Raw genomic sequence first — 144,179 nt, forward strand, 5'->3', positions numbered from 1 at the left:
TAATTGAGTAGGATGTGGAGCATCACTTTCCTCTTCACACCATCAAATGCTTCTGAGAAGTCTACAAACATGAGTGATGCATTCTTTTTTGAGACTTTCAGTTCACTGGAATCACTTGTAGCGATACATCTTTGGACCGACTGGATATCGAGAATTCCCATGAACAGCGACCAAATGCAAATTCAACACTTGAAATAAACTCCAGACCTTTTGTATCCTTAATTTGTCATTAAAATAACAAGAAAACAGGCCACACCTGGCTCATCAGTCTAGGGACAAGACTACAGACATTGTCTAGAGATTATATAAAAATGGCTCTGTATCATCCTGGGTATGACTTTCAACTGCAACTAGTGATGAGTCTCAGGTCCGGGAGGACTTGAGTATTGGGGAAAGTGGAGTTACCCCTTAAATCACCATTGCTAAGGTCTGCTCTGACCCTGAATAGTAGCACCTGCCTGAGTTTAACCCATAGCTGGAATACAGTGGTGCTTGAAAGTTTGTGAACCCTTTCCAATTTTCTATATTTCTGCATAAATATGACCTAAAACCATCAGATTTTCACACAAGTCCTAAAAGTAGATAAAGAGAAACCAGTTAAACAAATGAGACAAAAATATTATACTTGGTCATTTATTTATTGAGGAAAATGATCCAATATTACATATCTGTGAGTGGCAAAAGTATGTGAACCTTTGCTTTCAGTATCTGGTGTGACCTCCTTGTGCAGCAATAACTGCAGCTAAACGTTTCCAGTAACTGTTGATCAGTCCTGCACACCGGCTTGGAGGAATTTTAGCCCATTCCTCCGTACAGAACAGCTTCAACTCTGGGATGTTGGTGGGTTTCCTCACATGAACTGCTCACTTCAGGTCCTTCCACAACATTTCCATTGGATTAAGGTCAGCACTTTGACTTGGCCATTCCAAAACATTAACTTTATTCTTCTTTAACCATTCTTTGGGAGAACGACTTGTGTGCTTAGGGTCGTTGTCTTGCTGCATGACCCACCTTCTCTTGAGATTCAGTTCATGGACAGATGTCCTGACATTTTCCTTTAGAATTCGTTGGTATAATTCAGAATTCATTGTTCCATCAATGATGGCAAGCTGTCCTGGCCCAGATGCAGCAAAACAGGCCCAAACCATGATACTACCACCGACATGTTTCACAGATAGGATAAAGTTCTTATGCTGGAATGCAGTGTTTTCCTTTCTCCAAACAGAACTCTTCTCATTTAAACCAAAAAGTTCTATTTTGGTCTCATCTGTCCACAAAACATTTTTCCCAATAGCCTTCTGGCTTGTTCACGTGATCTTTAGCAAACTGCAGACAAGCAGCAATGTTCTTTTTGGAGAGCAGTGGCTTTCTCCTTGCAACCCTGCCATGCACACCATTGCTGTTCAGTGTTCTCCTGATGGTGGACTCATGAACATTAGCCAATGTGAGAGAGGCCTTCAGTTGCTTAGAAGTTACCCTGGGGTCCTTTGTGACCTTGCTGACTATTACATGCCTTGCTCTTGGAGTGATCCTTGTTGGTCGACCACTCCTGGGGAGGGTAACAATAGTCTTGAATCTCCGCCATTTGTACACAATCTGTCTGGCTGTGGATTGGTGGAGTCCAAACTCTTTAGAGATGGTTTTGTAACCTTTTCCAGCCTGATGAGCATCAACAACGCTTTTTCTGAGGTCCTCAGAAATCTCCTTTGTTCGTGCCATGATACACTTCCACAAACATGTGTTGTGAAGATCAGACTTTGATAGATCCCTGTTCTTTAAATAGAACAGGGTGCCCACTCACACCTGATTGTCATCCCATTGATTGAAAACACCTGACTCTAATTTCACCTTCAAATTAACTGCTAATCCTAGAGGTTCACATACTTTTGCCACTCATAGATATGTAATATTGGATCATTTTCCTCAATAAATAACAAGTATAATATTTTTGTCACATTTAACTGGGCTCTTTTTATCTACTTTTAAGACTTGTGTGAAAATATGATGTTAAAAGTCATATTTATGCAGAAATATAGAAAATTCTAAAGGGTTCACAAACTTTCAAGCACCACTGTAGTACATCACCAACAAGGCACTGGCAGCAAGGCACTTTTCGGTGCAGTGTGGCAGATGACCCCAACAGGGTCAATGGCACACCACCAGATGGCATGCAGAAGAGCCACTTACAACCCCGATTCCAAAAAAGTTGGGACAAAGTACAAATTGTAAATAAAAACGGAATGCAATGATATGGAAGTTTCAAAATTCCATATTTTATTCAGAATAGAACATAGATAACATATCAAATGTTTAAACTGAGAAAATGTATCATTTAAAGAGAAAAATTAGGTGATTTTAAATTTCATGACAACAACACATCTCAAAAAAGTTGGGACAAGGCCATGTTTACCACTGTGAGACATCCCCTTTTCTCTTTACAACAGTCTGTAAACGTCTGGGGACTGAGGAGACAAGTTGCTCAAGTTTAGGGATAGGAATGTTAACCCATTCTTGTCTAATGTAGGATTCTAGTTGCTCAACTGTCTTAGGTCTTTTTTGTCGTATTTTCCATTTTATGATGCGCCAAATGTTTTCTATGGGTGAAAGATCTGGACTGCAGGCTGGCCAGTTCAGTACCCGGACCCTTCTTCTACGCAGCCATGATGCTGTAATTGATGCAGTATGTGGTTTGGCATTGTCATGTTGGAACATGCAAGGTCTTCCCTGAAAGAGACGTCGTCTGGATGGGAGCATATGTTGCTCTAGAACCTGGATATACCTTTCAGCATTGATGGTGTCTTTCCAGATGTGTAAGCTGCCCATGCCACACGCACTAATGCAACCTCATCCCATCAGAGATGCAGGCTTCTGAACTGAGCGCTGATAACAACTTGGGTCGTCCTTCTCCTCTTTAGTTCCGAATGACACGGCGTCCCTGATTTCCATAAAGAACTTCAAATTTTGATTCGTCTGACCACAGAACAGTTTTCCACTTTGCCACAGTCCATTTTAAATGAGCCTTGGCCCAGAGAAGACATCTGCACTTCTGGATCATGTTTAGATACGGCTTCTTCTTTGAACTATAGTTTTAGCTGGCAACGGCGGATGGCACGGTGAATTGTGTTCACAGATAATGTTCTCTGGAAATATTCCTGAGCCCATTTTGTGATTTCCAATACAGAAGCATGCCTGTATGTGATGCAGTGCCGTCTAAGGGCCCGAAAGTCACGGGCACCCAGTATGGTTTTCCGGCCTTGACCCTTACGCACAGAGATTCTTCCAGATTCTCTGAATCTTTTGATGATATTATGCACTGTAGATGATATGTTCAAACTCTTTGCAATTTTACACTGTCGAACTCCTTTCTGATATTGCTCCACTATTTGTCGGTGCAGAATTAGGGGGATTGGTGATCCTCTTCCCATCTTTACTTCTGAGAGCCGCTGCCACTCCAAGATGCTCTTTTTATACCCAGTCATGTTAATGACCTATTGCCAGTTAACCTAATGAGTTGCAATTTGGTCCTCCAGCTGTTCCTTTTTTGTACCTTTAACTTTTCCAGCCTCTTATTGCCCCCGTCCCAACTTTTTTGAGATGTGTTGCTGTCATGAAATTTCAAATGAGCCAATATTTGGCATGAAATTTCAAAATGTCTCACTTTCGACATTTGATATGTTGTCTATGTTCTATTGTGAATACAATATCAGTTTTTGAGATTTGTAAGTTATTGCATTCCGTTTTTATTTACAATTTGTACTTTGTCCCAACTTTTTAGGAATCGGGGTTGTAAATAGCCAATGGTATGGCATCACTCGGCAAGTCAGTTGTCACTGTAGGGCAACTTCCATACCCGTCAGGTCTGTGGCACTTTTGTGCACCACTTGGCATCAGGTCTGGAGGTCCGACACGACGGGGGCACGACATAGTTTGTCTTACCTTACTGTGCAAAGTGCTTCGTTAGGAGAGGAGAATAGTATGCGAGAGCTCACGAGGCCAGACCGTTCATGCCGCCGCTGTGGGAGACTCGGTCACTCTGGTGCTGGCATCGTGGCACATCTGGGTTTCTGCACATCCTAATGAAGCAGTCATCATCGCTAGCCACGAACAGCCGACAATGATATAAAAATGGCTGTAATTCCCAAATAGTTAATGCAATATTTTGATTGCTTCATTTCAAATCCATCGTGGTGCTATACAGAGGCAAAATAACAAAAAAAAGTCACTTTTCAAATACTTATGAACACAACTGTATATTTTATCAACCAGTGTTCATAAGTCAATCATTGAATAGAATGATTAACCTCTCTGTAAAGGAGAGCATCCCTATTATCATCATCAATACTTGTAAATTAATCAACAACTCGAAGAGCTTTTCAGCATTCAAGGAGTGTGTGGTAGTACAATGTACACCGTTTCCTCTCCAGCCCAACTGGGCCATCAGCATGAGTGCAGTAATTACTGATGGTGCCACAGGTGCGAGTGTGTGTGTGTAAGAGCAAGAGGCTAACGGCTGCTCTGTGCTCGTGGCTCACAGCCAGACGGGGTGAGAACCAGCCTCCCAGTTGCCTGCTAATAAATATTTATGATTTGTTTATTCATCGTAGCGTCTGAAGCTGGCTGCAATCTGAACAGGTGAGAAAGGTTCAGTCACGTCTCATCAAACGAGCTCGCCATATTTACTGCATGAATACTGAGGGATTTGTAATGGCTTTGCGATTCCAAAACACACACGCACGCACGCACGCACAAACCCTTTTATAAAGCATTAAACACACAGTCCAGGCTCAAGAGATACACACGTCAAGCCTAATTTCAGAAATAAAAAAACATTACAGCAAACGAGATTTGTAATTAAAATGAAGACGTTAAAAGCTGCGTTTAATCGAGATGACAGCTTTATTGGACTTTGTGACACATTTCACCAACAGGCTTTTCACGTTAATACAGCCAGGTTAGTTCGATGATCTAAAAGACGGTTGGAATATTGCTGTTCTGCTTCCTGTGACCTTTCGAACAGTCTCCATAGACAGCAGCAAAGACTTCAGTGTAACATGTTCCCATCTCGTCCTAATTCTCCCCTCGCAGCACTGACTCCAGCTCACCGTTCTCTTTCAGCTCCTGGCAAAACACATCACAGATCGGATTTATTGAAACGTTTTCCACTCTCCGTGTGTGCTACGGCAAGTGTTGATGGAAATACAACCTGTTCACTCGGAATGTCAGCTTTATGGTGAGATGGGCTACAAGCACCATCGTGTTTCTCGATCATGTTTGCGTTTACAACGTGCGAGATCAATTTATAGACAGTAAACAGGAAAAATGAGAAAATAATCATAAAATAAAGCTTTAAAGGCTGGATGATTTTCTAAAATATGTTATTTGGTGATAACTAAACACAATTTTTGAATCATGCTATGTGCAGCCAAAATCTACAGTTTATATGGCTAATTCACAAAACCACAAGTGTGTACAAACATTTGAAACAAACCACTATGCAACAGTCAGAAGTTTAGACACACCCAATTCAATGTTTTTTTTTTTCCCTTTATTTGTATTAAGACACTTCATGGTTTTAAAGTAACGATGAATGTCGTTTCTCTTTAGTTACTTAATCGGTTCTTGACATAATATGGATTACTAGTTGTGGAATAGGACTATTTACTGTATTTTTATTATTTACTATTTACTGTTTGATATCAAACGCATGAAGGCAGCAAGAAATTGCACTCATTAAAGGAGAACTAAAGGCAATTTTCTTTTCCGATCAAAATTCTATTTCTCATTTTATTAAATATCGGAATGCATTTTTGATCGCTATTTTGTCACTGCTATAGCAAGTTATGAGTGTTTGAAATATGCTCTGTAATATATCAGTCCGTATGTCAAAGCGACGGCCGTAAACGAGATTCGTCGAGACCTGTGCGAGACATCGTAGGACGGAAGTAAAACGTACAGCGGAAATCAAAGCGACCGACATCTGCCGACGTTGTCAAAAGACGCGCGCGCCCTCTTTCGAATGCTGATGTAATCAAGCCGGAAGTTTTGTTTGTTTTGATAGCAATCAAGAAAGTTTGAAAAAAGTCGGCAGTGATCGTCATTTAAACTCATTTTTGTGCAATACTTCATTTGGGAAAACAGTTTTCAAAATGGCGGCACTGACACCTGGCTGACACTTGGCGTTTCGAAGTCTCGCACAAGTCTCGTGAAGATCGCGCGGATAAGCGACGCCTGCCGTGGACCAAACGAACTAAATTCAACACGGCTAAAAAACGAATAGGCCGATAAGTTAGCCTAGTAAACTAGACCCACCCGCCTAGCGGCCAAAAATATTTTTTGCCTAGCGAATGGGTCTAGCCTCGCACCATATAAACAAAAACACCCCGGGCATCAAATCGTGCCCGCTAATCACAACGCAAGGTTTTTGTTTGGATTCTTTGGGCGGGCTTTTGCAGGAGTGACGACAAAGCTGCGCAACGCTGGAGAAAGCGCAACAGTAAAGATGGCTACGGCTAGTGAACAGCGCGCGTTTGACTCCGCTTTGGAATCAGTTTTAGAAGAATTAGACTTGGAGTTTTCGTTGAAACATGAGCAGGAAGAGGCTCTCCGCTCATTCCTTTTCAAGAAGGACGTTTTCGCTGTTTTGCCGACCGGCTATGGCAAAAGTCTGATCTACCAGCTGGCTCCGCTCGTAGCCAAAAGGATGGGGCTAGTTTGTGCAGTACGAAGAATTAATAAACAGCTTTGAAACATTACTTTTTGATTGTTTCTTATTTTCCCGTTATTTTAAATTTAAGGGAAATTATTTCACCAAACACCACTAAATAAAAACTCTCAAAAACAGTTTAAGCAAACCCTTGAAAAACACTTGGAAAAAAAAAGTGTATGTGGTACAGACTCCAAAGTTGTGGTCATTATCTCCAAACTTCTTAATATCTAGAACCTGTTTATTAATTAATACGCATTTTGAAAAATTATTTATTTCAAGGTCTCCCCCACTGCTTTCTGTCGCTCTGACTACATCACAGTCACTGTTGCGCTGATTGGTCAGAGCGTTGGCCTATACGCACAGAGACAGTTTGAAAGACAGCGGTTTGTTCCTCCTACCCGCTTCGGAAATGTCTACGGATCGAGGCCAGACTAAATATTCACATTTAGTCTGGCTTGCCAGGCTACCGATAAGTATAATATTTAATTGCAATTCGTTGCCGATACGAGTCACGATATAAGGTTACTAAAACCCAAAACGTAATTGAATAACACGTTAATTAAGAAATAAAACAAGCATGACTTCAGTTCTCCTTTAACTTTTGACGAGGCACCTGTTAACTGAAAAGCATTCCGGGTGACTACCTCATGAAGCTGGTTAAGATGCCAATAGCGTCAAGGTAAACGGTGGCTACTTTGAAGAATCTAAAATATGAAACGTTGTTTTTGTAATGCTTTTTATTATACCCCCGCTCCAAAGGAAGGGGTTATACTGGTTTACCTCTGTCCGCATCTCTGGCCGTCCGAAACACCCTTTTTCTCAGCAACCACAAATCATAGCCACTTGGTACCAAACTTCAGCTTGGGGTTCTATACGGTTTTCGGGTCTGTCGCACATCGACTTCCTGTTTACCAACAATGTATTTACGAAACAAAGCGTGGATTTATAAAATTTTCCTAACACTTTTCTCAGCAACTACAAATCACAACTGCTTGGTATTTGGTACCGAGCTTCAGCTTGGGGTTCTATACCCTGTATACCGTTTTCAGGTCTGCCGCACATCGACTTCCTGTTTACCGACAATGTATTTACGAAACGTATAGGGTGGATTCTGATGCTATTTCAAGAAGCAAAATGCTATTTCAAAATGACAGTTTACCGGGATGCTATTTGAAATCCCTGGGGAGGGACTCTGCTCTTTACTTCCTTGTTTCAGCGTTAATTATTTGTTGAAGTCAACATTCATAATAAGTGTCCCATTCCTTCGATTGCTTGCATTCTGATACAAGCGAGAGCGGGGTAGGGGGATACGTAAGTGAGCAGTAGCTCCTAGTTGATCTTGTTGTGTTTACCACAATTCCCTCCATGTACCGTGTGTTATTTCATAGTGTTGATGTCTTCAGTACTGTTCTACAAAATAGAAAATAGTCAAAATACAGAAAACAAAAAAAAAACAAAAAAAACTATGAATGAGTAGGGGTGTCCAAACTTTTGACTAGTACTGGATATGTGATATACACATGCACACCCAAGATAGGAAGGTGTTTACCAAACACATACTGTGTGTATGTTACAGAAAGACCCGGAGCTAAGCTGTGCCTTAGCTGATCTGCTTGCGTGTGCGAAATCAGTTCACAAGACATTATATACGCACACTGCTTCAACGGTCAGAATTTCACCTGATGGGTCTGGAAACTCGATCCGAGAACGGTATTGGGGCAGCAACGCGTCCTCCCGCTGGGCGTCAAATTATGGTCTGTTAAAATCTGCCTCAAGTCCTACACTGCACCGCTTTAAAACGCTAATATCTTCTGATATGTGGGATTTTTATGCCCTCTTCTGGCCACACAGTGATGGTGCAGCCTGATCTGCAGATTTATTTGTCACTTAGCACTGTTGCCTCACAGGGAGAAGGTTCCGGGTTCGGACCTCACGGCCGACGGGAGCGTTTCTGCGTGGAGTTTGCATGTTCTCGCTTTTTTCTTCACATATCCCACCTTGTTAGGACGTTGGGATCAGCCATGATACGGCTCCCCTGGAGTAGACGGCGTTCAAGGCTTTGCTTGGGGGCCCAATCGTGGCAGCTTGGTCGTGCTTGAACCCCTGACCTTTTGGTCAATACCCCAGAGCCTTAAGTGCTTTACTTGTGATTTGTGCACTGATCAAATAAGATTTAAAATGAATAATATATTCTACAAATAACGCTACTGCTCACGAAGACTATTTCCATGAACTCGAATCATACACGAGTTGAGAGCCGACAAGGCACGCAGCCACGTATAAACCGCGTACGACGAGATTGAGTAGAATAATTCTTTTATTACATCCACTGCATTTTTAGTTTCTGCAAATTTAATAAATAAGAACTTTATACAAATGAATTCACTTTCGTTTTTTGGAAGAAAGTGCTGTCTTGCCGAGGTAGAGAATAGCTTTAGGGCCCGTTTACACGAGGACGCTGTCGGGTAAAAACGACTAAATATTTTATCAGAAGTGCCTTTCGTTTACACGGGGACGGCGTTTCCGAGGCTGAAAAACGGATAAAATTGAAAACGCCTTCCAAAGTGGATAAGTTAAAAACGGCCCCCGTTGCATATCCGTCTAAACTACCCAATACGCGAAACTCCGCTCGGATCCGCTCACGTCGGGTACGCGTTTACGTCATACATATGTCATATACTGCACATGCCAACCCGGGAAGTAAGAAAGTAAGTAAAAAAGTAAGAGCATGTCTGATTACATCGATCCAACGGACCTTCAAGCTGCTCTGTGTTTTAATGCAGTAGATGTGTTTTCCTGCTCACCCGCCCGGCTGGAGCTCCTCAGTTTGGTGTCGCCAAGTTACACACGCACGCACGCGCACGCCGCCTATTCAAGCCGCTCGTGAAACCATAAACCCGAGACTGAAAACAAAACTAGCAGCCGAACGAGTTTATTTTGCTGAGATGGAGACTGCCTTTTCTCTTCTTCACCGAAACAAGAGTGCGTGTTACTTAATAAAGGCAGATTAAAAGAGTTTCGGTTTGCTCCTGCTCCTCCCTCGAGCACTACAGTACCTCAGCCGGACCGGTGTTCTGTAAAGTTATCCTAGCAAGTTCGCATACAGACCGTTTTATTATTTAAAACAAGGTCATTACAAATTATTTGACTCGGCCAAAGACTCGACCAATACGCACAAAACATAAAAATCGGCAAATGCGTGAAATTCTCACCGATTTTCTATCAGCCCAGCTGATCGGTGGGACAAAACTACTGTTGAATTTTCCTACCCTCCTGGATTTCGCGCATGCGTAGTAGGCTTGGTAGGATAACTTGACAGAACAGCGGCGCAGATGTGCAGATCAGACAAGACGGAAGACGTTGCGCATGCGTGCAGACATAGCGGAGACATTTATGCGTCACCGTATAGACGCAGATTTCCTCCTTGAAAACGGTCGTGTAGACGCGGAAAAAAGTGAGAACGAAAACGGACTTTTGCGTTTTTGTTTTATACCGTCCCCGTGTAAAGTGGGCCTTAGACATTTATTGAATTCTTCCTTGGACGTTTCAGTTATGTAATTTTTAAACTTCTTTGAGCTTTTGAACCAGTCAGTCTTAAAAAAATAAAATAAAATTCAACCAATTTTAATACTTAAAGACGAAGAATGCAAACAAACCGGAGAAAGGACAGTAGCGATTTGTGAAAAAGGCAACAATAATTCTTGATAATAAATAAATAAGTTCGTTCTTTCCATCAAATACTTTTATTCCATATTTTGTTGCTTTTTTTTTGTATTTCTGGGGGTTTTGTTTTCCAGCAGAGTTTTTATTTCGTCCTCCGTTGATTCGGCAACACGCTCCGCCATTTTCTTTTTCTCTACTTATGGTATACGAGCTGATAGCCTAGTAGTAGCCAATCACAGCGTGCAATTGCTCATATCCAGTAAATGTGGATAAAGTAATAAATATCAGTGCCATGTTTAAGTGCAGGTGAGCCTGTGATTAGTCACCTTGACGATATCTAGGCCTCCGATGAGTTCCCCTTTTACATAGAGCTGTGGGTATGTGGGCCAGTTGGAATACGTCTTTAGACCTTGCCTGACCTGCAGGAACCAAAAACATAAAAATAATAATAATTAGAATTACAGTACAATGCTAGACAGCCTGGCTTGAAATGGAAAGGATTTTCATGGCCTGATCAGTTGTGCAATGATGCTGCATTCGATTAAAACGTCACTATGAAAGCCCAAAGAAAACGACCCCCAACTTGGAATTCCGATCTGTATTCTCAAGTTCAGCAAGTGACATAAAATTAACATGGCTGTTCGTACCATCAGCAACAAACGAAGTAGCACCTCTTACCTTTAAATGAGCTATGCTGTTTGTACTGCTCATATGTAGTGAAAATTCATTATGTCTGATTATTATAACTATTCTTTAAGTTCGTTTCTTAAGACACGTATTTTTTAGTATGTTACCAACTCACGGATCATTTAAACTCCATAGACAAGACAGGCAACAAGACAGGAACTAATACTACTAAAGGACAAACTGTTCTGCTCTACCTCCTCATCTTGAAGAATATCAAAGGTGTCGTATTCAACCCTGTAAACAAACAAACAAACACACATGACATTTACACAGCAAACTCAATGACGATCAAAATTTTCTCGATACATTTAACAGCTATTCCACTAAATCGAGTCGTACATGAGCCGATAGCTGACGAGGCACGTAGCGCCGAGTCAGCTATAAGCCATGTATGACGAGATTGAGTGTAATAACTGTTTTATTCAATCCACATTCACTGGATTTTGAGAAACGGAGCATTTTTATTTTTTGCAAATTTGATAAACGCGTTCACCACCCACAGAGGTAGCAGTAGGGGTTTGGTGCAATGTGGATTGGGTGGCAGTCGAAGGCAGGGGCCTCGACGACCTGATCCCCGGACACAGCGGCTGGCTGTTGGGACATGGAATGTCACTTCGCTGGGGGGGAAGGAGCCTGAGCTTGTGCGGGAGGTTGAGAGGTACCGGCTAGAGATAGTCGGGCTCACCTCCACGCATAGCTTGGGCTCTGGAACCCAGCTCCTCGAGAGGGGCTGGACTTTCCACTTCTCTGGAGTCGCCCGTGGTGAGCGGCGGCGGGCTGGTGTGGGCTTGCTTATACCTCCCCAGCTCAGCCGCCATGTGTTGGAGTTTACCCCAGTGAACGAGAGGGTCGCCTCTCTGCGCCTTCGGATTGGGGAGAGGGCTCTTGCTGTTGTTTGTGCCTACGGGCCAAATAGCAGTATAGAGTATCCGGCCTTCTTGGAGTCCCTTGGAGAGGTACTGAGGGGTGCTCAGACTGGGGACTCCATTGTGCTACTGGGGGACTTCAATGCTCACGTGGGCGACGACAGTGACACCTGGAGGGGCGTGGTTGGGAGGAACGGCCTCCCCGATCTGAACCCGAGTGGTGTTTTGTTATTGGACTTCTGTGCTAGTCACGGTTTGTCCATAACGAACACCATGTTCGAGCATAGGGGTGTCCATAAGTGCACGTGGCACCAGGACACCTTAGGTCGGAGGTCGATGATCGACTTTGTAGTCGTTTCATCTGATCTCCGGCCCTATGTCTTGGACACTCGGGTGAAGAGAGGGGCTGAGCTGTCAACTGATCACCACCTGGTGGTGAGTTGGATCCGCTGGCGGAGGAGGAAGCTGGACAGACCTGGCAGGCCCAAACGTATGGTGAGGGTCTGTTGGGAACGTCTGGCCGAGCACTCTGTTGGGGAGGTCTTTAACTCCCACCTCCGGGAGAGCTTTTCCCAGCTTCCGAGGGAGACGGGGGACATTGAGTCTGAGTGGACCATGTTCTCTACCTCCATTGTGGACGCAGCTGTTCGGAGCTGTGGCCGCAAGGTCTCCGGTGCCTGTCGTGGCGGCAATCCCCGAACCCGGTGGTGGACACCGGAAGTAAGGGATGCCGTCAAGCTGAAGAAGGAGTCCTATCGGGCCATGTTGACCTCCAGGACTCCTGAGGCAGCCGACGGGTATCGGCAGGCCAGGCGTGCTGCAGCTCGGGCAGTTGCGGAGGCAAAAACTCGGAACTGGGAGGAGTTCGGGGAGGCCATGGAGAAGGACTATTGGTCGGCCTCGAAGAAATTCTGGCAAACTGTCCGGCGCCTCAGGAGGGGGAAGCAGTACTCTGCCAACACTGTTTACAGTGCGGGTGGGGAGCTGTTGACCTCGACTGGGGACATTGTCGGGCGGTGGAAGGAATACTTTGAGGATCTCCTCAATCCCACCGTCATGTCTTCCACTGAGGAGACTGAGGCTGATGACTCAGAGGTGGACTCGTCCATTACCCAAGCCGAAGTCACTGAGGTGGTTTGCAAGCTCCTCGGTGGCAAGGCACCGGGGGTGGATGAGATCCGCCCTGAGTATCTCAAGTCTCTGGATGTTGTGGGGCTGTCTTGGTTGACACGCCTCTGCAGCATCGCGTGGCGGTCGGGGACAGTGCCTCTGGAGTGGCAGACTGGGGTGGTGGTCCCTCTTTTTAAGAAAGGGGACCGGAGAGTGTGCTCCAATTATAGGGGAATCACACTTCTCAGCCTCCCAGGGAAAGTTTACTCCAGGGTACTGGAGAGGAGAATTCGACCGATAGTCGAACCTCGGATTCAGGAGGAACAATGCGGTTTTCGTCCTGGTCGCGGAACACTGGACCAGCTCTATACCCTTCATAGGGTGCTCGAGGGTTCATGGGAGTTTGCCCAACCAGTCCACATGTGCTTTGTGGATCTGGAGAAGGCATTCGACCGTGTCCCTCGTGGTATTCTGTGGGGGGTGCTTCGGGAGTATGGGGTTCGGGGCTCTTTGCTAAGGGCTGTCCGGTCCCTGTACGAACGGAGCAGGAGTCTGGTTCGCATTGCCGGCAGTAAGTCAGACCTGTTCCCAGTGCATGTTGGACTCCGGCAGGGCTGCCCTTTGTCACCGGTTCTGTTCATAATTTTTATGGACAGAATTTCTAGGCGCAGCCAGGGGCCGGAAGGAATCCTGTTTGGGAACCACAGGATTTCATCTCTGCTTTTTGCGGATGATGTTGTCCTGTTGGCTTCTTCAAACCAGGACCTTCAGCATGCACTGGGGCGGTTTGCAGTCGAGTGTGAAGTGGCTGGGATGAGAATCAGCACCTCCAAGTCCGAGGCCATGGTTCTCGACCGGAAAAGGGTGGCTTGCCCTCTCCGGGTTGGTGGAGAAGTCCTGCCTCAAGTGGAGGAGTTTAAGTATCTCGGGATCTTGTTCACGAGTGAGGGAAGGATGGAGCGTGAGATCGACAGGCGGATCGGTGCAGCCTCCGCAGTGATGCGGTCGCTTTACCGGTCCGTCGTGGTGAAGAAGGAGCTGAGCCAAAAGGCGAAGCTCTCAATTTACTGGTCGATCTACGTTCCGACTCTCACCTATGGTCATGAGCTTTGGGTAATGACAGAAAGAACAAGATCGCGGATACAAGCGGCTGAAATGAGTTTCCTTCGCAGGGTGGCTGGGCGCTCCCTTAGAGATAGGGTGAGAAGCACAGTCACTCGGGAGGAGCTCGGAGTAGAGCCGCTGCTCCTCCACATCGAGAGGAACCAGCTGAGGTGGCTCGGGCATCTTTTTCGGATGCCTCCTGGACGCCTCCCTGGGGAGGTGTTCCAGGCATGTCCCCCCGGGAGGAGGCCCCGGGGAAGACCCAGGACACGCTGGAGGGACTATGTCTCTCGGCTGGCCTGGGAACGCCTCGGTGTTCTTCCCGAGGAGCTGGCCGAGGTGTCTGGGGAAAGGGAAGTTTGGGCTTCCATGCTTAGACTGCTGCCTCCGCGACCCGGTCCCGGATAAGCGGAAGAAGACGAGACGAGACGAGATGATAAACGCGTGGACCCCTGCCTGGTCACCTGGATCTCCAGCTACCTCACCGACAGGCCGCAGGACATCACGTCTGACACTGTGATTAGCAGCACCGGCGCACCCCAGGGCACAGTATTGGCCCCTCTTCTCTTCACCCTGTACACCTTCTGCTACAACTCGGAGCTGTGTGACATTCAGAAGTTCGCCGATGACACAGCCATAGTGGGGTGCATCAGGGACGACAGAGAGGAGGAGGAGTATCGGAGCCTGGTGAGGGACTTTGCCGTTTGGTGCAACAGAAACCATCTGCAGCTCAACACCTCGAAGACCAAGGAGCTGGTCATTGACTTTGGGAGGTCCAGACCAAGGTCACGACCAGTTCTGATCGAGGGAGTCGAGGTGGAGGCTGCGGATTCCTACAAGTACCTCGGGCTGTGGCTGGACATAAGCTGGACTGGACTTGCAACACCAACCACCTGTACAGGAAGGGACAGAGCAGGCCGTACTTCCTGAGGAGGCTGCGGTCCTTTAACATCTGCAGGAAACTCCTGTGGATGTTCTATCAGTCTGTGGTTGCCAGTGTCCTGTTTTACACCGTGGTGTGCTGGGGGACAGCACATCCACGAAGGACACATCCAGGCTGGACAAACTGATCAGGCGGGCCGGCTCTGTGGTCGGCATGAAGCTGGACTCTCTGGTGACGGTGGCAGAGAAGAGGTCTATGGACAAACTATTGAACATCATGGACGATGCCAGTCACCCTCTGCACACCGTCATCAGCAACCAGAGGAGCCTGTTCAGTGACAGAATGCTCCTTCCCAAGTGCAGGACGAACAGACTTAAAAACTCCTTTGTCCCTCACGCCATCAGACTGTACAACTCCTCTCTGGGGGGGAGGAGGGGTAACAGGAGGACAGAGGACGGGAAGGAGCAGTAGCCTAGCCTGACAATAAGCAATACCGGACAATGTGCAATACCTCTCCTGCTGGACTTTTTTCATATCTTGTTTTTTTTATATTTGTATATGTAAATACTTAATTTATCTAGAAGTTTTCTCTATTTTCTATTTGTTTACCCTGTAATGATGCTGCTGGAATTTTAATTTCCCTGAGGGAACCCTCCCAAAGGGATCAATAAAGTTCTATCTAATCTAATCTAAACAACAAGAGTGCTCTGAGAGCACAAGATCCCACGCGACAATATATCGCAAACAAAACTGCAATATGTGTATTACTGTCCTATAACAAAGCCTTTTGACAAATTTCGTGAAATTCTCCAAAAATTGTGAGAGGAGTTGATTTCAGAAGGCGAGAACCCTTTCTGGGACGGACAGACAGCCGGACGGACTTCGCCACGATATAATCCCCTTTCGGCCAGCGGGTGATTAAAACATCCGACAAAATAATTTCCGCTTAGAATGTAAACAAACCGGCGAAATGACAGGAGCAATTTGTGAAAAATGCTATAATAAATTCTTGAAGAATTAAAAAAAAAAAAAAAAGATATGTTCTTACCATCAAATACTTTTATTCCATATTTTGCTTTTTTTTTGGGGGGGGGGTTCCTTCTTCAAGGTTTTTTGAACTTACAAGGTCAATTTTATTTCATCCTCAGTTGATTCAGCAGCACGCTGAATTTCACCATTTTGTTTTTCTCTACTCGCGGTATATGAGCTGATATCCTAGTAGTAGAGTAGCCAATCAATCAGAGTGCCCGATTGCTCATATCCAGTGAATGTGGATAGAATAAACATCGATATTTGTGTTGCTTTGTTAATGCATTAGGTATGAACAAACACAATATATAGTGTTAAAATAAAAAATAAAAAAAGGGTCTTATAATCTGGGAAATATGTAAATACAGAACATTGTTAAAAGGTCTTACCCGGCGCCGTTCATTACTTCAAGTATCTGACGGCTGAATCCACATTTGGCTCCCTAAATATTCATGAACATAACATTAGGAAAGGAATGTAAACCCGTGTGCAAAGTGCAGAGAGCATAGCAATTAGAGGAAGCGGGCATTTAATCTGCAGTCTCTCCCTGAAGAGCCACTCCGCTGCATAAGTCTGTTATTTTAAAAGAAAAGAAGAAGGAAAAAAAAAGCCTCCATGATGGGATATTTTCAAATACGGTGAGCTCTTCAGACTACAGGCTTCATACCAAAACAGGCTTTCGTTTAAAAACATTGAAATGTAAAGTCTGGTCTTTAGATTCCACCACTAGGGAATGCTGATACTCAACAAGAAGAAAAAGGAGGGAGGAAGGAAGGAAGGAAGGAAGGAAGGAAGGAAGGAAGGAAGGAAGGAAGGAAGGAAGGAAGGAAGGAAGGAAGGAAGGAGAGGTGATGGGGAGAGACAGACAGGCCGAGAGAGAAAGTGAGGTCTCAGGAGGGCCGGTTTAAAACTCCTTGAAAGAACTGCTTTCATGTGGGAGCTGCAGAAATCAATAAACGATATGAAGTGAGAGGTGAGTGGTCTTGGAGATTTTTTTTTTTTTTTCCCTCGCCAATTAGAGATGGGGAACTCCAGAGCTCACACAACATCGATTTCCTGTACTGCCCCGTTTTTCAGACAACCTCCTTAAAACGTATGCTCACGACTGCTTTACATTCTTCTCGTTAAGTCATTTCAGGAGAAAGTGACATACCGAGAGAGAGAGAGAGAGAGAGAGAGAGAGAGAGAGAGAGAGAGAGAGAATGGATATATCAGACCACTGCACTCGTTCTTGGCGTCATCTAATTTTCAGGGGTGTTTGCGAGCTGTTTTCTACATGGTGTCAGAGGTGGTTTCAGAGCTGGTGGCTTGACGCTTAAAAACGTTCAATCTAGAACCATAAAGCCTGCTTCACATCCAAAGACTGAGCAGGTCACTTTAACCAACCTTTTTTTGGATATATTTGGCTGATTGTTTTGTTGAACGCTTTACTGCCAAGCCTGTACCTGCTGGCACAGGCAACCAAATATAAAGCTGAAAATATTGTGCTACTTAGCAGAATTCACGATGTCAATCTCAACAAGAGCCCCTGATCCACCTGCCCCAAAACCCGACTGATCCACAACCAGATTTTTTTTACAGTGAGTGCTTCTCTTCAATTCTTTCCCATTTTAGCTTTATGTTTTGAAGTAGCAGCATTAGAGCTGTGCTACTTCCGCCGATGTTGAAGTCGTGTGCATTCCCGCTATTGTACAATGACCTTCTGTCTAAACAATGCAATTACAGCTTGAAAAAACTAAGAGATTATGCCGCCTGATGATAATCGCAATTCACATTTATTTCGCCGCACAATATTGTTATGCGCCTACCCAATATGCAAGACTCCGAGTTGTGAGCAAGTCTTAACTAATTTCTTAAAGGCAAATTGATGATTTGAATCCTGTTTAGCTCTCGGTCTCGTTCTGCTGCTTGAAACCATACGACACCTGTTTATTCTGAGCGGTTAAATCTGGAGTAGGTCGTGTGATGCACTTCATAAAAGCGAGTCAGTGATGCAGAATAAATCAGCAAGTATTTCTTGTACAGCGCAGTAGATTAGTCCACGTGCAGAAGACGGGAGCGGAGATATTATCGCCTCCTCTGACAGATGTACGTATATTAGGGCTGTCAACTGATTAAAATATTTAATCACGATTAATTGCATTATTGTCCACAGTTAACTCATGATTAATTGCAAATTATTCACACGTTTTTTTTTTTTTATCTGTTCTAACTGTACCTTAAAGGGATTTTTTTCAAGTTTATTTGGAGTGGGAGTGGACAGATCTGCTTGCTTTATGTAAATACAGTGGTGCTTGAAAGTTTGTGAACCCTTTAGAATTTCCTATATTTCTGCATAAATATGACCTAAAACATCATCAGATTTTCACACAAGTCCTAAAAGTAGATAAAGAGAACCCAGTTAAACAAATGAGACCAAAATATTATACTTGGTCATTTATTTATCGAGGAAAATGATCCAATATTACATATCTGTGAGTGGCAAAAGTATGTGAACCTCTAGGATTAGCAGTTAATTTGAAGGTGAAATTAGAGTCAGGTGTTTTCATTCAATGGGATGACAATCAGGTGTGAGTGGGCACCCTGTTTTATTTAAAGAACAGGGATCTATCAAAGTCTGATCTTCACAACACATGTTTGTGGAAGTGTATCATGACATGAACAAAGGAGATTTCTGAGGACCTCAGAAAAAGCGTTGTTGATGCTCATCAGGCTGGAAAAGGTTACAAAACCATCTCTGAAGAGTTTGGACTCCACCAATCCACAGTCAAACAGATTGTGTACAAATGGAGGAAATTCAAGACCATTGTTATCCTCCCCAGGAGTGGTCGACCAACAAAGATCACTCCATGAGCAAGGTGTGTAATAGTCGGCGAGGTCACAAAGGACCCCAAGGTAACTTCTAAGCAACTGAAGGCCTCTCTCACATTAACATTAGCCAATGTTCATGAGTCCACCATCAGGAGAACACTGAACAAGAATGGTGTGCATGGCAGGGTTGCAAGGAGAAAGCCACTGCTCTCCAAAAAGAACATTGCTGCTCGTCTGCAGTTTGCTAAAGATCATGTGGACAAGCCAGAAGGCTACTGGAAAATGTTTTGTGGACAAATGAGATCAAAATAGAACTTTTTGGTTTCAATGAGAAGCGTTATGTTTGGAGAAAGGAAAGCACTGCATTCCAACATAAGAACCTTATCCCATCTGTGAAACATGGTGGTGGTAGTATCACGGTTTGGGCCTGTTTTGCTGCATCTGAGCCAGGATGGTTTGCCATCATTGTTGGAACAAGGAATTCTGAATTATACCAGTGAATTCTAAAGGAAAATATCAGGACATCTGTCCATGAACTGAATCTCAAGAGAAGGTGGGTCATGCAGCAAGACAGCAACCCTAAGCATACAAGTCGTTCTATCAAAGAATGGTTAAAGAAGAATAAAGTTAATGTTCTGGAATGGCCAAGTCAAAGTCCTGACCTTAATCCAACGGAAATGTTGTGGAAGGACCTGAAGCGAGCAGTTCATGTGAGGAAACCCACCAACATCCCAGAGTTGAAGCTGTTCTGTACGGAGGAATGGGCTAAAACTCCTCCAAGCCGGTGTGCAGGACTGATCAACAGTTACCGCAAACGTTTAGTTGCAGTTATTGCTGCACAAGGGGGTCACACCAGATACTGAACGCAAAGGTTCACATACTTTTGCCACTCACAGATATGTAATATTGGATCATTTTCCTCAATAAATAAATGACCAAGTATAATATTTTTATCTCATTTGTTTAACTGGGTTCTCTTTATCTACTTTTAGGACTTGTGTGAAAATCCGATGATGTTTTAGGTCATATTTATGCAGAAATATAGAAAATTCTAAAGGGTTCACAAACTTTCAAGCACCACTGTATATATGGCCAGGTCAGGAAGGATAAGGCTGGACACAGCAAAAAAATTTTTTGTGGGGATTTTATTCCCCCACTGCATTAAAAGGAAGGAAAAAAAAAAAAAAGCAAGCACATTAACTTTATAATTTTGAGGGTTCAGCACAATTCAGTTTGAACAAAACAATATTAGTATTTTCCCTGAGTTCTATACTTAACTTCCAGCCTCAAACTATGCAATAAACAAAAGTGCTCTGAGAGCACAATATCCCCCGCTGGCAATTACGCCATAACTCTGGTAAAATGCGACTGAATTGAACAAAATTGCAATATGTGTATTTCCGACATAAAACAAAGAATCCTGCCAATGTCGTGAAATTCCTCCAAAAATTGAGAGAGGAGTTGATTTCAGAAAGTGAGCAACTTTCCTGCGATGGACGGACATCGCCACGACAATCCCCCTTCGGGTCTTTTGGCCAGCGAGGGACAAAAATTGCGAGGGAAGTTGATTTCAGAAAGCGTGCACACCTTGATGAAATTGCCAAAGTCCAAGTTTGTTAATAATCAAGGGCATGACTCTGGCAAAATTTGCCCAAATTAAGCAGAATTTCAATGTGCGTATAACTGTCATATAGCAATGCCTTTTGCCAAGTCTGGTGAAATTCCTCCAAAGATTGCAAACGGAGTTGATTTCAGAAGAATGTACACCCTCATGAAATGGTCTAAGTATAATTTTGTTAATCAACGGCTGTAACTCTGGTAAGATGTGACTAAATTGAATGAAATTACAACATGCGTAGTACCGACATATCACAAAGAATCCTGCCAAGTTTTGTGAAATTCCTCCAAAAATTGTGAGAGGAGTTGATTTCAGAAGGTGAGTACCCTTCCCGGGACGGATGGACGGACATCGCCACGACATAATCCCCCTTCGGCCAGCGGGGGATAAAATTTGCGAGGGAAGTTGATTTCAGAAAGCAATCACACCTTGATGAAATTGCCAAAGTACAAGTTTGTTAATAATCAAGGGCATAACTCTGGTAAAATTTGCCCAAATTAAACGAGATTTCAATATGTGTATAACTGTCATATCACAAAGCCTTTTGCCAAGTTTCGTGAAATTCCACCAAAAATTGAGAGAGGAGTTGATTTCAGGTGGTGAGCACCCTTCCTGGGACGGACGGACGGACAGACAGACAGCGTCACGACATAATCCCCCTTTGGGCCTTTTGGCTAGCGGGGGAAAACTAAAAACGAGGCGATGTGGACTCTGGACAACAGTAGTGGCTATGTTTAAATCAAGAAAATACAAATACAAAACCCAAATAAATACACTTGTTAAGCCATACAGCTCATAAAGATGTTTTCCAGTCAAATGCAATAACTCACTGGTAAATATACGGAACGTTCATGAGCAAAAACTGCATTTATAAACACTTTTACAGAAACCACAAATCTCTCAGAATGAAAACCATCACTCTTCTTCCAGTGTCCAGTCTGCAGGCTTACACACACACACACACACACACACCTCCACCTTAACACGTCTTCTTTTCTCCCCTCTGGACCATCAAAAGCATATTAAAAAACACACACATTTTATGTAAACAGTCAGAATGCAACTATAAGTTGATTCTGTACATAAGTGCACTTCATCACGACTTACGCCGACCAGCTACTCGCGGCATCGCGCACTCATGCTAGGTCACTTCCCCATTTCCCAAACTATGGGGGAGGGGCTCGGAATGTGCATGCGTTAATTGCACGTCAAAAAATAATAATAATTAGCGGTGTTAAAAGGAATTTGCGTTAACGCGTTATCTTTGACAGCCCTGATATATAATTATACCAGGCTTTCGTCTAAACGGGGGAACAGGGGCGCTGCGCCCTCTTACTCTCGGCGTGCGCCCCCTTACCGACTCCGTGAAAACATCCCAGCAACACTACGTGACAATGTGTCTGATCATCAAATACGTTATAATTGCTCCAAAAATATTCCAATCATAGTAGATACACCGCCAGACGGTGCAAAAACAATCCGAATTGGCGTTTTCCAGACTGAGGCGCCATGTTGTTTAGTTGTTTACTTGTCGCAGCTGCGCTCACGAGATTTGACATGGGTTACATACAAGGTCAGCTGACTTGTAGAGCGAGATTTCTCGAGACTGAATGACCTTTCACCCACCGGCGCGGGAGCTTTTGACAAGTAGTTCACGAGTTGTTTTTGTTGACACTTGGGCAGTTAAAGATGTCATCCCGCGGCACGAAGCGGAAGAAAGCCAAAGACTGTCCGGGGCAGAAGAAGATTACTTCTTTCTTTTTCAATGTTGACAGACAATTTGTTAAAATTTCCCTCTCAGATAGCCTCAGAATGTCCCATTGGAGCATTTTTCAAAGGCTTTGCACGGCGGGGGAGGGACGGACAACCGGCACCATCTCCCCCCCGCTTCGCTCCCTCGCCATGGTGAGCGCCCTCATACTAAATTTTTCTAGAAAAAACCCTGATTATACTGTGAACTCAGACAAGCTGACTGCTAATGCAGCACATTTTCCTTCTCGCTCCTATCTTACAAAGAAAGTGAATTATTTTTTTCGCGGTCCGGTTTCCATCAAATCCTGCGCTCTGATTGGCTGGCGAGTGGGTCCGTATCCTACGGTACGGACCCCAGTTACGGACCCCGGGCGACTCGCTCGCTCACAACAACAACAAACATAGTAGCAATTTTTGTCAACATTTATTTTTGCCAGCATTTCTCAGGAGAATAGCATTAATTTTACAGCATGGATAGCGATAATGACAGTCTCCACAGCGAAAGCGAGTTTTACTACCCTGAGGAAGAAGAAATAAAAGAAAACATTTCAGGAGAAAGCTAAAAAGCTGTAACTGTTGCTAACGCCGAGCAAAAACATGGCTGAATCCTGAATGACTCCTGTTTGTATAAATAGGGGACTACATAGGCGGCAAAATGTAGTTTTTTTCCCTGCCATGGAAGTGCACTTGTATACCGAGGAGGAAGCCATTTACATTACAGCCGTGAATGAGGATTCAAAATACCGTGACCTCAGCCTTGAATACTGACCTCAACCCAGAGGGCCTCGCTCAGTACTTTCAAGACCTCAGTCACGGTATTTCACGATACGGACCTCCCAGCTGCTAAATAACATTTATTTTTTTCGCGGTCCAAATCCTGCACTCTGATTGGCTGGCGAGCGGGTCCGTATCCTACGGTGCAGACCCCGGTTACGGACCTCTGCCGACTCACTCATTCACAACAACAACAAACATAGTAGCATTTTTTGGTCAACATTTATCTTTTTTTAATAAGATTTATTTATAAGATTATCAAAAATCTTATAAATTTTTGCCAGCATTTCTCAGGAGAATAGCATTAATTTTACAGCATGGATAGCGATAACGGCAGTGTTCACAGCGAAAGCGAGTTTTACTACCCTGAGGAAGAAATAAAAGAAAACATTTCAGGAGAAAGCTAAAAACCTGTAATTTGCTAACGCCGTGCAAAAACATGGCTGAATCCTGAATGACTCAATTTTGTATAAATAGGGGACTACATAGGCGGCAAAATGTAGTATTTTCCTGCCATGGAAGTGCACTTGTATACCGAGGATGAAGCCATTTGCATTACAGCCGTGAATGAGGATTCAAAATGGCGGCTCAGCTCGGTTTTCCCTTTCGGGCGCTCTCGTTTTCTGTTAGAATTTGGTAAAGAAAAAAATAAATATATTATTTACCAGCTTAAGGTCGGTCCGTATGGTGAAATATTGTGACCTTGGCCTTGAATACCGACCTCGCTCAGTACTTTCAAGACCTCGGTCACGGTATTTCACATTACGGACCTCCCAGCTGGTAAAATAATAAACAATGTCAAGAAATAAAATCTGATTTTTATGTACTTGGATGTTCATCAATATACCCAGATGAGAAAAACAGCTGAATTTATCATCACACGTTCGCAGCTTTGACGTTCCTCACCTCTTTGTTTCCTTTCATAAAGAGCATGACAGGACATTTGTTGATGAGAGACTTCAACCTGTTGAGAGATTAAAATATATTTCAAGATTCAGACAGTCACACACACGAGTTGTGAGAGTGCGTGTGTGCCTGTGTTACCTCTGTTCCAGCGAGACACTTTTGGGGCAGGTATTTTCAAGTTCGCCTGATGCAGCCAGCTCCTACATTAAACACACAATTCAATTTTAAACCAGAATTCACACCCTGACACACACACACACACACACACACTTGCTTGGGTGCCACCCTGCAGAGTTTACTCTTCATTCAGTGGAGCTTAAGTGACTCTTAATGAGGAAGGGTTGCAGAAAAGTTCTCAAGGAGTGCAAGTACACTACCGTTCAAAAGTTTCGGGTCACTTTGAAATGTCATCTGTGGTTGGTAGAAGAGAGCAACTGGACTTGCTTGAAAAGTCTTGAAGACGTTTCGCCTCTCGTCCGAAAGGCATCCTCAGTTCTGTCTGTCTCTGTTCAGTGATGGTCGTTCCAGGTTGACAAAAATGAACGATCCTCTCTGGCTAAGATGTCTGCCAGTTTTCTGGAAGTCCTCTTGTGCCTTTCAGACGAGAGGCGAAACGTCTTCAAGACTTTTCAAGCAAGTCCAGTTGCTCTCTTCTACCAACCACAGATTACTATGTACCTGGATGACTGAGTATCTTCACAGATACTTTGAAATGTCCTTATTTTTGAAAGAAAAGCACTGTTCTTTTCAATGAAGATCACTTTAAACTAATCAGAAATCCACTCTATACATTGCTAATGTGGTAAATGACTATTCTAGCTGCAAATGTCTGGTTTTTGGTGCAATATCTCCATAGGTGTATAGAGGCCCATTTCCAGCAACTATCACTTCAGTGTTCTAATGCAGTGATTCTCAAACTGTGGTACGCGTACCACTAGTGGTACGCGGGCTCCATTCTAGTGGTACGCCAAAGAATCACTTAATTAAATATTAATAAAATTCAAAAAAATAAAATAAAACGTGAAATACTATCCATAATATCCGAATGGATGAAAATATCTTATCAACCGATGACAAGAAAATGAAAGGAGATACAAATTAAGTTAATAATTTTAAAAAGTTTGCAAGTGCTTCTGGGTAGCCATACATAGCGTACGTACGCATTCCCGCCGGTTCCGCTGACCGACGGTTATCCGCCATTGGTAGACTAGGCTGTGATGGGAAAAGGTGGAGATGGCTTTGCTAATTATGACGAGTAGGACAAAATTACTGTCGTGGCTTAAATCCGCAAATGGAAGCGTGGATCAGGGAAGAGGACGTGTGTGAGCCGAGCGCAGATGCTAACGACAGTGGCAAAACCAGCCCCAGAACTGCTAGCAAACGGCAGAAACCAGTAAGGAGGAAGTATGACGAAAAATACATAAAACTGGGATTCATTTGGAGCGGGACAGAGGAGCTGCCCAGGCCGCAGTGTGTTGTATGCGGGGACGTTCTGAGCAATGAGTCCATGAAACCATCGCATCTCAAACGGCATCTTACAACCAAACACGCAGCACTAAAGGACAAACCAATGGATTTTTTTTTACGAAAACGTGATGAACTGAAGCAGTCCAAGTCCACCATTCTGTCCTATGGTACACCCGTAGCCAAAGCACAGGAAGCTTCATATCGCGCCAGCCTCCTGATCGCCAGAGCCGGTAAGCCGCACACAATCGGGGAACTGCTGCGTTTGCCATTAGCCAAAGAGATGACACGTATCATGTGTGGAGAGAAAGCTGCCAGAGAGTTAAACTTGGTGCCGCTTTCAAATGACACCGTGTCAAGGAGGATAAACGACATGGCTGACGATGTTAAAAAGACACTGATTGAGCGCATTAAGAACAGTAGATATTTTACCATACAGCTTGATGAGACTACAGATGTTGCAGATTTGGCCAATTTATTTGATTCATTATTTAAGTACAGTGCTTTATTTTCCTATATTTAAACACAGTCAGGCTTTCGTCTAAACGGGGGAACAGGGGCGCTGCGCCCTCTTACTCTCGGCGTGCGCCCCCTTACCGACTCCGTGAAAACATCCCAGCAACACTACGTGACAATGTGTCTGATCATCAAATACGTTATAATTGCTCCAAAAATATTCCAAATCATAGTAGATACACCGCCAGACGGTGCAAAAACAATCCGAATTGGCGTTTTCCAGACTGAGGCGCCATGTTGTTTAGTTGTTTACTTGTCGCGGCTGCTCTCGCGAGATTTGACATGGGTTACATACAAGGTCAGCTGACTTGTAGAGCGAGATTTCTCGAGACTGAATGACCTTTCACCCACCGGCGCGGGAGCTTTTGACAGAAGTAGTTCGCAAGTTGTTTTTGTTGACACTTGGGCATTTAAAGATGTCATCCCGCGGCACGAAGCGGAAGAAAGCCAAAGACTGTCCGGGGCAGAAGAAGATTACTTCTTTCTTTTTCAATGTTGACAGACAATTTGTTACAATTTCCCTCTCAGATAGCCTCAGAATGTCCCATTGGAGCATTTTTCAAAGGCTTTGCATGGCGGGGGGGGACAACCGGCACCATCTCCCCCTCCGCTTCGCTCCCTCGCCATGGTGAGCGCCCTCATACTAAATTTTTCTAGAAAAAACCCTGACAGTGTTACTGTTCAAAATACTGTGTGTAATGTTACAGTGGCCAACAATATTAAATATACTTGTTAAATAAAACCTCCGCCTTGTTTTTAATGAATACTTAGGCCTACTACGCTACTGTATTTTAATGTTGGTCATTATGGTGCTACTTGGAGAGCCAAGTATTTTCTGAGGTGGTATTTGGTGAAAAAAAGTTTGAGAACCAGTGTTCTAATGGTACAATGTGTTTGCTCATTGCCTCAGAAGGCTAATGGATGATTAGAAAACCCTTGTACAATCATGTTAGCACAGCTGAAAACAGTTTAGCTCTTTAGAGAAGCTATAAAACTGACCTTCCTTTGAGCAGATTGAGTTTCTGGAGCATCACATTTGTGGGGTCGATTAAATGCTCAAAATGGCCAGAAAAATGTCTTGACTATATTTTCGATTCATTTTACAACTTATGGTGGTAAATAAAAGGGTGACTTTTCACGGAAAACACAAAATTGTCTGGGCGACCCCAAACTTTTGAACGGTAGTGTAATGTCAGAGAAAAACTGAGAAAACAGCCATGTTAGTTAATCCACTGCTCTCTTGTAGCAGCGTCACGCTAAAGCAGAACAAGTCTGAAGCGGGCTTGTAGTACTCGAGTCCGACTCGTGCCCTAATTTTAAGGACTCGTGACTCAACTCGGACTTCAGCAGTGATGACTCGGACTTGGACTCGTGCATTAACTGCATTCGGACTTGTAAATTGGAGACGAGGACTCGGATTTTTTCTTTATTTTTTGTAACATGCCATAATAATTTGGCACAAGATATTTATATCTACATTAATTCTGTACAAATTTCGTGTAAGAGTGTCACGCCTGCGCACCTTGGTGCGTGCATCAGAGAGACTCTCGGGCGTGCTCTGGACAGCGCACGCACCAAGCGGACTTTCACGCACGGTAAATGACTTGTACCTGCACAGGATTAAGGCGCAATCAGTGTGCCGATATAAAAACTGTGAAAACACACTTACTTTGCGAAGTATTGAGTTGCGTTGCTGACACATTACCAAGCCTTATTTCCTTGTTTGGTTTCCTGATCCCCGATTTCCTGTTTTTCATCTTTGATTCTGCCAAGTCTACGATAGCCTGTTTGTTCCTCGCTCGACCTATTGCCCGCTTCACTGTTTTACGATTTTGCCTGCCGTTCTGGATTGTTTACCGTCTTCGCTTGTATCAATAAACACACCTTCTGCACTTACATCCGTCTCCCGACCATCTCTGACAGAATACTTCACACTCCCTGATAAAGAGAAGCACATTCACCTGTTCATACGGCATGTTAATGGCGCTAAAACAGCCACCGTCAAATGGTGCAGTTGGAGTCTTGTTCTCGGACTCGAAATGTTTTTTAATGACTTGGACTTGAACACTGGGGACCCGAGACTGGACTCAGACTCGAGGTTTAGTGACTCGACTACAACACTGGTCTAAAGTAGTCTGGCTAACGCGACTGCAAAGCTCTGCGAGCATTTGGTCTGGCAAAGATATTAAGCCCAACCGTTTCCCAAAGGCGTGGTTGACCCGCCTCCCTGAAATGCCTCAGTTTGCTACTGGTCGAAGCCAGAAAAGGCTGTGACGAAGCTTAAACCAATCACATCACTCTTTCCTCTGACGTATGTGACGCGACGGAAACTGCTTGAGTAACAGGAAGAAGATAAATACCTCCAGGGCTGCTCTTTGCTCCGTTTTCAATGAGAACTTCCCGTTGAATGCTTTCAATACAGCATCTACCGCTGTGTCAAAGGCTTGCCGCTGCTCCATGTTCGTAATGTTTCTAGTGAATGAAGCGCTTCCAGCATAGATTCTGTAAACAATCTATGGCTTCCGGTCGCAGTTCTACTACGTCACTGCCTTGAACACGCCTCTACCCAGGGCCGTTGGAGATGCTCAAAGTTGATTGGCTCCCGATTTTTCAGGAGCTTGGAAGAGCTGGAGATAGCTTGCCTTGCCAGACTAAGCTCGCAACAGGCCCTCGTATTGCATCACACTTAGGATGGGCGGGCCCAGGCTAGGTCTAAAGTGCCTGTAGTCATACACAGAGCTGAACAATCTGAGGAGAGCTGCATCAAATCAGTCAAAAATAAAGACTCTGAACGACTGTCTACAGATATTTTCATGTTGGCCAGATATCTGATTTCATGACTTTTTTTTTTTTTTACATTTAAGTAATTAGCTATTTAAAAAATTAGTTATATCTAGTTACAGTGTGAATATACACTTATTAAATATATCTATTTTAAAAGGTGCACTTTTTTCAGCTCTCTAGCTCAGATGAGTCACCACTGCTGATGCCTTTAAATCTGTGATTTAAGTTTAACGGGGAAATAGTCGACAGAAAGGGGGGGGGGGAATTATAGCAGGGTTCTCCAGAAAATCTGAAGTAGCCAGCTTAAAAAAAAAAAAAGTAATAGACGGGTCTGGAATTTGCAGCGATGAAGCCGCTGCGGTGCGCCAAAGCTAAGGGGGGTCTGAGGTCATGCCCCTCCAGAAAATTTTGAAATTTACATGCCTTCTGGTGCCTTCTCAGCTAATAAATTACTATTTCCCTGAAAAATATGCATGAAATTTCTCTCCAGATGTGTGTGTGTGCTTGGCTTCCTCAGTTCCCCTCTGTAGTACACAGCCTAGCTCTGTAACATAACTACAGACGCTACGGTGTAGTCACGTGGGCCGGCTCAGCCAATCAGAGCACAAGAATCGGTCAACAATTATGGCGTCGCTTCTGGTCATGCGAGATCTGAATCAAAGACAATTTCGTGGTGGAATAATTGGATTTGCAGCAAATTATGGGCAGCGGAGACGATATTATAATAATAAAAAAAAAACCCGCTTGAACATTGAAAGGCAAGGTTTTTTTTTTTTTTCCTGGGTTCGAGTAGCCGGTGCAGACCGTCTGTGTAGGCGGAGAAAGCTGCCAGTCGCTGGCGCTTGTGGACATCTCCGTTATAGAAATATCAAGTTCAGTTGCAGCCTGGAAACATCCATTAGTAATAACGCACAGTGTTGTCTCTCCATAAGGCTTCAGCATGTCCATATAGACGACTAACTATTCTGAAACCTTTGAGGGAAAAATGCAACTTTGAGGAAATTTATTCATGTTTTCCTTGAACTCTCACTAGCCAGCCTGTCCCACCTTGATGATGTCGAGTCCGCCGATCAGCTCTCCTTTAACGTACACCTGAGGATAAGTGGGCCAGTTGGAGAACGTCTTCAGCCCCTGCCGCACCTCCTCGTCAGACAGGATATCAAAGCTGCTGTACTGGATGCTGTGGTCCTTCAAGATCTGCACAATCTGCCTGCTGAAGCCTGCAACCAATAAACAAACTACAATTGAAGGGCATTTGCTTAGAACTAAAAGCACCGTTTTCCCCAAACTAAAAGTTACAATCATCTACGATTCAGCATATTTGACCATCATCTGACTAAATACCCCAAATTCTGCAACAGTATCTCAGCTTGATACATTTTCCTGCCAAATTCAAAGGAACCCATTTTTCCTTTTTGCCAGCACGCTTATCTGAAGGCAGTGTGAACGTGTTGGGATCTGAAATGAATTCAAAGGTAATGAATTCAAGTGAACGTATTAAAGGGCATATTCTGGACCAATTTCGTGATTTTTTTTATATATGAAAGTATGTCCCTTTACACACTCATCCAGAAGGGTAATTTTGCACAAGGCCATCTGTCTACAGCAGAAAAAAATAAAATAACAAAACGCGTCTGGAAAAATCCCAAGGGAGTCTGGAGCCAGATTCGTGACGTTACCTGCGGAAGCGCCAGCGGGCTGCGAGAGCTTTGCACGGTTTCAGTGCACAGCCTGTGTAGACCAAGCGCTCCCATTTCTCTCTCATTGTCCGGTCTTTTGGAAAACGATGAGTACTAATCCCATCAAGATTGGTGTTGCTACACCCTCCTACGATACATCTGTTAGCCATTTTAATAATTACGCGATAACGTTGAAGAAATTTGCAGAAAACCACCAGGTTGTTTTCTCATAAACAAACCAGCGCTGACGTAGGATTCAGAGGGAGGCATCCCGCACGCGACGTCATGAAAATCAATGTTTCCCGGGAAATCCAAACGCCAAGTTTTTTCAGAGGCGGACCAATTCGCCTCAAATGGCTCGATTTCAACTGAATTTTTCTGGTATTTCGCAAGGTAAAAAAATTGCAGAGAATGCAGAATGTGACAGACATTTGACCAAAGTTTAATATAAAATAGGAGAATTACATTGATCTTGCTCCTGAATTTACCCGTGATATACACTTTAAAGGTAGACTGCCTTTCAGATTTTTTGTTTAAGCGTAGGTCATAAAAAGAAAAGAATTTTCCTCGATACCCAATTCTCTCTGTTTAGTGGACCGAAAGCTACCGAATTTGAATCACAGACTTCCAATTTCAGATTTTTTTAACAGAACAATTAATTAATTTAGAGCCATGCGGCCCTAAATTCGCCGCTATTTTTTCCTACTTCACCATGACTCAATACAAGATACTACATCATGCATGACGTGGTGGGCTTTCCCCGTTCGCACAAGGCATTGTGGGATACAAATTTGAAACAGGAGAGAAAAATGGAGGACGTGAGTGTGTGAATGAAACGTGAAAGACCGACTCCAGTAACGGAAAGCGAGAAGAAAAGACGTTATGTTGTATACGAAGGAAAGGAAACGCAGGACCAAACTAATAAATATTGGCGGTCAGCGAGCACCTCGGTGTGATCAGCTGTTCATTTAGCGACAGAATGATGGAACTGTCAGTGCACGGTCACTTATACTGTAGGTAAACCTGCGCATGTGCACACACGCACGGACTTCCTCTGTCTGCTTGACTGCGCAAAGTGAGCGATTTCATGCACATTATTTACTTTAATCGTCTTAAATTAAATAACTTCCCAGCCACAGAATGGCCTGATATTTTGTGAGATATTACAGAAATAAACACATCACAACAACCACATTTGAATGGGAACTAAATTTCACTGGTTTAATGAAATTGAAAGGCTGTGTAGCTTTAATGCAGAACCTGGACACTTGACATCCTCCATAACTCAGTAATCACTCACTCACCCACCCACCCACCCTAGGCTAAAGAGTTTAAAGCCATAATGTGTAAAATCTAAGACTATTTATGATTACGTGTGCACACAACAGCTACACAGACACGTTCCTGGAAAGTATGCAGGTTTTTCATCTCATACAAATAAGGGTAATTGTGGACAAGCTCATTTAGCGTATGCGCTAGGGGTGTGCAAAAATATAGATACTGCGATATATCGCGATACTTTGTCTTCCGATTCAATATCGATACTCAAAATTTGAATATCGATATTTTTTCAAATAATAAATCATGTTTCAGACGGGTTGTAAATCCAGTACGACTTCCGCACCTCCGCTCCGCGAGGTGTCGCTGTGCCGCTCCCTCACTGCAAGGCACTCTTCGTCTTCTTTTTTTTCCCCGGCGGTTGCAGTGAGTAAAAAAAACAAGCAAGCATGGCTGTTAACGTAAACCTAGAGACACCGCCGAACTTTAAGGCAGATGTTTGGAGGCACTTTGGATTCCAAAGGAAAGGAGAAAAAAAACAGTGAGCCGGACAAAAAGAGTACGCACTCTGCAAACCTGTTTCGCTCTAATTAGATATTCAGGTAACACAACAAACTTGCGAACTTACTTAGCACGACACCACCCCGACATATTAGCTCAGCCGGAGCCGCCGAAACCCGACCCGAAGCAAACTACACTGGACAGCGCCAAAGTCCTCCCGTCTACTTCAGTGATGTGTGACTTACTGTAACTCTGAACTTAATTTTGTCATTTAAGGCCAAAGGCAAGAAGCTGCACTTTATCTTGCATTTTCAATTTTAGTGTGTGTGAGACGCTGCATTTTATTTTGAGTATTTACTCTAAGTTCAGAAGAAACATGATTCACTGAGGTTTCAGTTCAGTTTCAGTGTGTGGACACTGACCCACACTGCACTGTTTCAAAATTGTGTTCAGGGAGACTAAGATGCCCACTGCACTTTTCAGTGTGTTCCAGACAGTGTGTTCCTGCAAAATAAGCACAAGTTAAATGTTCTCCGGTATATGTTCTCAAGTTTACAAAGAACAAATTGATATTCGTGTTCGCACTGAAATGCATGTGCAGTCTGCAGTGCAAGTTTTAAGTTTTCATAAAACAATTTGATTCTGCTTGTTAAGCAGCACTGATGTGTCCATGCTTACAGAAAAGTTGATAATACTAGCACAGAAATGGGAATTTTCTGTATGTTGTAGTGAAGCAACTCTTGGTTTTGCCAGCAGTGGAATAGAGACAAATATATGTCTGGCAAGAGTGTGTAGTTATGTATGTGAAATGTAATTTTACAGTGGTCAATAAATTCTGGTTTTCTTCAGTGACACAGATATCGTGATGTGGTTGAAATTTCTTGCAATATATCGGTTATCGCTGAATCGCTGTACCGTGATATTATCGTTATCGTGGGCAAAATATCGCCATAGTATCGTATCGTGAGGTATCTGGTGATACCCAGCCCTAGTATGTGCTGGTCATAATGTCCACATAGTTAAAACAAGAAGACAGAGTCATCTATATCCCCCGCCCTATATACCAACTATATACCAAGTTTCAAGATATTGGCACATTTTTCAAGTTCTGCTGCAGGAAACCAACCCTAAACCAGTCTTTACACTGACCTCAGCAGCCCATGGCATAAACCCACCGGACCTTTGGTCCAGGTGAGCTAAAAATTAAAATTTCTCACATTTCTTAGTATCAAAAGGCACACAGACGTTACTTAATCAACACATCTACCAACTTTCAAGACCGTACCACTCAGTTTTCAAGTTCTGCTCCGGAAACAAAACCTACCCCTAAGACTAACCTGAGCGACTAAGTCTGAAATTGTTTCCATGGAAACACGAAAAATTAAAATTTCTTAGTATCAAAAGGAACATCTACATCACCTTGTTAAACATGTATACCAAGTTTCAAATCCGTATCATGAATAGTTTGGGAGGAATGCTCCGGAAACGAACACTGCTCTTAGAAACCAAGTCAAAATCTAATTTTTTTTTTAATGTAAAAATTTGAAAAATACTTTTTTTTTTTTCAAAAAATCCAAAACTGCAAAAGGCACCAGTACACATGTTGCCTGATATGTATACAAAGTTTTACAAAAATATCTTCAGTAGTTTTAAAGATATGGCCAGGAAATGAAAACATGGCCGCACAGCCGGATGGAACCAGTTTCTATATCCCCCGCCAAACCTTGTGAAGTACAATGCTGCCTCAAGGACCAGCGTCAGTGAAATAGAGCTCAGTCACCAAGTCGCAATGAGCGAGATGATTTTAAATAGATGCAACACACACAGCATGATCATTCTGTCCTTTCTTATTTTAAAGGGGAACTGAAGGCAAATTTTTTAATTATCAAAATTCTATTTCTCTCATTTTATTAAATGCAGGAACGCACGTTTGATCGCTATTTTGTCGCTGCGATAGCAAGTTATGAGTGTTTGAAATATGCTATGCAATATATAATCAGTCCATATGTCAAAGCGACGGCCGTAACCGAGATTTGTCGAGACCTGTGCGAGACATCGTAGGACGGAAGTAAAACGTACAGCGCAAATCAAAGTGACCGACATCTGCCGACGTTGTCAAAAGACGCGCGCGCCATCTTTCGAATGCTGATGTAATCAAGCTGGAAGTTTTGTTTGCTTTGATAGCAATCAGGAAAGTTTGAAAAAAGTCGGCAGTAATCGTCATTTAAACTCGTTTTTGTGCAATACTTCGTTTGGAAAACAGTTTTCAAAATGGCGGCACTGACACCTGGCTGACACTTGACGTTTCGAAGTCTTGCACAAGTCTCGTGAAGATTGCGCGGATAAGCGACGCCTGCCGTGGACCAAACGAACTAAATTCAACATGGCTAAAAACCGAATAGGCCGATAAGTATTAGTCTGGCTAACGCGACTGCAAAGCTCTACGAGCGATTGGTCTGGCCAAGATATTAAGTCCAACCGTTTCCCAGAGCCCGTGGTTGACCCGCCTCCCTGAAATGCCTCAGTTTGCTACTGGTCGAAGCCAGAAAAGGCTGTGACGAAGCTTAAACCAATCACATCACTCTTTCCTCTGACGTATGTGACGCGACGGGGCTAACTGGTAGATTAAACTCTTACCGAAGCCGGTCGGGAGCAAGGCAAAAACATCCTTCCTTTCAATAAATACCTCCAGGGCTGCTCTTTGCTCCGTTTTCAATGAGAACTTGCTCCATGTTCGTAATGTTTCTAGTGAATGAAGCGCTTCCGGTATAGATTCTGTAAACAATCTATGGCTTCCGGTCGCAGTTCTACTACGTCACTGCCTTGAACACGCCTCTACCCAGGGCCGTTGGAGATGCTCAAAGTTGATTGGTTCCCGATTTTTCGGGAGCTTGGAAGAGCTGGAGATAGCCTGCCTGGCCAGACTAAGCTCGCAACAGGCCCTCATGTTGCATCACGCTTAGGATGGGTGGGCCCAGGCTAAATAAGTATAATGTTTAATTGCGATTCGTTGCCGATACGAGTCACGATATAAGGTTACTAAAACCGAAAACGTAACTGAATAACACGTTAATTAAGAAATAAAGCAAGTTTAAAAATGACTTCGGTTCTCCTTTAACAGCAGCTAGAGAGTCTGATTCAGCTTGAGACTCACTCACTACGTTTACATGCACATAGAGAGAATCGAATTTCTGCCGTTGCTCGACTGAAATCGAAGTTCAAAATGCCATGTACACACCTTAATTCGGCTGAAATTGAACCGAACTTGATTTCTCGGAATCGAGCTACACGACCTAGTTTATGCGATTTCTGCCGAGCTACTTTGTGCATGTAAACCCTATCGAGCTAGTTGTCGAGCTACTTCCGGAAGTGATGAGTGACGAGACCACAAGCGGAAAACACAACAGCCTCGGTCGGCATGACAACGAATCATGACAACGGCATGAATCTTTTCTTTTTGTGGCATTGTTTGCACTGTTAAAATTTAGCTCACTTACTGTATCACCAAATACATCTGTACAGCTGTTGCATAGCTGTGAATTGTGTACATAAACAAGTCATTTGTATTTGTGTGTGTGTGTGTATATATATATATATATATATATATATATATATATATATATATATATATATCCAACATCTGAAGAATGTCAATAAAAACAAAACAATTGAACTTTGTGTGTTTATTAAGACATAAGTTAAATTGTAAGCAAAAAAAAAAATATTTTTTGCAAGCAAAAAATGGACTTTAGAAAAATATTATTGTGCAAAATAAGTTGTCTTACAAAACAGTGGTCTGCGCCGGACAGTTTGTAGCCATACAGTCTGTTAGAGCAAGCCTAACAGCTTGAACACGGAACTGCTAGTGTTGCCAGATTGGGGGTTTTAAGTGCATTTTAGCGGATTTGAACATGTTTTGGGCTGGAAAACGTCAGCAGTATCTGGCAACACTTTAGCTCTTCTTCATGACGACAACCGGAAGTATACCAACACGATGGGGCGTGTAGCGCCACGTGTGGCTCGGGTGCACAATGCACCTTGCACAATAGCCCGATTTCACTTGTGCATGTAGGATTGGATTTCTCTGGCACCCCTGCTGGGACCCTTTGCTCGATTACCAACAGCAGCTCGATTTGGACGTGCATGTAAATGTAGTCACTGTGATCGGATCTGAAATGAACCTGACAACTCTTCGGAGCAGGGGAAAGGCATCTTGGCAAGCTCAGAGGTGCTGTGATGATACGAACAATAAAAGAAATGATGTAGTTGCTGAGTTAATCTCAAAGACATCAAATCTACCGTTTACTGGCGGCACAGGTCTTTGGATGATCACGTTAGTAACGCCTCAATGAACATATAGCTCCTCAAAAAACAAACATTCACTGACGCAGTGACGTATAAATGATCTTAAAAAAAAATGCATGTTTACCTTATAAATAAACGTGAAAGATTATGTTTATGGCAAAGAGATGAAGAAGGAGATTAAAGATCAGGATGAAAATGAAGAGCGCTGAGGATACGCAGAAAAAGACCGAAAGAATAAAAGAAAAGGGAGAAAAACAAGTCAGAAAACATAAGAGAGTGGTGTATGTAAGGTGATGTGCGAGGTCCATGTAAAGCCCTGCAGTGAAATACCTATTCGGATTTCTCCGCGCTCACATGGGAATTCATTATAAACCAGCTGCAGGCGGCTCACTAACACTCATGCAGTTGGCACTATATTAATTGTTTCTATTAGAGCAGGCAAACACGCGGTCCAGCTGCCTTCTGTGGCTCTAGGCTAGCTCGAGCAGACACACTGGATTGATTGCCCAGGTCCTTTCCCCACTCTGGTTCATCCCTGTAGGGAAAGAGAAACGCTCGCTAGACCCGACTCAGCTCCGGGAACAGTGCAACAATAAAAGTCTCTCTTCTGCCTACAAGCACAGCCATGTTAGTATGCAAACGCAACGAAAGAGTATTTATAAAGACGAGCCCAACACACAAGCAGGTAACCTTATAATTCAAAGTGGGAAGCCATTTTTTTCAAGTGCGTTTGTGGAGATCTTGGACGGTTCGCTCCCTGTGTAGATCATGAACACGCTTTTATAAAAACACTTGGGCTTAAAACGCTAGAATTCCATCTCAAAAGGCGTCACGCTTCGCTATGAAACCTTCCCGCTTTTGGAGAACAGCCAAGCGAGAGAGAACTTCAATCACGTAGAGCGTAATAAATTCCTCCGACTCTGACCCACCTACTGACACCTGGACCGGCTTTAAATAACACGGCCGTGCTGAGCAACAGGTTCTGCTTTGGATGTCACACACAAATAAATGCAGCAGATGCTTTTCATATGAAGCGGAGCTGGAGGAACTGGCAGCAGATGAAAGAGTGAGGCTGCGGAAAAATCCACTGCGTCGGTGCCAACAAGCTAAATGGTTCTTAGATCGTCTCTGAAAGAGAACGAGTCCAGCAGACTTGTACTTTCTGCACTCGACTGTTTCCACGTCTCACATGGTAATTCTTCAAAAGTGCCTCAGTCCATTATGAAATATGCATTTTTGAATTTTTTTTTTTAGATAAAAGAGACAGATTAAAAAAAAAAAAAAAACTCATGCAGACTTGTGTTAAAACTTTGAACACTGTAAATAAACAAACACAATATATTTATGACACACACAATGGTTATTAATAAAAATTCACAGAATTTAGCAACTGATACGAGCTATAACATGACCGGTATGTCCATTCTACTGTATGAAAAGAATTAAATCTATTCTGGGGTCTAACTTCTACATTCAGGGTCAAATACTTTCCATGGACAGCAGAGCTGGTTCTCGGCACTTACTCATTCACAATTTTGCCACATACTGTATGTGTAATGCGCACGTCTCGGACATGCACAACACTATCGGGCTGAAACAAATACGATAAAATCAATTAATACAGCAATCACTAATACAGAGATCGATAGATATTATTGATCCCAAGCTGGGAAATAGTTTTGTTACAGCAGCAAGTTATTAGACATGTAAAAAGAAAAATGCACACTGTACAACATAAAATACAATTTAGGAGGGGGGGAAAAAAAAATCCCAAGAACAAGCCGACTATTCAATATATATAGACAAAAATGTAATGATAAAAATTATGCACCTTGTACATGTGAATGTGCATTAATAGTGAATAGTGCTAAAAACAAGAAGTGTGATAAATAAAGATAAAAACTGCAAAGGTGGCAGTACTGAACAGAAGATAGATAGATAGATAGATAGATAGATAGATAGATAGATAGATAGATAGATAGATAGATAGATAGATAGATAGATAGATAGATAGATAGATAGATAAAAATCCGTTGTTTTTACGGAAAAACACTGGCAGCTGTGGTTGCCAGAATAATCCTGTTAAAAATACAGTGAAATGTAAACAACATTACAGAATAACTTGTACATTTCACTGGGATTCCATGTACAATTCATGATAACTAAATTTTACAGGTATTCAATGTACAATAATCAATACATAACTGTTAATTTTACGGATATTCATTGTACAATAAACAATGATTGCATGAACATTGCATGATCTACTAGACAGATATTTTATTTGATTTAGAGTTTTACGAAATGTGCCGGAGAGCCTCTACTGACATTTTTTTTTTTTTTTTTAACAGGGCAATGATGTAATTTTAACTATCACATTCTGTTTTAGTATTACAGTTTGTCTGTGTTTAAACTACAACAATTTGTAAATTCTACAAAAAAATATGATCAACATATTCTTACTGTTAAATTAACAGTGGTATTTGGTGAGGAGTTTTACAGTATATTGGTGTAAATTACACACTGCTTCATTGTTTTTGTACTTACAGTTTTTTTATGTCATGATTTTACATAAATTCACTGTTAATTCAACGGACATTTTTTACAGTATAGATAGATAGATAGATAGATAGATAGATAGATAGATAGATAGATAGATAGATAGATAGATAGATAGATAGATACTAATGACAGTGAACAAATGACAAACAAATAGTTCTGGCAGTATGGTATTTGGAAAATACCAAAATATACTTAAAAATATTTCCAGAATTTCAAATTATCTAATACAGGACAGTTAAATAGGTTTCACAAAGCTAACTACAACACAATATTATATTTATCATGGCATGAGAAAATATATATTTGTTTATTTATTTAATTTGTGTTTGGGGGCAAATTTTTTTTTTGCCCCAAACACAAATTAACCCAAGATCATAATTTTTTTTTTTTGGGGGGGTGTCCCTTACATTTGCAAGTGTGGTCTTAATCTCTAGTCTTACAGATTTCGAGACCTGATTTATTTATAAGTAAATAAAATAAAATTAAATAAATACAATTTAAAAAGGGGCGGCACGGTGGTGTAGTGGTTAGCGCTGTCGCCTCACAGCAAGAAGGTCCGGATTCGAGCCCCGTGGCCGGCGAGGGCCTTTCTGTGCGGAGTTTTCATGTTCTCCCCGTGTCCGCGTGGGTTTCCTCCGGGTGCTCCGGTTTCCCCCACAGTCCAAAGACATGCAGGTTAGGTTAACTGGTGACTCTAAATTGACCGTAGGTGTGAATGTGAGTGTGAATGGTTGTCTGTGTCTATGTGTCAGCCCTGTGATGACCTGGCGACTTGTCCAGGGTGTACCCCGCCTTTCACCCGTAGTCAGCTGGGATAGGCTCCAGCTTGCCTGCGACCCTGTAGAAGGATAAAGCGGCTAGAGATAATGAGATGAGATGAATAAATAAATAAACAAACACACCCCACTGTTTGCCATGTTAGCATGAGGTGAACCATTTTCAACGTGTGAAGCTCCAAAGATTTTGGACTGACTTTTAGTTGTCCAGTTCAGGTCCTGTCAGTGACATTTATGATGAATAAAACAAACAGTGGACATTACAAATAAATTAAAGTGTTCATCAATTCTAAGGAGTCAGAATAATGAACTACTTGTGAACTAACTGTTACCTGTAGCAGGAAGTACACTGAAGTGACTGTGTGCGTGCTTCCAAATTTGCACCAACTAATCAATGATGAAATTCACTGCCAAATATACATCAAATTTTATTGATCAGTTGTTGCAGCCTGAATTTGTTGCACTTCACGTCGAGACAAAGATACCGTGAGGTTTTCAGATCGCGGTTTGTTTTGTTCCCTTTCCTTTTTCAGCTCGAGTCTCACACTGTACAACGGATACAGCCTTCATTACTTGTCTGTATCCAACAAAGTGCTTACAGTAAGATCTTCCCGATAGTGTAAGAGCAACCAGGCAATTTAAAACTAGCAAAAGCATGTCCATCTTCAGGGACGATCTCAAACCGGATATCGAAAAGATCAACACGATGGCCAAACGGCTTACGAGCATTAAACTCTGCCCGAGAACACATATCCCACAAACAATGTTCCAGGTTTCAGAACCACTTAATTACGCTGACTAGACTTTTACTGTGATAAGACGTCAAATCATGGGACGAACAAAACCCCTTCCGTTTTAGAATTGTTCAAGGTCTATGATTAACATAGAATTTACAGGATTTATATTGCTATAAACCCAGTATCCAACCCTTCAGCCCAGTCATGCCCGTTTGAGTGTTCAGCAAACTCAATTAAGTTTATAATCAAAATTTTATCATGTCATTCCACCTGACAGCAAGGCAGCATTTTCCTCCAAAACGGTCAGACTCGGAATTCAAATGAACTTGTTCACTTTATTAAATTAATTTGCTGATTTCACCCCTCCTTTATTTTTTTAAATACTTCAAACTCTGTACATCGTTCTTCAATAACATTCAAGAATACAGTTATTACTTTTATTATGACAAAGATTTTATTATTATAAAAAAATCCTTCCAGAAATAAAAAGGGGGAAAAAAAAGTCCTTTTTATTAATCTTAAATCGTTAACGTGTATTTGTCTGACCTCAGTGTAAACAGACAATTCACATATAAATAATCTAAACTCGGGGGTAACACACACTGGAGTTTGGAGAAATATATGTAAAATCAACTTGGATGAGAAAATGTTACACACACAAAACTCACTCTTTTTACTTGTACTGTCCTCTAGCTCGTGTGTGTGTGTGTGTGTGTGTGTGTGTCTTTACCACAGCGAGGTTCCTGGGGAGTTCCCTTCATGAAGAGCATGCAGGGTGCAGCGTTGATTAGTTTCTTGAGTCTCTCGTTAAGCTCCTCCTTAGGGGCGTCCCCTGGCCCTGCAGGCCCGCCCCCGCTGGACGCCAGCCGTTGCACCTTATTGGTCAGCTCAGGGGCATGTGCGCCGTCCAGCCTGTCAATCTTCTCGCCACCCTGAGGCCCATCCAAAAATGAATAAATAAACAAAACAGTAATACACCATGCACGGGGGTGAACACATCATTAATTTTTCACGGCCCGAGCCTGTTAGTTTAGATTGTGTGAAAGAGACAGGGAGAAGGATAGAGAGCGGGAAAAAAAAGAGAGAGAGAGAGAGAGAGAGAGAGAGAGAGAGAGAGAGAGCGAGCGAGAGATTGCTCTGGCTCCTTCTCCTGTACCAGCGTCCAAGTGGGCAGTGAGATGAGAGAGATTTAACCTATGATTATTTATCCTATCGCCATGAGGCTCTTCAGTGCTAAAAGCACAATTGTTATAATTCGTTTGGAATGGCACCGGCTCCGAGCTTTCACATTACCAAAGTAAACAAATAAATACATCATCCTCGATCGTTTATTTATTTAGTACAAACCTATAGCGTATATACATCAACACTTCACTAGCCTCGTTTTGACAAAATGTTTTCTTATCCAACATTTTCAATATTATCAAGGAAAACGGAGAACGTCCCACACCGCAGGTGCTTAGGCGAGAAACACGTGCAGTACAGAAAGCAGAAGGGTCAAAGGTTCCTGGAAAATGCACTGCGCTAAAGGAAATGTTTAAATCTACTCATATGAGCACACATCTACATTAGGCTGGATACTCATTAATTAGCATGCGCGTTCATGCTGGTACTTCACAGGCTTAAATCCTGCCTGCTGATTTATAGATTACTCAAGTAAGCTCCTACGCTGCAATTAAGCTTTAAACAAAGTAAGTTGATCTTATTTACACTCAGAAAACTGTTCTGTTCATTACTGTAACATCCAAACACATCACAATGCACGGATTTATCGAATAGTATCATACTGATATATACTAATGTTATTTTAGTGGTTATTTTTATTATTATTATTATTATTAGTAGTAGTAGTAGTAGTAGACTAATATTTTATTTTATATATATATATATATATATATATATATATATATATATATATAGGGCGGCACGGTGGTGTAGTGGTTAGCGCTGTCGCCTCACAGCAAGAAGGTCCTGGGTTCGAGCCCCGGGGCCGGCGAGGGCCTTTCTGTGTGGAGTTTGCATGTTCTCCCCGTGTCCGCGTGGGTTTCCTCCGGGTGCTCCGGTTTCCCCCACAGTCCAAAGACATGCAGGTTAGGTTAACTGGTGACTCTAAATTGACCGTAGGTGTGAATGTGAGTGTGAATGGTTGTCTGTGTCTATGTGTCAGCCCTGTGATGACCTGGCGACTTGTCCAGGGTGTACCCCGCCTTTCGCCCGTAGTCAGCTGGGATAGGCTCCAGCTTGCCTGCGACCCTGTAGAAGGATAAAGCGGCTACAGATAATGAGATGAGATATATATATATATATATATATATATATATGAGTGATTCCACGCTTATTGGTACTGAAATGGGGACATGAACTTATTTTTAAAAATTCACCTAAAACCATTTCTTTTTTTTACCATCAGGTCACAAAACATGTAATCTTTAATGAATGATATGTTAAAAGATAACTTTAATTTTCTGATATGTAATAAAAACATATTTATATGCCAAAGTCAAGCCTATGAGTTCCAAAATGATGTCTGTTCCATTACTTCTGTTACGATTGTCCATCTCGTGTCTGTTACAAATTAATTACAATCTAGCTATATACCATGTTAATCTTATTGAAAGAATGTGTATGTTTATTCTACTACACATGTTTATTAATTATATTTGCTAAAACATCACCTTCCTATGTTTCAAAAAGTAATTCTACATTGTTAAAATTGAGAATCTATATGTCCACAACACTTCTGTTACGTTCTGACTTTGGCATATAAATATGTTTTTATTACATCTCAGAAAATTAAAGTTATCTTTTAACATATCATTCATTAAAGATTACATGTTTTGTGACCTGATGGTAAAAAAAGAAATGGTTTTAGGTGAATTTTTAAAAATAAGTTCATGTCCCCATTTCAGTACCCATAAGCGTGGAATCACTCATATACTAATGTTATTTTAGTGGTTATTTTTATTATTATTAGTAGTAGTCTAATATTATATATATATATATATATATATATATATATATATATGTTATTTTGTTGTTATTTTTATTATTAGTATCATTAGTATTATACGGATATTCACATGAAATAATAATTGGTGGGCGGCACGGTGGTGTAGTGGTTAGCGCTGTCGCCTCACAGCAAGAAGGTCCTGGTTCGAGCCCCGTGGCCGGCGAGGGCCTTTCTGTGCGGAGTTTGCATGTTCTCCGCGTGTCTGCGTGGGTTTCCTCCGGGTGCTCCGGTTTCCCCCAAAGTCCAAAGACATGCAGGTTAGGTTAACTGGTGACTCTAAATTGACCGTAGGTGTGAGTGTGAATGGTTGTCTGTGTCTATGTGTCAGCCCTGTGATGACCTGGCGACTTGTCCAGGGTGTACCCCGCCTTTCGCCCGTAGTCAGCTGGGATAGGCTCCAGCTTGCCTGCGACCCTGTAGAAGGATAAAGCGGCTACAGATAATGAGATGAGATGAGATAATAATTGGTATCATACACGATCATATGGAAAGAGAGAGTGGGGGTAGGAGTTAATAAGTTTTTCCTTCTTCCTACTCCTTTTCGAACATGTTTAAGTTCATTTTAATTCTTATTATTTATTAATTCGTAGTAAAATTAGTCATTTTTATATATATTCTTTTTATTTTATTTTTTTTCTGATTTTTCCTGTTCACACATGTTCCAAATAAAGATTTCAATTTAGTATGGCATGTGCATATACTGTATGGGCTACATAAACTACAGAGCTTTATCCCTTTATTTTTGCTTATAAAACACCTTTATATGTTCACAAAAAAGACAGACGATAATTCAATTTAATCACATTCCAGAGCCTAATCTAGGAATCTGAAAATAGAGGACAGATCCCTCACTAGTTGTAGAAACAGGGGACAGAAAATATTAACATGGGTAAAAATATCCCTCATTTGTTCCAGTTAGTGGGGACAGAAAAATAAGTAATACAGTGGTAGATATTTTCAAGGAGTACATCTATAAACAGAACAGTTTTATTAATAAAACTAAATACATGTAACAAACATTCATATCAGATGTTAATCTATATAATATCATAATTATGGCACTATACATATCCTTTAATACAGTGATATGAAAACCATATTTATAGTTTATAGTATTGCACAAACATTATGATCAGATCTGAACTTTAAAAATGTAAAGATTTTTAGATCAAAAACTATATGAAGAATTATATACTGCAAAACCTTACAAATATGACTAGTTTTCTATTATATGACTAGGTTACTGTTTTACTATAAATCATGTGACTAGCTAGCCTAGTAAACGAGACCCACCCGCCTAGCGGCCAAAAATATTTTTTGCCTACGAGTGGGTCTAGCCTCGCACCATATCAACAAAACACCCTGGGCATCAAATCGTGCCCGCCAATCACAATGCAAGGTTTTTGTTTGGATTCTTTGGGCGGGCTTTTGCAGGAGTGACGACAAAGCTGCGCGACGCTGGAGAAAGCACAACAGGAAAGATGGCTACGACTAGTGAACAGCACACGTTTGACTCCGCTTTGGAATCAGTTTTAGAAGAATTAGACTTGGAGTTTTCGTTGAAACATGAGCAGGAAGAGGCTCTCCACTCATTCCTTTTCAAGAAGGACGTTTTCGCTGTTTTGCCGACCGGCTATGGCAAAAGTCTGATCTACCAGCTGGCTCCGCTCGTAGCCAAAAGGACGGGGCTAGTTTGTGCAGTACGAAGAATTAATAAACAGCTTTGAAACATTACTTTTTGATTGTTTCTTATTTTCCCGTTATTTTAAATTTAAGGGAAATTATTTCACCAAACACCACTAAATAAAAATAAAAACTCTCAAAAACAGTTTAAGCAAACCCTTGAAAAAAAAAAAAATAAGAGTGTATGTTAAGTACGTGGTACAGACTCCAAACTTGTGGTCATTATCTCCAAACTTCTTAATATCTAGAACCTGTTTATTAATTAATACGCATTTTGAAAAATTATTTATTTCGAGGCCTCCCCCACTGCTTTCTGTCGCTCTGACTACGTCACAGTCACTGTTGCGCTGATTGGTCAGAGCGTTGGCCTATACGCACAGAGACAGTTTGAAAGACAGCGGGTTGTTCCTCCTACCCGCTTCGGAAATGTCTACGACCGAGACCAGACTAAATATTCAAATTTAGTCTGGCTTGCCAGGCTAGTGACTAGCCTATTTTTACCAATTTAACCACCAGTAGTATAATGTTGCATTTCAAATATAACTAGGTTAATATTACATCATTTGATATAGTTAAGTCTAAAATCCATGTAGTATTGCCACTCTTATGAGACATGAGCGGCTACGGAAGCAAGATGGCGCCAGTCTGTCTGTCGGCTTGCCGTCAGCTCCGTGAGCTGCTACCTGTCCGATTTGCGCTATGTCTGTTTATGCTGCTACTCATGCTATGCTGCCACTGCTCTGCTGGCCCTACCTGGATTTATGATCGTCAGACTCTGCTACATCTTAGAAGCGCACTGGTGACCACCGATGGGTCTCTTATTCCATACATCGAATGTCATCCTCTGTTTGTCTACCCCACCCTGGATTGTTTCCTTCACCTATCTTGTTGTAGCTCTCTACGGAAGAAGCGCCGCAGGCGCCGAGGCAAGCGTGGAGGTGTCCGAGTGGCAATGAGGAAAATCGCGAGTGTTTCCCTCGCCCAGCCTGGACCTCGTCGGCTCTCTGCAGTCCATCTAGGCCGGACAGATCTCTTCCTGGCCCGTCGTTTGTGGGACCGCTGGTACTCCTGCCATGTTCCCATCACTCTGGAGGACCAACCTCAAACACCTGTCTGCCCCTGCTCGCCCGAGACTGCGGATACGTAGTGGTGGGGTGAATTCCTTGAACATCTGCCCTCTGGAATATTCCCCTTGCCCTCAGGCTACGGTCCACTTCACTGCAAAAGTCGCCCTGGTCAACAGCAGGTCTGTGTCTAACAAAACTTTTGTTCTAAATGACTTTTTCTCCCGTTACAACCTGGATTTCCTCTTTTTAACCGAGACATGGATTAGCACTGGAATAGAGATCTTGCAGTCACGTGACCGGAAAGTACACAACCGCCATCTTGTCGGTCAAAAACACCGCTGAATACTGCTGCACTCATGTACAGAATGGATCAATTTCAACCGACGGACTACACGGCTCATTTTTCTAATGAACAGATAACTAGATATATGTCTAAAATAAACGATCTACAGATTAGTGACCCTTATGGCTTACCGGACGGAGTTTTCACGACCGGATTTTGAACTGCCAGCGGAATACCCGGACGTGTATAATTACCTCATTAACTTTCCCTCGCTGTTCAGTGGTGAAGCACTGCGTGCTTATAAATCTCTGGACAGTTATCTTTACAGAAATTCAGGATTTGTCAGCGACTCAGATGTGGCATCTTGTAAACAAGAATCCTCATTGGATGGGTAAGTCACTTAAGTATTGAGTATAGCACTGACCAGCCGATTATAGAATAGAATAAGGTAATTCCAGCTGTTATTCCAAATCGTCCGTCTTGTTTACATGGATCTGGCATTGGAGAGGTAGAGGCTTGGCAGTGGAGGTTTGAGTAGCTGTTTTCTGAGCTTAGTCAACAGGCCGGCTCTGCAGCCTCGCTTTTGCTTCCGCTCCCGACGCCGCCTCCTTCGCTTTGCTTCCGATAACAATCCACGGAGACCCAGCTGGTCTCGCTACCTCGTCCGGAATGTTGCGCATGCGATGGAAATCGCTACAAACCGTCATTTTCTGCTGGAAACCAATGTCCAGTAAGTCCATACAGTTGTAGTGGATATTGAAGTCCGGTACAGACGAACAACACGCAAAAATACACACAAAAAACATAAAAAACGTGCACAGGTAGGGACAGCTTGTAGCCGCAGCCATTGTAGTAGAATTGTATATAGTAGGGTTTTCCAGAAGAAAAGGTAGAAGTAAAAGCAGAAGTAGAAGGCGGAATATGCCGTTTGACCGACAAGATGGCGTCTGTCACAATCTGGATCGGCTGTGACGTCACATGCAAGTGCTCCATTGGCCAGTCTTCTGTCTTTAATGAACTCTGCCCGCCTCAGTGCTCGTTCATTAGCACACCCAGGTGCGCTGGAAGAGGAGGCGGGGTAGCGCTCGTTTTTAAAAACAGTCTTAATTTACGGACACTGTGGGGAGTTTTGTCACATTTGAACTGCAATGCATAATTGTAGAATGTGCTATGTCACCGCTGCTATGTGTACTCGTCTACAGGCCTCCTAAGCACAACAAAGACTTTATAACAGAATTCTCCGACCTTCTCTCTCACCTCCTGTCATTGTATGATCGCCTTCTTATACTTGGCGACTTTAATATCCATGTCTGTTGTCCTGACAGACCCATGGTTAACGAATTCTGTGGTGTAACAGATGCCTTTGGTCTTACTCAACATATAAACAAAGCTACTCATATCTTGGGACATACACTCGACCTTGTTCTATCCTATGGTTTTTCTGTGGATAACATTGTGATTGAGGATGCCATTTTCTCTGATCATAAACCTATTATGTTTAATGTTAGTTTATCAATGCTCTGCAAACTGCCAAAATTCAAGGTAGTCACTCTCGTCACATTAAGGCTACGTTCACACTGCAGGCTGAAGTGACTCAAATCCGATCTTTTCGCCCATATGTGACCTGTATCCGATCTTTTACTGACAATATGAACGACACAGATCCGATTTTTTCAAATCCGACCCAGGCCGTTTGGATATGTGGTCCTAATTCCGATTCCTATCCGCTCTTTTCATATGCGACTTCAGTCTGAACCGCCAGGTCGCATTCATCCGACTTACACGTCATCAACAAGCCACAAACGTCACTATTCTGCGCTGAAGTAGGTGGCGGGTCTCTCAAAAAAAAGTTACAACAACATGGCGCATAATCACGGGCAAAGATAGAGGGTGGGACTCATCCCACCCAGATTTAAATTCACCTCGTTCGGTCCCCCCCCACTTATAGGGAGGAAAAAACGTCTATGCTGTCTTTCTTTGCATAAGGCAAACCTCACGGAAAAATCAAAAGACTAATTACCATTCGGTTTATTGAGGTGCACAGCAGTGTATACATAGTTGCAACAACTCACATAAAACAAAGACTGATATTCGGTTGGTTGAGCTGCGCAGACTGCACAGGTTGCGAGCTCGAGCTTGGTTGCTATGGTAGCCCACAACAAGTTTGACAGGCATATCAGGGTTGGGGTTGGTTTGCTGGCAGCTTTGTCCCCCCCAGTTTTTTGTCCCCCCCAGTTCAAAAAACGTATCTGCGCCCCTGCGCATGACATCAATGCGAGGCACGCTTCGGGCTGTGAAGGTTCTGAATCTTCTCAATGGAAGGACGCAGAGGTTAGGGAGCTGATTTCCATTTGGGGGGATGCAGCTATTCAAGCTAGAGTGGATGGGTCATACCGCAACCGGGCGGCTTTACTTCCGTAAACACTGGCCATGCTCACTGTGTGTGACGTCGTCGTATCCTGCAATGTGCATGCGGAACACTTTTAGGTCGCTTTTCGTTCATACTGAGGATCACATACAAGTCGCATATATTTGTTAATGTGAACGACCTCACAAAAAAAAAAATCGGATTTCACAAAAAAAATCGGAATTGAGCATTAAGCCTTGCAGTGTGAACGTAGCGTACCACTCAAACTGCATCCCAGTTCTCAGACAGTTTCATTAGTAACTCTGTTGCAGCTACCATTGCAACAGCGGCATCATCCTCTTCTGGGCCAGACGAATTAGTCAGTCTTTTTCAGTCTTCTTGCTCTTCCATACTTAACTCTGTAGCTCCTCTCACATTCACCCGCCCCAAGCTAAAGTCTCAATATTGGTTGGATGAGGCCACCCGCTCACTCAGGCAAGCCTGCCGTAAAGCTGAAAGGAAATGGAAGAAGGACCATCTCACTGTTTCCTTTGAAATTTTCCAGTCGACTTTAGCTTCCTTCCAGACTGCAGCTAAAAAAGCCAGAACTAAGCACCTCTCTGACTTAATTAGTACACACTCCAACAGACCCAATATTCTGTTTAGCACTATTAACTCTTTTCTTAGCGGCACGGTGGTGTAGTGGTTAGCGCTGTCGCCTCACAGCAAGAAGGTCCGGGTTCGAGCCCCGGGGCCGGCGAGGGCCTTTCTGTGTGGAGTTTGCATGTTCTCCCCGTGTCCGCGTGGGTTTCCTCCGGGTGCTCCGGTTTCCCCCACAGTCCAAAGACATGCAGGTTAGGTTAACTGGTGACTCTAAATTGACCGTAGGTGTGAATGTGAGTGTGAATGGTTGTCTGTGTCTATTGGCCCTTTTCCACTACCCTTTTTCAGCTCACTTCAGCTCACTTCAGCCCGACACGGCTCGCGTTTCGACTACCAAAAAACAGCACGACTCGGCTCGCTTCAGCCCTGCTTAGCCCCTAAAACTCGCACGGTTTTGGAGTGGGGCTGAAGCGAGCCAAACCGAGCTGAGTGAGGCTAGGGGCGTGAGCAGACACTCCCCTGTGCACTGATTGGTGAGGAGGAGTGTCCTCACATGCCCACACACGCCCCGCGAGCACGCTGGGATCTGTAAACACCGTAAACCCGGAAGAAGAAGAATTACGAGAATTTCTGAAGCCTTATGCGCCTCGCCTCATCTATACGCTCTTGCCAGTATCTGTTGGCGTTGTCGGTGACAACAAGCCACAGCACCAAGACCAGCAACACTAACGACTCCATGTCCTCCATGTTTATTGTTTACTATTCGGGTCGTGAGACTACCGCTTAAAAGGTCACTGATGTCACTGTTTGCGCTGCTTAACGACATCACGTGACGTCCACCCACTTTCGCTAACTCCACCCAATGTGTCCACCCACTTCCAGCCAGCACGGTTCAGCGCGGTTGTAGTCGAAATGCAACTCCAACAGCCCCGCTCAGCCCGACTCAGCACGGCACGGCTCAGCCCGACTCAGCCGCGTTTGTAGTGGAAAAGCGGCAAAAGTGTCAGCCCTGTGATGACCTGGCGACTTGTCCAGGGTGTACCCCGCCTTTCGCCTGTAGTCAGCTGGGATAGGCTCCAGCTCGCCTGCGACCCTGTAGAAGGATAAAGCGGCTAGAGATAATGAGATGAGAACTCTTTTCTTAACCCTCCTAACTCTCCAGTTGCTGACATATCCACTGAGACCTGTGAAAAATTCCTCGAGTTTTTCACTGATAAAATAGAGAACATCAGATCGGTGTTTACGCCCTCCTTATCAACTGCTCTACCTGTTCACTCTCGTGCACTTGCTATTTCTACTCTTAACCAATTTCAGCCCATCTCTCTCAGTGAATTGCAGGAACTAGTTTTACATATGAAACCCACTGGATCCCCCTATGATGCCATTCCCTCCTGTATCATAAAGGATGTTTTTGATGCTGTTGGGCCATCGATTCAAATAATTCTAAATTCATGTCTCACATCTGGTACTGTCCCTACCTTTTTTAAGCATGCAGTCGTCCAACCCCTGCTTAAAAAACCCAACCTCGATGCCCAATGTTTGCAAAATTATCGCCCCATCTCCAAGCTCCTTTTTTTCAAAAGTTCTAGAAAAAGCTATACTGTCACAGCTGATTCCTTTTCTGACCACCCATAACATACTTGAACCTTTTCAGTCAGGATTCAGATCCCTTCACAGCACTGAAACAGCCCTGCTTAAAGTAACTAATGATCTGCTCCTCACTTTAGATTCTGGTGATAATGCCATTTTGGTTTTACTCGACCTTAGCGCTGCGTTTGATACTGTCGACCACAACATCCTCCTCAGCCGTCTAGACTAGCAGGTGGGCATCAGGGACACTGCTCTTCTCTGGTTCAGGTCCTACCTTAAACATAGGACCTTCTCTGTTTCCATTGGCCATTTCTCCTCATCAACTGCCTCTGTCTCCTATGGGGTCCCCCAGGGGTCCATCTTGGGTCCCATGCTTTTCAGTCTCTACATGCTCCCACTTGGTGACATCATTAGAAAGCACAACATTTCCTTTCACCTTTATGCTCATGACTCACAATTGTATTTGCCCTTAAAATCTAGGGACTCCATCCAATCTCTCCTTGTCTGTCTTGAAGACATCAGAAATTGGATGGCTAACAACTTCCTCCAGCTAAATGGTGACAAGACTGAAGTCATTATTTTTGGTCCCTCCAAGGCAAGATGCACTACAGTGAATGATTTAGGTCACCTCCCTCTGCCAGAAACCTGGGTGTCTTCCTTGACTCCGATCTCTGTCTTGACAAACAGATTAGCACTGTGGTCAAAAATAGTTTTTACCAACTCAGAGTGATTTCCCGCCTCAAATCCTTCCTATCTCATAACGATCTTGAAATAGTCATCCATGCTTTTATCACATCACGACTGGATTATTGCAATTCCCTTTGTCTTGGCCTCCCTCAAACCTCACTTAGACGTTTACAGCTGGTCCGAAACGCAGCTGCACGTCTGTTAACTGGCACCAGGAGACGTGAGCACATCACTCCCATTCTGGCCTCCTTGCACTGGCTCCCAGTCTTTTTCAGAAGACAATTTAAAGTTTTATTATTTGTTTTTAAAGCACTCAGTGGGCTGGCCCCAGCCTACATCAATGACCTTTTACAGCTCCACTCAGTCCAAAGGTCTCGAAGATCCTCTAACACAGGGCTTCTTCATGTACCTCGCTCGCGGCTGAAGCAGAGAGGTGACAGAGCTTTTTCTGTTGCTGCTCCACGTCTCTGGAATCAGCTCCCACCGGACATCAGATCTGCTCCCTCCATCTCTGCCTTTAAATCTAGGCTAAAAACCCATCTCTACTCCTTGGCCTTTCCTTAACCATCAGCTTATTGTTATTGTTGTTATTATAGTTTTATTTTATTTATTTATTTTTATTTTGATCATTTGTCTTTTAAATACTGACTCTGTCCAGCACTTTGGTCAGTGTATGCTGTGTTTAAATGTGCTATACAAATTAAACTTACTTATTATACTAAGTAACTTTAAAAACGCACAATGGAATTCAACACGATATCACTTTAGATCCATGCATACACGGAGTGCAGAATTATTAGGCAAGTTGTATTTTTGAGGATTAGTTTTATTATTGAACAACAACTATGTTCTCAATCAAACAAAAAGACTCATAAATATCAAAGCTGAATATGTATGGAAGTTAGAGTGGGGTGTTTTTAGTTTTGGCCATTTTAGGAGAATATGTATGTGTTCAGGTAACTTTCACTGTGCAGAATTATTAGGCAACTTAATAAAAACCAAATATGTAGCCATTTCACTTATTTATTTTCACCAGGTACACTGATATGACAACTCCAGATTTGCAAATAAACATATCTGACATTCAAACACAAAACAAAAACAAATCAGTGACCAATATAGCCACCCTTCTTCATGAGGACACTCAAAAGCCTTCCATCCATAGATTCTGTCAATTTCTTTATCTGTTCACGACCAACATTGTGTGCAGCAGCAACCACGGCCTCCCAGACGCTGTTCAGAGAGGTGTACTGTTTTCCCTCTTTGTAGACCTCGCGTTTTATAATGGACCACAGGTTCTCTATGGGGTTTAGGTCAGGTGAACAAGGGGGCCATGTCATTATTTTTTTCACCTTTCAGACCTTTACTGGCTAGCCACGCAGTGGAGTATTTGGACGCATGAGATGGAGCGTTATCCTGCATGAAAATCATGTTCTTCTTGAAAGATGCTGACTTTTTCCTATACCACTGCTTGAAGGTTTCTTCCAGGAACTGGCAGTAGGTCTGGGAGTTGAGTTTGAGTCCATCCTCAACTCGAAAAGGTCCAACAAGCTCGTCTTTGATGATACCAGCCCATAGCAGTACTCCACCTCCACCTTGCTGGCGTCTGAGTCGGAGTGGAGCTCTGTGCCCATTACTGATCCAGCCACAGGCCCATCCATCTGGCCCATCAAGAGTCACTCTCGTCTCATCAGACCACAGCACCTTAGAAAAATCAGTCTTAAGATATTTCTTGGCCCAGTCTTGACGTTTTATCTTGTGTGCCTTACTCAGTGGTGGTCGTTTTTCAGCCTTCCTTACCTTGGCCATGTCCCTCAGTATTGCACACCTTGTACTCTTTGACACTCCAGGAATGTTGCAACTCTGGAATATGGCAGAACTGGATGCTAATGGCTGCTTGTTAGCTTCACGCTTGATTTTCCACAGATCATGTGCAGTTATTTTGCGCCTTTTTTTTCCCCGCACGCTTCTTTCGACCCTGTTGACTATTTGCAATGAAACGCTTGATTGTTCGGTGATCACGTTTCAACATCTTCGCAATTTCAAGAGTGCTGCATCCGTCTGCAAGACATCTCACAATTTTAGACTTTTCAAAGTCTGTCAGATCTCTCTTCTGACCCATTTTGCCAGAGGAAAAGAGGTTTCCTAATAATTATGCACACCTGATATAGGGTGTTGATGTCATTAGACCACACCCCCTCTCATTACACAGATGCACAGCACCTGATATACTTAATTGGTAGTAGGCTTTCAAGCCTAAACAGCTTGGAGTGGGACAACATGCATTAAAAGGATGTTGTGGTCAAAATACTCACTTGCCTAATAATTCTGCACTCAGTGTATATTTGAAATTTATGATATTGTATGTAATGCACACACATCTTGAAACATCGATAAAGGACATTTATTGTCAAACTCAAGAATTAATTCACAATAAAAAAATTCAAAGTGACAGTTGGTCCATGTTCGGACCGTCATGCTGGAGATTCTGGGTCTGTGTCCCATCACCCAATCAAGCATCCAGCCAGAGCAGGTCATGATATATTTTACCATATTAACATGCCATTGTTGTGCGTTATGCCTGATGTAAAGACTCTCGTCTCTGCGAGCCTACCACACAGATTTAATACTTGTCATTTTTAGGGCATACCTAACAACGCGTTTTCTTTCTCTCTTCCCCCCCCCAATCTGTCCCTCTGAGTTACATGTTGATCCTGGGATTGAGATGCTGGCCTCTTCTGCCCCTCGGACCTGCTTGATCCATCCTGGTGCCCTGTGTCTGGTCGGGGTTTTATCGCACCGCTCCTGTGAAGGACGGCCCCATGAGGACAGCTGAGGGTTATACCTGTTAAAACTGTTAATATTATAGTCAGGCTGTCTATTGTTGCCCAAATGAGGATGGGTTCCCTTTTGAGTCTGGTTCCTCTCGAGGTTTCTTCCTCATGTCGTCTGAGGGAGTTTTTCCTTGCCACCGTCGCCACAGGCTTGCTCATTGGGGATAGATTAGGGATAAAATTAGCTCATGTTTTAAGTCGTTCAAATTCTGTAAAGCTGCTTTGCGACAATGTTTATTGTTAAAAGCGCTATACAAATCAACTTGATTTGATTTGTGTCGTCCAGGGGTCTCAGCAGCAGTGACTGAGGGTGTCAGGAATCTGTCACGGAGGTGAGCTAGCCTGATGTGCTGATCCTGAACTGGCGTCGTGACTCGAGGCTGACCAGGGCGTGGACGATCCCTGGTGCTCCCTGTCTGTCTGTAACGCTGACTCAAACGGGAAATGGTCGAATGATGAACACCGAAGTGCCGGGCAACCTCTGTCTGTGTACTTCCGGCACGCAACATCCCGATGGCCTGTTCACGTTGATTTTGGCTTAGGCGTGGCATCTTCAATAATGACAATTTTCCCATCATTTCCCCCGGGTATTTATAGGCAAGATTGTGTGTGTACAGTGTATGCAAAATTTGTTTGAAAATTAAAGCCTGTCCATGCCATTGACTACCCGAGTCATACTGTACGTTATTGAGTACAACTCCCTTAAATTCTGATTTGAGCACAGATTTGGAACTTATTCGGGCGGAACGAAGTTATTTTTCCATTGTGATATATTTCTTTTCTTCTTGAGATAAACTCAGCACGAATTCAGCAAGTTTTATCAATGTGCATTTTTAAAGTTACTTATGCCGCTTTTCCACTACAAACTCGGCTGAGCTGAGCCGTGCCGTGCTGAGTCGGGCTGAGTCGGGCTGAGCGGGGCTGTTGGAGTTGCATTTCGACTACAACCGCGCTGAACCGTGCTGGCTGGAAGTGGGTGGACACATTGGGTGGAGTTAGCGAAAGTGGGTGGACGTCACGTGATGTCGTTAAGCAGCACAAACAGTGACATCAGTGACCTTTTAAGCGGTAGTCTCACGACCCGGATAGTAAACAATAAACATGGAGGACATGGAGTCGTTAGTGTTGCTGGTCTTGGTGCTGTGGCTTGTTGTCACCGACAACGCCAACAGATACTGGCAAGAGCGTATAGATGAGGCGAGGCGCATAAGGCTTCAGAAATTCTCATAATTTGTAATTATTCTTCTTCCGGGTTTGCGGTGTTTACAGATCCCAGCGTGCTCGCGGGGCGTGTGTGGGCATGTGAGGACACTCCTCCTCACCAATCAGTGCACAGGGGAGTGTCTGCTCATGCCCCCAGCCTCACTCGGCTCACTTTGGCTCGCTTCAGCCCCACTCCAAAACGGTGCGAGTTTTAGGGGCTAAGCAGGGCTGAAGCGAGCTGAGTCGTGCTGTTTTTTTGGTAGTCGAAACGCGAGCCGTGTCGGGCTGAAGTGAGCTGAAGCGAGCTGAAAAAGGGTAGTGGAAAAGGGCCATAAATGGCCCACGGCGGGAGAGTTGGAGCCTCTGCATGTAATGTTATCACTACTCTGGCTCCAATAACTTTTCTTGGGTAAAAATCAACATGAAATTTTGTTAGTTTTTTCTTTTTTACCAGACATCTAATTTTTTAGGTTTGTTTACCTGACATGTTTCGACATACGACTGTCGTCTTCCTCAGAGTGTCACCGGATGTTATTGGTGACGCATCTTTTATCAGCTGATGTTTCCGAAGGCGTGGCCTTCCTGTCTGGATTGACAGGTCGGTCACGCCTTCTACTGTCAGTTCGTCCCCTGCAACATGGCACTCCAGGTATGGGAGAGCATGTATGCTCCCTCATCTCGGTTGATGGTCCTCGGGCTTCGCTTACGGATCTCTATGGCCTCGCTGATCCAGCGCTGATGTTTATTATCTTCTGTGCGGATAACTCTGGCATTCCCCCAGTCCATGATATGATTTTCCCTTTTGCAGTGATCTGTTATGGCTGACTTATAATTTTCCTGTTGTGCCTTTTCTTTTATTGTTCGGGTTTGTCTTGTAGCTGTCTCCTTTTCGCACTCTTTCTTATGTTCATTTTTTCTTGTGTTGAAACTCCTTCCTGTCTCCCCGATGTAAGTTTTATTGCATAATTGACATGGAATCTCATATATGGTGTTGCATCTGTTGTCCGGATGTATTCTGTCTTTGGGATGAACCAGGATCTGACGGAGTGTTGTGTGTGGTTTGACAGGTGCGTTAATGTTGTATTTCCTCATTGCTCTTTGAATGCGGTCCATAGAGATCCGAAAGCGAAGTCCGAGGACCATCAACCGAGATGAGGGAGCATACATGCTCTCCCATACCTGGAGTGCCATCTTGCAGGGGATGAACTGACAGTAAAAGGCGTGACCGACCTGTCAATCCAGACAGGAAGGCCACGCCTTCGGAAACATCAGCTGATAAAAGATGCGTCACCAATAACATCCGGTGACACTCTGAGGAAGACGACAGTCGTACGTCGAAACATGTCAGGCAAACAAACCTAAAAAATTAGATGTCTGATAAAAAAGAAAAAACTAACAATATTCAATACAACACATAATGAACGTAATCGAAAGAACATGAAATTTTGTTAAGACGGTTGGAGCCAATCTGAAATTTTTCTTCCTGCATGATATTTGAAATTCTTTTCTTTCTCTATTATTTCCCGATGAGAAATCATGACTATGACTTTTTGTAATTCTTTTGGCTCAAAAATTAGCGTCCAAGTCAGGCTTGCAGTACTCGAGTCCGACTCATGCCCTAATTTTAAGGACTTGTGACTTGACTTGAGCAGCGATGACTCGGATTCGTGCATGAACTGCATTCGGACTCGTAAACTGGAGACGAGGACTCGGATTTTTTCTTTATTTTTTGTAACATGCCATAATAATTTGGCATAACACATTTATATCTACATTAACTTTTATACTAATTTCATGCAAGAATGTCACACCTGCGTGCCTTGGCGCGTGCATCAGATAGACTCTCGGACGTGCTCCGGACAGCGCGCACGCCAAGTGGACTCTCAAGTGCCCGCCATACACGACTCGTACCTGCACAGGATTAAGGCGTAATCAGCGCGCCGAGATAAGACCTGTGAAAACACACTTACTTTGCGAAGTATTGAGTTGCGTTACTGACACATTACCGAGCCTTATTTCCTTGTTTGGTTTCCTGATCCCTGATTTCCTGTTTCTTGTCTTTGATTCTACCGAGGCTACGGTAGCCTGTTTGTGCCTCACGCGACCTATTGCCTGTTTTACGATTTTGCCTGTTGTTCTGGATTGTTTACCGTCTTCGCTTGTATTAATAAACACACCTTCTGTTTACATCCATCTCCCGACCGTCTCTGACAGAATACTTCACACTCCCTGACAAAGAGAAGCACGTTCACCTGTTCATACAGCATGTTCAGGAACAAACTAATGTTAAATGAAAACTGAAGTCATTTTTAAACTTGCTTTATTTCTTAATTAACGTGTTATTCAATGACATTTTCGGTTTTAGTAACCTTATATCGTGACTCGTATTGGCAACTAATTGCAATTAAATATTATACTTATCGGCCTATTCGGTTTTTAGCCGTGTTGAATTTAGTTCGTTTGGTCCACAGCAGGCGTCGCTTATTCGCGTGATCTTCACGAGACTTGTGCGAGACTTCGAAACATCAAGTGTCAGCCAGGTGTCGGTGCCGCCATTTTGAAAACTGTTTTTCAAACGAAGTATTGCACAAAAACGAGTTTAAATGACAATTACTGCCTACTTTTTTCAAACTTTCCTGATCGCTATCAAAACAAACAAAACTTCCGGCTTGATTACATCAGCATTCGAAAGAGGGCGCGCGCGTCTTTTGACAACGTCGGCAGATGTCGGTCGCTTTGATTTGCGCTGTACATTTTACTTCCGTCCTACGATGTCTCGCACAGGTCTCAACGAATCTCGTTTACGGCCATTGCTTTGACATATGGACTGATGTATTACAGAGCATATTTCAAACACTCATAACTTGCTACAGCAGCGACACAATAGCTTTCAGAAATGCATTCCGATATTTAATAAAATGAGATAAATAGAATTTTGATGATAAAAAAAAATTTGCCTTCAGTTCTCCTTTAATGGCGCTAAAATAGCCATCGTCAAACGGTGCAGTCGGAGTCTTGTTCTCGGACTCGAAATTTTTTTTAACGACTCGGACTTAAACGTTGGAGACTTGAGACTGGACTCGGACTCGACTACAACACTGGTCCAGGTTACACGTGTGACGCCAGATTTTCACGGTTTTCAGCGTGGTACTATAACTATTAACTCGAACCCATATTTAAAGCCCTCCTTGCAGTTTTAGGGTGTACTCAGACCAGGATAGTTCGATAGTTCACTTGCTTTGGTCCGAACCAAATGTTTTTTTAATTTTTTCATTTTGGTGTGGTTCGCTTTCACACTGTACATTTTAGTAAGCGGACCAAAATCTGTCAACAAAGCCACGCGCCCTGAGGTCGTTCAGCTATTGGTCAGAGACAACACGCGCACAAAGCGCCAAGTTCAAAAGTAGTCACGGAGGATAGCGCTGATGAGCGCACATCATGTTGTGACAGTTCTGGCTCTTCACGCAAGTCGCTAGTACCGCCACTTTTTGAAAGAATGTCCCTGATTTTAATGTAGGTCTGACGGAGTTTCTTTACTTTTAGCCGACATTGTTCTGGGGAGCGCGTGAACCCCTTCTCCTTCATTTTCTCACTGAATACAGCAAACACGTTGGCAGTTTTGTGTGTTCTCTCCAAAAGCTCAGATATGTGGACATCTGCCCATATATCCACAAGGGTACGCGTTTCTTCCTCGGCCCACGTTTGCCCCCTACTCATTTTTTGTACTCTGTAGTCTAGCCTACCACTGGTCTGAATGACTGAACAACTGTTGTAAGGTTCCCTTGACAACCGAAACAGTGTTTGCACTTTGCGGTGAAGTGTCAAGACTCTGTTTCCCATAATGCTCGACAAACGACGGAAGCTCCCGAGGTACAAAAAAGCAAAACTGTCGGATTAGGTCCGGTCTGCTTTCACACCTCCAAAAGGTCCGCACCAGGGTTCCTTTGGTCCGGACAGAGTCCAACCTTGCAGCTCGGTCTCGGTCCGCTTGTTTGGTCCGGACCAGAGTTCGGTGGTTTGTATTCAGACCAACCCAAAAGTTCCGGACCAAGGGAAATTTGGTTCGTTTGGTCCGGACCAAACAATGTAGGTGTGAATACGCCCTTAAATTTTGAGTAGCATGTCACAAAGTCGTAAACCCTCATCACAGAAAGAGCCGGTTTCTAACAGGGACATTTTGGCTCTGATGTGCCAACTACAATGGAGGTCAGATTTAATCCTCTAGACATATATAAGATGCACCGTTGAGTGTGTGAACAATGCCGTTTTATTAAAAGCATTGCTGTCATGTCTGTCATTGCACAGTCAAATATAAAACCAGTCTTCTCTGCTTCACATCAGATAGTCATGGGTTCTTTTCCGAGAACACTTCTCATGAATATTCCACTGGTTTTTAATCACTTATGTTCCACGTATGCACATTACTAACAAAATGCTCCAATGTTACGGTCGTTCTAAATTATAAATCTGTCATTTAAAAAAAAAAAAAAGTAGGGTGATGTGATCAAGTCTTACAGTCACAGAGTATTCATCATCTCCATGTGGCTTCATCCTAGAGGTCTGCGCGGGACAGAATTTTCAGTCCCGCTCCCGCCCGCATTGTGCAGTCCTGCTCCCGCCCGCTCCCGCAAAGAATTATGATTTTCAGTCCCGCTCCCGCCTGCAAATCCCGCATGATGCAGACGTTCGCGTTATTTCTCACGAAAGTTCTCGTCATTGGCTTGGGGAATTAAACATGCTGAGCTTAGCTGAGCTCTCCACTGACCGATCCTTCACCTAGCGCACGTAGCGAGGGTGCGCGTTGCCAGGCGGCATGCGCAGCTGAGGCTTTACAGAGACACCCAACACACCTACCAAAATCTACAGTGGATATTAAGAATATTGTACATTGCACACAGCTTATATGCCACTCCTCACATTTACATTCTAGGAAATACAAGTAGGCCTATAAGAAATTAATATAATTTAAAGACACAGCGTGATGGTGCCCCGCCCCTTACTTTGAGTGGATTTGAGCATAAATATCTACAGCTCACGTTCAGGGGTGCGTTTCCCAAACAACCAACCAAGTTAGCATTAAACCAATATGGTACGATGCAAGTTTATAATAATTTATAAATTTTATTTTAAACACGTTTTTAGTTAGCGGGACTGCAGCTTATCACCTCTCCCGCCTGCGCCCGCATTGTGCGCTCCCGCTCCCGCCCGCAATGAGCTTTCAAAATTTGTCCCGCGCCGCACTGCTTTGCGTCGGGTCCCGCGGGAGTGCAGGGCTCTACTTCATCCTAACAGCAATGATTTGGAATAACACATCCTGTAGTTCAGGTAGAAAAGTGAACTCATACCTTGAAAAAGAGGAAAGTAGGGACTGAGGTGATCTGATACTTCTCAGACACGTCAGGCACTGCTTCAGCCTCCAGCTGTTGGGGGAAAAAAAAAGCAATAGAAAAAAAGACTTTTAATTTCTCGTTTCCTTCCACTCCACTCCACTGCACTTTCTACACCTTATCTTCAGTGCATTCCTGTTATACGGTTCCAGAAAGGGAAAGAAAGACAGACAATAAGTGTGAGACGGAAATATAACCCACTATTGACTCTGATATTTAGCCACCAGATGGTGAAATCCAAAAATCTTTGACCCATTTTATGTCCTGATTGCAGTGGTTACCCTCTGCCCTTGGCCAATACTGCAGTTTAGGTGGGGTTTACATTAGACCGTATCAGCGGATCATCAGATTAACGTTTTTAAAACGATTCGCGTGCACACAGCAACGCCAATACACGATTCACGTGCACACAGCAACGCCAATACACGGATACGCTAATCACATGACTAATTAAGGCCTCTGCATGCTCGTGCGACAAGGCTTTCGCAGATAGCTTTTCGCAGACAGTTGTAATTTATTGTTGAGCGGGGATAATAGGCGTGCGCGATGTTATTCACCGGCACAACGCAAGGGGGCGCGAAGTCGCTAGGAGTAGTTGGTGGGTGTGGTTAGTGGAGTGTTTATCCTCCAGTTAATTATAATGACTAGAACTTTTTTTTATAATGACTAGAACTGGAGTCGTATAGATGTCCGTACTTCCTCAATCAACCGCTCTTCATGCTGCTCCATCTTCGCTCATGTTTTTAAAAATGCCGGTCGTGAAAACAAACCAAACCGGGAAAGTAGAGAAGCGGAAGTGCATGTACAGCGGGTAGAGTGGACCAATCAGAGCCCTCTTGTCTGCGGCGCTGTCTGCGAGGCTTCTGCGGTGGTCACAATTTTTGGGAGGTGCGCGCAGAGCGTCTGCGAAGGTGGGGGGGCTACGCAGACACTGTCTGCGACACCGTCTGCGAGGACTGGGTTGTCAGCATAAATTGGCCTTTAGACGGCACGCAAGTTGAAATGTGTCAGTGCGGCTCAGCGCTTCCTCCTCAGCGGCTGCGCTCCAAATCACTCCACCCTGAACAGCGAGTGCCCTCTGGAGGGTGCGCACTCCAGCCCTGCGCAGCTCACAGAGCGCGCGAGTGAAGCGCACGAGCAGTGATTCAGGACTGAGCCGCTGTGTGTGTGATCCCAGTGCATATCGGGCATGCGCAAGTCACTCACCACTTGCAAGTGGAAGGATGGCAAGCCTAAAGACAATCATAACTACACAATGGGCAGTATTTGCATCTTACCATGAACAACATTAAGAATGACAAAGCAAAGCATTATATTCATACTTTTATACTCTTTAATGAAAAACAAAAAGGTGATACAAGGCGGAAACAATAGCAGGAAGTGAAGTCCGTGCCATTTTTCAGCAGTCGCGTCACATGACCAACGTGGCATGAACAACGCCAGCGAATCAGGAAGGTGGATGTCACAGTGACGCTGTCCAATGACGACGTCAGCTAGAGCTCAGCACTGCGTTTCCTCGTATCTCAATGTTTACACAGCACCGGATCAGATACGAACTGGGTTGAATACGTGGGCCCTGGCGGATTCAAGTTGTTCCGCCTGTGGAGTCGTTTCCCGGCGTTTTAATGTGAACGGACGGTGCATCCGCGACGAAAATGAGACGGATACGGTCTAATGTAAACACCACCTTAGGCTTCTAACAAGAGCAGGGGCGGGATCACCGCTGGCAAAGCCGGAATGCGAACTTAACTCGTGATTGGACAAAGCAGAACACAAATACTCGTGCTAAAGCAGGACAATTTTATATTTGCTCATTTGCGAGAGAATACAGCAGAGCAAATGATCGTTAAAGCAGATACGCAGAACCATGGCCTCACTTTTTGTTTATAAATGCCTCGAGACCTCAAGAATGGCACAGAAATAGTTTTAAGCGTGAACAATAAATCTAATATAGTCATTTTTACGATTAAAGTGATTTATATAGGTAGCGGTCTGAGTGAATGACCTTGACGGCCGTAACGTCACAGCAGGAAGTCTATCGGTCTCATCGCCATTTCCGCTATACTAAAACACAGAGCTGACTGCAACTCCGATCCTCCGTTTTGAGCTAATTTATGGCCATGCCATGTAGATGTGTTGCTGGCGGGTGCAGCAACATGACAGAAGGTGGATTTACATTGCATTCAATGCCCAAGAATGTTCAAACTGCAAAGATTTGGACGCGTTTTGCGAGAAGTTCACGGGCACATGAAGTGGTCTCTCCTCCGCTCTGCACATTTTACTGAAGACTCGTACGAGACCTCTGATCTGTTGAGGAGCGTTGGCTATAAGCCCGTCTTGAAAGAGGGTGCAGTACCAACAATTAAAGAGAACTACAAGAAAAAGAAAGCATTTATTTATTTTAAAAAAGGAAAGCAAGTTCAGTTGCACCAGTTCTCCCGGAGTGTGAGCCGAGGGTTGTTGGTAAAACCCGGGACGTGACATATTATCGCTCGGGCAGGGACCTCCCCGCGGTTGTTGCTAAAACCGGTGACGTCCCGTTCCGTCCCGGGTTTTCGTAATTGCCTGAGCCGAGCAGTAATGGCGGAGTACTCAGTATGGAGAGAATGAGTGGAGCAGGCGTCTGATTTCTAAACTGGATATTGCTGCCATCTCGCCCTTACGTGGAAGAAGCGAATGAACGGAAAACTGAAAGTCAGATTGCTTCAAAACGATCGGCCAAAAGATCGGCCTTCAAGAAGCGAGAACACAGACGGGTAAGCTCCGACTCTCGGTTGTTTAGGCCACCTATTTTTTATCTTGAGGTTCACGGATTTTTTCAACATATTTTTGATGATGTCGGTCGAAATAAAAATAAGTGTCCTTGTCCAATTTTTTTTTTTTGCATGGCAAAATTTCAATGTCGGATTAAGATGAGAATTTAAATTCAAGAGACACACTTTACATACATACATAAACACACACATATATATTAGCGTGTGTGTGTTCTTGTGTATAAGTTTACAACACGGACTAGCATTCCAGTACTTACTTCTCTGAAGGTATGTGGTCATATGACCGTTGAGCTCTCATGTGCACATCGAAGGCTGATACATTCGTGCTACTTGATTCGATAGGACTCTCTGCGGCACCATCCTCTTCTAATTCCACAGTTAGATACTTGCAGCCAAAATCGCGAACTAACGTTATGGCGGGCATATTCAGCATCGTGCTTGTTACATCACCACCTTCTTTCTGAGAACCAAAGATCGTTTTGATCTTTTCATTGTTTACTTTCAACGCTTGAGAGACGAAATCGCCCACGTTTTGGTTAGTGAGACAGTGAAAAGACTTTTCTTTACCACACTTTATGCTTACGTACAGTTGAGGCGATAGCTCGGAATCCATGCCGTCAGCGTCAGCCATGGTCAGCACGAGGTTGACACTGTCGTAAAGCCGTCGTAAATACCCTAAAAACGTTCAAGTGAATACTCAATGTCGTAAATGGTTTCGGACTCGGCTGAAGTGGATATATACAACACACTGTCGTTTGTATTTGCGATTCTAATACTTTTTACTTCAAGAAATATGGCCTAGTACCAGGGATACAGTGCTGTTACAAGAAAAATGTGTGTGGCTATTTTTTTTTTACATTTCTTTTTGTACATTTCGGCAGTTAAAATAAAGATAAAAACACGCACAGACTTTTTATTTTTCTAGCGGTAGTATTTAACTGCCGTCGGCGGATCCGTGATCCGAAAAATCTAAAATGAGTCGCCTTACCTGCGTTTAGATTAATACATGTAACTTGTATTGCGTGTTTAAGTTACCGGTATAAGATTATTTAATTTGCTTCAGAACGTGATTGTCTCAGTTCATCTGATTATTTAGGGTGTTTTCACATCTCGTCCCCTTTAAAGGAACCAGACTCATTCCTCTTTAAGTGGACCAAAAGGTGGACCAACAGAAAAAGAACTCAGTTCTTTTTGTGTTCACACTGTGAATTTATTACAAAGAGGACTGGGTTCTCTTTCTGGTCCAGTTAAGCTTTGATGGGGCCTCAGTCCTCTTTCTGTTCACACCAGGTCCTCTAGAGCCCTCAGACTCCCAGTGCACGGAATTCTGGGTAATTTTCTCTTGAATCAAAATGTCTGCTGCCATGCTTGCCCTGCTGTATTCTTTGATCAAAATAGTGCGGATTAAGGAAAATAAATTTATATATATATATATATATATATATATATATATATATATATATATATGGAGCACTTGCATGTGACGTCACAGCCGATCCAGATTGTGACAGACGCCATCGTGTCGGTCAAACGTCATATTCCGCCTTCTACTTCTACCTTTTCTTCTGGAAAACCCTACTATATACAATTCTACTACAACGGCTGCGGCTACAAGCTCGCCCTACCTGTGCACGTTTTATGTTTTTTGTGTGTATTTTTGCGAGTTGTTCGTCTGTACCGGACTTCAATATCCACTACAACCGTATGGACTTACTGGACATTGGTTTCCAGCAGAAAATGACGGTTTGTAGCGATTTCCATCGCATGCACAACATTCCGGACGAGAAAAAAAAAAAAAAAACATTCCGGATGAGATAGCGAGACCAGCGGGGTCTCCGTGGATTGTTATCAGAAGCAAAGCGAAGGAGGCGGCGCCGGGAGCCGAAGCAAAAGCGAGGCTACAGGCAGAGCCGGCCTGTTGACTAAGCTCAGAAAACAGCCACTCAAATCTCCACTGCTAAGCCTCTACCTCTCCAACGCCAGATCCATGTAAACAACACGGACGATTTGGAATTACAGCTAGAATTACCTTATTCTATTCTATAATCGGCTGGTCAGTGCTATACTCAATACTTAAGTGACTTACCCATCCAATGAGTATTCTTGTTTACAAGATGCCACATCTGAGTCGCTGACAAATCCTGAATTTCTGTAGAGATAACTGTCCAGAGATTTATAAGCACGCAGTGCTTCACCACTGAACAGCGAGGGAAAGTTAATGAGGTAATTATACACGTCCGGGTATTCCGCTGGCAGTTCAAAATCCGGTCGTGAAAACTCCGTCCGGTAAGCCATAAGGGTCACTAATCTGTAGATCGTTTATTTTAGACATATATCTAGTTATCTGTTCATTAGAAAAATGAGCCGTGTAGTCCGTCGGTTGAAATTGATCCATTCTGTACACGAGTGCAGCAGTATTCAGCGGTGTTTTTGACAGACAAGATGGCGGTTGTGTACTTTCCGGTCACGTGACTGCAAGATATATATGGTTATATTATTGTGGCCGACTCATCAGTCAGTAAGTTCAGAGAACTGTAAAGCGGCTGTGGTAAGTTCCAAAAGGAAGTTGAGTTTCCCTGCTACAGTCACGTGACCAACTACGGCAAACGAAGAAGGTTAAACTCCAGTGAAAAAGGCGAAGTGAACCCGGTGTGCTTTTTGTTCACAATGCGCAGATTAGGCGAACCGTACCGTTGATTTTTAGCGAACCGTACTGAGACCACCTCCTGAGGTGGTCTCAGTTCGGTTCGCTTTAAAGGGGTCTGGGTACGGTTGGAGTGTTCACATATGCGCAAAAAATGCTGAGTCATCGATCTGAGTTCGGTTAGATGGCTGAAAGGGACCAAGTGTGAAAACACCCTCAATGAGCCTTTTACGTTTTATCAGTGAAAATGCATGCATGTACATGTACGTTGCATAAGTTATAACACCCATCCTGTTTTAATGAGAGTCAACTTACAATCAAAGAAGTCAAATCAGTCTTAGTTGAGCAAGTCGGTAACGGTATTTCTTACTTTCACCAGAAATGTTTATTTCTATGACTTTGGTCTATAGCTGTAAAAGGCCTCGGCTTTAAAACCGGTTCCCACTGTGACGACACACACTCAGAGCTGGCGGGCTCAGAGGCGCAGCTCGAATGCCAACTTTGTGGTCGATTTTAACTCTTAAAAATATTTTTTTTTTCCCCATTTATGCAGCATACAAGAGTCAAGGATGGAGATACTATCCACTCAGAAATGTATTTAAAAATAAAGGTTCTGCATATCTCCTTTAAGGATCAAGTCATGCATCAGCAGTCCAAAGCCTTAACCACTGAGGGTATATGGTGTATTCAGAAAACTTCAAGTATTGTAAATATGATCATTTTGCCATATAAAACATTTCTAACAGCCTGTGTTTATGTTTACTCCAAGATCACCCTCTAGTGGTCTTATGGGACACAAAGCAAGCGACCTCCTGTCAAATCCGAACCAGAACACCTGCACGCTCTCCACAGGAAGATGTGTTTGTCGCTCGTTATCCCGATGCAGTCAACTAACGATGAGGCAGAACAGTAGGAGACAGTAAATGCACCAGCTCGCCTCACAAGGATAGTTTAAAAATGGAAAGTAATGCAAATGTAAATCATCACTGTGTATTTTCTTATAATCACAGCTCACTGCACGTCCACACGGCAGTGAACGAAGGCTTAATGTTTTGCTCCGTGTTTTCAGTTGCATTTCAAATACTGCTCAAATAACGCATCCCAGTGCTACGTGGTACTAATAATGCAAACCTACATTATATAAACTTTCATTACATCTCAATACAGTATCCCAGGACTGTATAAACCTGTCTGCATTGCCTACAAACTGTATTTATGGTGTTATGAAAGCTGTATGTGCAGCATTAAAATCATCTGTCGAACTCGATCTCTCTTATATTTTCTATCCACATTCACTGGATATGAACAATCATGCGCTCTGATTGGCTACTCGACTACCAGCTCATATACCGTGAGTAGAGAAAAACAAAATGGTGTCGCGTGTTGCTGAACCAACCGAGGACGAAATTAAAACTCGACTCGAAAACAAAACCCAAAAAAAGTGCTTGATGGTAAGAACGTATCTTTATTTTTCAAGAATTATTAATATTATTGCATTTTTCACAAATTGTTCCTGTCGTTTCGCTGGTTTGTTCACGTTCTAAGCGGAAATTATTTTGTCTGACGTTTTATCTCAAGTTATTCATCGAATTTGCAAAAAATAGAAATGCTCCATTTCTCAAAATCCAGTGAATGTGGACAGAATAAAACAGTTATTCCACTCAATCTCGTCGTACGTGGCATCAAGCCGACTCGGCGCTACGGGCCTCATCGGCTATCAGCTCATGCACGACTCAATTTCATGGAATAACTGTTTATAAAAATATTACACATACACACGCGCACCCCTCCATGATGACTGGCACCCCTTGTAAAGATTAGCAAAAAGGGCGAGGAAAAAAAAAATAAAATCCACCGTTTGGTGAAGTCGCTTCATCTCGCACTGAAAAAAGTGAGTAAAAATCCAACCTTGAATTGAAAATTTTAATTATTCAGAGAAAAACAAATCCCTCATCAAGAAAGAATTACTTTCTTCAAAAAGCACATGTGCCATTATTATTGACACCCCTGCATTTCATACTTAGTACAACCTTCTTTTGCCAGTAAAACAGCACCGAGTTTTATACATACTCAGAGTTTACTCAATAAAGAAAAAAAAAACCATCCAGCGAGTGTCAGTTCTGTGGATGGAAATGCACTGTCGATGAAAGAGCTCAACAGAGACTGGCCAGACTATTTCGAGCTGACAGAAAGGCTGCGGTAACTCATCACCACTCTATACAATTGTGGTGAGCAGAAAAGCATCTCAGAATGCACAACATGCTGAACCTTAAGGCAGATGAGCGACAACAGCCAGGGCTCGACATGAACGGTTGTCCGATTGTCCGGGACAAGTGATCCTTTATGTCGGACAAGTTCATTGTCTCGGTTACTTGTCCGATTGGACAAGTGCCAAAATACGCCAATATTCAGGTTACATTATCAAATTTATCAGTTTATTCATATGATCCCCAAAGCATCTCACTCGACATATTGTTGTGATGAATCGCCGGATGTTTCTGTTCGGAAAGAGCGATGTGCACATGCGCAATATTCCGCTTGCGAAACCAGCCAATATCGCTTCGCGTATTTGAGCTGAAAAGTACCGTATTTTCTGGACTATAAGCCGCTACTTTTTTCCTAGGTTTTGAACCATGCGGCTTATACAAAGGTGCGGCTATTCTGTGGATTTTTCTTCCACCGCTAGGGGCGCTCTAACCGGAAGTAGAATCAAAAATAAGATAGACGAAAAATCAATGCAAAGAAGAATTAGCAGATCTTTAGCAGATAGAACACGCACGACAAATTACTAACTGGTAATTATTTTCAAATCCAGCGAAGATGATTAAAGTGACTTGTGGTTTCAAACACAGGAAAAATGAAGGTAAATAAATACCGGTTATTTTCTCTTGGTTCTGTTCCGTTTTAATCAGCAAAGTTGCTGCCGTGTTAAAAGGCACTGTTCGGAAAGAATCTGTTCAGGTACATACATGTACATTTACAGTACAAAATCGTTCTGTACATGCAGTAAATATCTAATTTTTCAACATAGATATCTGCGGCTTATAGCCCGGTGCGGCTTGTATATCTTTTTTTTTTATTTTTTTTTAAAAATAGAGCGGATGCGGCTTATATACAGGTGCGCTCTATAGTCCAGAAAATACGGTAAATGGTCATTTAGCAGACCCTCCAGGATTTTGCGATGTTGCGATTTGCAACATCAACGCAAATTCAACCAATCCCCGCGAATTCAGGGCGGTGTTGCAATTATATCCAATCACCGCAACTTTCCCGCAAATTTGACCAGTCGTTGGCGTCGTCTTGAGGTGACGTCGACAAACTACCTTCTGCCTTACTTCCGTGTATACGTTCAAGAGAAGCAACATGTGCGAGTCAGTGTTTATGTAGGCTTAAATTCTGTTACTGAAAGTGTGTTGTGTTTACAGTGAAGGACTGTGTGCACGTTACATTATTTTTTCACTTAATACAAGAAATTAATGGATGCCAACATTTTTGCCAAAATGGTATTTTATTTTCCATTGTTTAGGCAGCTTCAGCATCATACTGTGAGATTCTGTTCAAATTGTTTTTTTTTCTTCTATGAAGCCTGAGCCATTTATTTTATTAGTTTATAATTATTGTTTAATTTAGTCTTCAGGAGAGACTGCCTGCACACAGTACTAGTATTAATAGTGTTTTTTTTCTTACATGAAAGCTGAGACATTTATATTATATTTTAAGGTAACTTCATGTTGTGCTGTGAGGTTCTCTGCACTTTAACTTTTGAACCAACAGGTGCATTTGGATAAGTAAAGCCTATTTTTCTGCATTTTTGTAGTCCTGGTAATCTTTTATATTGGTAAAGTTGTTTATAGGACCATTTCTCAGTGTCTTTGTTTTTTTAATCAATAGTTTTTCAGTAATAACTTATTATTTAACATATCACTCAATTTTAATCACAAAAAGAGAAAATCGCAACAATTTCTCGCAACTTTCACTTCCTCCCACAATGTAATCGCAACAAAAACCTGTAGGTACAATCCGTCTAAAACTACATTTCCCATCAACTAACTTCCGCGCTGACCTACGTCACGGCTGGGCGGGATCACCTACGTCACGTCCTCCATGACGTCACTTCCACGCCGACTCTAAGTGACCCGGAAACGCTCAGCTCGCTCTCTCTCATCTTGGACTTCAAGCTGTCTAGACACAAAGAGATACCCTGCACCAGAAAACCAGATAAAGACGTCTTTTCTTTCTTCTTCCTCAAGAACCAGAGTTTCGCGCTTTCCTTTCACCTTTGGCCACGGTAGATTCTCGGATCGCGCGATTTTAAACTCAGCTTGAGTTACAACCGGTTTTCAGTTATTCCTCATGAGTACGTACAAAACTGCAGCCCAAGCAGTAATTTAAAGTTAAGAAGCGACTGGATCCTTTTTAACCAAAGCGCTGTGCACCTTGTTTGACCAAAGATTTTCTTCCCATGAGCTACGAAGCTTCTCCAAGAATTCTCCGTTTTCTACAGAAGTCTTCCCACGAGCTCCTGTGAAACTCAGCCTCTCCAAGAATTCTCTGCTTTCTACAGAAGGGCAAGATACTAAGTAAGACTGGAAAATTTTGGGCATAAAAAGACTAGTCTTAGGAATTAGTATTTATGAAGCAGTGTGAATTTAAACTCAGGAACGGTTTAAGTGTGTACACTAAACACTTAGGATGTTGAATTGAATTGATTGTTCTATTTTGTTTAATCTCTCAGTTGTGTTTAATAGATAGGCTTGTGCATGCTTCTCTTTATTCCTTACTAACATCCTTAATTTCATTCTTACACATCTTGACCGCATCAAGATTTCAGTGGATCTAGTACTGTTATAAGCTAGTGAAATTAGCCTTATTCTTTTGTCCCATTAGTCCCCAGGGCTAAGTGTATTGTCTCAAGGGAACACGTGGCAGCCCTCCCCCACACTCACATACACACCTTTTGTTTTAACTCCACGAGGTAGGATCCTCGGGCCTCACCACGTAGTCAAACACACCTCAGTTAGCATCCCACGCTAGCTTCTTTTTCTTGCTAGGCCATAGGCCTCACCACGTGGTCAAACACACCTCAGTTAGCATCCCACCACACTAGCCTTTCTTTTGCTAGGCCATAGGCCTCATAACACACCTTAGCTAGCAACTAAAGCTAACTCTTTTGTTTTACTTAGAAACACGTGGTCAACCTTCCCCCCCCACACATACACACACCTAGCCAGCATTCAAAGCTAACTCCTTCGTGGTAGGCCAGAAGGCTTTATACCTACACTCCATGTTTCATGTTTAATGTTTAATTTCCTTTTAATACACGCACACTATACGTTTCATGTTTAATTTCCTTTTAATACACACACACACACTACACGTTTCATGTTTAATTTCCTTTTAATACACACACAAACACACACATATATACACACCTCACTGTTTGCTGAAGATTTCAACTGTTATTCATTTTTATCTTTGTCATAATAAATTCCATTATTATTGAAACTGTGTGTCTTTATTTGTTGTGCATAATATACTTGAAGTCGCTCAATCTCAAAATAATTCTAAAAGGTGCATACCAGTTATGTAATACGGTAAGTGATCATAATTTGGAATATACCATAATTTAGCTGTTTGGTAATTTATTATTAAGCACCAAAATTAATGGTATTATTAATGAGACTGATTCAATGAGAACGATTCAATGAGACTGATTTAGTGAGATTAATTAATGAGACTGATTTAATATTTAATGAGACTGATTTAATGAGACTGATTTTAATGAGATTGATCACTTAATGACCAACTGCACCTACAAACCTAAAAAACACCGCAACTTTCATCGCTACCATTAAATACCGTACAGGAGCCACACTGAATAATTAGACAACAACAATTAATCAGTGGAGGATATATATTCAAAGTTAATAATTTAAAAATGAAAATATATATAATTTTAATTTTCTGGTTTTCAATTTCTCATAAATAAATTAATGATTGATGGAGTCTGCAGTGAATAGATTTTTGTGTTAAAGTAATTCTGGTGAAATTAGTTTATTACAAATAGTTTATTTGTGGTTTTTTTCTCAAATTTTTCTTTGGACAAGTCAGCTTCACATTCGGACAAGTAAATTTCCTTTCAACTTGCCCGACAGGACAAGTGGTTTCAAAAGTTAATGTAGAGCCCTGAACAGCAGGAGAACACGTCGAGTTCCACTTCGGTCAGTCAAGAACAGAAAACTAAGGCTGCAGCGAACACAAGATCATCAAAACTGGACAGTTGAAGACCCAATGTAGCCTGGTCTAATGAATCTCGATTTTTTTTTTCTAAGGCACAAGTAGGGTCAGAACGTGGTGCCAATTTCATGAATCCGTGGACCCAACCTGCTTGTGTCAACAGTCCAGGCTGGTGGGGGTGGTGTAATGGTGTGGGGAATGTTTTCTTGGTGCACTTTGGGGCCAATTAATATCAAGCAATGACTGATATCAATTACACACAGATGAACCGTGTGGAGATATGATAGATACAGTATTGTTTCAAACAAGATGACAAGTTCAAAAAGTACTGGACAAAACGGTCATTAACATGCTGGTCTTTAAACAAGAGGAGCAATTTAGAGGCTAGAACTCTGCCAAACATTTAAATTCCACTTAGTTCTTCAGTGAAATTCATTACAATTCATGTGCCACTCAACTTACCTTGACAAACATGATTTGTTTGTGCTCCTTGGCTAACTCCTCCATCACGTCGTTCATATGAGAGCACTGGGGAGCCCATGGTGCAAGGAAATGAACGACTGTGAGAGACCTGACAATGACAGAAACGAAAGAGAACATTTAATGGCTCTCAACGTGGAGTCCAATGACCCCCAGGGGTCCGTGAACTGAATCTCTTTTTTTTTTTTTTTTTGCTGTAAATCACAATCCATATTCTTAAAAAGGCATTACATTTAGGGGTCCAAGCACAAAAGTCAACTCCATCCATACTCCATCTTACAAAGCCCCACAGTTATGGAACAGCCTTCCAAGTAGCGTTCGGGACTCAGACACAGTCTCAGTGTTTAAGTCTAGGCTGAAAACATATCTGTTTAATTAAGCCTTTTGTTAATAGTGTTTATGAGGTAAAGGAGGAGATCTGGAGGATCCTCAGACATAGAGTGTTTTGGTAAACTGGGATGCTGCCAGTCCCCCACTCGCTTGCTCACTCGGGTTTGTTGACGGTGTAGTGGCTGCTGCTTTACGTCCCGGGGCTCCCTCATGCTTGTGTTACCTTCCGGCTCTCCCCTTTTAGCTATGCTCTCATAGTTTTGCTGGAGTCCCTGCTTGCACTCAGCGCAAAATCTATACCGTTCTTACTTATTCAGGTGACATTGGGCATACCTAACAACCTGTGTTCCCCCCCCAATCTGTCCCTCTGAGTTACATGTCAATCCTGAGATTGAGATGCTGACCTCTTCTGCTCCTCGGACCTGCCTGATCCATCCTGATGCCCTACGTCTGGCTGGAGTCTCATCACATCGCTCCTGTGGAGGACGGCCCCATAGGGACAGTCGCACTTGGAAGACGCTCTGGCCACTTACAGTAATGCTTTTATGGCTGACGACTACAATTAACTTTAGGAGTCGGCATTTTTTCACTCAGGGTACACATTTGGAGAAATAAGATGTTATGCAGGTGTATTTAAAAAAATGTCAAGTTTCTTGTATTAAACATTATGTCGCTTTTCCACTACCAACGCGGCTGAGTTGGGCTGAGTCGAGCTGAGCGGGGCTGTTGGAGTTGCATTTCGACTACAACCGCGCTGAACCGTGCTGGCTGGAAGTGGGTGGACACATTGGGTGGAGTTAGCGAAAGTGGGTGGACGTCACGTGATGTCGTTAGGCGGCGCAAACAGTAACATCAGTGATCTTTTAAGCGGTAGTCTCACGACCCGGATAGTAAACAATAAACATGGAGGACATGGAGTCATTAGTGTTGCTGGTCTTGGTGCTGTGGCTTGTTGTCACCGACAACGCCAACAGATACTGGCAAGAGCGTATAGATGAGGCGAGGCGCATAAGGCTTCAGAAATTCTCGTAATTCGTAATTCTTCTTCTTCCGGGTTTACGGTGTTTACAGATCCCAGCGTGCTCGCGGGGCGTGTGTGGGCATGTGAGGACACTCCTCCTCACCAATCAGTGCACAGGGGAGTGTCTGCTCACGCCCCTAGCCCCACTCGGCTCGGTTTGGCTCGCTTCAGCCCTACTCCAAAACCGTGCGAGTTTTGGGTGCTAAGCAGGGCTGAAGCGAGCTGAGTCGTGCTGCTCTGAGGTAGTCGAAACGTGAGCCGTGTCGGGCTGAAGTGAGCTGAAGCGAGCTGAAGTGAGCTGAAGTGAGCTGAAAAAGGGTAGTGGAAAAGGGCCATTAGTGTCATCGGATCACCACAGAGAACACTTAAAATTGTGTTTCCATGTTGATTCTCTCTTTTTTTTATGCCTTTTTGGTCCATTTTAAGGGGAAGCACGGTGGTGTAGTGGTTAGCGCTGTCGCCTCACAGCAAGAAGGTCCGGGTTCGAGCCCCGTGGCTGGCGAGGGCCTTTCTGTGCTGAGTTTGCATGTTCTCCCCGTGTCCGCGTGGGTTTCCTCCGGTTTCCCCCACAGTCCAAAGACATGCAGGTTAGGTTAACTGGTGACTCTAAATTGACCGTAGGTGTGAATGTGAGTGTGAATGGTTGTCTGTGTCTATGTGTCAGCCCTGTGATGACCTGGCGACTTGTCCAGGGTGTACCCCGCCTTTCGCCCGTAGTCAGCTGGGATAGGCTCCAGCTTGCCTGCGACCCTGTAGAACAGGATAAAGCGGCTAGAGATAATGAGATGAGATGAGGAGTCATTTATCACCTGGCAAAAATTTCGCAGTTCTTTAATAACGTGCCTGTCGTTATGCCAAATGACGCTTTTTGGTCAGTGTTCTCAAAAAGGAACCCAAAAATTCAATCACTGATTCTTTTAATGGTATCCATTTTGGTAGTTTCGATCTCTATATAACGTAGGAATAATGCACAGAAAAAAATGTGTGTTGACTGGAAGGCACCGACACCTTTCAGCGTTCATTGAAAATGTTCACTGGGATAATGGAAAAAGCAATGTCGTCTCCGTAGCCCTCTCTAAACTCGGGGTTTAATCAGGGTTAAGGAATTTCTCATCATGTTTTTATAATTACCATGAGAAGTAACGGTATAAAAATGCCTATAGTCATTACAAACTTGAAGTAATTGCACTGAGTAGTGGTTTAATTGAGAAATGTAGTCTCCGTAGCCCCCAATTCTTCGTTAGGCGTTTCTTCATTAGAAAAGATATTTGATTCTGTGCTCATTGCCATACAAATTGTATTTCATAATATTTCCAATAAAATATATCTAGTTATACCTTTAAATCTTTTTTTATTCTGTGGAAAAAATATATATATACACTGGTGCAGTCTCCGTAGCCCCCACCAATTCACCGAAACTGTGGTCTTGATCAACAGGCCATGTCTTCTGAATCAGATAAGGATACCTCATGAAATTTTCACACTGTAATATTAAAGTGCATATTCTGGACCAGCTTTTTTTTTTATACGAAAGTATGTCCCTTTACACACTCATCCAGAAGGGTAACTGCACAAGGCCATCTGTCTACAGCAGAAAAAAATAAAATAACAAAACGCGTCTGGAAAAATCCCAAGGGAGTCTGGAGCCAGATTCGTGACGTTACCTGCGGAAGCGCCAGCGGGCTGCGAGAGCTTTGCACGGTTTCAGTGCACAGCCTGTGTAGACCAAGCGCTCCCATTTCTCTCTCATTGTCCGGTCTTTTGGAAAACGATGAGTACTAATCCCATCATGATTGGTGTTGCTCCACCCTCCTACGATACATCTGTTAACCATTTTAATAATTACGCGATAACGTTGAAGAAATTTGCAGAAAACCACCAGGTAATTTTCTCATAAACAAACCAGCGCTGATGTAGGATTCAGAGGGAGGCGTCCTGCACGCGACATCATGAAAATCAGTGTTTGCCGGGAAATCCAGATGCCAAGTTTTTTCAGAGGCGGACCAATTCGCCTCAAATGGCTTGATTTCAACTGAATTTTTCTGGTATTGTGCAAGGTAAAAAAAAAAATTGCACAAAATGCAAAATGTGACCAAAGTTTAATATAAAATAGGAGAATGACATTGATCTTGCTCCTGAATTTACCCGTGATATGCACTTTAAGATATGTGGAAACAAAATGCACTGACTAAAATTCTGAAAACTAAACTTTCAAAAAATGACCGTTTCGGAATAGAAATGTGTACCCTGAGTGAAAAAACGCCGACTGCAGTTGTCATGAACAGTTTTACACTCAAGTTTCCATCACTGAAGAGTTAGAGCATCAACAAAACAGACTTCATGTTAAAACTGCCCAAATGAGGATGGGTTCCCCCGAGGTTTCTTCCTCATGTCGTCTGAGGGAGTTTTTCCTCGCCACAGGCTTGCTCATCGGGGATAGATTCGGGATAAAATTAGCTCATGTCTTAAGTCATTCAAATTCTGTAAAGCTGCTTTCTTTGCGACAATGTTTATTGTTAAAAGCGCTATACGAATAAACTTGACTTGACTACTGAGGGGGTCCTTGAAACTTGTGTTACAGTTAAAGGGATCCCTGGCTACGACAAAAGGTTTAAGGTTTAAAGCTTCTGGTTTAATGTACCAAAACAAGGACCAAGTAACCCTTTATATTTAAAGCGTCCTTGGGTTTGTATAAGGCGCGATATAAATTGAACTTATTATTATTATAAAGCGGCTAGAGATAATGAGATGAGATTATATTTAGGGTCATTCCATGCCAAATCTCCGAATGCTCCCACTCGAGCATCTCAGATTTGGCTGAAAAAATTCCAGGAGGTTCACACAATTCCCAATAGGAAAAGTCCCAAATTTTAGTTCCCAACTCCTTATAGTTTTGTCATAAAAAAATATTTTTGCAACTAACCTAGGACCCATTTTGAGCAGAGTTTTTTGGGGAGCCACTTTGAGATTGCTGTATCTAGAAAAGTATTTAAGCCAGGTCCTTCAAATTTTCAAGGGTCAAAATCTGGCACCAGTACTTGTAGAATATGGACTTTTACATGTGTGCTTTTGGTTTATCATAGAATTCTGGGGACTTGAATTTGCTCGGAAATTCTACACTACACTCTGTGGCAGTATATTTGAAGGACTGTGGAAAGTGCAATTTCAAAGACAGAGGCTTGATATTGCATATACACCTTCCCATACGCTACCGTTCAAAAGTTTGGGGTCGCCCAGACAATTTTGTGTTTTCCATGAAAAGTCACACTTTTATTTACCACCATAAGTTGTAAAATGAATAGAAAATATAGTCAAGACATTTTTCTGGCCATTTTGAGCATTTAATCGACCCCACAAATGTGATGCTCCAGAAACTCAATCTGCTCAAAGGAAGGTCAGTTTTATAGCTTCTCTAAAGAGCTCAACTGTTTTCAGCTGTGCTAACATGATTGTACAAGGGTTTTCTAATCATCCATTAGCCTTCTGAGGCAATGAGCAAACACAGTCAGTGCGTTTACATGCACATAGAGAAAATCGAATTTCTGCCGTTGCTCGACTGAAATCGAAGTTCTAAATGCCATGGAAACACCTTAGCTAGGCTGAAATCGAACCAAACTTGATTTCTCATAATCGAGCTATACGACCTAGATTATGCGATTTTAGCCGAGCTACTTAGTGCATGTAAACCCTATCAAGCTACGTAGTCGAGCTACTTACTTCAGCACTGCCCCTTCCGGAAGTGACGAGTGACGAGACCACAAGCGGGAAACACAACAGCCTCGGTCGGCATGACAACAAATCATGACAACGGCATGAATCTTTTCTTTTTGTGGCATTGTTTGCACTGTTAAAATTTAGCTCACTTACTGTATCACCAAATACATCTGTACAGCTGTTGCATAGCTGTGAATTGTGTACATAAACAAGTCATTGTATTTGTGTGTGTATATACGTCCAACATCTGAAGAATATCAATAAAAACAAAACAATTGAACTTTGTGTGTTTATTAAGACATAAGTTAAATTGTAAGCAAAAAAATTTTTTGTAAGCAAAAAATGGACTTTAGAAAAATATACAATTGTGCAAAATAAGTTGTCTTACAAAACAGTGGTCTGCGCAGGACAGTTTGTAGCCATACAGTCTGTTAGAGCAAGCCTAACAGCTTGAGCACAGAACTTGTGAACACGGAACTGCCAGTGTTGCCAGATTGGGCGGTTTTAAGTGCATTTTGGCAGATTTGAACATGTTTTGAGCTGCAAAACGTCAGCAGTATCTGGCAACACTGCTGATAACTGTTTATACTCTTGAATAGCTCTTCTTCATGACGACAACCGGACGTGTACCAACACGATGGGGCGTGTAGCGCCACCTGTGGCTCGGGTGCACAATGTACCTCACACAATAGCTAGATTTCCTTGTGTGCATGTAGGATTGGATTTCTCTGGCACCCCTGCTGGGACCCTTAGCTCGATTACCGACAGCAGCTCGATTTGGATGTGCATGTAAACGCACTGAGTGTACCATTAGAACACTGGAGTGAGAGTTGCTGGAAATGGGCCTCTATACACCTATGGAGATATTGCACCAAAAACCAGACATTTGCAGCTAGAATAGTCATTTAGCACATTAGCAATGTATAGAGTGGATTTCTGATTAGTTTAAAGTGATCTTCATTGAAAAGAACAGTGCTTGTCTTTCAAAAATAAGGACATTTCAAAGTAACCCCAAACTCTTGCACGGTAGTGTATATACTGTGTATTTTGTATTCTAAAACTGCCCCTCTGTGATGAACGGTTTGGAAGATATTAAAAGTTTAAACATGGAAAAAATTAATTTGGTGACATTTTTGGCATGTTATAGCACAAAAATGACATCAACTAACATAAAATTGACTGTTTTAGAAAGATTAGACGTCTAATGTTTTTAACATATCCAAAATTTGTTCTGCCTTATTTTTGCAAAATTATTTTTTGAAAATGTGATGTTCGCATACACGCACAGCATTCATGGCCTATGAAAGCATTTTCAAATGCTAACAAAATGCCCTGAATTTATGACACACAGCTTAAAAACTCAACAAAATGCTTCATTTGGTTCATGGTAAACGAGACTTGAAGGATAACCTATACGCAACCTTTAGATACTGAAATATTGGCGCTCCAATATGGGTGAAAACTGAAACTTGTTTTCATTACAACATTTCTGCTGTACCATAATTTAGAAGAAAAAGCAACCTGTATGCTTCAGTTAGTATTTATCCATGATAAAAAGTCTTTGACAGTCCAGTAGAATTGATTATTATGATTTATGATGCTTATTGAATTTATTATAAAGCTGGTACAGGGTTTTTTCTAGAAAAATTTAGTATGAGGGCGCTCACCATGGCGAGGGAGCGAAGCGGGGGGGGGAGATGGTGCCGGTTGTCCCCCCCCGCCGTGCAAAGCCTTTGAAAAATGCTCCAACGGGACATTCTGAGGCTATCTGAGAGGGAAATTGTAACAAATTGTCTGTCAACATTGAAAAAGAAAGAAGTAATCTTCTTCTGCCCCGGACAGTCTTTGGCTTTCTTCCGTTTCATGCCGCGGGATGACATCTTTAAATGCCCAAGTGTCAACAAAAACAACTTGCGAACTACTTCTGTCAAAAGCTCCCGCACCGGTGGGTGAAAGGTCATTCAGTCTCGAGAAATCTCGCTCTACAAGTCAGCTGACCTTGTATGTAACCCATGTCAAATCTCGCGAGAGCAGCCGCGACAAGTAAACAACTAAACCAACATGGCGCCTCAGTCTGGAAAATGCCAATTCGGATTGTTTTTGCACCGTCTGGCGGTGTATCTACTATGATTGGAATATTTTTGGAGCAATTATAACGTATTTGATGATCAGACACATTGTCACATAGTGTTGCTGGGATGTTTTCACGGAGTCGGTAAGGGGGCGCATGCCGCGAGTAAGAGGGCACAGCGCCCCTGTTCCCCCGTTTAGACGAAAGCCTGTGGTAACTTTGGGACAACTCTCCAAATTTATCTGGATCAGTAAAGAAAAAGTGTGAAGTCCATGGCTGACAAGCTGGAAAGCAGATTTGCAAAGGCAGTCACAGTGCCAGGTACTAGAGATAATCACTGTTTCAAGCCAGTCAATGCAACAACACTTGAGGTCAGCAGAGCGTCTGGAATTCCTGGATTTTTAGTCAACTACAAGGTAGAACATGTAGACGAAGAGGTCAGTGACATGATACCTGGCCAATATATAACCTGTGTTTACGACCATCACTGGCGGGTTGGAAGCATCAGAGAGGCATCTGAAGCCCAGTAAGATGTTCTGATACAATTCATGCATCCACACGGCCCAGCAAAAAGTTTCTTCTAAAATTTGGGACCTTTCCTATTGGGAAGTGTGTGAACCTCCTGGAATTTTTTCAGCCAAATCTGAGATGGTCGAGTGGGAGCATTCGGAGATTTGACATGGAATGACCCTTTGTTTAAGGTGTCATTCTTTGCTGATCATCTTTGACGGCAGGTCATCTTTAACAGCTGTTAGCTTCCTTATTAGCCCATGTTTACATTAGACCGTATCAGCGGATCATCAGATTAACGTTTTTAAAACGATTAGCGTGCACACAGCAACACCAATACACGATTTGCGTGCACACAGCAACGCCAATACACGGATACGCTCGGCTCCGCAGGCATCCTGCGCTCCAAATCACTCCGCCCTGAACAGCGAGTGCCCTCTGGAGGGTGCGCACTCCGGCCCTGCGCAGCTCACAGAGCGCGCGAGTGAAGTGCACAAGCTGTGATTCGGGACTGAGCCGCTGTGTGTGTGATCCCAGCGCATATCACTTACCACTTGCAAGTGGAAGGATGGCAAGCCTAAAGACAATCATAACTACACAATGGGCAGTATTTGCATCAGTATTTGCAGTATTTTCATACTTTTATACTCTTTAATGAAAGGTGATACAAGGCGGAAGTCCGCGCCGTTTTTCAGCAGTCGCGTCACATGACCAACGCCAGCGAATCAGGAAGGTGGATGTCACAGTGACGTTGTCCAATGACGACGCCAGCTAGAGCTCAGCACAGCGTATCCGCGTATTCTCAATGTTTACACAGCACCGGAGCTGACACGATCTGGATTGAATACGTGGACCCTGGCGGATTCCCGTTTCCCGGCGGTTTAATGTAAACGGACAGTGCATCCGCGAAGAAAACGAGACAGATACGGTCTAATGTAAACTTGGCCTTAGTTGACTAAACTGATCAAAAATCTGGTTGAAGTCAAGTTTATTTGTATAATGCTTTTAACAATAAACATTGTCGCAAAGCAGCTTTACAGTATTTGAACAATTTAAAATAGGAGCTAATTTTATCCCTAATCTATCCCCAATGAGCGCGACGGTGGCAAGGAAAAACTCCCTCAGACGACATGAAGAAACCTCGAGAGGAACCAGACTCAAAAGGGAACCCATCCCCATCCGGGCAACAACAGAAACATGACTAACATTAACAGTCCTAACATAAAAAGTCAGCTTCGCTGATGCTATAAACCCCCCACCGACGGAAACCTGAGCGCAAAATGGTTCACGACAACCGCAGTCCCAAAGTCAGCAAGTCAACTGCAGTCCCCAGCCACAAAAGCACCACTGCAGGAGTCCAGAGCGTCCTCCAGGCACGACCCCCAACTGTCCACATGGGGCCGCCCTCTACAGGAGCGATGCGATGAGACTCCAACCAGACACCGGGCAGCAGGATGGATCAGGCAGGTTCGAAGAGCAGAAGAGGTCAGCGTCTCGATCCCAGGACCAACGTGTAACTCAGAGGGACAGATTTTTTTTTTTTTGGGGGGGGGAGCACTGTCGCCTCACAGCAAGAAGGTCCGGGTTCGAGCCCCGTGGCCGGCGAGGGCCTTTCTGTGTAGAGTTTGCATGTTCTCCCCGTGTCCGCGTGGGTTTCCTCCGGGTGCTCCGGTTTCCCCCACAGTCCAAAGACATGCAGGTTAGGTTAACTGGTGACTCTAAATTGACCGTAGGTGTGAATGTGAGTGTGAATGGTTGTCTGTGTCTATGTGTCAGCCCTGTGATGACCTGGCGACTTGTCCAGGGTGTACCCCGCCTTTCGCCCGTAGTCAGCTGGGATAGGCTCCAGCTTGCCTGCGACCCTGTAGAACAGGATAAAGCGGCTAGAGATAATGAGATGAGATGAGATGAGAAGAGAGAGAAAACACAGGTTGTTAAGTATTGCCAAATGTCACCTGAAAATGATCTACCAGTCTGAGCAGCTCATCAGATCATGCTGGATTTTTCAGTAAGCCACCAAACCAGTCATGTGTTAGCTAGAAAGCAGGCCAACCAACCAGTTTCCTCATATTAAACATCTTCAACAACTTATTAGATAGATACTGAACATTTTATTTTAAATAAATAAAACCTTAATGAGCTACAAAACCTTCAACTGTAACTCTCTTTTGGTACAAAACCGAAAGCTAATTTGGGACCGATTTCAAATATCTCCATACTGGACACATTGTACACTACAAACAGTATAAAAACCATTATCTCATACCCTATCTAGTGCACTTCACTACGGACTAATAACCCATTAGGGACTTAGCCACAGCTAGCCGTTAGCACGATTGTAGCTTATCGGCTAACTAGACAACATTATATCTGATTAAGATAAAGAAAAATCGACAAAACTATTAAAAACTATCTCCTTATATTGATATTTATGTAACTCAACCATACGACTGAAAATACACCAACCGGTCAGCCTTTTTTATCAAGTCCACAAACTGCTGCGGCGTTTTCGCCTCCGTGAAGTTCGCCATGTTTCCAGCCTAATGTAGCTGATTACCGAGTCAATGGAGTGCTCGGTTACTAGGCATTACTAATCGATTCCCTTAAACCCTTTTGCTAAACTGAAATATTTCTCTGTTTTTTCGATGGTCAACACTGATACATGTTTAATTTTTTGTTTTCAAATAAATTACATGTCAATTGCATTAACTTGTGCATTCATGATATGATAATGTGAGCTAATATAAACAGGAACGTAACACTAACAGACCTTTCTCTATCATTTTCACAACGAAAGAATGTCCCAGACGAAAACATGAAAACGACTGAAAGTCTCACTTGTGGGTTTTTTTTTCCTTCTTCTTATCTGTTTGTTTGGATTGATTAATATGTCTTGATTAATATCTTCATTATATTCCTGTCACCAGAACCTTGTAGTGGTTAGCACTGTCACCTCACAGTAAGAAGGTTCTGGGTTCGGACCCAGCGGCCGGCGAGGGCCTTTCTGTGCGGAGTTTGCATGTTCTCCCCGTGTCCACGTGGGTTTCCTCCGGTTGCTCCGGTTTCCCCCACAGTCCAAAGACATGCAGGTTAGGTTAACTGGTGACTCTAAATTGACCGTAGGTGTGAATGTGAGTGTGAATGGTTGTCTGTGTCTATGTGTCAGCCCTGCGATGACCTGGTGACTTGTCCAGGGTGTACCCCGCCTCTCGCCTGTAGTCAGCTGGGATAGGCTCCAGCTTGCCTGCAACCCTGTAGAACAGGATAAATCGGCTAGAGATAAGGGATGGATGGATGGATGGATGGATGGATGGATAAACAGTAATGTAACCCTGTAACACTAACAGACCTTTCTCTTTCATTTTTACGATGAAAGAATGTCCTAGACAAAAACATGAAAATGACTGAAAGTCTCACTTGTGTTTTTTTTTCCTTTCTTCTTATCTGTTTGTTTGGACTGATTAATATGTCCTGATTAATATCTTAATTATATTCCTGTCACCATAACCTTGTAGTGGTTAGCACTGTCACCTCACCGCAAGAAGGTTCTGGGTTCAAACCCAGCGGCCGATGAAGGACTTTCTGTGTGGAGTTTGCATGTGGGTGGTTCTCCACTATAGTTGCAAATTGGGATATGGACCTTGAGCAAACTGATAAGTTCATAAGGCAGAATTCTGGTAGCCAATTTTGGAGTTTTATCAAAGTATCTTCTTATTGCTCGATATGGCAAAATTCAAGGTCAAAGGTCAAGGTCATTTCAAGGTCAAGGTTGCCCTTGTCTCTGTCAGTACACAAACAGGTCTCTGAAATGCCTAATAAATCCATAATCTCTGACCAAAATCAAAATGTAATTGACTCCAATTACAAATCTGGGCCTTATGATAAATAATTCTATTTGAAAATGTATATTTATCACAATAGAACAATAAATATATGTATTAAAAGGGTGCAGCGTTTGTGTACTGACAGCATGTTTGTGTACTGACATGTTCAAAAATAAGACAACGAAGTTGATTATTTCAGCAGACCAGTAATAGATTTAATTTTTGAACCTCAAAAATGGCAACAACATTAACCATGTGTTAACAAAATTAGGAACAAAACATATAAGAACCTAAGGCAACATTTCATGACACCAATTATAAAGTAGCCTAATTAACATTTCCTCACTTTTCTAAATTTGCCCGTGCTTTTGACATTTTAGTCAATCCAAACAATGTCCAAATTCATGACTACACCAGGCGCTGGATAAATGTCCCAATCACTACACCAAATCTGGGTGATTTTTTACTAGTTGGGTCCATGTAGATGTAGGAATCATCATGTGCCTAGAGTTCTTGGAATTTCTGGTGACGGGGACAACTTCTGGGATGAAGGAGATGAAGTCCTTTACTACATCATAATGAACGATATCTTCATATGCAGGCCAATACCATCTATTGAGGCCAGCCTTTTTCATGCATTGCACCTCAACATCAACTTCATCAACTATACCTGGATACAACTTCCTGCTGTAACGGACAACACACCAACGTCCAACTGAAGCATCAGTAACATCATGTGGAGGGGAAAGTTGACTCGCGCCAGAGGACTCTAGGCCTACTACCAGTGGTGGATCATCTGGAGTAACAGATGGATGATTGGTGTTTAAGGCCCGTTTTTTGCACAGATAGTCTAATTTAGGCCGAGGAGCTTCCTGGGATAATTAAATGATCAATGTGTGAAACACACCCCAGACTCAGGTCTTGTCCGGATTCGAACCCGGGACTTGGCGATCTGAGGTCCAGCGCACTACCACTGGACCCCGGTGTTAGTGTATGGACTGTTAGTGTATGGACAAATAGTTCATCATCTGGTCACCAGGGTGCAGATGTGTATATGATGCCTGTGCATTGTAGTCTAGTTGAAAGGTCTTCTAACTCACATTCATGGCACAAACATGTTTTCATGACAAAGCTGGGCCTACATCATTCTAGAAGTGTTAGTGTATTGACTGCTATTATAAATTCTGTTAAAAATTGCCATACAAACCTGAACAATGCTGGAAAACTACCACAATATGAAATTCAATGTTTCCCTCCCTTGAACTTGTGGGATTCCCACAATGCACTGCAGTCATCTCATTAGAATAGTTCTGTCCATTTTCCCCAGGTGTCTCTAGTTAGTACTGTTAGTGTACTGACTTAATTACTTGGGACACCAAAAATCAATTTCTTGGCGGGAAAATTTCTGACTAGTATTGGAAATATTTTCAAAATGTGCTTTTCTGGGCGGTACGGTGGTGTAGTGGTTAGCGCTGTCGCCTCACAGCAAGAGGGTCCGGGTTTGAGCCCCGGGGCCGGCGAGGGCCTTTCTGTGTGGAGTTTGCATGTTCTCCCCGTGTCCGCGTGGGTTTCCTCCGGTTGCTCCGGTTTCCCCCACAGTCCAAAGACATGCAGGTTAGGTTAACTGGTGACTCTAAATTGAGCGTAGGTGTGAATGTGAGTGTGAATGGTTGTCTGTGTCTATGTGTCAGCCCTGTGATGACCTGGCGACTTGTCCAGGGTGTACCCCGCCTTTCGCCTGTAGTCAGCTGGGATAGGCTCCAGCTTGCCTGCAACCCTGTAGAACAGGATAAAGCGGCTAGAGATAAGGGATGGATGGATGGATAAACAGTAATGTAACCCTGTAACACTAACAGACCTTTCTCTTTCATTTTTACAATGAAAGAATGTCCTAGACAAAAACATGAAAACGACTGAAAGTCTCACTTGTGCTTTTTTTCCTTTCTTCTTATCTGTTTGTTTGGACTGATTAATATGTCCTGATTAATATCTTAATTATATTCCTGTCACCATAACCTTGTAGTGGTTAGCACTGTCACCTCACCGCAAGAAGGTTCTGGGTTCAAACCCAGCGGCCGATGAAGGACTTTCTGTGTGGAGTTTGCATTCTCCCTGTGTCTGCGTGGGTTTCCTTCCACAGTCCAAAGACATGCATGTTAGGTTCATTGGTGGCTCTAAACTGACCGTGAGTGTGAATGGTTGTTTGTGTCTCTATGTGTGTGTCAGCCCTGCGATGAGCTGGCGACTTGTCCAGGGTGTACCCTGCCTCCCGCCCATGGTCAGCTGCGATAGGCTCCAGCTTGCCCTGCGACCCCACATGGGATCAGCAGTTACAGACAAAACAACATCAACACCATCACCTTAAGGTTAGAGAAGCAGCTTTAGGACCAAAAGATCACTGGTTCGATTCCCTGGACCAGCAGGAATGGCTGAAGTGCCCTTGAGCAAGACACCTAACCCCCAGATGCTCCTCAGGTGGTTCTGGATATGCTGTATGTCACTCTGGATAAAACTGTCTGCTAAATACCTGTAATGTCATATAATCTTGACCATCTCAACCATATGTTCTTGTTGATAGACATTATGTTTGGCATGCTTGAAACTAGTACAGGCTGGTCTGATTACTACTTGTTTGAGTTAGTTCCTTGAGATTTATCTTCGCTCGCACATTCTGCTCTCTGCTTAATGAAGGTTCTTTTAACCAGTAATGTCTTCTTTTCAGAAGACTATGATCCTGACGGGTGATGTAATAGTACATAATGTCTCTCTTTCATACAGTGTTGTCGTCTAAACCAGTGATGTCATGCTTCATTACTCATTTACATTATACATAGATAACTTAGCTTCATCAATCACATCATCATCATCATCCAATCACATAGCTACAACACACTCTTGAATGTGAATATATATTCATGCTTCTCCTACAATAAACTGAGGAACATCTCTGAACAGCTGTGTCTGAGTCAGTGACTGTTTGCTCCCAGGTCAATCCGTGAGGCAGAACCTCTTAGGTGCTACATTCCTAGATCATACCTTGTCAAGTCGACCTCCTTCGGTATAGATAGATCAAAACCTAACACTTGTTGAACATTCCATTCCAGATTTAGTCCCCCTTTGCTATTATAATAACCTCCACTCTTCTGTGAAGGCTTTCCACTAGATTTCTGAGCATGGCTGTGTGAATTTGCCATTCAGCAACAAGAGCATTAGTGAGATCAAACACGAGGAGATCTGGGACACAGTCAGCTTTGCAGTTCATCCCAAAGGTGTTCAGTAGGTTTGAGGTCAGGGCTCTGTGCAGGATACATGAGTTCTTCCACTCCAACCTTGATAAGCTGGAACAGCTTGGGCTCGACTCCTTAGCTGCAGTGAAGGGAAATTATAATGCTATTATACAGTTATATGCTTCCAACCTTGAGCAAGGCCCACATATGGGTGTGATGGTCAGGTGTCCAAAACATTTTGGCCTTAAATTGAAGGTAGATATCACAGTGTAAAGACTCATATTGTGTAAGCTGTGACTGATCATGGATACATACGAAGCTTGGGACTGAAAGGCACTATTTAGGAGCGGTCTTTGATTATAATCTTGTGATAATAGGCTCTGATTTAATTGCTAATTAATGAGTTCATCATTCATCTTCTTAAGCTCTTTATCCTGGTCAGGGTCATGGTGGATTTGGGATCAAACTAGAGAACTGTTTCTGGGAAAAGTAGCTTGAAAAAATATCCTTTTATTTGAGCTCTGTAGTTTTAGCTCTGTTGTATCATTTGACATTTTATCCATCCATCCATCCATCCATCCATCCATCCGTCATCTGTAGCCGCTTATCCTGTACAGGGACGCAGGCAAGCTGGAGCCTATCCCAGCTGACTATGGGCGAGAGGCGGGGTACACCCTGGACAAGTCACCAGGTTATCGCAGGGCTGACACATAGACACAGACAACCATTCACACTCTCATACACACCTACGGTCAATTTATAGCCACTAATTAACCTAACCTGCATGTCTTTGGACTGTGGGGGAAACCGGAGCACCTGGAGGAAACCCACGCAGACACGGGAAGAACATGCAAACTCCACACAAAAAGGCCCTCGCTGGCTGCTGAGCTTGAACCCAGGACCTTCTTGCTGTGAGGCGACAGTGCTAACCACTACACCACCATGCCACCCATTTGACATTTTATAAGCAGTGAAAATAATCCATTTACATTGGTACCTTTTGAACCTTTACCTTTTGGAGGCAGCCATGGCCTGAAAGCCCTTAGGCCCAAAGGGTTGCTGGTTCGATTCCCAGGACCAGCAGGAAAAAAAGCGAAGGGAGTTGAGTGAATGAACAGCACTTTTCCCTTCCCTCTGTATCATGGCTGATGTGCCCATGAGCAAGGCACTTAACCCCCTGCTGTTCTGGTATGTTGTCCATTGGTCTGGATAAGAGCTCTTCTTCTTTCAGCTGCTTCTGTTTGGGGTCGCCACAGTGGATCTGTTCCGCATATTTGATTTGGCACAGGTTTTACATTGGATACCCTTCCTGACGCAACCCTCTATCCAGGCTTGGGACCAGCACTAAGTATGCACTGGCTTGTGCAACCCCAGTGGCTCATTTTACCTCATGTGCATATTTTTGAACTGTAGGGGAAAACAGAGCACCCAGAAGAAACCACCGCAGCGAGAACATGCAAACTCTATACAGAAAGGCCCCTGTTGGCTGTGAGGTTCAAACCCGGAGAGTGCTAACCACTGAACCACCATGTTGGTGGACAACGTACCCAACTTCATTAGTTAAGTCAAAGTACAGATCCCACTGGTCAAATGTTACTCCGATACAAGTGAAAGTTATCCAGTCAAATTTTTATTTAAGTTAAAGTACTTGCTTTTAAAAATACTTAAGTATTAAAAGTGCAGGCGGCATGGTGGTGTAGTGGTTAGCGCTGTCGCCTCACAACAAGAAGGTCCGGGTTTGAGCCCCGTGACCGGCGAGGGCCTTTCTGTGTGGAGTTGCATGCTCTCCCCGTGTTCGCGTGGGTTTCCTCCGGGTGCTCCGGTTTCCCCCACAGTCCAAAGACATGCAGGTTAGGTTAACTGGTGACTCTAAATTGACCGTAGGTGTGAATGTGAGTGTGAATGGTTGTCTGTGTCTATGTGTCAGCCCTGTGATGACCTGGCGACTTGTCCAGGGTGTACCCCGCCTTTCGCCCGTAGTCAGCTGGGATAGGCTCCAGCTTGCCTGCGACCCTGTAGAAGGATATACAAATATAAATAAATAAATAAATAAATATATGAAGAGAAAAAAATCTAGCAGGAGAGGTATTGCACATTTATATTGCACATTGTCTTGTTCCCCCTCCTCCCCCGCAGAGAGGAGTTGTACAGTCTGATGGCGTGAGGGACAAAGGAGTTTTTGAGTCTGTTCGTCCTGCACTTGGGAAGGAGCATTCTGTCACTGAACAGGCTCCTCTGGCTGCTGATGACGGTGTGCAGAGGGTGACTGGCATCGTCCATGATGTTCAATAGTTTGTCCATAGACCTTTTCTCTGCCACCATCACCAGAGAGTCCAGCTTCATGCCGACCACAGGGCCGGCCCACCTGATCAGTTTGTCCAGCCTGGATGTGTCCTTTTTGGATGTGCTGTCCCCCAGCACACCACAGTGTAAAACAGGACACTGGTGACCACGGACTGATAGAACATCCACAGGAGTTTCCTGCAGATGTTAAAGGACCGCAGCCTCCTCAGGAAGTACAGCCTGCTCTGTCCCTTCCTGTACAGGTGGTTGGTGTTGCAAGTCCAGTCCAGCTTGCTGTCCAGCCACAGCCCGAGGTACTTGTAGGAATCCACAGCCTCCACCTCGACTCCCTCGATCAGAACTGGTTGTGACCTTGGTCTGGACCTCCCAAAGTCAATGACCAGCTCCTTGGTCTTTGAGGTGTTGAGCTGCAGATGATTCCTATTACACCAAACGGCAAAGTCCCTCACCAGGCTCCGATACTCCTCCTCTCTGTCGTCCCTGATACACCCCACTGTGGCTGTGTCATCAGCGAACTTCTGAATGTGACACAGCTCCGAGTTGTAGCAGAATGCCTGTAATGTAATCTAATCTTGACCATCACACCCATATGTTCTTGCTGATAGAACCCACTGCTCTGGGTATGTGTATGTGCTCATTGTTCACTTGTGTGTGTGCATGTGTGTGTGTGCAGGGGCGTAGGTAGGATTTTTCAAAGGGGGGTCACACACTGACCGACAGTCTGAGTGCATTATGTAACAAAAAATAATGACCATTGCTAGTTTTAGAAACCAGCTCTTCCATTATTGCTGTTTCTTCCACGTTTTCTTGATGTTGTGTTCTAGAAACGGCACTAAAACTTAGCTTCGAAGCCACAAAATGCAACTTTGATGGAAAAAAATATATAATAAATTGCTTACCTGTCTTCACGTCGAAAGAAGAAATGTTTCGCTTGTTTTGACATGGCGAATTAATAACACGAGAGGAAATGCTCATAATTCGCAACTAAAAAGACTGCAGCTACACTGGCAGCTTGACCATGCTTTCTAGTGCAACCGTGTTTCGTTTGCACAGAACTGTGTCAGTCCCGCGCACCTTGGCTCGTGCACCTGCAAGCGCACCTCGGGCTGCGCGTGTGCCTAATGAGCTCCGGCATGCGTGCCGTTAACAAAGAACACCTGTCTTTAATCAATGAACTATGTTTGGGCTATTTAAGGACTGCACCCATGCAAGGACAATGTGAAGTATTACGCCACGTCTAGTGTGCCTTACTGAACCTGGTTCCCTGTCCTTGTTGATCTCCTGGTTTTTCGACTCCTGTTTCTCGTCCCTTGATCTTGTATAGTTTTGCCTCTGATATTCTCTCTGCACCTCGATCGACCTCCTGCCCGTTTCCTCAATTACTACTTTGCCTGCTGTTTTGGACTGTTTGCCTGTTGTGTACATTTCACGCACTTTATTCTCATATCGCACTGGGTATTATTTAACATATCTACACTTTACATCCGCCTCTCCCGCACACACTCTGACAAACTGGGTTTTTGCGTCCAAACCACAGGAACTCAAGGTTACAGAAGCCCTAATGAGGCCGAGGTGACAATCTAGTTAAAAAAAAATAAAAAACGTTAGAAAAATTACAGTGGGTGGTGTAGTGGTTAGCACTGTCACCTCACAGCAAGAAGGTTCCGGGTTCGAACCCAGCGGCCGGCGAGGGCCTTTCTGTGTGGAGTTTGCATGTTCTCCCCATGTCTGCGTGGGTTTCCTCCGGGTGCTCCGGTTTCCCCCACAGTCCAAAGACATGCAGTTAGGTTAATATGGGACGGCCTTGGGCTGAGGTGCACTTGAGCAAGGCACCTAACTCCCAACTGCTCCCCTGGCACTGTTAGCATGGCTGCCCACTGCTCTGGATATGTGTGCATGTGTGTTTTCACTGCTTCAGATGGGTTAAATAATAATAATAATCAGGGCTTTGAACCGGTTCAAGGAACGAAAACGAAAACCAGGAACTTTTTCTATTTCACATGGAACAGAAACGAAACCAGAAACTTTATTATTTTTTATGTTCCGGAACAGAAACGCTTATTAAAAATAATGGTAACTGGTTAATACCGGTTTTTATTTCGTTCCTCAAAGTTTCCATAGCCTACAAATAAAAAAGTCATTCTTCTCCTGCGCAAGTTTCTATGACCCGCTGGGGTTCACTTCCTGTGTGACGTTCGCTGACTGAATGGAGAGAGCGGGAGGGTGGACTACTATCACGTCTCCACATCTTAAATAAGAGGTAAATATTGCAGTCTATCGTTATTCAAAAACATCAAACACGATATCAATATATTTGTCCACGTTAATGAGAGGCTCGCGAACATTAAATGACGTTAACCTCTCTTAGCCTGTCAATGCATACGGGGCTTTCCACTAAGGCTCATACTAGCCAGCCATGACAAACAAGTAGCCAGCCGGGGGTGTTAAACACAAAATAAACTCCGCCGAGTGCGCGCACGCGCACACCGCATGTCGGGGCCGCGGATCAACGAAGTCGGCGGGGAATTTGTGGTTATTATCGGTACAAACAGCGCGAATCACAACTTAAATGAGTGCGGTTCAGTTTGACATTATTGTCAGTCCGTTAGATAAACATTTAATTTTATTAAAATCAAAAATTAATATTTAGAACCTGTGGGCTACAAAAATAAGTCATTAAAGTAGCCGGCTGGACTTAATTGTGTGCTGGCTGTATGGCCGGCAGCCGGCGCTTGTGGAAAGCCCTGCATAGGGCCTGACTAGCCTTTGGTAACGCACTAAACGAATTATCTTTCATTTTTGGCACTTTTTCTGTTTGTGTAGATGGGAAGACGTACTGAGAATCCAAATCGCCAACATTTGAAATAATAATTGTTTTGAATTATTTCTTGTCTTATTTAATGAAGGTTGTAATAGAATTAGCCTACATTTGGCTTAAGCTGGATGAGACAGAGACATAATTTTATAGCCATTTGTTAAACAGCTGACAGGGAACGTAATTAACCGTTCCGGGAACGAAATTTTTTTGTTCTAACCGGTTCGGGAACGTCTATTTAATGGTGGAACCCAAAACCAGAAACGTTAAAATTCCGTTTCTGTTCGGAACGAACCAGTAGGAAAAAAATTCTGGTTCAAAGCCCTGATAATAATAAGCCTTTATTTGTTACATGCACACTTCAAGCACAGTGAAATTTATCCTCTGCATTTAACCCATCTGAAGCAGTGAACACATGCACACACTCAGAGCAGTGGGCAGCCAGGGGTTAGGTACCTTGCTCAAGGGCACCTCAGCCCAAGGCCGCTCCACGTCAACCTACAGTAACTGCATGTCTTTGGACTGTGGAGGAAACCCACGCAGACACAGGGAGAACATGCAAACTCCACACAGAAAAACCCTCGCCGGCCGCTGGGTTTGAACCCAGAACCTTCTTGCTGTGAGGCGACCGTGCTAACCACTTACGTACACCACCATGTGTGAATAAAGTTGTGCTTTCTTTCTAATATTCTTATGCGGCTATTGAAAAAAATGTATGGTCCGACAAAGAGGGGTTCACGGGCACTCCAGGTCATCGCAGTTGATGTTGTGTTCACTGTGTAAATGTGTAAAATCAAAAACGGTACATGAGCCAAGGTGCGTGGGACGGACACAGTTCTGCGCAAGCGAAACACGATCACACTAGAAAGCATGGTCAAGCTGCCAGTGTAGCTGCAATCTTTTTAGTTGCGAATTACGAGTATTTCCTCTCGTGTTAATAATTCGCCATGTCAAAACAAGCAAAACTTTCCTTCTTTCGATGGGAAGCAATTTATTATATATTTTTTTAGCTGGGCGGCACGGTGGTGTAGTGGTTAGCGCTGTCACCTCACAGCAAGAAGGTCTGGGTTTGAGCCCCATGGCTGGCGAGGGCCTTTCTGTGCGGAGTTTGCATGGTGTCTGCGTGGGTTTCCCCCACAGTCCAAAGACATGCAGGTTAGGTTAACTGGTGACTCTAAATTGAGCGTAGGTGTGAATGTGAGTGTGAATGGTTGTCTGTGTCTATGTGTCAGCCCTGTGGTGACCTGGCGACTTGTCCAGGGTGTACCCCGCCTTTCGCCCGTAGTCAGCTGGGATAGGCTCCAGGCGGTCAGGAGGCTCAACTCCCTCCCTGTTCTGCCCCTCCTGCCCCCTGCCACAGATTCTGCTTGCACACACCCCTGCCCCCCCTTCAGCATCTGACATGTCATCCTCATTTAATGAATTTAAATGAAAATACCTCAAGTTGAGGTATTTTCATTTAAATTCATTACATTATTGTGGCAGATCAAAAGACTGATATATAACAAAAACGTGGCTTTATGAAGTCATTTATTGTTTTTAACAGACTTGAACAGATGCAGTCGTAGCCATTTACATTCCGCTGTATTTGAGACGAGTCTCAAGTGCTGCCTGCACCCTTTAGTTTCGACCACTAGGGAGGGAATATTGCTGTTCTTTTGTCAATCTCCAAATAATTAGAAAATAAAAATAAAATAAAAGGCCCAGCAGGCCCATATAAAGTGCTGCAAGTTAACATATCAAAAAACAGTAAGAACACTGGGCGGCACGGTGGTGTAGTGGTTAGCGCTGTTGCCTCACAGCAAGAAGGTCCGGGTTCGAGCCCTGGGGCCGGCGATGGCCTTTCTGTGTGGAGTTTGCATGTTCTCCCCGTGTCCGCGTGGGTTTCCTCCGGGTGCTCCGGTTTCCCCCACAGTCCAAAGACATGCAGGTTAGGTTAACTGGTGACTCGAAATTGACCGTAGGTGTGAATGGTTGTCTGTGTCTATGTGTCAGCCCTGTGATGACCTGGCGACTTGTCCAGGGTGTACCCCGCCTTTCGCCCGTAGTCAGCTGGGATAGGCTCCAGCTTGCCTGCGACCCTGTAGAACAGGATAAAGTGGCTAGAGATAATGAGATGAGTAAGAACACTTTTCTGAGCAATACAAGTATTGAACACTGAACTTGTTGCTTTTCTTTTTGCATTCAACAGCAAAGTGCCTGGTTTCTGTTTTCATGACGGTCAGCGCAAATGAGTTGAGGTTCCACTCACCATCAATAAAGTGTCTGGTCACCCCCAAATAGCTGTGGTTGCCAGCTGAGGTCCAGTGATCTCCAGTTATAGCAACACAGTTGGGCGAATCCTCCACCAAATTCTCAAGTTTGCTTTTCTTTTTGTCGTCATACATCTTGCTGATTTTGGTCGTCACTGTAGTCCTGCATGGTGGCTTGTATGATGGGTCATTGGACGCGGTTCGCAACACCTCTTTTAACCCGTCGTCTTCCACTATGTTTATCGGCCTGCAGTTCATCGCTATCCACTTGGCAAGAACATTTGCCAGTCTGTCGGTCGCAGACTTGCTCATACGCAGGGTGTTCTCGAGTTTAGTTTGGTGAAGAGCTTTGCTATGGCTCGCTAAACTGCTAATGTCTTCGCTGCTAACGTTAACTGTGGTTGCACTCGCAACTGGGTGCTTTGCGTTGATGTGGTATGCTAAACTTGAGCTGCTTCGGTGGTAAGCAAATTCCTTCTTACAAAGAAGGCATATCACTCTACCTTTATCGATGGTGCCGTCGGGGCGTTTTTGAAATGTAAATTTCCCGTTCATTAGACCGACAACTCTCACATGCTCCTCCATTTTCACATCTCTTCACCCTGTCCTCCCCAAGTTCAATGGGAGCCTATCAGTTTATGCTAAACAAGCCCAAACACAATGACAGCCAATCATTGTCCACTTCAGGTGTGACTGACCATTGTTTTCCACCCCCAACAACTCAAGCACATGAAGCCCAACACATAAAAACGGATTTTAGAAAAAGGCAACTCACATACAGAAACAGTAAAGTTAGAGATTAAAAATTAGATTAACGCGATTAGAAAACATAACGCGCTAAATATGACTGTAATTAATTAATCGCAATTAACGTGATAATTTGACACCCCTAACTGTTTGTTTTTTCAATTATTCTATTTTTATTTATTGCATTGCCTGTTTGCACCGTGGGTCAGAGAGGACTGAAATTTCATCTGTGCTGTATGTCGAGCATGTATAGCATCTCATCTCATCTCATCTCATCTCATCTCATCTCATCTCATCTCATCTCATCTCTAGCCGCTTTATCCTGTTCTACAGGGTCGCAGGCAAGCTGGAGCCTATCCCAGCTGACTACGGGCGAAAGGCGGGGTACACCCTGGACAAGTCGCCAGGTCATCACAGGGCTAACACATAGACACAGACAACCATTCACACTCACATTCACACCTACAGTCAATTTAGAGTCACCAGTTAACCTAACCTGCATGTCTTTGGACTGTGGGGGAAACCGGAGCACCCGGAGGAAACCCACGCGGACACGGGGAGAACACGCAAACTCCGCACAGAAAGGCCCTCGCCGGCCACGGTGACTTGACTTGAGCTTGCCTGCGACCCTGTAGAACAGGATAATGAGATGAGATGAGATAACTTTTAGCTAAGTTTTAGTGTACTGTTTCTAGAACACAACATCAGTGTGTGTGTGTGTGTGTTCACTGCTTCAGCTGGGTTAAATGCACCCTTACAAAAATTAACCATGGTTTTAGTATGAAAACTAACCATGGTTTTACCATGGTTTATAGTTATTCATGGTTTTCATGGTTTGTTTGGGTGACCATGAAAACCATGGTTCATGACTATTGTTAGGACTAGGACTGTTTTGGCCTCTAGAGGCCGCTGTTATTTCCTTTTCATGTCATGTTTATTTTGGCCTCTAGAGGCCGCCACTGTTCCTGTGTTTTGTGTTTGTGTTAATTGCCTAATTATCTTCACCTGTGTCCTTAATTAGTTTGTCTATTTATACCCCTGAGTTCAGTCCTCTTGTCACGGAGTCTTTGTGCTGTTATGTTTATCTCCAGTTTCCTTTGTACTGTGTTTTTTGATCTTCTTAGCTTTTGAATTTTTGCACTTTGCTTTTCTTTTGGATTATACTCTTTGGTTTTTTTTTTGTCTTTTGTTTTGCCCTGTATATAGTGTATATAGTTTAAATAAACCTTTTGTTACTTTTTCTACTTCCGCCTCACGCCTCTGCATTTGAGTCATTCCCCTGGTGGCCTAGTGGGGGTTTGCTGGATCATCACACCAACGAACCAGGTTCGAATCCCAGCAAAACCCTAACAGAAAGACTCCGTCATGACCGACTCAGCAGAGGCTGCTTCAACTGTCTACCCGGCCAACCTTCAGGGAATTATGGCAGCTTTGACACGCTTCGGAGCGACCATGGACGCTCATGGACGTACGCTCACCAGCCAACGTGAGGCCCTCGCTCGCCATGAGGAACTGCTTCAGCAAATTGGGAAAACCCTGGCACAGCTGACATCTCTGCCTGCATCTCCTGCTCCTGATCCAGTTCCTGCTCCTGATCCAGCTCCCACTCCTGCTCTAGTGCCTCCTGCAATGCTGCCTTCTTCACCTCGCGAACCCAGCCTTCCTGCACCACAGAGGTATGACGGCAAGCACAGTGAGTGCCGAGAGTTCCTTACCCAGTGTCAACTCACCTTTGAGCTTCAGCCTACCACCTACACTACGGATCGCCGCAAGATTGCCTTTGTGATCACCTTATTAGCTGGTAAGGCGCGAGCCTGGGCTACTGCTATCTGGCAAAGACAGGGACCTGAGTGCTTTGATTTCCAGCTGTTTTCTGAAGAGATGCTTCGGGTCTTCGATCAGGCAGACATCAGTACCGACGCAGCCCGAAAGCTCATGTCCATCCGGCAAGGAGGAAGCGTCGCAGATTACGCCATCTCGTTCCGAACACTCGCAGCAGTAAGTGGATGGAACGAGACTGCCCTGGTGTCAGCCTTCCACCATGGTCTGTCTGACCCCATCAAGGACGGTCTGGCCTCTATTGGATGCCCAAGTGACCTCGAAACCCTCATCTCACATGCTATTCGTCTGGACAACAGGATGAGAGAACGCCACCAAGCCTTGAGCCCCCCCAGCCTCCCTACCTCTACCTGGAGACCGTCTACCTCCTTCAGTGACTGTCCAGAACCCATGCAAGTGGGTCGTACTCGCCTCTCCGCATCTGAGAGGGAGCGCAGAAGGAGGGACAAGTGCTGCATCTACTGTGGCAAGCCTGGTCACTTCCGAGCATCATGTCCCGAACTCTTGGGAAAAGGACCGCCCCGTCCAGCCGAGGGAGGGTTGTGACGGGGCCTACCCTCTCTCCCGGACTCCCTGGCCAAGGAATCTACATCCCGGTCTCCATCTCCTGGGGTGAGTCTGTCCACTCTTGTCAAGCTTTGATAGACTCAGGGGCGGCTGGGAACTTTATGGATATTCACTTCGCCCAAAGCATCAATATTCCGACTGCACCTCTTGAAGTCCCACTGTCTGTGTCTGCCCTCGATGGCCAAGCGTTAGGTGATGGAAGAGTCACCCAAGTTACTTCTCCAGTTTTCCTCCAGTCTCAAGGTCACAAGGAAGAAATATCCCTGCACCTGATTCCTTCACCTGAGTTCCCAGTTATTCTAGGCCTTCCTTGGCTTACTCGCCACAACCCTCGCATAGACTGGGTAACAAGCCAGGTTGTGGAATGGGGCCCTGCATGCCATGCCTCTTGTCTGCTCTCTAGCTCTCCTGTGTCTCCTGCCGAGCCCCCTGATCTCACCGAGTTATCTCAAGTTCCCACAGAGTACTGGGATCTCAAGGAGGTATTCAGCAAGAGCAGGGCCGCCGTTCTTCCTCCGCACCGGGCCTACGACTGTGCCATCGACTTGCTCCCTGGGACTACCCCTCCTCGTGGCAGACTGTTTTCACTCTCTCAGCCAGAACGCAAGGCCATGGAGGAATACCTCAAAGATGCCCTGGTCTCTGGGTTTATTCGACCCTCCACTTCACCTGCTGGAGCCGGCTTCTTCTTTGTCGGCAAGAAGGATGGGGGGCTCCGACCATGTATTGACTACAGGGGCCTGAATAAGATCACTGTGCGCAACCGATATCCCCTTCCGCTGATGTCCACAGCTTTCGACCTGCTCCAAGGCGCCACCGTCTTCACCAAGTTGGACCTACGGAACGCATACCACCTCATCCGTATCCGACAGGGAGACGAGTGGAAGACTGCCTTTAACACCCCGTCTGGGCACTACGAATACCAGGTGATGCCCTTCGGACTCACCAACGCACCAGCTGTTTTTCAGGCCCTAATCAACGACGTCTTAAGGGACATGATTAACCTATACGTTTTTGTCTACCTCGACGACATCCTTATCTTTTCCAAGACCGTGCAGGAGCACCGCCACCATGTCCGCCAGGTTCTCCAGAGGCTGCTACAGAACAATCTGTTCGCCAAGGCCCAGAAATGCGAATTTCATGTTCCCGAGGTCTCCTTTCTGGGATTTATTGTACGGACAGGCCAACTCCAAATGGACCCTGCCAAGACCCTGGCCGTCCGGGATTGGCCTACTCCCAAGTCCGTTAAGGAGGTTCAGCGGTTCTTAGGATTCGCTAACTTCTACCGCAAGTTCATCAGGAACTTCAGTTCTGTGGCAGCACCCATGTCAGACCTCACCAAAGGGACAGGTGGATCTTATGGCTGGTCTCCTCAGGCAGAAAAGGCGTTCAAAGACCTCAAGGACCGCTTCTGCACGGCACCCATTCTGGTTCTCCTGGACACCTCCCAACCATTCATCGTGGAGGTGGACGCCTCGGACAGTGGTGTCGGCGCGGTGCTCTCTCAACGTTCGGAAGGAAAGCTGCACCCCTGCGCTTACTTCTCCCACCGCCTGAGTCCTGCTGAGTCCCGGTATGATGTGGGGGATCGAGAACTGCTAGCGGTCAAACTGGCCCTTGAGGAGTGGAGGCACTGGCTGGAGGGAGCACAACATCCATTCCTGGTTTGGACTGACCACAAGAACCTGGAGTACCTCCAGCAAGCCAAGAGACTGAACCCTCGACAGGCTAGGTGGGCCCTGTTTTTCAGTCGGTTTGACTTCACCCTCTCATACCGCCCCGGCTCCAAGAACACCAAACCTGACGCACTGTCCAGACTGTTCTCTGCCACTAACAGGGAGAATGAAGTCGGGCCTATTATCCCTGTGTCCCGGATTGTGGCCCTTGTCCGCTGGGGTATTGAGGAGGCTGTCCGACGAGCCCAACGCCAGGACCCCGGTCCTGGGACGGGGCCACCAGGCCTCTTGTACGTCCCACATCAAGCCCGGGCCAAGGTTCTCCAGTGGGGTCACTCTTCCCCTCTCACCGCCCACCCGGGAGCTCGGAGGACCCTGGACTTCCTGAAAAGACGCTTCTGGTGGCCTAACATGGAGAAGGAAGTAAGGTCATTTGTCCTGTCCTGTGAGGTTTGCACCAGAACCAAGAACCCACGACAGCGTCCCCAGGGTCTCCTGCATCCTCTGACCATTCCCCGGCGTCCCTGGTCCCACGTGGCAGTCGACTTTATCACGGGTCTCCCTGAGTCACAAGGTAACATGGTCATTTTGGTCTTAGTTGACAGATTCTCCAAGGCCTGCCGCTTCATACCACTGTGCAAACTCCCCTCTGCTCTTGAAACTGCGAAACTTTTGTTTAATCATGTCTTCCGAGTCTTTGGTCTTCCACAGGACATCGTCTCAGACCGAGGGCCCCAGTTCTCCTCCCGAGTGTGGCACGGGTTCTGCAAGGTCATCGGAGCCACTGCCAGCCTCTCCTCTGGGTTTCACCCACAGTCCAATGGTCAGACGGAGAGGCTCAACCAGGACCTGGAAACCACCCTGCGAGGCCTGGCTATGGATAACCCGACATCGTGGAGCACCTGGCTGCCATGGGCGGAGTACGCCCACAACACCCTGCAGTCATCGGCCACCAAGCTGTCGCCATTCCAGTGCCAATTCGGGTTCCAGCCACCTCTGTTCCCGGACCAGGAGGAGGACGCGGGGGTGCCCTCAGTCAACCAATATGTGAGACGGTGTCGCAAGACCTGGAGCAAGGTCAGGAAGACCCTCATACAGACCTCCAGAACCAACCAGACTCAGGCCAACCGCCATAGAAGACCTGCACACGCTTTCCGCCCTGGGCAGCGTGTTTGGCTGTCCACTAAGGACCTTCCACTGCGGGTGGAGAACCGCAAGCTTGCTCCTCGCTACATTGGCCCCTTCAAGGTGGTGCGCAGGGTGAACCCTGTCTCCTACCGGCTCCAGTTGCCCCGGACTCTGAGGATCAACCCCACTTTCCATGTTTCCCTGTTACGGCCCGTACTGACGTCTACGTATGCCCCTGCCCCTAGGAACCCCCCACCCCCCCGCATCTTCCAGGGGCAGACTGTGTTCACTGTGAATCGCCTGCTTGACTCCCGCCGGGTCCGCGGCGGGTTGCAATATCTGGTGGACTGGGAGGGCTATGGTCCTGAGGAGCGCTGCTGGGTTCCTGCTCGGGATGTCCTTGATAAAGAACTATGTCGGGACTTCCATTCGGCCCATCCGGATCGCCCTGGGAACGTCAGGAGACGCTCCTAGAGGGGGGGGTCCTGTTAGGACTAGGACTGTTTTGGCCTCTAGAGGCCGCTGTTATTTCCTTTTCATGTCATGTTTATTTTGGCCTCTAGAGGCCGCCACTGTTCCTGTGTTTTGTGTTTGTGTTAATTGCCTAATTATCTTCACCTGTGTCCTTAATTAGTTTGTCTATTTATACCCCTGAGTTCAGTCCTCTTGTCACGGAGTCTTTGTGCTGTTATGTTTATCTCCAGTTTCCTTTGTACTGTGTTTTTTGATCTTCTTAGCTTTTGAATTTTTGCACTTTGCTTTTCTTTTGGATTATACTCTTTGGTTTTTTTTTTGTCTTTTGTTTTGCCCTGTATATAGTGTATATAGTTTAAATAAACCTTTTGTTACTTTTTCTACTTCCGCCTCACGCCTCTGCATTTGAGTCATTCCCCTGGTGGCCTAGTGGGGGTTTGCTGGATCATCACACCAACGAACCAGGTTCGAATCCCAGCAAAACCCTAACAACTATGGTTTAACCATGGTTTCACTATGGTATAATCTTTGCACCCAATCGTTTCAACCCAATTGTTTGGGCTAAGATAACCTAGTGTTGAGTTCGTGCAATATTAGCCCAGTGGTTGGGTTAAAGTTGAGTTATTTTTGACCCAGTATTTTTAGAGTGTATTATTACTGTTGTTGTTTAGGATGTACTACATGCATTTTACCTCAATGTTCACTTAAATTTTTAGGTTCTAAGTAAATGTTAATGGATCTGGGCTGTTAATCGAGATCCTTCTCTACAGCATTGACTGTTGGACGAAAGCATGGTAATACTACAGTTAGCATCCTTTTAAAAACCATACTATCCCTTTTTAAACTAATTTCATAGTTACTATGACCTATTACACATACAACTATGATGCTACCACAGCTACTGCAGTACTATGGATAAACCACAGTAATGCTATGGTTGGTTCATTGTACTTAGGCCCAATCCCAATTCTAATTTCTACCCCTTCCCCTTCCCCCTTCCCCTTGAAACTGAGCTACAAGGGATAGGGCTTGAAATTCACCCCCTACGTATTGGGATAGCCCTTCAACAATCGCATACATCATCGCGTACCTCCGTCAGCGTTTACGTTAGCAAAACGCGACCAAATGCGTCATTGGCTGCGACCAGCCGCTACAGTCAGAGCCAGAAATCTCTGCTGGCAGGGTGTGATTTGTTAACTAACATCACTGAATGGGATATCTTTGGCGCTTCGTGCACCACATCCGACAGAATGAGGTGTCAGAACACTCATGTAAACAATAAAAGCGAGAATAACAGAACAAAACGTACGCAGTCAAGCAACCGAAAACAATACTCACTCCCAAAGCTTTTTAGCAGCAGCTTGGATTTCAGAAATCGCTGCTCATTCTCAGCTCGAAAGCGAATCAAGCGGCGTGTTTCCTCTGGATAACAACTTAAAACATGTAAATAATGGAGAAAATACATTTATGACAATCTTTCGCCGCGGGAACCGCCATCTTTCTGAAATCCGCATGAAATCTCGCTGAAATCCGCATGGCATTGTGGGAAATCACTCAAACCCCTTCGTTCGGAGTCAGCTCCAGGAAAATCTCCGTTTGGAGGGGTACAGAAGCCCTACCCCTTCCCCTACCCCTCCGCGTTAACTGGGATTGGGATACCCCTACCCCTTCACGTGAACGCGCAAAATGGGGGAGAAGGGCCAAGGGGTTGGGCCAAGGGGTGAAATGGGATTCGGCCTTAGAATCACCATGAAATACCATAGTAGAACCATGGCTACTACCATGGATGAACCATAGTAATACTATGGTTGGTTCATAGTACTTAGAATAACCATGAGATACCATGGTAGAATCATGGTTACTACATAAAAACCATAGTATAACCATGGTCACTACATAAAAACCATGGTAAAACCATAGTAAACCATGGTAGATTTTCGTATATAGTGAAAGAGCTTCTCATAAAGATTGGAGACTAATTTGAAAGCCTAAGCTTTAAGCACAACAACAACAAACGTGTTTCTTTTTTTCTTTTTTTTACATTTATCTTTTAAATATTACCTGTAGAATATAATATTTATAGTCTCATTCTAAAGTAACTCTTCTACCTTCCACTTTAAATCCATTGCTCACGCTTTCACTTCAAAAACCAATAAAAAGTTGCCGTTTGAATTCGTCCCGCCCTTTATTTCAAAAGCTGTCATCTGATTGGTTGGAGCTGAGCGCGTCATGGAAGGTGGGAAGGGCAGGAAAAAATTGAACACAAGGAAGAAGTTGAGGAGCAGAGTGCTGATGGGTCTCGGTGTGCTGCTGCTTTCTGTGGTCTGGGGTCGGTTTTAACCAGCTAGGGTGTGTTTTCTTTTGGGAGAGGATAAATTCGGGATGCAGTGCATGGGGTGCTAGTGTTTTGTCTCAGTCAATGCATTGTTTAGTTCAGTGTCCCGGAAATAACTGTCCAACCTTCAGCACTGGTGTCTCATATAGAGATATAAGAATCTAAATAAAGGACATCTGACCTCATCAGCCCCTTGTTGAAGCTTGGATCCAGCCCTCATCATGTCCACGGATTATATGAGTCCCCTGGTGCAGAAGAGACAGAGGGAGGAAGAGATGAGCCAGTGGGACTGCCAGGCGGTAAATATACCCTGATTTACACATCCACTGGTTCTTCACCTGATAATGAACCATCTCTACCTGCTGATTAACTCAGTGTGAAGACAAATCATAGTCAGGACCTAAAGAGCTGAAACCCACATGCTTCTCAAATCCCTATTCAAGTGCATTACCTAGAAGAAGGCTTCACAGACTCTTGGTTCTGCACCCTGGTCCTCTGGTTTCCATTTATTGAAGCCCAGTAAATTTATTCGGCTAGTCTAGGAACTTCGATAAGGTCGCTTCACAGTAAGAAGGTTCCGGGTTCGAACCTCACAACCGATGAGGGTCTTTCTGCATGTTCTCCACATGTCTGCATGGGTTGCTCCGGTTTCTCTGACAGTCCTAAGACGTGCCGGTTAGGTAAAATACCCAGCCAGCGCATACTACAGCAAGAAGGTCCGGGTTCGAGCCCCGTGGCCGGCGAGGGCCTTTCTGTGTGGAGTTTGCATGTTCTCCGCGTGGGTTTCCTCCGGGTGCTCCGGTTTCCCCCACAGTCCAAAGACATGCAGGTTAGGTTAACTGGCGACTCTAAATTGACCGTAGGTGTGAATGTGAGTGTGAATGGTTGTCTGTGTCTATTATGTGTCAGCCCTGTGATGACCTGGCGACTTTCGCCCGTAGTCAGCTGGGATAGGCTCCAGCTTGCCTGCGACCCTGTAGAACAGGATAAAGCGGCTAGAGATGATGAGATGAGATGAGACATAAGATTTAAAAAAAATAGCCTTTCGGCACTTTACAGGCTCCATACAGACCCCACTTTGAAAACTATAACGTAATGGTTCAAAGACATGCGGTTAGGTTAATATGGGACGGCCTTGGGCTGAGGTGTCCTTGAGCGAGGCCCCTGACTCCCAACTCTTAGTCCAAAGATGTGCTGGTTAGGTAAAATACCCAGCCAGCGCATACTTAGTGCCAATCCTAAGCCCAGATAGATTGGAAAAGGTTGTGGTGTAAAACCCATGCCAAATCAAATATGCAGAACAGATGCGCTTTGGCGACCCCGGATGTACGGGAACAACCAAAAGTAGTAGTAGTAGTGATTTCCACCACTGTAATAAATTTACAGGGGAAAATTATAGTAATTTTTTATTATCTTGTGTATATAAGATTTAAAAAAATAACCTTTCGGCACTTTACGGGCTCCATACAGACCCCACTTTGAAAACTATAAAGTAATGGTTCAAAGACATGCGGTTAGGTTAATATGGGACGGCCTTGGGCTGAGGTGTCCTTGAGCGAGGCCCCTGCCTCCCAACTGCTCCCCGGGCGCTGTTAGCATGGCCGCCCACTGCTCTGGGTATGTGTGTGTGCTCGTTGCTCACGTGTGTGTTCACTGCTTCAGATGGGTTAAATGCAGAGAGGAATTTCACAAGTGTGTGATGAATGAAGTTTGTTCTTTCTTTCTTATGGCATAGAAAGTATATTCTGCACTATTAGTCCCTTAAAAGGTTCCTTCCAGCACCTGAAACAGAACTTTTTCTTTTCGTTAGCTCCTCTTTACAAACCTAGGACCACCGACCCTCCTCTTGAGCAACCCTTTTGTCCAGACATTGTATTTCACCAGTCGTTTATTTTGGACTTCCCTGCACTGCCCTTGGTGGAATGACTGTGACCTGACCTACTACGGAGTACTATTATTAGCAGATAAAAGTCATAACTCTGAGTGTCGTTAGTCCTACAGAACGGCTGTCATTTGTTGATGTTTATTAATGAATCGCATGCCTTTTTTGTGTGTTTTCATTCTCTGTCTTCTTTAAAACACAAAAGAAAAGAGCATGCACTGAACTGGGAAGATGCATCGAGGTCAGATGTGATGTTGTGATGGACAGCCCGATGGACTCCTGGGACACCCAGCAAGTAGGCCATGACAACAGCGGCGGTGCAGATCACCACGTCACCACTATGGTAAGACTGTGGACCTTGGCTTGTTGCTTTCGCAGCTGTTTTATGGTGTTCAGAATGCACTTCGGAAACACTGAGTCATGAGGACAAAGTACTGAACGTACAGTCATAGAAGTGGCTTACAATCGAGATTTGCAATGCTTTAAGAGATAAAGTGGTTCAGGAACAGAAATGGACTTGGTCAGAATATTTCATCTTGAAGCCATTCTTACTGGCTTGATTTTTTTATTTTTTTTTAATTTAAATGATCATTAAGAAAGCAAGGAGAGTACAAAACCATGAGGCTCAAGTGTACTGTCCAGGACGGCTTATTAGGGATGAGCAAATACCAAAAATATCATCGCTATCGTTATCGAAAGACATTTCTGTTATATAAAGTATGTACGTATCGCAGGATATAGTTTTGCGACCCAAAAAGTAGCCTACATTTTTAAGAACGATGATACTTTGTCGACAAAAACGCCTTAACATTGAAAAGCAGGAGGAAAGTAATCTATAAGAAATAAACGTGTTTTTTTTTTTTTTAATCTTAAAAAACAAAACATTAAATCAAGTGCTTCAAGACTTTATTGAGACATCAGTTATCATGATATCGATATCTTCATATCGTCCCGCCCTTCTGCTTACCACAGTTTCTGTTAATCAGTTATTGTAATATTGACCTTTAGTGCTCACGTCTTGACCCCGTGGTATGAAAATGAGCACCAGGAAGTAACTTAAATATATTATTATCATCTCATCTCATTATCTCTATTATTTCTACATGTATATATTTGTGTATTACAAGGCAGCGTTCTCTTTTTTCCTTCCACATCCCAAAAACATGCCAGTAGGTGGATTGTCTGTGCTAAATTGCCCGTAGTTGTGAACAGGTCAATGTGCCCTGTAATAGTGTTCCATCCAGGGTGTATTCCTCCCTCTTCTGGCTATAAAGTGAATTGCAGGGACAAGCCAGACCTTCCTCTCCAACTAACTTAAACTTGTATGCATCATCAGCCTTCGCAGTTCTGTTCCATGTGGAGGCGGAGCTCATTTCTGGCCTGGAAAAAATAAATGGAACAAAACTAATTATTATGTCCACATTCACTGGATATGAGCAATCGTGCGCTCTGATTGGCTACTCTACTACTAGGCTATCAGCTCATATACTGTGAGTAGAGAAAAACAAAATGGCGGAGCGTGTTGCTGAACCAACCGAGGACGAAATAAAACTCGACTGGAAACCAAAACCTTAAAAAAGCAACAAAATATTGGAAAGTATTTGATGATGATAAATAATAATAATCAGTTAAATTTATATAGCGCCTTTCTCATACCCAAGGTCGCTTTACAATTCTAGGAAGGAAAAAAAAAAAGAAAGTCAAGGTGTCATTCCAATGGTGGAGCAGCCCACAGCCCCACCACAAGGCGGATGTAAATAAGTCCCATGCTGCCGGGCAACACCGCGCCATGGATCCACAAAGCGAGCACAGAAACACCGGCACGCAGAGCGCTGGACAACCACGATATTAAAAGAGCAACGAGCTCATTGCAGTCCATAGCGAGGAGCACAGGCATCACCCACAGCGCACCAAGGCCTGGAGGGAACCGACGCCCAAAACTGGGTCCGGAGCCACACCACAACCGGCAGACAGAACACTTAAACAAAAAACAAACCTCAAACTACACAAACACAAAAGAGAAAATAAAATTAACAGCTCCGGTGAGAAGCGGCAGCCAGAATGCGCACAGCGTACCCTCAACCGGAAACAGAAAAGAATGTATCTTTTTTTTAATTATTATTATTGTCGCATTTTTCATAAATTGCTCCGGTCATTTCGCCGGTTTGTTTACATTCTTCATCTTTAAGCATTCGAATTTGTTGAATATTTTTAGCCTGGTTCAAAAGCTCAAAGAAGTTTTTATACTACATCACTGAAATGTCCGAGGAAGAATTAAATAAATGTCTAAAGCTATCCTATACCTCGGCACGACAGCAAGACGGCGCTTTCTACAAAAAACAACGCTAAGGCGTACATGTCAACCTATACGGAATGTCCGTATTTTATACGGATTTGATTCAATAAACGTAGTATACGGGCGTATAAATAAAGTTATACGGATTCTTTAAAAAAACTTCAATATTTATTTAGACCTATAATCAATTCCCACGATGATAAAAGGGCGCATAACATTTACAAACGTACTGTACACCACAGCCAGCCAGTAAAGAGTCTTATGAAATCGCGCGTTATCTTGTGGTAGCGAGACTTCGTTCCACTTTTGATCATGCGCACACCGCATTGCGAGAATCCCGCCAACCGGGAAGTCATAGACATATAAACATAGACGCTGCCTTCTGCGTAGAATCATACGTCATCCTCGCCGCCATATTGGATGTGGCAAAGTGGAGATTCTTCAACCGTCTCTGGTATAGCGTCTAGACAGTAGCCGAGAATAAAGATGCCTCGTTCATGTGCTGCGTTTAACTGTACCAACAGGTTTACCGTCCAAACGAGATCACATGGGATTACCTTTCACAGGTGACACTGGAAAAATACTTTTCATTGTATTTGGTCATTATAACGTAATTTTACGAACAGATTTTCCTGACTTTGTGGCTAATATGAAGTCTCGCGCATAATAGCCGCTCGGTGAAACCTGTCTCCAAACAACGAAGTATTTCCTTCGTAACTACGCTGATAACACTTTGTGTTTTTGTCAAATATCGGAGCTTTGTATTCATTCTGAAGGTTTATTGTTATTAATATTGAATAAAAAGTACGTAACTGGGATATATCATTGTTAATTATCATTCAAATTTTAGGTAAATTATTTTAATTTGTATCTTATACGGATTTTATAAGAGAAATACGGAGTTTGGAGGTTGGTTATACAGGTTTGATTGACCAAAGGTTGACATGTATGCTAAGGCCACACCAATTTAATTAGTTGGTTCTCGGATTTTTTTCAGGAAAAATATGAAGCGAGCGGGCGAAATAAAAATAAAATTTAAAAAATGCTCTGATGGTAAAATTAGCGGTGGAAATAGACCAAACAATACAGGCAAACCGGTAAACAGAATTTCAACACACCTGTCAAAGATTTAACGCTTCTGTTCGCTGAATATCCTACCGTAACAATCACAAACACAGGCTTTGCAGGACTCCCCTCCACAGGCATGTTTCTTCCACGAGTCTTTATCGAAAGTGAAAGGGGCGATTTGATTGGTTTTCGACGTCACGTGACCTTTTCTGTTGGCGGGAGTTTGATTTCGATTTAATTTTATTTTTTTTTCATTTTGCATTTTCTTCAAGCGGCGATTCCGAGAACCAACTAATTGAATTGGTGTGGCCTAAAGTCAATTCGTGCTGCCGTCGATAGGTTTTTAAGAAATCCGGCTAAGCGGAAATGATTTTGTCGGACGTTTCGTGTAAAGTTTTTATTTATCGAATTTGCAAAAAATAAAAATGCTCCGTTTTCTCAAAATCCAGTCAATGTGGATCGAGTAAAACAGTTATTCCGTGAAATCTCGTCGGACATGGATGATAGGCAACTCGGTGCTACGCGCCTCGTCTGCTGTCAGCTCATGTACGACTCGATTTCGTGGAATAACTGTCAGGTCTGATGCTCGTCACCATTTCTGGGGCCAAATGCCCCTTCAGTATTGCCAATGTAGAGACTCTGTTGCTAGATTTGGAGCCTTTTTTTTAAGACCTTTTGAGCAACTTTATTAAAGCCTAGTGACAAATCTATCGACTTTTTTTGAGCACACATTTGCGACTGTCTTGAACTCCATACAGCTCTCCAGATCTCATCCTAGTTGCTCATCTCATCTCATTATCTCTAGCCGCTTTATCCTGTTCTACAGGGTCGCAGGCAAGCTGGAGCCTATCCCAGCTGACTACGGGCGAAAGGCGGGGTACACCCTGGACAAGTCGCCAGGTCATCACAGGGCTGACACACAGACACAGACAACCATTCACACTCACATTCACACCTACGGTCAATTTAGAGTCACCAGTTAACCTAACCTGCATGTCTTTGGACTGTGGGGGAAACCGGAGCACCCGGAGGAAACCCACGCGGACACGGGGAGAACATGCAAACTCCACACAGAAAGGCCCTCGCCGGCCCCGGGGCTCGAACCCAGGATCTTCTTGCTGTGAGGCGACAGCGCTAACCACTACACCACCGTGCCGCCCATCCTAGTTGCTGTTACAGTATATGAGTTTAGAAAGCAGGTTCGCTCAGCTCGCAGTATATCGCCTGACTTGCGCTTGTGACCAATCATTGATCACCATGGTCCACTGATCTCTCCTGTTTATACCGCCCTCTCGCCTCCTTTGTTCTTCATTTAAAACTTTGTTTTTGGATATTTACATTTTATATGTACTAAAAACATAGCATTTTCCTTCATGGCAATTGCATAAGGGTGTTTTTTTGGATCTGTTCAAACAACGAGGCACACAGGAATGAGGCATGTTGAGAAGATGAGGCTTGGCCCCAGAAATACGTCACGGCTTAACAAGCGGATTGCGATTTTATATTTAGAGTGATCTTGTCGGTATAGACCTGGGAACACTTTTAACCCTTTACAAATGGAAAACTCTGCTCTTGTTGCTCCCAAGCCTGGATGAAAAAGGAAGGAGGGTTGGTTTTCTGCCAAGGGACCATAAAACCAAACCTTGGGAAACCACCCTGGAATGCCAAGATGTGCCACACTTGATTGTCAACTTTGTGGAGAAGTATTTTTACGAATTCTCTCGGCATTCCGAGCAACCTACTGGCTCCAAGGTCACCCTTATTCAAATGCTAACTAGGGACCAAAACAAAAAATAAACTGCCCTTTCACCAGTAAACAACACCTCGAACAAAGTCTCTGTTAAGGTCAGTGTGTTTACTGTACATGAACTGTAACCTGATCTCTGTGGAACTAACTTTAGGTTGTGCATATGTGAACTTTTCTGCAGGTTCTTGGCACAGCTCAGCAATCCTGTCCCAGGTGCATGGCAGGAGAACCGGTGAGCTTCAGCACTTATGGTGTTGGTTTAGTATGCTTCTCTTTATTTTTATCCCTTTGACAAGAAAAAGGTGAGGCTGTAATGCCTGTGTAAAACTAGCGTTATGGTAGGAGAGACTGCAGGTAACTAGCAAGTATTATTGCATACACAAATGAGACGCCTCACCAAATCCAGGGACACATGTCTGGCGAAACGAATCCGAGATAATCGCAAAAGAAGCATTTTTTTTTTTCGAAATTTGTGATTTTCGTTTTTTTCCATAATGTGCAAGTTGAGATCTTGAAGAATGCAATCAGTATTTCAGATAATAGATTGTTTTGTTGGAAAAGCATACCTTTTTTTGTTGCAAATTGTCTCGTTTTTGTCAGGACTGTAGCCTGCTGGGGGGTGTGGGTAAATTACCATATGGGCCATTCACATGATGATTTAAGTCTTTTGGTTTTTTTTTCGCCAATCAGCTGTATGATACGAGCTGAGCACATGGCTACTTAAGCTGCATACATGCAGTTTCACTATGGAATGAGCAAGCTAGACGTGGTGACCTTTGTTTACATGAAAGTAGCATCGTGCTTGCTGGTAGGGGGGTAGGGCTTTCCTTAATGTCATGCAAATGGGCACCATTATGTGCCCGCCCTGCACCCAGAGTAGCTGAGATGGAAAACTTTGAGGGCGATTTTCTCCCTTTCCTGTTTTAAGAAGTATACACTTTCAAAAGGCCACACATTCTTCAAATATTGTCAGATCTCCACATGGAAGGCATCATTGGAAAGCTTAGAAACTGTACTTCCTGAATCTGTCAATAACTCAAAATGCCCCCGGGCAGACGTGTGTCCCTGGATTCTGTGATCTGCCACAAATCGCATGCAATGGCGATGTTTATGTTCGATCTCATTCTGAATAAAATGTTTGTTTATACGGATCCTAAACTGGACATCCTGTACACAGTCTCTGTTTATATTTCCCAAAATCCAAAATGATTCAGATGCAGAGAACAGGCTTTAATGTCGACGTTACCATGAAAACAAGGAGTGTGTGGAGTAAATTGGGTTTAGTGTGTTTATGTTTTTAATCTTTTTGTTTTGAAAATGTTTTAAATAATTCCCATCACAGGAATAACCTCTTTTAGGTCTGATTATTGAACAGAAGTAAGAGTTTGTGATTGCAACAAATTGCTCAGTGTTTTTCATATTTGTGCATTTAAAAGCAAGAATGCTCCGATTGTTATCTGAAAATAATATTGCATGCAAACATTAAAGGTGATCTAACACTCAGTTCTTATGTTAGCAATATTAAAAGACATTGTATAGGGAAACATTGAGCAAGGAATATTTAAGTTATTCCACGAAATCGAGTCGTACATGAGCTGATAGCCGACGAGGCGCGTACCGTAGCACCGAGTCGGCTATAATTCATGTACGATGAGATTGAGTGGAATAACTGTTTTATTCTGTCCACATTCACTGGATTTTGAGAAACGGAGCATTTTTTATTTTTTAATATTTTTTGCCAGTTCAAGAAATAAAAACTTTTTATACAAGACGTCCAACACAATCGTTTCCGCTTGCAATGTGAACAAACGGGCGAAATGACAGGAGCGATTTGTGAAAAATGCGATAATTCTTGAAAAGTAAAAAAAAACATACGTTCATCCCATGAAATGCTTTTCATTCCATATATTGGGTTGTGGGCAGCACGGTGGTGTCGTGGTTAGCGCTGTCGCCTCACAGCAAGAAGGTCCGGGTTCGAGCCCCGGGGCCGGCGAGGGCCTTTCTGTGTGGAGTTTGCATGTTCTCCCTGTGTCCGCGTGGGTTTCCTCCGGGTGCTCCGGTTTCCCCCACAGTCCAAAGACATGCAGGTTAGGTTAACTGGTGACTCTAAATTGACCGTAGGTGTGAATGTGAGTGTGAATGGTTGTCTGTGTCTATGTGTCAGCCCTGTGATGACCTGGCGACTTGTCCAGGGTGTACCCCGCCTTTCGCCCGTAGTCAGCTGGGATAGGCTCCAGCTTGCCTGCGACCCTGTAGAACAGGATAAAGCGGCTAGAGATAATGAGATGAGATGAGATATTGGGTTGTTTCTGAGCAGAGTTTTTATTTTGTCCTTGGTTAGTTCAGTAACACGCCCCACCATTTTCTTCTTCTTTTTTAGAGGGTATTATTATTATTATTATTATTTGTATTTTTTGGGGGTTTTGTTTTCGAGTAGAGTTTTTATTTCGTCCTTGGTTAGTTCAGTAACATGCTCCACCATTTTCTTCTTCATTTTTAGAGGGCTTCTTTATTTGTTTTGTTTTTTTAAATTTATTTTAATTAATTAAAAAAAATTTTTTTGGGGGGGGGGGTTTCGAGTCGAATTTTTATTTCGTCCTTGGTTAGTTCAGTAACATGCTCCACCATTTTCTTCTTCGTTTTTAGAGGGGTTTTTTTTCCGGTTGGCAAACCAACTTAAAGGTGCAGTACTGCCACCAACTGGGCTGGAATGTGGAACCGGAGATACTGGGGTGGGGTGGGGTGGGGGAACTTGTTTCTTTTAAATACAGGGTTAGTCAAAATTGTTAGCACTTAAATGGTAGAAACCATTTATTCACAAAACATGCATCATATGTGCAAGATGATTTACAGGACGGTCTCAACCTGTTCGCCATCGTGTTCAACACACAAAAACCAGCGAGCAACAGTACCATGAGATGTAGTGACATTGAGTTTTTTATCTTAGCAATATTTCTGAGATGTATCTTCAGTTATATCTTCAGTTATCTTCAGTTATAAAGACTTCTTAGTCCCAAAGTGCAACTGAAAGTGATCTGTAACTTGGCATAAAGGTGACTTAGTAATATATAGCATTGTAAATAGTTTGTCGCCAGGCCATCACAGGGCCAACACATAGACACAGACAACCATTTAAAGCCCGGACACACATTTCACGGGGAAGTGTCACCTATGGTGTACATCTATCTGTAGGAGAATAATCATCCATTAGTGTTAATATATTTTGACTAACCCTGTACTTGATAACAAAGTGACTTCATGCACGCCGCCATTTTGTTTTTCTCTCCTCGTGGTATATGAGCTGATATCTTAGTAGTAGAGTAGCCAATCGGAGCACGCGATTGTTCATATCCAGTGAATGTGGATAGAAATAAATATACATATACTATAAACTGCCAGAAATAGGGGTACAGTTGGAGTCCAAGGTACAATCTACACTACTGTACAACCCCGGGGCCCATTATTGGACCTCAAGGTAACTGTGTACCTTTTTAGGGCCAAAAAGGAACATGTACGATCCCAAGAATTCTATAACGCATACAAATAAGTACTTTAGAGGGTACTGCCCTGGTGACAAGTCATTATACTGCGAAAGGTACAAAAATGTACTTTATTTTTTGAGAGTATGTGGCCAAAAGTTTGCCATATCCACTCATCATGTGGTTCTTCCTTTAACTGTTACCACAAAGTCAAAACGCAATTGTGCTGAATGTCTTTGTATGCTGTAGCATTACAATTTCCCTTCAGCGGAACTAAGAAGCCCAAATCTCTTCCAGCACGGCAATGCTCCTGTGCACAAAGCAAGGTCCGTTGAAGTTAGTACTAGCCTGGCAAGCCAGACTAAATGTGAATATTTAGTCTGGTCTCGATCGTAGACATTTCCGAAGGGGGTGGGTAGGGACAACCCGTTGTCTTTCAAACTGTCTCTGTGCGTATAGGCCAACGCTCTGACCAATCAGTGCAACAGTGACTGTGACGTAGTCAGAGCGACAGAAAGCAGTGGGGGAGGCCTCGAAATAATAAATAATTTTTCAAAATGCGTATTAATTAATAAACAGGTTTTAGATATTAAGAAGTTTGGAGATAATGACCACAAGTTTGGAGTCTGTACCACATACTTAACTCTTTTTTTTTTTTTTTTTTTTTCCAAGTGTTTTTCAAGGGTTTGCTTAAACTGTTTTTGAGTTTTTATTTTTATTTAGTGGTGTTTGGTGAAATAATTTCCCTTAAATTTAAAATAACGGGAAAATAAGAAACAATCAAAAAGTAATGTTTCAAAGCTGTTTATTAATTCTTCGTACTGCACAAACTAGCCCCATCCTTTTGGCTACGAGCGGAGCCAGCTGGTAGATCAGACTTTTGCCATAGCCGGTCGGCAAAACAGCGAAAACGTCCTTCTTGAAAAGGAATGAGCGGAGAGCCTCTTCCTGCTCATGTTTCAACGAAAACTCCAAGTCTAATTCTTCTAAAACTGATTCCAAAGCGGAGTCAAACTAGCGCTGTTCACTAGCTGTAGCCATCTTTCCTGTTGTGCTTTCTCCGGCGTCGCGCAGCTTTGTCGTCATTCCTGCAAAAGCCCGCCCAAAGAATCCAAACAAAAACCTTGCGTTGTGATTGGCGGGCACGATTTGATGCCCGGGGTGTTTTGTTGATATGGTGCGAGGCTAGACCCACTCGTAGGCAAAAATATTTTTGCCCGCTAGGCGGGTGGGTCTAGTTTACTAGGCTAAGTTAGTACAGAAGAACTCGAGTTTCCTGCATAGAGCCCTGACCTCAACCCCACTGAACAATTTTTTTAGGATGAACTGGAATGCTGATTGCACTCCAACATCAGAGCCTGATCTCACTCATGCTGCTGCGGACGAGCAGACAAACCCTCACGGCCATGCTCCAAAATCTAATGGAAAGCCTTCACAGGAGAGTGAAGGGTATTAGAGTAGGACTAAATCTGGAATGAAATGTTCAACAAGCACACATGAATGGAACGGTCATGTTCACATACTTTTGACTAAATGGTGAAAGTTATCGTCTTCGTTTTCCACTTCTTTTTTTTTCCCTTCCTCATTTAGGGCAGTACATGTGCCACATCTGTTCTTTAAAAGAGCGCGTCATGATTGAGATACGAGACACACACAGATTCTGATTAGAAGTCATCACAGGGCAAAGACTTACCGACTAGTGGCCTAGTGGTAGCGTGTCCGCCTCTCAATCGGGAGATCGTGAGTTCTATTCACGGTCGGGTCATACCAAAGACCATCATAAAAATGGTACCTACTGCCATCTGGCAAGGCACGCTGCAATACAGATGTGCATGGGGAGTTAAACTCTCGTGGTTACCAGAGGACTAGCCCCCCACTGTAACCCTAGCTATGTAATAGGCGAGAGGCCGAGGGCTACGGAAACGGAGATCGGCGCCGCCCGATGCGCCACATACAGGTTGGGCCTGGTTAGTACTTGAGTGGGAGACTGCTTAGGAATACCAGGTACTGTAAGGCGTGGGAAGGACTTTGACTTTTTTACAGGGCAAAGACTTACATTTTTAGATTTATTCTAATATATTTTAATGATTTTATTAAAAGGTTTATCCACCTCATTTATTCAAGAGATTTGATCAGATGTTACCAGTCGGATTATTAGACTGAATTGAAACGGAGCGTTTCCAAACTTTTTTGTAATTGCTTTATTTTGAAATTTCCCGTAGCACAAAAATCTGGAATCCGACGACTTTGGGGAATTTCTCACTTTGGGGAAAATCAATGCAAGTTCACGACAATAAAGAAATGCACATTTGAAACACTGTACCTGCAGGCCGGGGCGCCTAGCACGTGATCTCGCCGCCGAGCTCTTTTGATCCGTCTTAGCCAAAGTCAGCATATATGAATATCAATCACAAAGGGTTAATGAACATAACATGCACAAAGGTGACCTGTGTCACATCAATGTTTGCTCTGTGTCTCTCTCTCAGGGCCATATAAATCATATCACGCAGAGATATTGATCACGAGGTCAGACAGGTCCTGGAGAGGATGAATAAGGAAGCAGACTGCACGGATCTCTGGGAGTGGAGGAGAAGGCGCCTGTACTTTGGCCAGTTCATATCACAACACGTTTTGTGCCTTATTTATCACCACAAGTACTCAACCTCTGGATTCTAACGTAGCCTGTGGTTTTGTTTTGTCATTGTTTCTTTGTTTTTTGTTTTTTTTCTTGTTTTTTAATCTTAGCACTTATATATATATATATATATATATATATATATATATATATATATATATATATATATATATGACTGCTGGTTTAATGGAAGGGCTGCCCAATTACTCATAAGTTCAGGTTTTCAAATTCAACACGAATCTTGTTAATTAAGATACTACGATTGTGTAGTTTGCAGGGCATTCAGTGATGATTTGTAGAAAGCTGTATTTCTATCCATTTTGTGTTTTAGCGTAGACCAAAGGTGTTTCAGATTATTACTGTGTCTTGCTTTTTGGAAAGTATGACACAACACAATGCAGTGATATATTTTAGAGTGATTTTGTAGAATTAAACGCTTCAAAGGGAATGTTTTTTATTTAAAATGGTAATAGGAGTAATTATTTTAATAATGATCTTTTTAGCAAACTCCATTAGATTCATTATAAAATATTTAAGTTAGTCCACAAAATCGAGTCGTGCATGAGCTATAAGCCGTGTACGACAAGATTGAGCGGAATAACTGTTTTATTCTATCCACATTCACTGGATTTTGAGAAACGGAGCATTTTTATTTTTTTGCAAATTCATAAAATAAAAACAATACGTAACATCCAACAAAATCATTTCTGCGTAGGATGCCAACAAACTGTCAGGATGACAGGAGCAATTTGTGAAAAAATGCTGCTATAATAATTCTTGAAAAATAATTAAAAAAAAAAGAGAGAGATAAAAAGTATTTTTTGGAAAGTATGACACAACACAATGCAGTGATATATTTTAGGGTGATTTTGTAGAATTAAACGCTTGAAAGGGAATGTTTTTTATTTAAAATGGTAATAGGAATAATTATTTTAATAATCTTTTTAGCATTTTTCTTCACATTTCTTACAAAAATTCCATATTTTGTTGCATTTTTTTGGGTGTGTGTGTTTTAGAGTCGAGTTTTTATTTCGCCCTCAGTTGGTTCAGCAAAATGCTCCGCCATTTTGTTTTTCTCTCCTCATGGTATATGAGCTGATATCCTAGTAGTAGAGTAGCCAATCAGAGTGCACAACTGCTCATATCCAGTGAATGTGGATAGAATTAAAAAAAAAAAAAAGATTGTACTGTTTTTGTATCTCGAGATTGAGCCTTTTAAAATCAGGCAAGTGGTTAAAAATTGCACAGAGCTTCATTATGTAATTATTAAGGCTTTTATTATTATTATTTTTTTTCTTTCACATTTTTCTTTTTACATTTTAAAAACAGTATTTATATACTCCTTGTATTTTTCTCCAGTTTCAAATACTGTGATGTTAATAATTACTTGGGAATGTGAGAGTGAAATAATGTTGTTTATAACCCAATGTAATTATCTAACACTTTACATAAAGTCTAATTTGATTAACACGTTGTTCGATGTTTTTACGGTACATGTTAGTTTGGGGTTAGAATTCCCTGCACAGCAACTGTGTACACTCGAAAAGGTGCCTCAAGGGGACTTTTCACTTATCCTTGACTTGCAAGTGACGTCAAAGCAAAATAGAATCCCGGATGTCGGCCATGTTGGTGGAGATACAAATGCGGGGTCAAGCGACATTCCATACAAAACATAGTCACGTGTGTGCAACTCTTTGTTTTTCCACTGCTTTAAGCGTTCTTTTAGCAATGCCATATCTTTGTGCTGTATATGGTCGTGGTCACATCAGTATTCGTGACCATGGCACGTTCCGATTTTTTTTAGAATTCCGTATGTGATTCGGAAAGAGGGCGAGGAATCTCTGAGGCTTAGTACGGAGAGGAGACGAGCACGGCTGAACAACATCGGCAGGGCTGATCTAACAGAGGCTGAAACCAAAACGGCTCGTGTTTGCAGTGATCATTTTATCTCCGGTGAGATTCAAACGCTTTCTCGATAATATCATGGAAGAATTTTATTTCGTCTTGCAAGAATTTGGCTATAAAATGAGCGTTCTTTTGTCGTGGTTCACTTGGTCGTTGTTATAATTTTAACACGTGTATTACCATTTCGCTTCTAGGAGCGCCAGCAAAATTATATGATAGAAACAATCCAGACTGGGGACCCAGTCAGAACATGGGCTATGTTTCGTCCAAGGTCGGACTTGATTCTTCGGCAGCCGAACCAGATAGAACGCGATATCAGGGTACTCGATGGTCGATAGAAGCATCTTATCTTCAGAAAAGTCTGACGTCTTTTTTTTTATTTTTTATTTTTTAATAATATGGGTCAAAACCACACACATCTATCTTCTCTTTGTATCGAATCTTCACTCGAGCGTTCAAATCGTGTTAATACTGAGAAAATTCAGCATTGTTTACAGACATTTTTAGCAGCTGGCATCTTAGTTGCTTTGTATATCCACCATCATGGCGGACGCTCATGACGTAGCACGTTTTGATCACGTGGTTGCAAGTCATCTATAAGGGCCCCCCCATCATCGGACCATTAAGAGGATAATTAAAGAAGGTCGTCTCCCCCCCCCCCCCCCCAACATGTGCTTTTCACATCGAACACCAGATGGTGCCACGGCCCTCAGAACTGCCACCTGCTTCCACACTGCCATCCGCATTTAATTATTAATCACGACATTGCTCAGACCTGAAATGCATAATCACAAATTATTCAAACAAAAGATATCTGGCATGTTGAAATGAATTCATAAATGAATTCAAGGCAACCTGCCTGGAGTTTGGTTGCTCTGCGATTTGTTCTACTAAATCGAATCTACATCTCATAAACTATGATTTAGTCTTCAAACAGGAAACCGAAAATATACATTTGACTTTATTGTGGCACTGATGAAAGGCAAAGCTTTTTATCCGTATTCTCCGAGGAGACGTGCTTCTCAATTTGACATAAGCATCTTTCATCCAATTTAGCCAGCTCGGTCTAGTGCTGGTCTACGTTTTATGACTCCCTCATAAAATAGCCCTCCTATTCCACAGACTTATAATGCTGCCTGCGTTGCAATGAATTCATAAGTCATAGTTTCTGCACTTGTAAGTTATAAAGGAATTATTTCGGCTCACGAGAAGCCGCGGGGATAGCTGGAAGTTTGTGGTAAGTCAACCAAGATGGATTTAAGTGTATTACCAGCTCAATCTTGTCCGTCCTCCCCCAGTGTTGCCTCTTGTTGCCTGAGAAATGAGAGACCGAGCGCACTCAGACAAAGCTTGACCTCTAGGGGCCGGCTCTCACAGCCTAGATTTTCAATAATGTGGGACAATAAGGCTTAGGCCCCTAACCTGCTGCAATATGCTACAAGTGTAAAGAGCTTAGGCACTAATAAAGTAGCCGGCGAATGTGGTGGGGGAGCTCATCTTTGGAAAACTCATATTTGGAGATCAAGCGTGATGAGATGTTGTGAAGGGATTGGAGACCGAGCTGGAGCTACTTTTTTTTTTTGCACAACGGTCAAGCTCAGCGATTGCTATTTGACGTGTTGGATATGAATGAGCGGCTCTATGTCAGTCCTCTCCAAGGCTTTATGACAGGTGTACATCTGTTTACTTTGATGTCAGCTTTCATAAAGACAGATATTTTTTTTTTTCTCTCTCTCTCTCTCTCTGTTGCATGCTCACAGTGACCCGTTTCTGCAGCTTCTATAAGAGGGCCGGGTTGTGGGTCTGTTCCTCAGGGAGGTGCACAGCCATTATGGCTTTATTGTGGAGATCAGCAGGTCATGCAGCACGCTGTACACGCACAAAGGGAACATTTCCGCTCTCATTTTTCCAGTCGTCAACACGGACATGAAGACGCAACCAGAAAGGGTATTGTCCTCCAACATGCAGCCAACCTACATATACTTTGTTCCAGGGACGTTTCTTCTCAGTTTAGGTTTCAGCATGTCTCAAAATTTACAGCGAGCGAGCAAACAAAAAAAAAAAGAGTGAAAGAAACGACGGAGTGAGGAAAAAGGGGAAAAAAAATCAGTTTTGCTTAATGCTCCTAAAGTCAGCCTGCTCTTTTCAGGTCTGTATCCTTTGCTGGATCACATATACTCTTACAGCATTTCCACCTACTTTGTTTATTAGTCTTTGATCCACAATATTCCAGGCTAAGTTACACCCATGCACTGCAAGGTGAACCTATCGGCATTGTTCCCTATAGGAACCCAATACCCGTGGAGCCTTCTCTCTCGGTGCACAAAAAACTCACCTCTTTTAGTAACAGAATTCTCCAAAGATGCTGAACAAAAGGTCGCACACAAAGACACAATTTTATGCTCCTTTAATGAGTCAAATTTGCTCTGCTTTTCAGGCTCCACCTCAGCGTTCACTTCAAGATACATAACAGATAACGGATTGTGCCAGGAGCTCGTGTAATCCATAAAAACGTCTGTAATCCGCTGATTATCGTCTCGAACTGACAGAAGTGATGAAATTGAAATCGTGTTCTTTAATTCTCTGTATAATAAAATACTTGGCTATTGGAAGAGAAGAACTTCTTGCCGGATGAAGGATTACGCCTAGACGGCTGCACATGATGTCAGCTGAACGTCACATACCGTATCATGCTCTGGAATCTTCAGAAGCGTTTGACCTCGTCGTGTTTTTAGTCTGAAATGTTTCTTGGTAATAAATACCATGGAAATAAGTGGATGGTTCAAATGATGGTCTGGAGATCATACTTTGCATTTATTTAGTAAGGAATAGATTGTTCATTTCATGCATCAAGTATACTATGAGTGTGTCTTTTTTTCTTAAAAGAAAAAAAAGCAAGAGCTATATAGGTGTGAAAGCAAACTTTCACACCGAATTGACTTATTTAAAAAAAGAAAGAAAACCGTCCTCGCTCAAAAAATGAAGCATGTCAAGCACGATGGAAGGAAATTCAAGACATTTTCTGAATCCCCCCCCCCCCCCCCCCCCCAAAAAAAAAAAAAAGTAAAAGTGTCTAAATATAGACACGCTCTTAGTTTTATATTGTGGATGTTTCATGTCCAATAGCAATGAGCATCGTTAACAGGATTTTTCTTTTTTTAAATAAAATAAAATAAAATAAAGGAAGTACCTGAAATGTATCATGAGTCCCTGATCCGTTCTCTAATCTGAAATATATATACACTACCGTTCAAAAGTTTGGGGTCACTTTGAAATGTCCTTATTTTTGAAAGAAAAGCACTGTTCTTTTCAATGAAGATCACTTTAAACTAATCAGAAATCCACTCTATACATTGCTAATGTGCTAAATGACTATTCTAGCTGCAAATGTCTGGTTTTTGGTGCAATATCTCCATAGGTGTATAGAGGCCCATTTCCAGCAACTCTCACTCCAGTGTTCTAATGGTACAATGTGTTTGCTCATTGCCTCAGAAGGCTAATGGATGATTAGAAAACCCTTGTACAATCATGTTAGCACAGCTGAAAACAGTTGAGCTCTTTAGAGAAGCTATAAAACTGACCTTCCTTTGAGCAGATTGAGTTTCTGGAGCATCACATTTGTGGGGTCGATTAAATGCTCAAAATGGCCAGAAAAATGTCTTGACTATATTTTCTATTCATTTTACAACTTATGGTGGTAAATAAAAGGGTGACTTTTCATGGAAAACACAAAATTGTCTGGGTGACCCCAAACTTTTGAACGGTCGTGTATATATTTTATTTAAGCACAGGCACTCATACGTGGTCGTATGCAATGCAAACTTATCCATTGGGCCCATTGGAGTCATTCAAAAAAAAACAAGGCTATCCTGGATCTAGAATGACGTGAGTTCTAAGTATGTAAGATGTAACCTGCAAATCGTGCACTTGTTTTGGGATTGTCCATCTCTGGTTGGCTACCGAGAAGATATTTTTATTACACTTTCAGAAATAAGTGGTACACAGGTTGAACCGGAGCCCATAACAGCATGATTCGGGGCCCCTCCTACTGTGCCAAAATTCAAAAGGATATGATCTACTTTGTTGGCGAGACGACAAATTTTGTCGTCCATCCCATAGCGCTATTTGGATTAAAGACTGCATCGAACATACACTGAAGGGGTCTGTGAATAAATTCTGGGGCCCTTTTTTCTCTGATGTTAAGCGACTGGATTTTCCTGCAATTTTTATTTTATTTTTTTTTAATTGTCATTCTTTTATTTCTTTTCTAGGTGTATGGGTGCGAGGGCACACTGTATTTTGACGGTGTAAAAACCTTAGAATATAGACTATTCATTTGATCTGGTTGACCTGTGAAATAACTGAAATATCCCAGGAATGTATAATTTACAAGTGTGATTATTTTGTAATGCAGATTATACTAAAACTCAATACAACGAAGTAGAGGGAAAAAAATTAGCACAGGCACTAAATAAATGACTATTTATTTTCATCCAACTAGCCCTGCATACTAGCATCCCCTGTGTCCTGTTCTTATTCGTCAGTTCTGACTTCCTCGGTGTTTCTTCAGTACTTCTGGTTTCTCAGACATACCATATCCTGCTTTAACTACAGACATACTGAGAACTTATTCATTTAAAATGAAACAGACATCAAATCACGTGGAAAAAAAAGCCATTTATTTCCTCACAACTCATCTTTCCGCTGTGATTTTTTTTTTTTTTTTACCTTGCTAGAAAACAATGACAGGACTGATGCTCGTGTGTTTTTAGGTTATTTACTTAGCTGGATCACCTCTGTGGCTCTCAGTGAGCCTTGACAGTGCTCAGAGCTCTCTCGGCGCTCAAAGCAATCCCCCACAGACTTGCGCAACGTACACGAAGCCATGAAAGGGTGCAGAACGCTGCTGTCAGTCAGCAGTGGGCCTGCTCTAATGGATGAGCTGTTGAAAGTGTTAAGGCACTCACACACACACATGCGTACACATACAAAGGCCCATCCTGAGCTGTCGAACACCAGGTTGCGTGTCAGAAGGTTTGAAAAGAGCCGATGCGCGAGGACGGCCGTCGCCGAAGGTCTTTCATGTTCTCTCGCGCTCCTGATAAAGAGCTGTAAGGGTATTATGAATTAATAATGCTGGTGGCGTTCTCAAAGCCTCACGTCATGTTTGTATCTGAGAATCATTCCGGTGCAAATGTGTTTGGAGGTGTTTACCGAGGAGGAGGCGCGTACCTTTGCTTTAAAGGTTAAATCAAATCCGAGTTAACAGGGGGGAAGCCGCGGCGAATCCGCTGGGAGAAAGAAAGAGCAAAGAGAATAAACACGAGCTCTTCCGACGCATGGAAAACTTCACAGCTCCGACCTGCCGATTCGTTTTCCCCATGTTATCGTCTTCATTCGGCACAGGTGTGCATAGGATCTCGTCAGCTGCATCCAGAGGTCAGGAGCATCACTGTGGGACTTTTATAGATGTACAAAATGGATAATAATAATGATAATAATACAAAAATGTATGCAAAAACAACCAGACACAAGAACAGTTTCTTCCCTCAGGCTCTCTGTGATGAACAGCTAAAATCCAGATTCATATAGCAGTAATATCACTTGCAAAATATCTGCACACTCGTACTGTCATTCTGTGCTCACTGTTACTTATATATATATTTTTTTACTTATTTAAATGTACTATTCATCTTTGCACTATGCACCATATTGCACCAAAAGGGAAATCCTTTCTGTGATGAACAGCTAAAATCCAGATTCATATATCAGTAATACCACTTGTAAAATATCTGAACACTCATACCGTCATTCTGTGCACACTGTATACTTTATATTTATTTAACTATTCCATACTTGACTTACCTGGATTACTTTGCACTATGCACCTATTTCTGTTGTTGTTGTTTGCTTGTTTGTTTGTTTTGTGTATACGCTTTTTTATCTGTTTCGTCCTATGAGAGCTAAGTGAACCGGAGTCAGATTCCTCGTGTGTGTTCACACACCTGGCAATAAAAGTGTTTCTGATTCTGATGCCAGAGGAAAAGGAATATCTTCAAGGTGATATTACACAACACAATGCTGATTTTTTGATCCATGACATAAAGCGTTCTTTCAGGAATCAGTGAACAATATTCACAAAGCAGATTAGTTTCAGAGGTGACTCGGTCGGTTATCAGAGACGTCAGGACATTTCTGAGATCTAAAAAAAAAATAATAACAAACTGCGTATGGATTTCAAACTCTCGTTTAATTGGCTCAATCAGTGAAATCAAACAAATCACTCAACAAAATTTCAAATCGACATCAAAAAGCTGCGCTCAACAGATGTTCTGAGGAACTCACTGAATCTAAAGGAATAACAACACGACCAGTTTGCAGATTTGTCCATTTTATTGTGTGTTTTGTTGCCATTCCTGAAGTCCCTGTGTCGTGTAACTGGAAATGAATTCAATCTCTAAAGGGGTGTTCACACGGCACATATTTGCATAGATGCTGCACCGATGTATTTTGTTGCGATATATCTTACACCGGTGTAAATTTTGTGGAGCGTTCACACGTCACAAACCTGCTTACTAGAGAGAAGCGTGTTAGCACCGGTGCAACCCCACTTGCGTTCACACGGCAGTTTTTGTGACCGTGCTATACGATAGTAATAATGCGGAAATGAAATATGCGCATGCGTGAAAATGCACTTCCTTTTCCTGCCTTGTTTGTGATTGATATATCGAAAAACCATGGTTTATACTTCTCCAGACAAACTTTCTACGTTGTGGTCTATCAGACACCATAAAAGGGTAAAAGAGAGAAAGGAAAGGTTGCGCAAGTACAAGAGAGCACGAAAACAACGCATTCTACAATTCATTCGGCAACAAATCATGGCCATGTGGACGGTTGTCATGGCATCACCAAGCGCCACCCTTACAAAAATTAACCATGGTTTTACTATGAAAACTAACCATGGTTTTACCATGGTTGATAGTTATTCATGGTTTTCAATCGTTTCAACCCAATTGTTTGGGCTAAGATAACCTAGTGTTGAGTTCGTGCAATATTAGCCCAGTGGTTGGGTTAAAGTTGAGTTATTTTTGACTCAGTATTTTTAGAGTGTATTATTATTGTTGTTGTTTAGGATGTACTACATGCATTTTACCTCAATGTTCACTTAAATTTTTAGGTTCTAAGTAAATGTTAATGTATCTGGGCTGTTAATCGAGATCCTTCTCTACAGCATTGACTGTTGGACGAAAGCATGGTAATACTACAGTTAGTGCATCCTTATAAAAACCATACTATCCCTTTTTAAACTAATTTCATAGTTACTATGACCTATTACACATACAACTATGATGCTACCACAGCTACTGCAGTACTATGGATAAACCACAGTAATGCTATGGTTGGTTCATAGTACTTAGAATCACCATGAAATACCATAGTAGAACCATGGTTACTACCATGGATGAACCATAGTAATACTATGGTTGGTTCATAGTACTTAGAATAACCATGAGATACCATGGTAGAATCATGGTCACTACATAAAAACCATAGTATAACCATGGTCACTACATAAAAACCATGGTAAAACCATAGTAAACCATGGTAGATTTTCGTAAGGGCGGGAAAACAACGTGGATGAAGACACGTATGCAATGCCCGTATGTAATCAACTCTCCTCACGCGTAGCGAGTCTACCCCTGTAGCGTTCAGACGTCCCATTTTATATCGGTGCTGCCCCGCAAACTAGCATTTACTCCGGAATAAATTTCTTAAACCACCTCCCGAGCAGGGTTAGATTTGCACCAGTTTAAGCAGCTTTCAGGGGCTACACCGGTATAACTTTGTACCGTGTGAACGCTCTACCGGGACAGCCCCGGTGCTACACCGGAGTAAAAGTTGCCGTGTGAACACCCCTTAAATCACAGAGTCTTGATTTGAGGTTTTACACCATTCTCACATGATGAAACAGAAACACTACAATCATGTACGACTGAATTGTTCAGAGCAATTGTTCACTAATTAGGCTTTTTGCGTTCCTTTTTTCTTTTACATGTGTACCCACCCCCACGCTCATTAGATTTCCTCGCTGTTCTGTTGTTTACATGTTTGCGGTCTGCTCTTAACACTAACTGGAAAATAAATCCCATAAACGCCTGTGCAGTAAGGTTTTCAGCAGTGCGTTCGCTCTCAATGAACAAAATTACACTAAACAACAAACACACTCTTGGCTCGGGCCCTGTGATCAAAGCTTTGGCTGCCTAATCTAGCCAATTAATCTATTTATCAGCAGTGCACTAATGAATATGCAGTCCATATGCTTTTTTTCTGACACGCTGCCTCCCTCCAAGTCTGAAAGTGGGACAACGCTCTGTGCGGGTGATGTGTTCGGCAGCACAGTCATGCCATAGTTCATCGCCGAGCTGCTGAAAGCAGAGTAAATGGAGATTAGTGCGAATGAGTGCCTAAAATCTCTCAATCACATGCGCTCACAAGCCGGCGTGCACTCACACAAACACGCGAACGCACACATTCACACACGCCCGAGATGAGAAATTGAGGGTAAAGGCTTTGGAACGCAGATGTTGAATTTCACTGTTTAATTTAAACATTCTGCCAGGTTTTTTATGCTCCTTCTTCACTGCTTTGCCACCTTGGAGGTCCCTAGCCACTCGCTGCACCGCTGTGCAAAGCTGCCAGTGATTATTTTTAGCTTTTGCTTGGCTTTTTTCCCCCTTTTTTCCACAGAAAACTCTCATCCTCTTTCTCTGTGTTAATAATGTAGGATTCACACATCAGAATTAGTTTTGTATTGTTCAAATACTCAAGTGGAAGGTGAGCCACCTCAGACTGCTAGTTTCTTAGCAAGAAAAAAAAAAAAAAAACTGCTCATGGAGTCTTCCAGGAATAAATCACACATTCATGTCAGATATATTTGGGAAGATAAATATCACACAATCCTTTCCTTTCAGATACATGGTGTGAGTGTCAAATAAAATTCGACAATATAAAAGGAATGCTACATGTTCTCGAAGTTGTCTAATCCACGGAATCACTGTCGTTTGTAAAGAGAGAAAATAAATCTAAATGCAAAATCCATTGACTCGGAGATTATTCATGACGATAAATAAATATCCGGCTCAAACGGTTTGCCACGCAAGCATGCACGTTGCACGTTATTGGATGCATCAGTGATGTTGTCCTGCTGAAGTCTTTATCGAAGAGAAGGCGGCTCTCGCTCTTTCCTTTTATAAGCGCACATGTATGGCGTAAAAAGAACTCTCACCTTTATGAGACTACCTCTTCTTTATGACCGCTAAGGGACTTGGCAACGGAGTAGGCACTTTCCAACCTGCTTCCACACAAAACCATGCAATTCAGCTTCCCGAACACTTCTAAAAACCCTGCTGGAATTCATTCGTGGAATTGATGGAAGGATGTAAAGGATGAGAGCAACAGTGCAGAAGCAAATCAAAGCATGATAGGCAATGAACGTGTTCAATAATATAATATCCAAAAATAAATACTGCTCATTGTAATTAACAAAGGTTGCATTTTATATATATTTATATATATATATATATATATATATATATATATATATATATATATATATAAAGGGTTTTTTTTAATAATTATGCATTGACCAACAGTACACATGACTACAAGATGACCTGATATCATGGTCATGTAATAAGACACGTCCCTGAGTGATTTCACCAGCTCACCCTTGTGTCATAACCAGTGGGATATGAACTACAACCTGCTATTGCAATAAGGGAATGGGTGAACCTTCACCGCCACACACACACACACACACATATTCCACGAGAGCAGATGGAGAACTGCATTTAGATGCAGCAGAACAGTCACTATTAATCCCACTACGCACATTTACAATTCCTCACATTTACTGGGTCTTGATATACAGTAGGGTTTCATTTCTGACCTTTTCAGCAACAGTCAGGAGTGTTTTCTGAAGAGGAAAGTCACATCATGATGTTATATAACACATTTTCCCAGACTTACTTACTTAAATAAATGAATGAATGAATAAAGCCCAGTGTTTCAAATTCACTTCTTAATAATAATAATAATAATAATAATAATAATGAAGCTACTACACTCTGGGACATGTCAATCCAAACTGATAAAGAAATGAAGGCCAACAGACCAGATATAGTCATGAAGGAAAGAGTTTGTCTCCTCATTGATATGTCCGTCCCCACCGAAAGAAACACTTCTCTAAAAAAAAAAAAACTACAGAAAAACTCTCCAAATACCAAAGATCTAGAAATAGAAATTGAGGGAATGTGGGGTATGAAGACCACAACCATACCAGTGGTCATAGGTGCTCTCTGTCTGGTCAAGAAAGGGATTGAAAAATGCACCAACAAAATCCCTGGGAACATCAGGATACAAGAAATTCAGAAGCTCGTCCTCCTCGGCACTGTTCACGTATTAAGGAGGACCTTATCTATCAAGTAGATCCATCACACCCTTATGGTAGCCCAAAGTCCAAGGGATGGCCTCGGCTCCGTGAGCGAACAGAGCAGGACGTTAAGGAAAAATTAATAATATGAAAATGTGTGTCAAATGTAATAGAAAATAAACAACAATAAGAAGAGCAATTCGAAAAGAAAGACAGGAAAAAGAAGAAGAAACCAAATCAAGGTATAAATTAATTAGTCCTATGCACATAACTATGAAGAAAAAGAAAAAAAATCCCAAATTTTATAAACACGTGTAAAATGTCTGTATGGTCACAAACCATATTAATGTTGTACTGATACTGCTATCCTGAATATGGAATAACTATTATCAATATTCATATTGATTCTGGAGATTCTAACCCGACATTATGCCACAAGTGGAATGATATAGTATATTAGCTTCATATAAATCAGCATGACATGGGAGTGATGCTTGTATTTGCTAATGTTAGCTAAAATGCTTTATTGAATCGTACATTTCCTGGACCTAGATATATTATTATTGACATAAATTATTTGGTTTTGCTTGCCAAGTTAGATAAAGAACATTAGGAAACACATGTCTGTTGCTATTATCTGTATTGGCTGAGCTTCAGGACGTCCAACGATAGCCAAATATCAGCAAGATATCATATGAATGCCATAAACTCGACATAATCCACTGACCCTTACACATGACTGAAAGCAGCTGTGCTGGATCTGGTGGGGAAAAAAAAAAAACCTCTTGAGAAAATTGTTCACTAAATTGTACTTTTAATACTTTTTGTGCGTATCTTTTACATGGGAAGGTGTAGGGTATATATTACCCCTTTAAACATTTACTCTAATTGAATTAAGGCCCATTATCTTGATACCGTAAATCATTTGTAAGGTACATTATATCCACAGTTCATGTTTTTATTCTGTACATGCATGCAGATGTTTTGTCAATATCGCACTGACACAATAATGCTCATGCTAATTACAGGAGTTACATTTGAAATGAACCTGACTGTTAATAGTTTTAAGAATACTGTATGTAAATGATGCTCGAACACATATTTGTTTAATGAGGATTATCAGGACTGTAATTACAATATTGCATTTCATTCCAACAGCACTGCTTTCTGTCATTCAGTGCAAAACATGTTGGATTTTTTTCTTTCTTCAGAAAGAATTGTAAGGTTGCAGGTTAAGAAATTTGACGAGTCGCATGGTTATTCATAAAATCTGTGCATTAAAAAAATAAAAAAGCTACTCTATAAATATTAGAAAAAATAGTTGCAGGATGTGCAAGAAAACTTGAATGTTATAACATGTTATATTTTACTCCTCAGGCTTTTCATCTTACATTTGTCAGAATGTTTGAGTGATGCTGAATATTCAGACCCATTTAAAAAAGAAAAAAAAAACAAGATTATTGAAAGGATTGATGATGCAAAAAGTACATTTTGTCATTTGCACCACCTTCTTTATCGCATGCACTCTTGTTTAATGCTCCAAGACATATTGACATTATATAATACGAGTAAATCAGCATCCCTGAGCTAAAATTTATTTATTTATTTATTTATTTATTTATTTATTTATGTATTAAATTTTGGAAAAATGCAGTAAAGCATTAAAAGCAAATCGAGAGGTTTACGTGCAGGTCAAATGCGCAGTATTCATCTGACCTGCAAATGCACAGTATGCAATGAAGTATGGGTTTCGATATCAAGTGCATACTATGAAGGTGTGCATTTGATAATCAAGGATATTCACCATCACCACCATCATCATCATCATCAAATCTGTAAGATGTTTTCATTTATTTTATTTATTTTATTTATATTTGTATTTTTTTTCTACTTGAGCAACATTTGTATATCAGTAAGTATGTATGGTATAAATAAAATATAAATAAATAAATAAATAAATAATTTCAGTTTCGGAAAATGTCTCAAGCGTTCGACGTTTCAGAAATATCCAGTAGATTCGAGGTTTCCAGTGTTATCATGTTCTTTCCTACTGCTTGATTATTACTGACTAAAAACACATTCATCACATCATGTATACAACTTTTCTTTTTTTAATGGCGTAATATAATTGCCCCCTCATATTCCAATCTCATAGACCTCCAGGATAAAACCACAGCACTAGCCTATAACTGTTCACTAAATACATGTCTGAGATTTGATGAATTGTGATGAGTATTAATGATGATGATTGTTATTATTATATTATTTACTGTGTTGTTTGTGAGGACTGGGGCCCCTGATGTCCCGGTGTGTTAGATCATCCGTCCTGTCTGTAGGGGGCGCCCTGTCACCACACAAGAAGCACTTTTTCCACTTCAACATCTCACCGAGTGAACCTGCAGAAAGTGTCGGTCGGTGTGGCTGAGTTCTGGTTCATCCGTGTTGAACTGTTTCTTTTTAAATTCACTGGGAAGTTTTGGACCATTTTATAAAAGAAGGTCAAATGCGACTCATCAAGGACAGGGAGGTGTTTGGATTTGGAGCTTTTGAGCTGTGTTTAAATTAAATAACTCACATTTTATATATATATATATATATATATATATATATATATATATATATATATATATATATATATGTGTGTGTGTGTGTGTGTGTGTGTGTGTGTGTGTGTGTGTGCGCCCCCGGACCTTTAATTACTGCGGTAAACTTTTTTAATCCCGGAGTTTACAGACAAGGATCTCTGAAGTCGGAGTGAGGTGGGGCCCTCTTTTCCGTCCCTATTTCCACTGGATATTTTACATGTTAATTATCTCGAATGGCTCTTGCTTTCTTTATTCATATTTTCTCCGCTTGCCCCCTTTCTCTCTTCTCCTCTTCCCTCTCTTCATGTGGGTGTAGCCCGGGGCCGCGCCGCAGGCTCCCCTCTTCATTTCAACTGCAGAATGGAAATGCTAATTACACGGCGGCCGAGCCCGACACACACACACACACACACACACACACACACACACACACACACACCTTTTTCATTCAAACTCATTCCAAATCAGGAAGTCTTCCTCAAACTCAATAATAATAATAATAATAATAATAATAATAAGTCTATTCACATTTCTGACTTTGACGCACCAGCTGTTTGCAAGTGTGTGTGTGTGTGTGTGTGTGTGTGTGTGTGTGTGTGTGTGTGTGTGTGTGTGTGTGTGTGATGCATACAGATGTTGCGTATACATATTTTCCGTTATCATTACACCAGCCTGTAGGTTTTACGCACACCCTTTGACAGTATATGATTTCATATTAAATGCAGCAGCTGTTATGCCCTATCAAAGGTTCTAACTTCATTTCCAGTGAGTGTGTAGCCGAACTTCTAATTGCTGCCTGAATTGTACTGGGACATCTGGACTGAGTGTATCAAAGCCGGCAAAGCGCGTCCCAGTGGCTGCCGAAAAAAAAAATCATCTGAGTTAATTAGCGCGATGCATGTTTAATTAAAGCCAATTACAATATCTAAAATTACCTAATCGAAACCTGTTTTTTAATACAGTGAGGATGCCCTCAATCCCTGCTGTTCATCACACAATAACAGCTTCTTTCTTTCTTTCTTTCTTTCTTTCTTTCTTTCTTTCTTTCTTTCAATAAAATATAAAAGTAATGATGGAATGGACGCAGAATCCATCCATCCATCCGTCCATTCATTTATTATTATTATTATTATTATTATTATTATTATTATTATTATTATTATTATTATTACACATTTTGTGCCACTGTATATATTTTAATACGGATATAATTAACCAAATAAATTAAGCCTAAAACCTTAACCGCATCTGATTCCCGGCGCATCAACTCCATGTGTCTGTAATAAATAATTTACATTATATGCAGATTAAATACTGTCCTCAGGCTGACTTTAATCTAAAGATCATCCAAATAAAAAAAAAGCCAAATCGTGTAAATGCACGAATGTATGTCTATTTATTGAAGAAGTGTGCCAACATGTGATGGGTTCCTGAGCTCAGGTTTGAAACTGCATTACACAATCCGAGCAACAGGAGGCGCTCTTTATCAAATTTCAAATAAATGTCGGCACGGGCAAATTAAAAAAAAAAGTGATGCAAATGTTCGCCTTTGGAAAAATAATCTTCATTTTCCACCTCTTTCCTTTCACAGTTCCTTTCCACATGCCTCAGAGATCATTAACACGTCTGTTACAACTCCTGGTTTCACCGGGTTGGATAAAACTGTTATTCTTTCTTTCTTTCTTTCTTTCTTTCTTTCTTTAGAATTTGCGGGGAGAAAAGTGTTTGCGCTTTATATTTTTGGCATAGTTTGCATTAAAGTCTCCGTCCGATCCATACTAAATAGATAAAAAAGTAGATAGATAGATAGATAGATAGATAGATAGATAGATAGATAGATAGATAGATAGATAGATAGATAGATAGATAGATAGATAGATAGATAGATAGATAGATGTTTGTACCTGCGTGTACAAATGTATATATCTCCCTAATTCTAGAAAAAAATATTTTTTAGAAAAAAAAATCCAGCTCCAGATTGTATTTCTTTATTTATGCATGTATATCAGATTATTTGTTTATTTATTTATTTATTTGATTTCATTAACTACAATTACTATTAACGGGGAACTAGTCCATTTATTTATTTATTTATTTATTTATTTATTTTTACTCGACTTAAACCATTAGAGAAGCCATTAGTGTTGATGATCAGCTCGAGCTGTGACGAGCGCGCAACAGTTTCAGCACCACAGCGCTGAATGATTGATTCTCTCTCTCTCTCTCTCTCTCTCTCTCTCTCTCTCTCTCCAAAATGTGCTCTGGTTATCAACATTTGACCACTTCTCACTTCTTTGCGGCTCAAATCCCTTTTTTTTTTTTAAATTATTCCAAACACTCGATGTAAATCAAACGGATGAAGAATGATGTGCTTGTGATAGTATTTCATGCAGTCATGTGATGATTAGTTAATAACTAGTCAAGTCTCCTTCCGACTGTGTATGAGCCCGGTGATGGTAGGGGCTGATACGTGGGCCATAGATCACATCCCTCACACTGGATTCGTGGTGAGGTGAGATTTTTACACTCGATCAATATAAACACACATGAGGTCAACAAGTATGCCTGGTCTGTGTGGTATCAGAGAAATGGAGCTTCGGATTTGGTACAAATTCCCATATTTCTCCATGGAATTTCACTCAGAGGAAATATTTCTGGTCATTCTGTATAGAGAGGAAACAACAACAAAGACTTTGGGCGTCTTTTGTGGCCCAAGTCTCATCACCATTACTTATAAAATACCCAGTCTACTGTAGGACACCATGATAGTGTCAACTCTGTTATAGTCACCATAAGCGCAACATGCCTTTGCAGGAAAACCCAGAACTGTAGGTGTGGCACTAACAGGTTATAGTGTGCTATAGTGACACACAGCCTGCAGATCCAGTACGGTGGTACTGGGTTTTTGCGCGCTGACTGCGGAACTGGTGAAGTGTGTTTAGTGTGCCAGTATGCACATTTGGAACCAAGCCATTAAGACTGGTTTTATGAATGTGGTGTACTATTTAGTACGGTAGGTAGGCTAGTGTGAGGGGGGTTTGGGACGTGGCCGAGACTTTGAGGGGATTTGGTGGCTCGGGCACGCGCGGAGGTGGTGGGGGGCGCCGGTATGACGAGCAGAGAGGACAGCTGGGCAAGCGGCCATGTGAGCGACCACTCCGCGACATCTGGGAAACCTACTGGCGCGCGGCACGCGCGAATCGGTTGATGTCGCTATTTAAATGCTAATTTTTTTTTTTTTTTTTGGAGGTCGGGGATCGTCGGAGCCTCCGGCCCGTAAATGCGCACAAAAGGAACATTTCGTGTGCACAATAAAGGAGGGAGGAGGGCTCGTCTCTTTTCCTTACGAGAGGCGAACATACCGAGGAAAATCTTATTCAGAGCTGCATGAGCAACTTTCTCTTTGTGCGCTGTCGGCTGTTAGCACACTTCTAACATAGGAGAAGATCTAGGCGACACAAGACAACTAAATCCACCCACACACACACACGCAATTATTATTATTATTATTATTATTATTATTGATGATGATATTCGTTTTCAATAATTTGATACAAATTATTTATAAAAAGGATAACAGCAATCTATAAAAGCGAATTAAAAAAACCCCTAAATAATCAATAAAACGTCTGCTTTAGGATACTGTAATCCGTTTGTAACAGTTTTATATATTAGCAGGTGTCTCCTGAGTGATATTTTATCAATAAATCCGATAATATTTTACACATTAATACATAAGGCCTAGATTTTATGAGTTTATGGGGAAAAAATTTTGACTTTGTTTTTATTCTAGCCAAAGCAATTAAATGATTACAAAGAAATAATAATAATAATAATAATAATAATAATAATAATAATAATAATAATAATAAAGAAAGTATTTAAGCTAAAGCCATAAAACTCCAGCGTGTGCTCACAGCATGTCGGAGTGCAGAAGAAACTTGGCGGATTATTGTATTTGGTGCACACGCTTCGCTTTCGGCTCCAGATGAGGCTGGAAAATGAGCCGAGATAGATGCAGGCGGAGCAGCTGATTCTCTCTGGCCAGATGGCTCCTGAACACAGATTTGCATTCATTTTCGCCTTAATATCTTCCAAAATAGAGGGGCAGCTGCATTTGTTGTCAAATAAGGTTTAAAACTCCCCCCTTTTTTTTAGGAGGGGATCGTTACCTTCGCGATGGGATTGTTGAACTTTTCTCCCCTCCTCCCCTCCTCTCTCTAGTCAACAGTATCAGCTTTAAACGGATTTAGGCTAAAACCCTAATTTGATAATCAGATTGAAATCGCTTTGGTGTGTAATCTGTATTAAAGATACTGTAGATTGCGGTTAGCCAAGCAGAGAGGAACTGTGAGGGGAATTTAGGCACATATAGGTCATATGATGATGATGATGATGATGATGATGAAGAGGAAGAAGACAGAATGCAAAGTGATTTGCATTTCCTAATCAATAATATTTTTAATTAGGCTACATGTGCTGTTGCTGCTGCTACTGTTATTGTTTTTGTTGTTGTTATAAAGGCACAATTTCCTTAATGAAATAATAATAATAATAATAATAATAATAATAATAATAATAATAATAATAATAATAATAATTGACAAGTAAACACACACGAAACAACACCGAGTTAGTAACAAACACTCTCTACAGTATATTTTATAATAAATTAATAGGCTTACATAGAAGTGTTTTATGCATTTTTTTTTGGGTGTCTGACACCGAATTAATTAAAGACTACTACTACTACTACTACTACTACTACTACTACTAATAATAATAATGATAATAATAATAAGTTATATAATATAATTTTATTACTTACGTATTTAACTGGAGGAGCAGGCATGTAATGGACATTTCAGACGAGCAACAGCTTTGCTAATTCACTTATCTTTAGCAATAGTCATTAACCCCCCAACACCAGCACAAACAGATTGCTCTCCCACTCTCTAAAACACACATCTCTCTCCTTGTCTTTCTCTCTTTCTCTTCTCTTTCCCCGCATCCCTCCCTCCAGTGCGCTGCGCTCCGGCTCCCCAGATAACCCACATCGGAGTCTCGATTTTCAACCATTCATTAAAATATTAACATCAATACACACCCTGCCAAGGAGCAAAAAAAAAAAAAAAAAAAAAACAGAAACACCTTGCACTCCCATATCACAAAACTAAATAACCACTGGGCGCATTATTGTCCTTAAAACGCTCTATTTATTATAAAAAGGGCTGATGGAGCGAGAGGGTGGACGCAGCGGATCCCTCGAGTCCTTCCACAGTTTTCAGATGCAATTTTAGCGCTATTTGAAAAAAAAAAACCAAAAAAAAAAAACGTCGCGGTTTTTCTGAGCATTTGTGCGCCTTTTGGAAACGTGTGAGGATATGTGTGTGAGAGAAAGAGAGAGAAAGTGAGAGAGAGAGAGTGAGAGTGTGTGTGTGTGTGAGAGAGAGAGAGAGAGAGAAAGAGAGAATGTGTGTGAGTGTGTGTTTTGCACACTTCGCAACCTTTTTGGTAGTTGTGCACGTTATTCTTTGCCCAAGTTCAGTTGCGCATGTGGAGATGATCAGCACATGGGGGTGAAATAATAATAATAATAATAATAATAATAATAATAATAATAATAATAATAATCTACAATCGTCAAATAGGCAGCATGATTTTGAACTAAAATTCAGTCCTGTTATTGATCAGTGTGCTTTGTATCTGAGACTCCAGCTCTGTTTGACTTTCATAGCGACACAGGGACCAATTAGGCATCTGCGATATCCGTCACTGTCATTTGCGCGACACGGTGATTGAGCGGATGACAAGGGCCGGTAAATGATTTTATTCTGCGTGCATGTGAAAGCACACCGTGCATGGATGCACCTAACCCTAACTGCCCTCCTTATTTGCACAGCTAAGAGATAAATGCACAAGCGTTTTTTTTTTTTTAAACATGAGGCTAATTTATTAACCTGCCTTCATTTTGCGCATTTATTGCTAAACATAACCAGTTTATTCTCATGGCGCACACTTGCATGCGAAATCCGTGCAGGATTGTTTGTTTCCCCTCCCCTGATTAGCTCGAGCTCGTTTATGTTTTGAAAAGGTGAATAGGAAAGTACATCTCGCTGTCTGCTTGGAGTGTGTGGATGTGTGTGTACTCACGCGGTACTTGGGCAACGCCAGAGACCGGAAATGTCAGACCCCTTCTCGTCCATATATGGTCAAAACCCCGCCCACAGCGCGTCATCGCTCTGACAGTGCGGATCCCGCGGGTCTAGAGTTTTGGCTCCCGGGAAAGGCTTCAGTCCTAGGGGATAGAGGGCTGAGTTTTGTACGCTTCCATCCATTCCGAGAGACGCTAAAGGCCCCCCTCATCAAGCTCTCTCCCGCGTCCGGGAACACCTCCGCGCTAAATCATAGTTTTTTTCCCGTTTATTTGTCTTTTGGAGCTGGAGCGCCTTGCCAGAAAGTGGTCGATTCAGCAGTGTCCTGAAGCTTTTTTTTTTTTTTTTTCCTGTAGGGATGATGACACGAGCCTGAGAGCATCATCACAGCGCAAAGTTACAAGAGATGTTCAACTGACTGGTTTTTTTTTTTAAAGAAAGAAAAGTAAAGAAGGAAGAAAAAAAAAGAAGCAAGCAGCAACATCCAGGTATTTCGACGAGTCCTCCAACGGGATCTCGATCCAAACAAGCCGCTGAGAGATCTTTGACAGAGAATCCTCCACTCACTGAAACCGTCCATGTCGTGCCAACGCAGGACGCGCTGAACAAGGAGCCGAGACTTGTTGTGAACTGGCTTCTTTTTTTTTTTTTCTTCCCCTCCTTCAAGAAATCCCGACCAAACTCTGTTAGAGTGCGTGTCGTGGAGCGTCCTTTTCCTGATTTTTTCGCTTTGACCTCGTCGGCTGGAGCTGGTTTGTGCGCACGCCGCTTTAATGTTTGGGATTCAGGAGAATATACCGAGAGGGGGGACGACTATGAAAGAGGAGCCGCTGGGCAGCGGCATGAACCCCGTCCGATCTTGGATGCACACGGCCGGGGTGGTGGATGCTAACACAGCCGCCCAAAGGTACGTCTGCCAAATCGTCCCGATTTTTTTTTTAAATTTTTTTTTCCCCCATGCATTTCTCAGACCAACCCTAAATCCCCACTTATGCCATGTATCAATTACGGTCTCCCCGTACACCTCTCCTCTGCCGCTCATTACATCATATTACTGCTGTTTAAGTGACAAATCAAGATACTCTCCCGGTCACTTTCCACCAGCTTAGACGCTTTTCCCCCCCTGCTTATACATACTGTATCTATTTCGTGTCCATCCATCCATCCATCCATCCATCCATCCATCCATCCATCCCTCCCTCCCTTGCTCCCTTGCTCCCTCTGTCCCTACTGTTTAACCGACCCCGGTTTGTCATCTTTTTCCCCCGCAGTGGAGTGGGTCTGGCGCGGGCGCATTACGAGAAACAGCCGCCGTCCAATCTGAGGAAGTCCAATTTTTTCCACTTCGTCTTGGCTCTGTACGACAGACAGGGTCAGCCCGTCGAGATCGAAAGGACAGCTTTTGTGGACTTTGTGGAGAAGGAGAAAGTAAGCGCCGCTTTTTTTTTTTTTTTTTGTATTTTTTTTGGGGAAAATGCCGCACGCAAGATGATCTCTTTTTTTCTTTTCTTCCTCCCTTCAAGTGCACAGAACTTACAGGGAAACGCACATGCTCCCAAAACAGTTCTGATTTAAAGGGAGGATCAGAGGCATTTTATTATACACATACTCCTACATAGATATAACATTTACACATCTACATACCTGTGAATATTACAGGGTGCCATCATTCAGAGCTAACTGTGCAGAACAGTGTCAAAGCGCACCATTCCAAACTACACTCAAGTGCCAAAACAAGACTTAACGCACATTAGCCTGAATAATAATAATAATAATTCAACAACAACAACAACAACAGGCTACTTATTCACAGAATCTCAACCATTCTAGACATTTACTCTTTTCATAGATAAAGTTCATGGACGCTTTATTCCTTACTGTCCATGCGTAAAAGGAAAACAAGATATTCAGATATTGAAATAACAACAACAACAACGATAATAATAAAGAATAAAATGAAACAAACAAACAGAAATAAATAAATTGAGAAAACATCCGTCTGATTGCCACCCGTGCTTATTTTCAGGAACCAAACAGCGAAAAAACTAACAATGGGATACATTACAAACTACAGCTTTTATACAGCAACGGTAAGTCAAACTTCTCCATACTGATACTGACATTGAGGAGGGAGCAAGGAATAATAATAATAATAATAATAATAATAATAATAATAATAATAATAATAATAGAATAGGATATACAGTAATTATCCAGCAATAAACAACATAATCATACTAATAACAATATTATTTATTTATTTATTTATTTATTTATTTTAGATTGTAGCCTAGTGCTTTTTACTAGTCAAGATATTTGTTATGGAAGTTTTAAAATACTCCATCACATTCGACAAATAACTCTTTAGGTGTATTATTATTATTATTATTATTATTATTATTATTATTATTATTATTATTATTATTAATGATTTGAGCTCAGTGCACCTTTCTGCTGTATTATATGATATGATATATGATATATGATGCCACCTTTCTAGTGTTTTATGTGATACTGAAATATAAAAAGAAAAGGGGGGGAAGAGGAGAAAATGATAAAGTGTGGTTAATCCATGGCGCTCACTGAATGAAACATTTCCCACAGGCGTCAGAACAGAACAGGATCTTTATGTACGGTTAATCGATTCCATGACAAAACAGGTAAGAGAAATTCTTTTTTTTTTTAAAGAAATTATTATTATTATGATTATTGTTTGTGTGTGTGTGTTTAGGTAAGTTGCCTTTCCCCTTTCACTCTGTGTAAATATCTATTTGTTTGCTGTTGTTGCTTGTGCATGCTTGATGAAATTTGGATTTTATTTTAATATTGATTTATTTTTTTGCGTATTTTTTTTGTGCGTGTTGTTGTAGGATAATTTAGTGTTAATTATTAACGGGGCACTATATATAAGGTAGGATGGAAGGAGGAAAACCCCGACATGACTGAGTCCGAGCTTTAAACCCCGCGCCAGGGAAAGAGAGGGTATTCAGGGTTCATGAGCGGCTGTTTTCTAAATGCGGGGGATAAAACGAGCTCTCATTCTTCCCTCCTTATTATTCAGCTCGTATTTAAGCTCTCCATGCCGTTCATATTTCTTTATGATTTACTGCCTTGGTGGAGACAGTCTGATGGATTTGATTTGCCCTGCTTTAGGGTTAATCACGGCGCAAAATCCTGCGCATGGAGGTTTTTTTTTTTTTTTGCGCGAAATTATTAATGCAAGAATTATTCATGCACTCTTTTTAACACTGAAACTTCTGATTTAAAACAACACCCTTAAATTATTTACAACACTCATAATCAGATCCGCACAATTTCACATCTTTGCATAATATATATATATATATATATATATATATATATATATATATATATATATATATATATATATATATATATATATAAAGATGATTTCGGCTGTTTTCCTTATTAATTGTTCGTGCATTTATTACCTGCATTTATTTACGCTTATAAAAATCCTCTGACGTATAGCCTGAGGGTCGTGACTTCTTGCTCTGTATGCTTCTAGAAAGAGAAATAAATCCTGAGAGAGCCACTTGAGTTGATATTGTACCGTTCCCTCGTCATGATGTCGCATTTTAACCGTCTCATTTCCTTCCATCATGGCCACGTTGAAGAGCTAGACAAGTTGAACGCTCTGATTTGGGTTTTTCCTATTTTGCTTTGGACAGCTTCACTGTGGGTGTTGCATCTGCGATAGAAATTATAAATATAGGCCGTGTCCTAATTGGTGTGAAAATGATCAAAGAGTCAATGGCGCTGAACAGACACTTTATGGATTTCCCGTATTTACTCTCTCTCTCTCTCTCTCTCTCTCTCTCTCTGTGTGAAGGGAAAGGAAAGGTAGTAGGAGGTGGTGGATGGGGGGAAGTGGGAGAGGTGGTGGTGGTGGTGTGTGAAAAATAAATCATGGCTGTAAGAACAGATCACAAAGTGCCATCAAGGAGTGCAATAACTTTCTCTCCTTTAAAAAAAAAATAATGACGCGTTACAAATGTAAGCTCATAATTAATTTATTATGCAAAAGAAAGAGACGTTTTAATCTTTAAGCACTGCATTCTGTGCGCGTCCGTCTGTCCGTCTGTCTGTGAGTCTTGTTACTTCATACAAGGAATGTCGGAGATTTATCATCCCTTTAATGTATTAACGGCTTTAATTTTGAGAGAGAGAGAGAAGGAGAGAAGGAGAGCGCACCTCCAGCTCTGCGCCATCTGTTAAAGCCAGTGCTCAAAAATTACTCAACCGTACCCCCCGACACCGTGATTTTATCTAAAGCAACGAGGAGGGGAAAAAAAAATCATTGTTAGCGACTCAAAAATAAACAGCAGATTGGCCATTAGCACTTTTCCCCCTCCAATGTGTGGCGATGATAGGCGCGGTGATGTGTGCGCTCCCCGCGCCCATCTGCACCCCGAGCGCCTTTAATGCACCAGAAGCATTTCCCTCTCATCTCCTCAAATAAAATGCAGCGACGAGCTAAACGGTTAGCATATGCGCCTCTTCATTTATAAAGTGCTATTAATGTCACATTATTTATCATCAGAGTGACGCGCCGGGCGCTGATATTAATTTCAAATAGAATATGCTTCTCCATCATCACTTATTTATGGACATAACAAAGGTCATGCCGTATGGGAGGCTTTCAGGATCAATTATGAAATTATAAACTCGCTCCTTTATATATCCACAGACATGCACTTTCTTTTATATTTAAACCTTTTTTACATATTATACTATTTATTTCTGTGTTTCGAAAACAATTAGGCCTGGATGGATAGGATTGATCTGCTGGTGAAAATATAAAGCATGGGCAATAACACGACGCAGTCCTTCTTTATTATTATTATTATTATTATTATTATTATTATTATTATTATTATTATTAATTTACCTGCATGTCATAAGCTCACTATAATCAAACTAATAAAAATAATATTAAACATGTTATATCATTCAGTTTTTGGTATTAAGTTTTGCTCACTAATTTTTTTCCCTCCCCATCTCTCTCTCTCTCTTTCTTTTTTCTTTCTTTTTTTTTTTTTTACCCTCAAGGCTATTATTTATGAAGGCCAAGATAAAAATCCAGAAATGTGCCGAGTTCTTCTCACACATGAAATTATGTGCAGGTAAGGAAAACATTAATTATACACACATTATAAATGTGTCATATATTTGTGCATTATTTTGTCCAATAATAATAATAATAATAATAATAATAATAATAATAATAATAATGCACTATATATGACGATCACTGATTGGCCTGGATACACTGAGCAGCATGCAGATGTTGAGAGGATTTTGAATTGTGACTTACAGTTGTGAAGTGTGCACTATTGCACAAAGACTAAAACAGAAGCAGGTCACTGATTTTTTTTTTTTTTGGACCGAGGCTTATTGGATTGCGCAGAATTGTTGCTGAAGATTTCAAATTTGCTCCAGATGCAACCTTAACTTTTGCGTCATTCAACATCATAATAAAGACCTATTATTATTATTATTGAAAGTTGGACTAAAGGCAGGTTGCACTAATTTGATGTCTTACCGTATATAACCCTGAAGTCAAGATGATTTAGGAAATTGTACGTCAAACAGAAATGGGAAAATTGTGACAGAAATAAAGGAGTATAACCAATCCAATTTTAAGCACTAACATCAAGCATCAGTTACAGGCCCAAAGGTCATGCTGCATTGCCAGCTTCTGCTTTAGTGCCATTAGTCCTCATTGATGTGCTACATTCACATCACTGAGCTCTTTGGTATTAACATACAAAATACTCCTCTTCCTGTGTGCTGCCGT

At 42.6% G+C, this 144,179-nt stretch overlaps 3 protein-coding genes across 16 annotated transcripts in view; 2 read left to right on the forward strand and 1 right to left on the reverse strand.

Moving 5' to 3' along the window:
• Positions 1-4,877: 4,877 nt before the first annotated feature.
• glrx3 (glutaredoxin 3) lies at positions 4,878-83,539 on the reverse strand. Its single transcript, XM_060940255.1, has 11 exons — positions 83,453-83,539; positions 73,323-73,431; positions 61,164-61,238; positions 41,242-41,443; positions 29,721-29,893; positions 24,048-24,109; positions 23,910-23,967; positions 16,438-16,490; positions 11,251-11,290; positions 10,696-10,788; positions 4,878-5,118 (listed from the first exon to the last, which is right to left on the reverse strand). The coding sequence occupies exons 1-11, from the start codon at positions 83,515-83,517 to the stop codon at positions 5,068-5,070; spliced, it is 981 nt and encodes a 326-aa protein (XP_060796238.1). The 5' UTR covers positions 83,518-83,539; the 3' UTR covers positions 4,878-5,067.
• A 20,566-nt stretch (positions 83,540-104,105) lies between these two features.
• si:ch211-221j21.3 (uncharacterized) lies at positions 104,106-118,676 on the forward strand. The gene is made up of 4 exons (XM_060939068.1): positions 104,106-104,473; positions 106,262-106,399; positions 111,349-111,399; positions 117,133-118,676. Exons 1-4 carry the CDS (start codon positions 104,396-104,398, stop codon positions 117,163-117,165), a joined length of 300 nt encoding a protein of 99 aa, XP_060795051.1. The 5' UTR covers positions 104,106-104,395; the 3' UTR covers positions 117,166-118,676.
• Positions 118,677-138,490: 19,814 nt separating this feature from the next.
• ebf3a (EBF transcription factor 3a) overlaps positions 138,491-144,179 on the forward strand; it is a 142,756-nt gene continuing 137,067 nt past the window's right edge. For all 14 annotated transcript variants that reach the window (XM_060940256.1, XM_060940262.1, XM_060940258.1 and 11 more), the window contains exons 1-5: positions 138,491-139,265; positions 139,630-139,786; positions 140,385-140,448; positions 140,963-141,018; positions 143,432-143,505. In XM_060940256.1, coding sequence (XP_060796239.1) covers positions 139,132-139,265; positions 139,630-139,786; positions 140,385-140,448; positions 140,963-141,018; positions 143,432-143,505 — 485 coding nt within the window. In that variant the 5' untranslated portion in view covers positions 138,491-139,131. The remainder of the gene's footprint in view (positions 139,266-139,629; positions 139,787-140,384; positions 140,449-140,962; positions 141,019-143,431; positions 143,506-144,179) is intronic.

This window comes from Neoarius graeffei, chromosome 14 (assembly GCF_027579695.1).
Source record: "Neoarius graeffei isolate fNeoGra1 chromosome 14, fNeoGra1.pri, whole genome shotgun sequence".
NCBI classification, from domain to species: Eukaryota; Metazoa; Chordata; class Actinopteri; order Siluriformes; family Ariidae; genus Neoarius; species Neoarius graeffei.

Bases quoted from the DNA above. Each gene is read 5' to 3' on its own strand.
- glrx3 (XM_060940255.1), bottom strand. From the start codon at position 83,517: ATGGCGAACTTCACGGAGGCGAAAACGCCGCAGCAGTTTGTGGACTTG. The intron at 73,432-83,452 runs GTTGGTGTATTT...TGTCATTGTCAG, and splicing joins TTGATAAAAAAGGCTGACCG to GTCTCTCACAGTCGTTCATT. The intron at 23,968-24,047 runs GTAACACAGGCA...ATCTCTCAACAG, and splicing joins AGTGTCTCGCTGGAACAGAG to GTTGAAGTCTCTCATCAACA.
- si:ch211-221j21.3 (XM_060939068.1), top strand. From the start codon at position 104,396: ATGTCCACGGATTATATGAGTCCCCTGGTGCAGAAGAGACAGAGGGAG. The intron at 104,474-106,261 runs GTAAATATACCC...AAAACACAAAAG, and splicing joins GCCAGTGGGACTGCCAGGCG to AAAAGAGCATGCACTGAACT. The intron at 111,400-117,132 runs GTGAGCTTCAGC...TCTCTCTCTCAG, and splicing joins GGTGCATGGCAGGAGAACCG to GGCCATATAAATCATATCAC.